Here is a 144,179-nt window from a genome sequence, read left to right as displayed (position 1 = left end):
AACAAGTGCTCGATCTTTTTGTGCAATAATCCCTCAGGTCCAAAAAGATTAAAATCTAGAGGAGGGATAGCTCTTCCGGTTACTTTAACGAGCTGGAAGGCCAAAACTCGGCAAACTTTTCATATTTTACGAGTCAGATGAAAAGAGCTCAAAGAAGACTCGTCTTTTGAGGAACGAGTGATAAACAGGGATAGCAACTAATTCTAGGTACAGGTTGGAATTTTCCAATCACGGCAGTGTCACAAGGATGCCTAGGTGAAATCACTCTTCGCAACTATTCCTCAAAATGGGTAAACAATCATATGGAGGTGAACGATCGGCCAAATGACGGTGGAGGTGGCAGGTGCAAACACGACCAAGGCTTTTATGGCTGATAAATTTACGATCACAAAGGTTATTTATCGGAAATAGGTTCATTTTTTATTTAAAAATGAGCTTAAACTCTGGGGGAAACATTGCTCACTGCTTTTATTTATTTTTTAACGAGCATGAAGACCGCGTTAAAACTGCTTGGATCTTGTGTTTATTTTTTAACGAGCATGAACTTTATGCTAAAACTGCTCGATGATAAGTTTGCATGCCCCCAGCATAATAACGCAAATCGAGGTGCATGCCCCCCAAGCTTCATTGCATTCAACTCGGTGGTTGGAATGAAGGTTTACCTTTGAGATTCGGAAAGGAGATTTGTTTCATTTTTTAATGAGGTTGACACAGTAAAAGAACTATCCTCATGATTCCTTGTTTCATTTTTTTAACGAGGTTGACACGAGATAAGAACCGTCCTCGGAGCCCACTGTATTTACAGTATTTCTATTAGGGCGATGATCCACGCTGACAAAATGTTTAGGAATCTTCCGAATCCATTAGATATAGAAGATTTCATATTGTAGGTTTCCACTGTGGCCACTTCCGTCAGATTACTTGCAGGCGGTAGGACAAAAGTACCCATTAAGGCAGGGTCTTTTAGGAGACCTACTCCAATATTTTGAAGCGAATGATTGCTTCCATGGATCATTGGAATGCTTCCCGTAACTTGTGAACTGTCGGGGAGGAAAGTTTGTTGGTCGACGACTGTAATTCCTCCTTGAAAGGGAAATGCAATCTTCCTGAAGTAGGTTGACACAACTGCGGCCATGGCATATATCCAGGGCCTTCCCAGTAGGATGTTGTAATCGAGGTTTCCATCGATTACTTCAACATCAACTTCTACTATTTTGCCCCCCAGTTCAACTTGTAAGTTATTTAAAATCCCGTATGGAGTGTGTGATCGTCCATCAAATGCTTTTAACGTTGTCGACGATCTCGACAAGGGTGGTGAGCCTAAATTCTTCCAGCAACTTATCGACATAAGACATTTAGATGCCCCCTCATCAATAATTGTTCGATGAACAGTTTTGTTGAGGGCTTTCACTTGAATAAGGAAAGCTAGTTGAGCTGGTAACTGAGGGTCATATCCTTTATGATCAAAGGCCACAAGATTGGAATCCCTTGGGCCAATCCCACCTATTGCTGATAATAAAGCTTGCTCTTGGGAGGGGCAATTTTGCGGTACCTCAAGTGTCGACATAGCGGACGGCGATTGGGCCAGGTCCTCTATTATATTATAATTCTGTGCTATTTTGGCACGAGGATTAAATGTCGATTTGTGTACTACTCCCTTTGGCAACTTTATCATTGGTTCAGGAATGATGGGTGGCACAACTTTGGTCAAAGTTGTCGTCGAACTACTAGGTTGTTCATTAGCCTTGTTATTCGACAGCCGTGGATTCCCGTAATCTTTATTCCTTGTCAAAGCATCATTTTGCTTAGAGACCGATAACATTAGCACTTGCGACGGGGAAGCCTTTCCACTATCAACCATATTTTGACCTGGATTAGGAAATGGATCAGTTAACACAGCTGAGGTTTGGGAACTTTTAAAGAACCTCTTTAGCTCAGCTTTGAATGGGCAATTCTTTGTGAGATGATCCTCCTCATCGCATATTTGACAAGGAAATTTCCTATTTCCAGGAGGGTTTGAAGAAGTTTTTTGAGGGGATGACTCACCCTGTTTCTTCTTCTTCCCTTTGTTTTGATTCTTCTTGCTTCCTGGTTGATTGGAATTTTTGCCTTTATCTGCAGATATGGCATTTATTTCCGAAGCAAGAATTTCTTGATTTGCCTTTTGATTCGAAGTCTTACGGGCTTTCTTATTCAAATCCCTTGTCGACTTTGCGTTTGCAGTGCCAATCACACCGTCGCCGGCATGAGAGTCACTATTTGATCCAGGAGGAGGAGGAATTGAAAATTCCGGTCTGGGGGCGTTAGGTATCTTATCATAGAGCATGCCAGACTGAGTATATACCAAGTCTAAATACTGGGCACGAGCAATAACCTGCTCCTCTGTTACGACCCCTCCCTTGGCCACATCTTCTGTTATAGCAGGAAGAAGCGACTTTATAAACCACTCAGCTAATAGCTGATCTGGAACATAAGTCTTCACCATTCTGCGACGACGACGCCACTCATGTATATGATCGGATATATGCGTGGCCGTTGTCTGCTTGAAATTGGTTAAGATCTCTGTTCCAGTTTCGTACCTTATAGGTAACTGAAAGTGGGTTAAGAAAGTCGTGGCTAGGGAACTGAAATTGTCGAAAGAGGCTCTAGGTAATTCAATATACCATTTAGCCTCTGGACCAGTCAATGTCCTCTGGAAAAGGCGAAGCCTTATCGAATCATCGTTCAAGGTGTTCGACGAACACCACAGATGAAAATTCATCACATGATTCGACGGGTCTTCGCCGGGATTTCCATTGAATTTAGGAATGTCCGATGGAAGCTTGTGAGGAATCGCTGGCCACCAATGGGCATAGGCGATTGGATCGTTCGTCAATCGATGTAAATCTGGTAATTCTAAAGTTGCCACGAATGGTAACTGTTGATTCAGGTTTGGCGAGGCGTACCCAGGATACGATGGAATCGCTTGAGCAGTAGGCCTTTGCATACCAGCATAATGTAATTGATGCTGGTATGACTGATACGGCTGGTGGACTTGACCACTGTAAAGTGGTTGATTTAACCCGTTTTGAATATAGGGCTGTCCACTATTCGCAAAGATCTTTTGCTCAGATCCTTGGTACACCTGCTGGAGCTGTGGTTGTTGGTACTGCACCATCCATGGCTGTGAAGCCATGTTCTGTTGTGCTATACTAACCGACGGACCAAGATGTGGGGTAATCACACCCGTTTGGACCTGTGTCGTCCCGGCAGTTGGCGATTGTGGTTGTGTTGCAGGGTCAAGGGGCTGTTGTATTACAACCTGGGGTTGACATACAACAGGCATCGTTTGAACTTGCGACACGGTTACAATAGCTGGCGTCGTTGGGATGCTAGACATAGGTACACATTGTTGTATAGAATACACAACTCTTGGCTGTTGGGGTAACATAGGTACCCAACCACTTGTCGTAATTTCAGCCAATCCTGAACACTGTTGAGAACTGCCATATGGGTATCCTCCCGGAGGGGGTAATGAAAAGGCATATTGCCCCCCATACGGTAGCAATCCGGAACTCAAGGGTATGGATTGCCTTTGAGGACTGGATGGCCCAAACTGACCTCCATAGGGATCAATTTGTCTAGTTTCAACATAAGAATTACCGGGTATTATACCGGAAGAACAAACTGGAACAGACCACACTGTCGAAATAGTCCCTGGGGGGACTCCTTCTAGCTGTTGAGAGCTAGTTGGGACAGCTGGTACACCAGCAAACATCGTTGGAGTGACGGCAGGGGTTTCTGCCGTCGCTGTGTCATTTGACACAGTCCTAGATGTCGACGGTTGCTCAGACATTTTAAGTCTATCCAATAAACTGCCTAGCGATTCTACAGGAACTTCCACTGGTGATGGACAAACTTCAGATGTAGAAGGAAAAAGAGTGATGCCTACTGCAAAATGAGTCGGAGTATTTGCTTGCGGGTCCTCTACGATTTCCTCTATTGCAATCAAACCAGGTGGAAGAGGAAGACCGTCAAGTCCGTAAAAGATTTCTGGTGCCGAAGAAAGGGTTGTTTCGACAGCGACAGTTGTTTGAGCAACAAGACTCTCTGGACTGGTTACAGATGGAACCGGTTCAGTAATGCAAGTACTTGTTCTCAGACCAGGATCAGTGTTACTGTCCCTCTGTGGCTGTTGAACTTCTCCAATAGAGGCAGGGATTCCAGAAATACTTGGAGTAACCGGGATCTCAGATGTTGTTGGAACAGTTGTTCTAACTTTGATAGGAGATTTTGACCCGGTTAAGCGAGTTCGCTTCGTCCGTACTACTTTCGATTCCGGAGACAAAGACGGTTGACTCGCAAGCCTCCGCGAACGACGGGGTTTCAATTGACTTTCTTCCACGGTTGCGGATTACTCGATCAACTAAAATACAAAAGGGGAATTATGTTTCCGAATTGAATGAATTTTATTAGACGCTTTTAGACACAACTTGCTTTTTCAGTTTTAAAGAGTCGAGAAAAAGCTAAAGATGACTCTAGTCTCCTTCGATGTTTTAACGAGCCCGAAGTGACAAATGCTCGGTTGGACTTTTTCAGTTATAGAGTTTGAAAAAGGCCAAAAGAAACTGCTCTGGAGATCTAGGTAGAGGGTGTGCCAAACCTTTCGCGAAACCACAGAATACGTTTTACGGTACGGGTGGTCGATCTTCGTGAATGTTGTGTTCACTGCATCGCGATCAGTAGGGCGGCCGACACGGCTTCCTAAGGATAAAGGATAAATGCCTATAGGGGTCTCCCAATATATACGCGACGGTACGTGGGAGCACAAGTCCGTATTAGTGCTATCGTCCCTCAGGAGGAATCACCCACCTTCGTAGGGATCGACAGTCACTACGTTTAACGACGCCGAAACACGTCTCTACCTAGACCTCTACTGTGAGCGTTATGTTGCAAAGCGTTGTTAGGTTCATTCAATATATTTTAAGTTGATCTTTTTTAAAGTTTGTCTTTCAAGATCACCACGAGATGTATTGGTACAAATTCCTAAATGCAGTTTAAGATGATAAGCAAGCTTTATAATCTTTTAACTTTGAAAATCCTAACTACTGAGGGAAAAGAAAGACATCATCTTTTCACACAGATCACAAAGCACACGCTAATGCACTTTTCTCCTAGATCAACATGCAAACTTACAAATGCAAAATGCAAAATGCAGGTATTTCTTTTCTCTTTCTTAATGTTGATGTATTACAAAAAGAAAGCTGTAGTATAATTTTGAATTCAATTTCAAGTGAAAGCAATCAAACTTTGTCCAAAATCAAGACACCTTAAGATTTACTTGTTTCAACACTGGAAATATATAAATTCAAACCATATGATGAAAGCAAAAGCTTAATCAGCTATGAACAGCAAACAAACTAACTCTTAAGATCAATACGACACTTATGACAGGTCTAGATCTAAGAGGCCACAGCAAGACTAGTTCGCTTTTCGTTATGGGAAACTGTAAATGATGTAAGAAATACACAAAGAACAAACACAGTTTCTTTATACAACCGAGGCGGAATAGTGGCAAGGAAATTTGGTTTCAGATAGGTACATTGACTGGCAACAGGCCGCAAAAACAAGGATGAAAACAGGGCAAGAAACAGCAGGGAACCCCAGTAGCACAAGGCAAGACTGGTTCAGCGCAGGTAGTACACTGTCAGTTTGACATTCAGCGCAGGTAGCCCCTTCAGGAACTGCGCTGAAATGCAGACTGCCTTCACAGTGCCTGCACTGAAGAGAGAAACTTGCGTTTCTCTTGGTTTCCGGGTCACAGATTGCTCAAAAATTCACAGTTTTTGGCCAAATCAGAAGCTATCAATCAAGTACACACTAAAGGGTAATTAGGAGGATGAAAAGCTATCACTAAGAGCTATTCAGAGTCCTTGTGGATCAGCTCTTCAAATCATAAACATGCCCAGAAACTGAGCTAGAGTAGCTGCCCTCTACTTTGCATTTGAAAGATCCAAATGCAGTTCGATTCGGTACTCCCTGTGTTTATGAAATGAATAGCAAAAACACAAACAACCAACAAGATACGCTTCCCCAGCGGAGTCACCAATTTGTTGTTGGGAAAAGTATCCAATACGGAATGACCCTATCCCACTCTAAGGGTGATAGTACCTCAGCAACAACCGAATGCAAAGCTATTCAAGATTACTTCTTTATGAGATGTAAGAGAGGGGAGAAAGAGATCCACTAACCGTTGTCTTCCGCTAATGTTTGACCCAATCTTCTCTCCTTGCTGCTTGCTCCCAGCTCCTTGCTCTTTCACTGGCCCAGCTACACAAAGATCCTGCAAAAGCACAAGAAAGGGAAACTACAAGAAGCATACATCCATAATTGATTCAAGGATTAGAATAAATCAAATATACAAGCATCAATACGCCACAAAGACACATGCATATAGAAGAACCTCAAATGCTTTATTAATGGAAGAAGTAAAGTTCTGAGAGTGTTACAACCATAATAGGCCCAATCCAGCAACACCTCCCAGCAGAAAGAAATCTCCTCTTCACCTCCTTCAAAGCAATCACCCAATAGTTCTATACTCAAACCAATAGCACTTCCTTACATTCACAAGATTCTAGCCTCCCTAGACCTCATGAGAGAGCTCTATATATAGGAGATTTGGAGAAAGGATGAGTCAGCTTGAGTTTGGCATGAAGCTGACTAGTGTCCTCTCCCACTTCAGTTATACTTCAGTTCTTGAGTCCACTTGGAGTTTCTTGCTTCCACCTGGAGATCTAGATCCTCTTACTCATCACAAGGCGAATTCCCTGATCCAAGTGTCATTTTGGAAGCTTCCTGGGCATTTGACACCTTGCAGAATGACTGTGCCACTTGGCCAATCTCGCCCAGCGCAGGTAGCCTTCATTAGATTTGACATTCCGCACAGGTACAGAGTGGAGCAGTTGACATTCAGTGCAGATGCTCAGTGGAGCAGTTGACATGATCCAGAATTAGCTTGTTTTTGAGTGTTTTCAGGTGGAGAACTGATTTTCAGTGCTGTGGTTTGCTGACCTTGTTCCTCTAGGGGTAGGAACAACATGTTTAGGGACTTTGGATCCCTTAGATTATGGACATTTCATGCTTCATGCTGTAAGGCACAAAAATGTCTATAACACCGGGTGTCCTAACCTGTCACTTAGCCTTAAGGTGCTAGGGCATTTAGACTCTTGTCGGGGGTCATTCTTCCTTTGTAAATTTTTTTGTGCCACTGGTCCTTTAAACTCTTTGTGACCGTATGTCAGCCCTAATATCAAAGCTCCCTTATCGGCACTTTCCTGTCGGGGAAATAACTTTGGAGTTGTGACATTCCCACTTCTCCGATATGCGACCTCCAATATGATGTCATCACTGCCACATGGCACCTCCTGAGTGGTGACACGTGTCACCTATATATGCCCCCATATGACCCCTCAAAACACCAAAACTTCCTGCCACGTGTCCTTCTGTACCGCCATGTCAGATGCCACTATATTTTTATCAGAACCAATTATATGTCGCCACGTGTCCTGCTAGAGGAGAGAGAAAAGGGCCCATCCACCTTTGGTTTTGCAATGAAATCATTTGTAAACCTTTATGTCACTCCACGATAGTTATAAACGTAATCGACACATTTGCATTTCGTAACTTTTAAAGGGTTGTCACCTGTTCAAAGTTCCGATGTTGCAATATCGCGATGCGTTGACCTCCTCCAAGCTTCGATACTACTTGTTTGGATGCATTTTATCCCCGATGCTACATCTATCGATCTTTGATAAGCGATTGACGATACTCTGAACCTCCGATATTGTGATCTCTGCTATATCGTACCTCTGATATGAAATGCGTCAATATGCCATGATGCTCTAATGTGCGATCGTCGATATGCCTGACTGCAATGTCTCTGGCCTCCAATATGTGATCGTTGATATGCCTGACTGCAATGTCTCTGGCCTCCGATATGCGATCACCGATATCTTCGAACCTCCGATGTGCGATATCTGATATTGTAATATGCCTTCACAAGGCTTCAATCCATGAAACTTCAGAAGACCATAACTTTTGATCCAGGAGTCCATTTTTGGACTTCCACAAACTGTTGGAAAGCTTGTTCAGAGCAATTTCTAATGTATAGGGTCCTATTTAGGCTTTGAGTTCTCCTATGGCTTGGAAGATGACTGCAAACTTCTCTACTTATTTGTGTTAGGATATTCCGACACATAGGAAATAATTAAGTATAACTTGGTCTACTGTATACTTAGGTAAAGTGTGTCTATTTAGTATGTATGTTATGTAACTTACAATCCGACAATCATGATATGTTCTATACATGAGGTGATATGACAATTCATTCTCTCCTCGGTATTACTGACACTTGATCTGTGGCTTAACACCTAATTGATCCATGATCTCTATTTAAAGAGCATGGAGGTTCATTTGTCTGGTGACCGTTCATGAGAGAAGCTTATGTAAATTTTCTTTGTCTTTACATTAATAAATTGCCTGAAGTGGTCGTGTTGGCTTAGGTTGTGCATTGTTTCCCTCTTTGAGGGTATTAACAAAGTCAAGAATGTTGGTGTACTGATCTGTGATTAGTTTTTGAGCGGTGTCATTTGGTTTTTTATCTAAGGAACTTACCTTGCAAATTCCTACATGGTATCCGAGCCATTCGAGGGCCACATCCATTGGTGATCCAAATCTAAATCCGATGCAACTACATCGGACTGTCGTTTCCTAGATCTATTGTTTATGACCGCTTTCAGGTCAAGAGGACTACTCCATTGTGTTAGGAGCATCTGTTCCAATGAAGAACCCCTTTTGTTTCATGCGAAAAAGTTTTTGGTAGCCCTAGCTACGTCATTTTTAAGATCTGAAGGTATATAGCCTTTATTTGCAGTTATAGTTATTTATCTCTCTATCTATTTCAGTTTATAGTGATATATATTCTTTTATTACCAAATCTATACCTTTCATTTCTACGTATGTTATTTATCCCATGACTTTGTGCGATCTGACCAAACCAAAAACAGAAAGAAAGGATTTTTCTCATGTGTATGTTGTTTTCAGCTGCGTTTTAGTGTGATCTCGGAAAATCATAAACATTGAGGAAAATATATAGTTTTTAGCTAAATCTAACTTTAAGCCGTAAGGTTTGGAAACTTTTGCTTGTTCGTTTTGTTTGTGTCGTATTTTTTGTTTTGAAGGAAAAAAAGAGTTTTTCAAGTAAGCACGCACCCCAAAGGTTCAATGAGCAAAAACAAACTCCTTCATTTTCAACAATTACTAACATTTTAAACTAGCTCACTTGGTTTAAAGTTACTTTATGAGAATAGAGGTCTTGGGTTCAAGTCTTTCTTTTTGTTGAGTTATTTTTTCATAAAGCACATGTAACTTATGTTTTAAAGTTACTTTATGTAAAAGTGTTCTCACCCATTATAAAAAGTGAGCCACTTATAATTCTAAAGTCACTTTATCTTTTATTTAAATTACAATTTAGTGGATAGTAATAAAGTACCATTGTAAAAGTGACTCTCACTTATTTAGAAAAGTGTGTCACATAAAGTAATCTGTTTTTATAAGTGAGTTAATTAGATTAAGTTCGGAAGGGGGGATTTTTTTTTTAATATAAAATTATCATCAACTTCAAAACATTCATGTGGTTCGTTGGCATCTTCAAAAATTCATAACTTTATCCGGAAGTCGTTTTTTTCAATCAGCCTAATTTTTCGAGATCTTTCTATTAGAACACTTAATTTCAGCATCTACAGCTTTAGTTTCTTTTAAAATGGAAAGTCTATGCCTAGTTATTATTAACAGCACCAACTACTTCCAATGGTTATCCTACATGGTGGATTTACTCAAAAGCAAATGTCTTTATAGAATAGCTTCAGGCCAAGATTCTAAACCTTCAGATGAAGATAAGCAAGCCAAATGGGGAAATAAGCAATATCAAGCACATGGGTTGATAGGGATGTTTATTTCTCCATACCTTAGATTCCATATTGCAGAAAATGATACCCCCGATAAAGCAATGAAAAAACTCAGTAATGTTTTTGGAATTAAAAACAAAATTAAAGCCCATCAACTCGAAAATGAGTCGCTTACGTTGGACCCCAATAATTTTTCTTCCGTTGAAGATTTTATGTCCAAGTTCAAGATCCTTAGACTTCTCTTAGAAGGTGTTAAGGTTAAGAAAGAAGATGGTATCCTTATCTATTCCATTCTTACTAAGTTAGGATCAGCATACTCTGTGTTTGTTTCCACCTTCCATTCTACTAGAGAAGCCTTTATTTCTTAAGGACAAGCCTACAAATCCCCCTCTTTTGATGCCTTTTGTGATTCCTTAATAAGAGAAAAATATAAACTCTTAAATCTTGATCTTATTAATACTGGAAACTCTTCTAAGAAAGCCTTAGCAGCCTAGCAGCAACCAAGTTCAAAGAATCCTAAGAATCATAATCCTAAAAAGGATGGTCATAAACCAAACAAGGGTCCTAAGCAATTTTAGTCTCAAAATGAAAAATCAACTCAACAAAATGATAAGGCAAATAAAAACAAAGGGAAGAAGACTGATAGAAATTGCAGCTTTTGTAATCATGATGGCCACTTAGAATCCAAATGCTTTAAGAAGATGGAAGCCTTGGAAGCAGCCATGAAGAAGCATAACATCCATTTGGAACACTCTTCAACTTCAACTTCATCTTTAGGAATAACACTTTTTGTAGGTGGTTGTCAAGCATATTGGTCTAGTTATGCACTAAATGTATCTTCTTCTACTCATTCTCATGAGTGGCTCATTGATTCTAGCCAAAAAACAAAGCCATGTTTTCTTCTTTAAATGATTGTAACACCAAAAATATATATGTTGGTGATGATCGATATCTTAGTGTTGTAGGGACTAGAAATATTCATCTAGACAATGGTACATTTAATGATGTATTATGTGTTCATACCTTATCCTGCAACCTTCTATCTGTATATCGGATAACTCATTCAGGTGAAGGTAAAATTGTTGAATTTTCACCTCATGATGTTGTAGTTAAGGACCTACGAGATCCTAGACAAATTTTAGCTACTAAAATTTTTTATCATTCTACAAGGTTGTATAAGTTTAACAACTTTGGTTCATCAACTCTTCCCTTGGTATTTGTTGCTCATAATAATGAAGTGAGCAAACTTTGGCATGAGCGATTTGGTCACTTAAACTATCGTTCCCTTCAAAATCTATTTAAAGAAAATATGGTGACAGGTCTTCCTATGGTATCTTGCAGAGATGAGTTTGTTCCAGATGTGTACTTGGAAAACATCATCATGATAGTTTTGAAAAACGTGCCTCTTGGCATGCCTCAACCCCTTTACAGCTTGTGCATAATGATTTATGTGGTCCACTTCCAGTTGTTTCATTCTTTGGCTACAAGTATTTCTTAACTTTCATTGATGATTTCTCCAAACACGCTTGGATATACTTCTTAAAACTCAAGTATGAATTCTTTAACATGTTCTTGGCCTTTAAGGTCTTTGTTGAGAAATAATCTAGACAACAAATTCTTAAGCTAAGATCTCATAATGGCGAAGAATATGTTAACAACAAATTTATCAACTTTTGCACTAGGCATGGAATTCAATTGCAACATAATGTTCCATATACTCCACAGCGAAATGGTGTATCTGAAAGGAAGAATCGCACCTTAAAGGAAATGGATAAGTGTATGCTTTAGTCTAAAAGACTTGGTCTTAATTTTTGGGCAAAAGCAATTAACTGTGCAAAATACATAGTAAATCACACTCCTACTAAGGTTTTAAATAATATCACTCCAGAAGAAGCATGGAGCTCAATTAAACCATATGTAAGTCACTTTCGTGTTTTTGGAAGTGAAGCATGGACCCATATTCCAGATGAGAAACATAAAGCCTTAGAACCTAAGTGTGAAAAAACTATTTTTGTTGGTTATTCTGAAGATGTCAAAGGATATAGACTTCTTCAACCTAAATACAAAAATTTTATTATTAGAAGAGATGTAAAGTTTGTTGAAAATATATTAGCCTACGAGCCTAGTTCGGCAGATGTGCCACCTCTCTCTATCCCTTCTACTTCGGAAAATATTCCTTCTTCAGATGATGACATCAAGGATGAAAATCCTCCCCCACCTTCTCGGGATCTTCCTTCAGCTCCTCAGCTTCCTAAATCGGCCCGCACTACTCGGGATGTAGCAGGTGCTCTTTGCGGGTGATCCTACAGATTAGCCTCGAACACATTCTTAGTTTGGTAGAGCCCCTTCTTTATTGCCTCAAGTTTCAGTGAATTATGATCTTGATACCTTTGCATAAGCTTCAGGCCATCCATATTGGGACGCAGATATGAATGAAGAATATCATTAATTATTGGAAAATGATACATGGGACCTTGTTCCTCTTCTAAAGGGATGAAAACTTGTTAGATGAAAATGGGTTTACAAAACCAAGTTTGGACCAGATGGAAAAGTTGATAAACATAAAGTTCGTCTTATTGCTAAGGGTTTTTCACAAGTTGAAGGCATTGACTATACTGAAACCTTCTCCCTTGTTTCCAAAATGAACTCTATCCGCCTTGTTCTTTCCCTTGCTACCTCTTTCAAATGGGAAGTCCATCAAATGGATGTTAAATCTGTCTTCTTGCATCGAGACTTGCATGAAGAAATCTATATGGAACAACCTCCTAGATTTATACAAAAAGACTCTAGCATTGTATGTTGTCTTAAGAAATCCCTTTATGGTCTCAAGCAAGCCAATCGGGCTTGGTATGCCAAAATTGATAGCTTTCTTTTAGGTACTATCTTTTTTAGGTGTCATTCTGACAATATTGTCTACACCAAGAAAGTGGGTGAGTCTCTTATCATTCTTGTTCTTTATGTTGATGATCTTATCCTTGCTAGTAGTGATCCCAACCTTATAAACCATGTGAAGTCTAGCCTTAAAAATCAGTTTGAATTGACAAACTTAGGACACTTACATTATTTTCTTGGTCTTCAAGCCTTGCAATCCAAAGAAGGTATTTCCCTTTCCCAATCCAAGAATGCCTGTGATCTTCTACACCACTTTCACATGGAAGACTGTAAGCCATCCCCTTCTCCCTTTCAGTGTAGAGTCAAACTTTCAATCACTTGTACTTACCCTAAAGTTGATGCTACCTTATACAGTCAGCTTGTTGGAAAACTTTTGTATCTGACCCATACCCATCCTGACCTTTCCTTTTTTGTTGGCCTTGTTGCTTGGTTTATGCAAAAACCACATGAAATTCATTGGAAATTAGCTAAAATAATACTTTTTTATGTTCAAGGTACAGTTCATTTTGGGATTCATTATAGTGTATAAGCATCTCCTCTATTGGTGGTTTCACTGATTCTGATTGGGTTGGTGACCCTGATGATCAGAAGTCTACTGCAGATTGTCTTCACTCTTGGTTCTAGACCTATTACATGGGCTTGCAAGAAACAAAGTGTCATTTCTCTTTCTTCAGCAGAAGCAAAGCATCGTGGTGTCGTTGAAGCTAATAAGGAAGCCATGTGGCTTCATCAGATCCTATCAGAGTTTGGTTTTCAGCAACATCATCCGACTACACTTTGGTGCAATAATCAAAGTGCCATTCAACTATGCAAATATGCAGTCCAACATTAGCACAACAAACACATTGAAGTACACATGAACTTCATCAGAAAGCTCATTCATGACCATGTTCTTGAAGTGCAATATTGTTCAACTGATGATCAAGTTGTAGACATCTTTACAAAGGCTCTCACAGAGGCAATGTTTAGTAAACTTCAATTTATGGTTGGAGTTTAGGAAGTTGTCACTAGGGGGGGATATGCTCTAATGCCTCCTTCCTTCTCTTATTGTGTCATCTTTGTACATCGTTCAATCCTATACAAATGTTCTTAAGGGGGGATGTTAGGATATTCCGACACATGAAATAATTAAGTTTAACTTGGTCTAGTGTATAGTTAGGTAAAGTGTGTTTCTTTAGTATGTATTTTTTGTAACTTACAATCCGACGGTCATGATATGTTCTAAACATGAAGTGATCTGACGGTTCATTCTCTCCTTAGTATTACCGGCGCTTGATCTCTAGCTTAACACCTGATTGGTCCATGATCTCTATTTAAAGAGCATGGAGGGTCATTTGTCTGGTGACCATCATGAGAGAAGCTTATGTAAATTTTCTTTCTTTTACATTAATAAATTGTCTGAAGTGGTCGCATTGACTCAGGTCGTGGACTATTTCCCTCTTTGAGGGTTTTAATCACGTCAATAATATTGGTGTACTGATATGTGATCTGTTTGTAAGTGATGTCCTTTGGTGTTCTATCTAAGGAACTTACGTTGTAAATTCCTACATTTTGCACTCTTTTGACAGTTGAAAAAACATTTTGAAGTAGGTGACAAGAAGTACCAAACTGGCCATAAGTATCGAGCTAGGTGCGGAATCATCAGTACCGAACTAGGTGCAAAATCATAAGCACTGAACTGGGTGCAGAGTTGTAAGTACCGAAGTGGGTGAAGAGTCGTGAGTACCAAACTAGGTGCAAAACTGTAAGTATCGAATTGGGTGCAAAACCTTAAGTACTGAACTGGATGTAGAACCATAAGTACTGAACTGGGTGCAGAACCGTAAGTACCAAAGTGGGTTCAGAACCGAAAGTGCAAAACTAAGTACATCACTGTAAGTACCGAACTATATGCAAAACTGTAAGTAGCAAACTGGGTGCAAAACCATAAGTATCAAATTGGGTGCAAAAAGGTTGAAGGTGTCGAATTGTTGATACTTTGACTTTGACTTTGTATTGTCGTACTCTCTCTCTCTCTCTCTGTGCTGAACATTTGATATTTATAATAAGAAGAATTGATCAAGGGTTTTCCCCATCTTGGGTTTTTTCCCTAGCTTGAGCCAAATACTGTTGTTCTTTTGTCTTGGCTTGTCTTCTACATTTTATTGTTTATGTTCTATCTACAGTTACAGTCAATGTGATTAATATTTTATATGGTTGTTATTGGAAATTAAGCGGAAATTATCATTGGGCTAATAAAAGGACATTGAAGTAATTGTTGCAAGCATAAAACATACCATTGCTAACTAAATTTAACATATGTCTTTATATAAGTCAACCTATTCAAACAATCAAAGTTGCCACTCAATAGTTTTGTTATTCTTGGAAGAGTCAAGAAAAATTATATCGCTAGAAAGAATAAACTTCTTGTTCACCTCATCATAAAAATGATATGCCTTGGTGGTATTAAATACCCTAAGAAGACGCACTTCTAATTCCTTGCATCAAATTTATTTATTTTCTACTTAGGAATCAAGGCATAGAAGGTGGAACCAAAGATTCTAAACTACCTCATCAAAGGAATGTGGCCATACCACATTTTATAAGGAGTCTTAATTCTAAGAGCATGAAATGGACCCGTGCTTTTCACATATACTAAACACAGAACCTCATCAACTCAAAACATAAACTTCACATTTTTTAAAGACATCATGGAATGAACCAAATTCAAGTTACCCATGTTCATTATTTTAGCTACACCATTATATTTAGATTGTATGGAGCTATTGTTTCATGTTACATTCCATGCTAGCAAAGATAGTTTTCAATTTCATTATATGATCTTATCATCCATTGTCAATACTTTAAAGCTTCACAAACTTGTGATTTATATTTCAACAAACACACCCAAAACATCTGGGGTAATCATCAATAAAAAAACATGATATATTTATTTTCATTTACAAATGGAACACGCAGTGCACTGCATATATCAAAATGTATCAATTATGGTTTTCTACATGCTCTAGAAGTGGAATCATGGAAAGGTTATTTGCTAAGTTTTCCAAGAATAAACATCACATTTCTTCAATGTTTTAAGAATAGTAGGCAAACCATAAACACCATTCTTTTTCAACAAGCGAAGGTTTTCATAATTAATATGTCCAAATCTTGCATGCCTCAGAAGACTAGATGGCAACATTCTTTCATAGTGATGAAAGAGATATAGAATTCTATACATGAGCATATGTACCTTTCAACTTAAGCAGTGTTTTATCTTCAACTCCAATCATAACAACCAGGTTGTCCTAAACCTCTTATTTCAACTTTGCTATCAAATATATGAATGAGGTGGTCTTGTTTTCAAAAATTTTAAAGGTTTGTGACTTGTTTTTAAACAAGTACACCTAACATGTCTCGTGTACTCATCAATAAAAAGCATGTTGTATTTATTGTTGTTTATATGTGGAACACGCGTTGTGCCACATAAATCAAAAAGTATCAATTTAGGTTTTCTACATGTTCTAGAAGAGGAATCATGGAAAGGTTGTTTGCTATGTCTTTCAAGGATACAAATATCACATTTCTTCAATGTCTTAAGAATGGTAGACAAAACAAAATTACATTTCTTTTTCAATAAATAAAGGTTGTCATAATTAATATATCCAAATCTAGCATGCCATAGAAGACTAGATACCAATGTACCTTCATGATGATGAAAGAGAGATGTAGAATTCTATGCATGAGAAAATGTCCCTTTCAACTTCAGTGGTGTTCCATCCTCCACTCCAGTCATGACAACCATCTTGTCAAAAGCCTTATTTCAACTTTGCCATTAGAAATATGAATTGAGTAGTCTTCCATCAAATATGCACAAGGGATAAAAGTTCCTTCGCAACTTCAAAAAATAGAGTGCATCAAGCAAAGTAAAATTCGGGAGTTCAGCAATTTAACCCTGATGGTGCCAATTCCCAAATGTTTGAGCTTGATTTGTCTACAAAATACACCATAACATCTACATTTTACTGAAGGCCATGTGGCATATTGCACCTGTGTCAAGCAACCATGCATCTCTCTACGAATCAAATAAAGTGTGAAATAAAACTTCAGCTACTCCAATATTGCAATGGATTATAATGTAATGAACTGGTTCAGGTGTTTTACCTTTCACTAGATCTAGGGTTTTACCTCTAACTTCTTTCTAATAATGTTTGTCTTTAATCTTCTCCTAGGGGATTCTACATGACGTTGCATCATGTCTGATTCTGTTGCAATGAATAGAATGAAAATCAGGTCCCTCGTTCATTTAGTGCCCACCCCCCGGGAATTCTTTCTTCCACGTCCTCCCTTACTACTGTTTCCTCTAGAAGCATCATGTGATTGATTATTCCCTTTTTGAGTAATGCATACTGATCAGGTGCTCATGTCCTAAGTGTCGTAAAATGCTCAAAATTTAAAGTGCTTAGAACTGGTTCAAAGTTGAATGACTGAAAAGTGCTCGTCTTCCCGATTTCAGCGCCGTAAACGGTTCGAAAAACGGTCGCCGTATGAGGAAGTTATGGCAAAAAGAAGAATTTGTCCATAACATTAGAAATTTTAATTTTTCAAAAAAAAAAGGAATATTCCGCCGGGCACGAAATCCGAGGCAACCACCAAACATTAAATGTAACTGCAGTTAAGTTGGCAGAATTTTGGCAGGAGCGCCAAATTTGGCGGACCCGCCATAATTGGCAGAGCTAACTGGAGTTAACTAAAGTTAGCTGGAGTTTTTCTAGGGGCAAACTGGAGAAACTTTAAATGGCCATAACTTTGGCTAGGAAAGTCGGTTTTGGACGAATGTTTTTTTTATTTTGGGTATTTTAGACTTTCTGAAGCCATTGGTGCAAGTCTTACAGCCATCTGAGGTCATTGTAGAGGTTTTGGAGCCATGAAAGTTCTAGGAGCCACCAGGACCCAGTTTTGTGAAGACTGTATAGGGTTGCAGGTATCCATTGGAGGTGATCCAATAGTCAATCCTGAAGGATTCAAGTGTTCTGAATACATTTTTACCATCTATTTCTCCTGTAGATGCTTCTATTCAGCTGTATTTTCAATTTGAGCATTTAATAAAAACAAGGACAAGCCCGGTTGGGAGCTTTGGACCCAGCAGACGTAGCCCTGGAGGGGGTGAACTGCTTTATCAACTTCTTTTGCATTTGTGGTTGATTTATTTTGCAGATTAAATTTGTTTTAATGTGTTAAACAGTAAAAAGAAATAACTCTGCTATGCTTAAATGGGTCATGAACAACTGAAAATTTCATGTGTTTTCTTTCTGCAAGACATGGAAATCTTTTAAACATGTTTAATTCTGAATTGAATACCTTGCAAACAAATTTCAAGTGGTTTCAAATTCAGATCAAGTTGGTATCAGAGCCAGGTTTTTTTGCAAAGATCTTCTAACTGTCTTGCAAAGTATTAATGCTTACCAAGTTGAAACTCAAAAGAGGGGAAGGACAGTTGACTAGAGAACGAGAGAATCCTCAGTCAAGGAAGGCCAGAGAGCCATCACCTCCACCTTCAATTTCACCCTCAAGAGTCTCAGCAGAAGCTTCAAGGATGTCTGAACATGAAGGAGAAATTCCTATAGAGACAGATCCAAGAGAAGAAGAAAGAGTCTTCAGAAAGGCTTTCTTGGACCTCACTGAAATGGTGAGGATATTGTACGAAGAAAGAAATGAGAAATTGGCTGGAGAAGGGTCCAAACATCCACATGAAGGAGAGGGCTCTTCAGGAGGTAAGAAGGATGATGATCATTCCAAGAAAGGACATGGAGGAAATGGTGATCCACCACCCCCATCTTCACCTTCTTCCTCTTCATCCTCGTCTTTTTCTGTTCATAAGCATAGATCCTCTGGAAAAAGTCCTTTTTTGAAGCTTGATGTAAAATTCGAATTACCTATGTTTAATGGTGAAGTGAATGCAGAAAAGCTTGACAACTGGATTAGGCAGTTGGAAGTTTACTTGAGGATCCAAAATATGCATGATGATGCCACAAAGATTCAGTGGGCTTCTTTGAGAATGGATGGAGCAGCACTGGTCTGGTGGGAGGCCAAGACTAAAGAGGAGATCAAAAAATTTGGTAAGGTTACCTTAACATGGCCTGAATTTCTGTTAGCCATTAAAAAACAGTTTTATCCTCTTGCTCACATGCAGAAGGCCATTATGAATTGGAAAAATTTTAGACAACTTAAGAGTCAGAGTGTCCAAGACTACACCCAAGAATTCAAGAGAAGAGCTCTCTTGTTAGGGGTAGATTTACAGACCCAAGAAACCTTGTTGAAATACATCGGTGGCTTGCATAGCTACCTTAGACACACCATCTTGATGTTTAACCCTACTAGCCTGGACGAGGTTTGTGTCCAAGCTACCCATTTAGAGGCAAGGGGAAAAAACACATTTGAAGAGGGTAGAAACAAGCCCCCCAAGGGGAAAAACAAAGAGAAAACCTCCAAGGGAAAGGGCAAAAAGAATGCATCTGTCAAACAGGAGAGTGAGAAAGTGATCTGTAAACACTGTTCTAAACCAGGCCATGAGGAGAAAAACTGTTGGAAATTATATCCTGAAAAAAGACCTCAATTTAACAAATCCAAAGGGAAACAGAAAACTGCTGCTACTACATCTACACCACAAGATTTAGGGGAAGATTCAGGTGATGAAACCAAAATTGCAGCCATGGGTTTGAAAAACTTGAAGGGAAAAGAAATTGAAACTCAAGCCAGCACTAGTACCTCAAACTGCCATGTACAAGCTCCTAATGAGGAAGAAAGAATTGAACTGTTTCATGTGAGGGTGATTTCAAAACATACTAAAATTGACACACTTTTTGATAGTGGGTCACAAGCAAACCTTATATCAGAGGACTTGGTCAAGCAGCTTAAACTTGAGACCGTTCCACATCCGAAGCCATATCCACTTGGATGGATTTGCAAGGATGCAAATTTACAAGTTTCAAGAAAGTGTACATTGCGCTTTGCAATTACTGCACATTTTATTGACACAGTTGAACTTGATGTGGTACCTTTTGATATAGCAGGAATTGTTTTGGGAAGTCCTTACTTGTTTGACAGGAAAGCTATCTTTCATCGCCATGAAAACAAATATCATTTGTTCAAAGATGGCAAGGAGTTCATTGTTAGAGCTCATCGCAAGAAGACAAATATAGCGATGGTGAATGCAGGACAGGTAAAAATGCTGGTCAATTCAAGTAAGAATTTTGTTCTTCTTATGATTAAGCCCAAGGTTGATGTGAATCATGAGTCATTTGACAATTGTGATCCAAAACTTAAATCAGATCTGTATGATGTAGTTGATGCATTTCATGAGATGTTCAGGAGCCTACAGGTTTGCCTCCTAAGAGGGAGATTCAGCACGAAATCCATTTGCATCCAGATTGTCCTCTTCCAAACATAGGCATGTACCGCATGTCTATTATGGAGAATGCTGAAATAAAGAAGCAAATCAAGGACTTGTTGGACAAGGGTTTCATAAGGCCAAGTACTTCGCCATGTGGGTCACCGATTGTATTGATTCCAAAGAAAGATGGCACTTGGCGTATGTGTGTTGATTTCAGGGCCTTGAACAAGATAACGGTAAAGAATCGTTACCCACTCCCAAGGATAGATGATTTGCTAGACCAGCTGAAAGATGCTCGATATTTCACTAAGCTAGACTTGCACAGTGGATATCATCAAGTAAGAATTGAAGAAAGTGACATTTGGAAGACAGCCTTTAAAACCAAACAAGGACTCTTTGAGTGGCTTGTGATGCCGTTTGGTTTGTGCAATGCACCTGCAACTTTCATGCGGGTAATGGATGATGTCTTGCGTCCTTTTCTTGATGATTTCGTTATTGTCTACTTAGATGACATCTTAATTTTCAGCAAGTCTAGGGAAGATCATGTCATGCATGTTAGAAAAGTACTTGATGTTTTGAAGAAGAATCAGTTATTTCTTAAAATGTCAAAGTGTGAATTTGGAAAGACTTCTTTGGTTTATTTGGGACACATAGTAGGAGGAGGTGCTTTGAGAATTGATCCTGCTAAGATTGAGGCTATTGTGAAGTGGCCTACTCCCAAATCCATAACAGAGGTAAGAAGTTTTTTGGGTGCAACTCAATATTGGAGGAAGTTTATCTCTAACTTCTCTTCTATAGCAGCTCCTATGCATGCAGTGACAAGTGTGAAGCATGCTTTCCAATGGGGAGGCAAGCAGCAAAAAGCTTTCGAATCTTTGAAAGAGAAGATTAGTTCAGCTCCAGTCCTTGCATTACCGGATTTGAGACAGCCATTTGAGATACAAACTGATGCTAGTGATTATGCTATGGGTGCAGTTCTTCTACAGCATGGTAAGCCTATTGCTTTTCATTCTGAAACTTTTAATGGTGCTGTTGTAAATTATCCTACATATGATAAGGAGTTGTATGCGTTGGTACAAAGCGTCAAAAAGTGGAAACACTACTTGATGGGCAAAGAAACTGTTATACATACCGACCATCAGCCCTTACAGTACTTGCAATCACAAAGCAAGTTACAACAGTCACGACACTTCAGATGGATGGGCTTCTTGCAACAGTTCCATTTGGTAATAAGGTATAAGAAAGGTACTTTGAATAAGGTTGCTGATATGCCTTCAAGGCCTATTATTGGTGCTGTTACTTTACTTAAGAATGATTCCATTGTACATGATAGTTACATAGAACAATATGAATCTGATGATGACTTTAAAGATGTGTATGCTAACTTGAGTAAAGGGAATCATGTAGCGGAAAATGACTATCACATGCATAACAATTTGCTGTTTCATTTGGGCAAGTTGTGTATACCATAGGGGGAGAGGATAAATGTCATAATAGAAGCTCATTCTTCTCTTATTGCTAGCCATTTTGGTGTGAGCAAAACAGTTGCACATCTACAGAGGTATTGCTATTGGCCTCGCATGGTAGATTCTGTTTCAAGGTTCATAAGAGGTTGTTCATTATGTGCTACAAGCAAGCCTAGCAATAGGAAGTTTGGTTTGTATACTCCTTTGCCGGTACCTTCTAGACCATGGGAGAGCATCTCTATGGATTTTGTAGGAGGTTTGCCAAAATCTAGAAAGCAGCATGATTATTTATATGTAGTAGTTGATCGTTTCAGCAAAATGTGTATACTTATGCCTTGTAAGAAAACTATAACTGTTGAACAAACTGCTGAATTATTTTTTCATCATGTATGGATTCACTTTGGTTTGCCTACTTCCATTATTAGTGACAGGGATTCCATATTTGTGGGGAATTTTTGGTCCAACCTATGGGAGATGATGGACACAAAGTTGAAGAAAAGTATTGCTTTCCATCTGCAAACAGATGGACAAACCGAAGTTGTGAACAGAACCATTGTGCACCTCTTGAAAGGTTATTGCAGCAAGCATCCCAAGCTTTGGGATGAACATTTGCACTACATACAGCGTGCTTACAATCGTGCGAAGCACTCTTCCACAAACACCTCACCGTTTGAAGCTTGTTTTGGTTACTTGCCAAAATCACCTCTTGATTTCATTCTTGAGAAAGATGTCGCCATTGAGGGACATAGTGACATTGACAAAGCTCGTTCATTCATTGAAAGAATTCAGCAAATACATCAGCAAATTCAAGAATAGCTTGAGAAGAGTCAAGGCAAGTACAAGGAAAGACACGACAAGCATAGAGTCGATCACAAGTTTCAAGAAGGAGATGAAGTATGGCTGTACATTAGTAAGGAAAGGATGCAAGGAGAAGGTAAAAAGCGGAAGCCTATTCGTTATGGTCCATTCAAAATTCTCAAGAAGGTTGGAAATAATGCTTTTCAATTAGATTTGTCTTCCTACATGCAAATGTATTCTGTTGTCAATGTGGAGAACTTACGTTTGTATGAACCTCCTTTGATTGCTGATCATGAAAGTGTTGTTCAGCTACCATCTATAGAAGATTTCTCGCCAGAATTCTTAGATGAGCTGAAAGAAGATACAATCCTTGACAGAAGGACACGCACTTCAAGAAGGGGCAGTGTAGATTATGTTCAGGTTGGTTTCAAAGGCAGCAAACCGAACAAGGCAAAGTGGATGGAGGTGGACAGAGTGAGGGAGCTGTACCCTCACCTCTTTAACAGGTAGTTGAAGGCTTTTGGGGTCCAAAAGCTTCCCAATGGGGAGGCGTGATCAGGTGCTCATGTCCTAAGTGTCGTAAAATGCTCAAAATTTAAAGTGCTTAGAACTGGTTCAAAGTTGAATGACTGGAAATTGCTCGTCTTCCCAATTCCGGCGCCGCAAACGGTTCAAAAAACGGTCGCCGTATGAGGAAGTTATGGCAAAAAGAAGAATTTGTCCATAACATTAGAAATTTTAATTTTTCAAAAAAAAATTAAAAAATGAATATTCCGCCGGGCATGAAATTCGAGGCAACCACCAAACATTAAATGTAACTACAGTTAAGTTGGCGGAATTTTGGCAGGAGCGCCAAATTTGGTGGACCCGCCATAATTGGCGGAGCTAACTGGAGTTAACTAAAGTTAGCTGGAGTTTTTCTAGGGGAAAACTGGAGAAACTTTAAATGGCCATAACTTTGGCTAGGAAAGTCGGTTTTGGACGAATTTTTTTTTTATTTTGGGTATTTTTGACCTTCTGAAACCATTGATATAAGTCTTACAGCCATCTGAGGTCATTTGCAGAGGTTTTGGAGCCGTGAAATTTCTAGGAGCCACTAGGGCCCAGTTTTGTGAAGACTGTATAGGGTTGCAGGTATCCATTGGAGGTGATCCAATAGTCAATCCTGAAGGATTCAAGTGTTCTGAATCTATTTTTACCATCTATTTCTCCTGTAGATGCGTCTATTCAGCTGTATTTTCAATTTGAGCATTTAATAAAAACAAGGACAAGCCCGGTTGGGAGCTTTGGACCCAACAGATGTAGCCCTGGAGGGGGTGAACTGCTTTATCAATTTCTTTTGCATTTGTGGTTGATTTATTTTGCAGATCAAATTCATTTTAATGTGTTAAACAGTAAAAGGAAATAACTCTGCTATGCTTAAATGGGTCATGAACAGCTGAAAATTTCATGTGTTTTCTTTCTGCAAGACATGAAAATCTTTTAAACATGTTTAATTCTGAATTGAATACCTTGCAAACAAATTTCAAGTAGTTTCAAATTCAGATCACATACAATCTCTTCAATGGGGTGAGTTGTTGTTTTCTTCTTTTCGAAGGTTTTTACACATTTTGCGATTTTTCCATCATAGTTAAATGTGTTACTTCAATTGATCACTAGCTTGCAAGGATTCAATGTAGTGAGAATATGTAGGCATAGAGAACCTTAGATCAAAATCAATTTTCCCATAATCAAAATAAATTCATATCTCCATAAATACTTATCAGAATCGGATGATCTTTAGATCAATCCTACACCTCTCGATGAGAAGAATCTAGGAAAAATACCAATGGTCACAAATAAGGTGATCCACATGGAGTTTGGCCTTAGTTTCCAATTTTAACACTGTGGGAGTTAAAGCTTTGTGTAACCCTGAGATATTTCCACTTGTATAATAATACAAATAGCGGGGTTTTTAGCTGAGGCTTTCCCCAGAGTATTCTTCTATGTTTCATGTGTATTGGTTCTTCTCTGTTATATTTGTTCTGTTTGATCTTGCTTAAATCGATTAAGCTTCCGCAAGTTTGATAGTAGAAGTAGATTAAGTATTTTGCTTTAGTACATTGCATAATCAGATTAATCTACAGTGAGAATTTCTACATGGTATCAAAGCAAAGGTGATCAAAGCTGTGAACAACATACTGAGAAGGGAAAAGTTTGAAGTTTGAAGTTCTTGATTGCAGGTACAAAATCAATTTCTTATCACACCTCAAAGTTCACCAATGGCGTTCAATGGTTTGAGACTCGAATATACCCTGGATGGCAGCTCGAATTACATAGCATGGAAGGATCGCGTGGAAGCGGTATTAGAAGACAATGGTTTGAAGGATTTGATTTATCAAGAAATCCCCAAGCCAGCTGCAGCTAATGCCCAAGAATTGGCTAAATGGAAGAAGTGTGTAACGAAAGCGAGGAGAATTCTTCTAGAGGGAGTTTGAGACCATATTTTGGAAGACATTGAAAGACCTATATCAGAGCAACAACGACCAGAGGAAACCGGCGCTGAAGGACAAGCTTCGGAAAATCAAGTGTGAAAAGGACGATGCGATTTCTACATATCTAAACAAGCTCACCACCTGCAGAGATGAGCTTGGAATTGTAGGAATAATGACAGTCGATGATGATATGGTGAGTCTTGCTCTTCTCGGTCTTCCCAAGAGCTAGAATAGCTACCATGGCTCAGTGAATGGAAGAGAGAAACTGCCGCATTGGGAATGACTATGGTTGGATCTGATGCAAGAGGAGATCAGGAGGAGCACCAGAGATGGTTCTTCATCTAAGCATGATGATTAAGAAAATCTAGCCTTAGCAAGGAGAGGAAAGAGAAAGGGAAGGCTTCCCATTGCAGATTGAGTTCTTCCCATGGAGGGAAGAAAATTGACAAATCTAAAGTGAGATGTTTTATTGTTATGAGGTGGGCCATTATGCAACAAATTGTGCATTGAAGAAATCCAAGAAGGGATCCTCGAAAGGATCAGAAGGTGAGGGACTGGCCTCTCAGTTCGAATTGGATGTTACCCTCGTTGCATGCATGTTTTCATCAATGGTGGGTTGTGTTTGGTACCTGGACAGTGAAGCCTCATTCCACATGACCGGCAATAAGAGTTTATTCAGTGCCTTGGAGGAGAAAGACCTCAAGATGTGCATAGAGATGGGCGATGATGGAAAGTACTGTGTTTCAGGTGAAGGTACAGTTGTTTTTCAAAGAGAGCATAGAGCTCCTCTCACCTTGACTGATGTAAAGTATGTGCCTGGATTGAAGAAGAACTTGGTATCGGTCGCAATGTTGGAAGACAAAGGCTATGATGTAGTTTTCAGTAAAGGAAAAGCGTTCCTAAGACACATAGCCACGGGTCAGACCAAGAGGATTGGAATTCGAGTGAAGAATATCTACAAACTGGAGGTAGATGACTGTGTTGCATTGAGTTCCAAAGCAGAATTGATGCAAAGCCAAGATATTGGCGAGTTATGGCATAGACGGCTGGGCCACTTGCATCATGGGGCCTTGAAGATAATGCAACGGATTTCTACCAGACTTCCCAAAGGTAAACTTGAGCAAGTGGACACATGCAAAGGTTGTACCTTGGGAAAGTACGCCAAATCTTCCTTTCATGATCAAGAAAGTCGAGCTGAAGCAATCTTGGAGCGAGTTCATACAAATGTGTGTGGACCATTCTCAACAGCCTCCACCGCAAAACAAAGGTATTATGTGATTTTCATTCATGCAGAAGAAGGAGCAAACCTTCTCAAAGTTTTGTGAGTTCAAAGCTTTGGTTGAGAAAGAATCAGGGAAGAAGATCAGGGACTTGAGAAGCGAAAATGGTGGAGAGTATGTATCTCAAGAGTTTAAGGACTTATGTGCAGCGGAAGGAATTAAACAGGAGTTGACAGCACCTCATAACCCACAGCAGAATGGGGTGGCCGAGAGGAAGAACAGAACGATTGTGGGGGCAGCTCGGGCGATGCTGCATGACCAAGGCCTACCACTTCATTTGTGGGCTGAGGCATGCAACACAGCGGTCTATTTTCATAATAGAAGCCCGCATCGCATACTTGGGATGAAGACACCAGAGGAAGCCTTCTCCGAGAAGAGACCAGATGTGGGTCACTTCAAGATATTTGGCTCATCGATTTATTTCCATGTGACCAAGGATGCCCAAAAGAAAATTGCGCCGATAGTTGAGTTGGGGATACTTGTGGGGTACACTGATACACCCCACAACTATCGGGTGTACTTGCCTACCAGTCGTAGGACAGTGGTTCACAGAGATATTAAGTTTGATGAGCAGAAGGCCATGCGAGTTTCCCTTGAGAGGGAGCTCCAACTACAGGTTGTGGAGGAGCTTTTGGTTCCTAAGGAGGAGGAGCCTCAGACTGATGCGGAGTAGCCGCATGCAGAGGTTCTAGGAGTGGAGACATCCACTCAAGCAGAGTCTTCAATGGATGGGCAGAAGCGCATGAGAGAAGCTGACAGATTGTTATCAGATGTGAGAGAGAATGTGGGAGAACCATCTTCTCAACGCAGACAGAGGAGGTCACCTGATAGGTACACTGGATACATGGCCATTGTTGGGGAATGTGTTGAGACCGAGCCATCTTCCTTTGAGGAAGCAGTGCAGCAACTGATTTGGGTTGATGCTATGGTGGAGGAGTATGACTCCATAGTTCGGAACAGTGTTTGGGATGTGGTTCCAAGACCGAAGAACAAGTCAGTTGTGAGTTCCTATTGGCTTTACAAGATAAATCAAGTTGCTGATGGTAGTGTGAAGAAACATAAGGCAAGGTTTTTTGCCCATGGTTTTTCACAGGTCGATGGGATCGACTATGAGACTTTTTCCCCTATAGCAAGGTACTCATATATCATATCGATGTTGGCACTATCAACACAGATGGGTTGGAAGATCCATCAGATGGATGTAAACACTGAATTCCTCAATGGCAAGAATGAGGAAGAGGTGTACATAGAGCATCCGGAAGGATTTGAGACCTTCGATCATGAGTCGCATGTGTGTCGACTCAAGAGAGCTTTGTACTGGCTAAAGCAAGCACCTCGTGCTTGGTACACCAAGATCGACAACTACTTCACTGGGTTGGGCTTCACAAAGAGTGAAGCGGATGCGAACTTGTACCACATCATAGTGGAAGGTAAGCAGTTGATCATTGTTCTTTATGTTGATGATCTGATATTGACAAGTGATGATCAATTGATCATGTCTTGCAAGGAGTACCTTGCAAGAGAGTTCGAGATGAAAGACATGGGTTTCATGCACTACTTTCTAGGCAATGAAGTGTGGCAGAAGGATGGGGAAGTGTTTGTCTCAAGGCAAGTATGCCAATGAGATACTCTGGAGATTCCACATGGAGAAGTGAAATCCCATGCAGACTCCTATAGCAGGTAACTGGAGGAAGGAGGATGCTACTTCAAGAGAAGTAGTAGAAGCTATTGTGTACAGGGAACTTGTGGGTTCATTGATGTACTTAGTGAACACGCGGCCAGATTTGTGCTATGCAGTGAACCAGCTGCGTCAAGCTATGGTTCAGCCTACCAAGTTGTTTTGGAAGGCAGCTAAGCACGTTTTGAGATACCTCAAAGGCACATCTCAATATGGATTATGGTACATATGGTCAGAGAGAGTGAAACTACAGGGCTTCACAGATGCAGATTGGGCAAGGAGTCCATCAGATCGGAAGAGCACATCGGGAGGAATTTTCAACCTTGGTTCATTTGCAATTTCTCGATACAGCAGGAAACAGAGGTCAGTTGCACTCAGCTCAGTAGAGGTTGAATACATGGCTGCAAGTCACACAGCGTGTGAGGCCATTTGGATGCGTAAAATTCTAGTTGGTTTGTTTGATCAAAGGATGGATCCAACTGTTATCTATTGTGATAATCAAAGTTGTATCAAACTCTCTGAGAATCCAGTATTTCATGACAAATCCAAGCATATCGACATTCGGTATCACATCTCAGAGACTGTGGCGAGGAGGATCATGTTGTTGCAGTGTATTTCGATCGAGAAGCAAGATGCTGACATTTTGACTAAGGCATTGTCAAAGTGTAAATCCGAGTTCCATAGAGACAGGATCGAGGTAGCAGATAATCCCTTTCTTGTTGAGAGGGAGTGTTGAAAATAGCAACAAGAAATGCTAAAAATAGCATTGCTAAATATAGCATTTCAGGATATATTCCAATTTTAATTTGTCCTTGAATTAAAATTCGAATTTAATCTCACTGACTGTTTGAAAAATAATTAATTAATTCATCTTGAGTTAATTAGTTGGAGAAATTCAAACATGAAGTCTTTGTGAAGTCATGCAAGAGTTATCCCTTTCATTGAGGAAGTTATCCCTTAATTAAGGAAATAAGGATGGGTTTTATTTGAGTTGTAATTAGTTAGCTCAGTTGATTAAGTCCAGTTTGATTAGTTTCAAACAGTTTGTGGAACTAATTGTGAGTTTACTCAGTTAATGTGTGCATGCATGCAACTAGTGTATTCCAGATAACTGAATATTCTCTCATAAATAACTCATGCATGTCAGTGCAGACAAAGACCCAATTGAGATTAAAGGCAGGGACAATGTACTATCAGTTCCAAGAATTTTCCTATGAGAAAATCTCTTCCATGTAGAAGGAATTCATTCCTTGAGGATTGCGCAGTTTTACAGTGTGTAAAAGCAGTGTTCCACTTGGTTGAAGGTGAATCATCACAAAGGAACGACACAAAGAAATAGGAGGCTTGGAGGATAGAGGAGAAGGCACATGTGTTGTCTACCTTGTCTATGAGTAGTAGTGAAGGATTGTACTGAGCGCTGGATAGTTGTGAGAGCTAAAGCTTTGTGTAATCCTGAGATATTTCCACTTGTATGATAATACAGATAGCGGGGTTTTTAGTTGAGGCTTTCCCCAGAGTATTCCTACGTGTTTCATGTGTATTGATTCTTCTTCTTTATTATATGTGTTCTGTTTGATCTTGCTCAAATCGATTAAACTTCTGCAAGTTTGATAGTAGAAGTAGATTAAGTATTTTGCTTTAGTACATTGCATAATCAGATTAATCTACAATGAGAATTTCTACATACAGGTATTAGAAGCATTCAGAAAGAAGCAATAGAAAAAAGAAGAATATAACTCAGTTACAATGTCAATTGAACAATATTTAAAAACTCTCAATGATGGAAGTGAACGTGTTGAAAAATGAGTTGAAATAAATTGGCAACATCCTAGTTGAAACCAAGAGCAATATCCAGTGTTCATGATCTGGCGCAAGAAGAAGAAGAATGAAGTTTGGGGCAATAAGTTCAAGAAAAGCTTCATCAATATACTATAGCAAAGAAAGTCAAAATGAAATATTTTAGTCATCTCTGTAACCCTAGTTGAGTCTTAGACCAGCAAGCAAGTTAACATATAGGTCGTGATTAAGGCAAGGTATTAGAATAATAAGCACTCCCATTGTCCATATGACAGCTAAGTACAATATGATTGTTCTATAACCGTCGATGAAATTAAGAGTCGGCGAGTGTAGGTAGAAAATAATTGATAGTCGGTGAACTCACTGCGGTTTCTGTTAATCTAGGTTGTCATTGATGTCAATATAACGGTGTTTGTGATGGCAAATTCTTTGATACATGATTGTCCATTGATGCCCATTGATCATAATGCTGATAGTGATGAAAGTTTGATATATGATGATATGATGAGATGGAGGAGGCAAGTGAACTGAATATATATATACAGACAGAATAGACGCAGTGAACCCAAGAAGGAAAACCAGTGAAAGAAGAGTTATCGAAAGAGTTATCGAAGGTCACTGGGAGATAAGTCAAAGGAGGAGAGCTATCAAAAGCTTAGGAAAGCCAAAGAGTAAGAGGAAGAAGTCATGGAAAGCCAACAAGAGAAGAGAAGCAGTTTATCAGGAGTTAAAATATCGGCGCTTTATCAAAGAAATTATATCGGTCCTTTATCCGAAAAATTATATCGGTGCTTTATCAGATAAATTATATTGGTTCTTTATCGACAGCTTTATTATGTGTCACATTGATATCCCGATTGCGATATGAGTTGCGGACCCGATGGTCCCATTACAACATGCCCTAAAGAAATATTGCATCCGCCATACCGCAAGTTTTAAAGCCTTGTCACGTTGAAACCTGCAATTGCGATTTGAAACTGTGGACCCGACAAATTTATTAACTGTTGTTTGGAATATATCGCAGCTGCTGTGTTGCGAACTTAAAAGCCTTGCCACCGCTCAAAACCCTCGATTGTGATATGAGCATTGCGGACCTGCAGGACTATTATAATACTCCTTAATGAAATATCCGTTGCCACATCGAAAGGTATCGTAAAGTCTTTAAGGTATGACACACCAAAATATGTGATTGTGATATCACTGCAGACCCAAAATAGGTTATGAATACATCATTATGTTGCGTCCGCCTCGTCGGGAGTCATATCATGAGTCTTAAGGGTTGACACGGCCAAACCGCTGATTATGATAAACCCTCGAACCATCGATTGCGATAACATTACATACCCGCAGCATCATTATACCATGACTTAATTAAATATCGCATCCGCTACGGGGTGATATGTGAATATTGGTGATATTGAATGTTGCGATTACAGGATTCTCGTGAAGTTGTGATTGTGGGATTAAAGCCATGACGTGGCATGTGGAGACCTCTATTAATGTGGATTTTCGAAAGTTGCGATTGCGATTGAGGTAGTGACATGGCATGTGGGACCTCCATGTGGGTATAGCCTCTCTTATATGGTTTCCGTGAATAATCAAGTCTATGGATGAAAGACTCTTCGATATGTTTTAATATACAAGTCGGCCTCCTTCCAATAAACGTGTCTTTCTAGTCATTGGTGAAACCCATATAAATATAAGTTAAGACATATCATTTCTAACTATCGATTGTGTGCATCGATCATAGAACAAAACGACAGTTCACAACTCGTGAACATGAAGGAACAGTAGAAAGAAAGCCGAAGGTCGAGTGAGCATAGAGGAAGCCAAAGGTCCAGCGGAAGATGAAGGTAAAAGCATTCTATTGACTGGGTTAATCATTGAAAGTTCGGACTTATAATGAATCTATAGAAGCACAACCCGTAATCTATTAAAGGGACTGCATAAGGGTTGTTTTATAATTGTACGCACAACCTGAAGCCGCGACAGTCACTCTTCTGAAGCAATTACTCTTGAAGTAGTTATCACGACAATTAGAACAAAGGGTTAAAACAAAGAGTTGTGTGTGTGCAAATCATGAAAGATACATTGACAATTGTGTAAAAAGTATTGAAGACCATGGTGTGTTAGTCATCATGATATGACTTGGCGATTTTGTTTGGGCAATATGAAGAATTGTGAAGACTCCTTCATATGAAGACAGATTGTCATTGATGTAGCTGTGAAACTGTAGATTGACATAATTTAGTGAAGAACTTGGAAGCAGAGAATTACTATCAAACATATCTAGACAAAATATAGCAGTGGGTTGGAGCCCAGAGGGTTGGTGCCCTGAAGGTTGGAGCCTCGAACAAACAAGGTAGGTGCCTTGAAAGATAGGGTCGGAGTCCTTAGGGTTTGGTGCCTCATAATTGGAAGGATTAGTTTCCTTGGAGTTGGTGCTCCTAAATTCAAGGTTGGTGCCTTAACAAGATAAGGGTCAGAACCCTCAGGGTTGGTGCCTCAAAATTGGAAGGATTGGTGTCCTAGGAGTTGGTGCTCCTAAATCCAAGGTTGGTGCCTTGACAAGATAGGTTTGGTGCCCTAGAGGTTGGAGTCTCACAAAAGACCAAGTTGGTGCTTGACAACGGGTTGGAACCCTATATATATTGTACTTGATTTATTGTAAAGATTATATTAATAAAAGTATTTATTCCTATTGTTCATTTTGTGTTCTAAATATAATTGATTTAACTGGTAAAAGTAACAATTGAAAAGAAACACTAATTCACCCCCCCCCCCCCAATATTTCCAACAATGTCTATGGCTCGCTCTATGTATAAATCTCAGTGTGTGGAATAAAATTGATAAGCTTCCGTGTTAAATGTTCTTCTCTAACACTAAGAGGGCACACAAAGCTCACAGAGGAGAGGCATCAATACACAGAGGACACACGGAAAGAGAGAGAAAGAGAGAAAGCAATTGATACCATGTCAGAGCTGCGAGCAAGATCTACAAGAGGCATTAGCTCTACAAGTGTAAGGGATTCCAATCAACCTAATCAACCTCACTACAAAGTGCACATCTTTCCTGAGCACACGAAAGAGAATGCAGAGAAGGGAATCCTAAACATATGCGGAAGAGAAGAAATGAACAAGGCAGCAAATGAATGGTCACTGACAAAGGAGCAAAAGACACTAACCTAACGGCTAGAAAAATCATGTAGTAAAAACTCTCAGCTCTGATACCATGTCAATGTAAGGAGTAACTCCAAACTTGGCAAATCTTGCATTAACATGAAATTGTATTTAATACAATGGAAACGACCTTTGGTGTCTCCTTCCAAGATCTGAGTGACTCTTCTTCCAAGATCTGAGTCTCTTGCTATCCACCTATGATTCTTCATATTTCATCTACTTGTAATTTATTTACAAACACAAAATCCTGAAGGATTGTGTCCAACACATAGGAATTAGAGCATAGGAAAAAAAAATAAACAAAGGGGGCAAATAGAGAAATGGACCAAATAGTATCAAAAGTGGAGTGAACATAGAAAAAAAGGAAAGTGATACAGGGTGTTTTAAGTGTTATACACAATCATCCTTAACTGACCCTTGAGTCTCACTGCAATTTTGTTTCTGCTGTCAATTCCATAAGCCGACATGAAAAAAGGAAAGTATAAATAATAATAATGCCACTGTCCCAAATTTTTTAACAGATCGCAATAGCTTAGCTGCCTGCCCTTAACTCTCTTTGGGGCTAATTTAGCATATCAATTTTCAATTAAACTAATAACTTTCAGAGTCTAAAATACTCGGAGGAAATTCACTTCTAGTTTGTCTAGTCTAATTTGTAAAACCACCGTAGCGTAGGAAAGAAACAACTTGATAAAAAAACAATATATGTTTGAATGCTGAGAAATATGATTGCTGCTGCAATATACTATTCATGTAATGTAAAACTGCCATAAATATCACCAGTTTCTTTCATTGGCTTCCTCGGACACAATCACAGAAATATTTAACACAAGCAATGAAATGACCAATTACATGTCCAGGTCATTTACATGATGCAAGGCAAATGAAACAATATTTTAGGGAGATCCAACAAAGGTTACTCATAGTAACATGGCGATACTCGTCAACTTAAAAAGTGTGGCCTTGCTTTAGATATCTAGATCATCGATCTTGTCCAAATTTTAACTAGTGAATAGTTTTTAAAAAAAGCAACTAGCAGAAGAGAACCTAACCACTGAAAAATTGCAAATACTCTAGAACACTATTCATCATTTTTTGCGATTCACGCTGGACCCACAAGAACCCCTTGAGCTGAACTTTCTTTTCGTTCTCCCTCATTTTGGATCTCATCTTCTCCTCTCCTAATCTTGATCTTATATTTAGCCTCATAATCTGCTATCAACTTTTTCTTCTTCTGTAATGCCTCTGTAAGCCTAGCAATCACCTCCTGCAAGCCTTCTTTGTTCCTCTGTACAGCAGGTAGAACCTCTGCAATTGTCCTCTCCACCAAAACCCCACCAATCATTCTGTAGCACTTTCTTGTGGGGTCCAGAGGTTGAATTGCTCCAATAACCAGTGAGTGCTCGCTCAATTCCATCTCCAACTCTGTAATCTTAGAGTAAAGCTGGTTGAGTTCAGTTCTCAAGACACTCCAGCGGTTAGCAACAACCTGCTCATTAATAGGCTCTCCCCCACTGTCTGTAGATTTATCTGCCATTTCTGTTACAGTATTCCCTACAGACATTAGAAACAAGTGTTAAAGACATTAGAAAAGGAACATAAAAGAGGAGAAAGAAAAATAATTGGAAATAGAACATTATCAGGCTACTTGCAACCACCACATGCATGGAAACATATATATTTCAAAAGAACAATTAGAAAGCGTGGCATGTTCTTGCCTCAATCTCATAGTTTGAAAATCCATTCATTGCTATTAATAGGGAAAATTTTGCAAACGAACTATTTTTGGGACATTTTCTGGAAAAAAATATTCGCCAATTTGGTTAAAAATTCGACTATCTTTTACATATATATGATTAAATAGATGATATTCACCATACATTTACCAATTTTAATAGTAAATTACATGGTTTTTTATTGAACATTCGCCTACATTCCATACGTATGAATTTTTGAACCAGAATAGTTGCCTGCAATACTACATATAGGAAAATATTTAAATCCTTGAAAAATTCCCTGGTTATTAAATTTTCTTCTCAATAGCAGCTTGGTAAGATAACAAAGTGGAGGTTTTTCACAGCCCCAACAAGGTTCAAATCCCAAGAGAAGCATTTTGCCTCTCGTGGAATCACCCATGCAAGCAAGCCACTTATAGTATTTGGTGCTAGGTGCAAGTCCTAGGCGACTTTTATAGAATACAAAAACCCCCGCTGCGAATGGCTATCAGTCAATGGATCTTCCTCAGGTGTTGTAAGCCAGCTACTTTGCATTGTAATATTCCCAGATTGGGGAAGGACACACTTGCTGCACAAGCAACTTGTCGAGAAAATTCAGAGGAAAAAATATCCACTTAGGTATCTTTCCTTTTCACAGCCATATTCCAAGTTTGTAGTTGCTAGTTAGTATCCATTGTCATTTTTTTTTCAAAGACAAAAGGTCATTGTACAATTAAATCAACCCAAAATTTAGTTTGTCAGATCTCTCCTGATTAGAGAGTTCAATTTTGCACCTGGATTATATCTTCCCTGCAAATATCTTGCTAACCTTAAAGGTCGTTCTAGCATTTCAGTTCAACTTCGCCTATTTCATGATTATTTCTGTTGAGTCTGGGATCTATCTATACTTAGTATATTTATTGCTAACAGTGAACTGTTCCCTTCCTTCGACCTCTGGTATTGTCAGGCTGAGTTCATTTTATCAGAGCTTAACTTGAAACTTGAAGCTTATCTTAAAACTTGCTGTTAGTCTCACTCAATCGCAGACTGATTAAGATATTGAATTCCTCCTAAATCTAGCCATTCCTCCCGGAGGTCCTGGTATTTATACACAGGTATCAGAATTAACCTTTGCACCTCAGAATTAAATCTCTCATTTCGATTAGAGGGGCCTATAACAGAGCTCCCTTACCTGCTCTATTCAATTACTCCAGTTCATCACTTATTTTATGCAGCAGGTGATCAAAAGAAATCAGAAGCAAGATTATAAAGAAATGGATGCTACAGAACATGGAAAATGTTCATTAGATTTTTGTTTGAGCTCTTTCCTTTACTTCTATTTATAAATGATGCTATGTGGAACAAAGAAAAATCCAATTCAGATACGATCAATGCAAAATTGAACTATGATAGTATAAACCCCTTTTTCCCACTTTGAGCAAACCTACAAATATACCACTTAATCCAACTCTAAATCTTTAAAATAAAAACAGGCCTTTCAAAAAATATTTCAAGGCTTAAAGATCATATGGTGTTCAGACAGAGTTCGATGAGATTATGCATATGATACAAGACCAATGTCAAGAGGTGAGCTAAGTTGGTAAAAGCAAGGCATTGCTTTAAGCCCCCCAGGGTTCAGTAACTCAAAAGAGGTGGCTAGTGTGCTACCCATACGAGGGCATTAAGTTGGACCATATGATTGTACCATGTACTCCGCATTTCAGCTCTTGATAGGTGGTGGATGATGGCCATTGCCTCTCAAACCTGCATTTTAAGTGGTAAAGCCCTAAAACACAAGTGTAACCTTAAGGGAACTAAGATGAGTTGCCCACTGTCACCACAACTACGTACTCTCTCACTTTAGGCCAGTTCTCCTTCCGCACAAGTGGGCTGTGCCTAATTGAACTGTATGATAAACTTTAGAAAATGGATAGGACAGTAGACCACGACTACTGCATATAAGGCAGGAGGGTTCAAAAAATATGTATGGAAGGGGTTAGATAATGCTGTTACAAGTTACAACATGCTAAAATCTTCCAACGAATGATATTTCGTGATGCTGTTACAAGTTCTTTTTTTTAGAAGAAAAAAACGCTGGCTTTATATTAAATAGTAAAGATGTTGTTACAAGTTACAACATGCTAAAATCTCCCTATGAATGCTATTTCAGATTGCAGTAAATTACTGGGCCTTCACAAAGGCACTCCTTAATACTCATATACATGACAAGAAAGGGGTGAATTGTCTACAAACAAGAAATCTGCCCTAACTTTCACTGAAATGATGGCAAAAAATTAACTAGTTTAATTATAAAAATCAGCAAGGAAAAAGACTTAGCAACACCTCAGCCAAGAACCTTCATTAGACAACATATTTTTCCTAGAATTGAAGCCCTTTGCAGCAGAAAGCTAAACCTTCGTAGAATCTAGTTTAACCTGCTTAACCTCCTAACAATAAAATATCATTTCATGCATTCTAAATCCACTTCTCTCAGACAATTATTAAATTACGTGCACAATAAATCTCTTCTGGGAGGGTGCTCCTCCAAATATAATAAAATATGTATGGAAGAAGCTTGGAATGAGTCTTGGTGCCAAATGTCAAACTTATTGAAAAATGTGTAACTAGGTTCGGTCTTCATAAATATGAAATGTACTTTTGATTCTTGTATTTTGTAAAATGAAAGAAAAATTATTATTGTTATTTTTATAGCATGGGTTTCGTCATTTCATGTTCAAGGTCTTTTATTTTAGAGGTCAAGCACCTATTGAGTGCTTCTAGGGTTTGTCCTAGGTCAAGAATTCAAAAGAATCATTGTCATAAGTTGAAGATCCCTTCAAGCACATTGTAACTTGTAAAAAGAATTACTTTTGTATTTAAAAGTGTCAAAATACCCTACAAGACCAAGTTGGCCTGGCAGCTAAGAAGTCGACCTATTTTGAGGAGCCACGTCCACCTTAAGAAGCCTATATAAAGGAGGGAACTTGACCTCCTTGGGACACATTCACTTCTCATTCATACAAGAAAAGGAGAAGCACAAGAAGGCTAGAAAACAAGAAGGACGAAGAAAAGATGTTTCTGGGCTAATTCTCTCTCACATGTGTGAAGAAGGAAGGCTAGGGTTTCCTGCTTCAAGGTCGAAATTCTCTATATGCTAGAAGAGGATCAAAGTTGCTAGAAGAAGAGCCTAATAGGTCACCTACTAGCCCTAAACAAGGCAGCAAAGCAAGTGAAGTTCCTGGGAGGCCTTGGAAGGCTAAATTTCGTTCACATGTGTGGATGTAGTAGCAGTTGCAGGGTGGCGAAAATTTCAGACCTGCAATAGAGGCTGAAATTCTGAAGTTGGGGGTCGAAGTTGTGCTACTGGAAGAGATTTGAATGGGTTTGACTTGGACAAAGGAAGCACATCATCAAGAGAGGTTGGACTTAGTCTTGGAAGGGTATTGGTCTTGGTCTAGAGGTCTTGGAATTCGTCAATTGAAGAATCTATAAGAAGAGAAAAAAAATGGGTTTTCCTCTCAAGTGGAGGGGTTTTGGCCCTGGCTTGCAGCCTATACCTTGTGTTCTTGTGTACTATTGTTCTTGTTTTAGTAGCTATTTGATGATAAGAACAAACATAATAATAAGAGAAGAAGCTAATAAATAAGAAAAAGTAAAAAGGTATCACAAGCAGTGATCATAGAAAGACAAATCATCCTAACTTTTTCCCTATAGATTTCTCAACATGGTATCAGAGCTAAGGTTGGCTAAGGGCATAATGAAAATCTCTACTACATTGAAGAAGTTCCTAAAGAAGTGTATGAAGGTAGCAAGTCATCTCAAGAAGGGCATCAAAGAAGTATGGGATCTCTTATTTTCGCTTAAGAAGGAAGTGACCAAGACATCTACAAAGGACGAAGGACTATTCTCAGCACTCACTGGCACCTTTGAAGATGAGAATATCTGAGTAATCGACAGTGGAGCATCAAGACATATGACTAGGCAACACAAGCTACTAAAAACATTGTCAAGAGGAAAGTCCTCTTATTGCATTGAGCTTGGTGACAACAAGAGCTACCCTTTAAGAGGAATTGGATCTACCTCGCTAACGTTGGAGAATGGAGGAAATATTCATCTTAACAATATCTTGTTTGTTCCAGGTTTGCATAAGAATCTTCTTTCCATTTCATGTCTGGAAGATAAGGGAGACGGAATTGCTTTCATAGATGGAAAGGTTGTAGTATGGGGTAAAAACTCAAGCATAGAAGATGCAAGGTTGATGGGATCCATGAAGAAAGACTTTATAGATTGTTAACTCCCCTCGCTCAAGCTTTGGTTCACATTGAAGTTAGCCCTTGTGAACTTTGGCATAGAATATTTGGTCATCTTCACAACAAAATCTTACCAACCCTAAATTTAATAGTGAATGGCATCCCCGAACTAAAAGAAGATCATGAAGGAGTATGCAAGGGATGTGCATTGGGTAAAAACACGAAGAGGCCATTTGGAAGTAGTGCTTCAAGGTCAAAAGAAATTATGGATCCCATTCATTCCGATGTGTGTGGTCCTGTTGACACCTAATCCTCACGATTGGGTGAATTTATGTAAATAGTTAAATTAGGAATGTGAACAGTCATCAGGAGATGAATTGAGCAATCACACCCTTTTGTATATAACAATAGCATACCTAATGAAATGAATCGAATCAGTTTTACTGCCTATTGGAGTTACTGCCTGGCCTGACATGGTATCAGAGCCAGCTCCCTGTTTAGCCTTTATGTCTTTGTAACTCCTGATCTGCTCCTCTGCTCTCCATATAATTCTGTCTGCCATACCTGCGTTCTGTCTGCCACACCTGCGCTGCCCTGACATATTCTATTTATGATTCCTGCGCCCTGTTTATTTGAATACGCTCAGACTCCATAAACGTTTCATATTCTCTGAACGCTGTCTATCAGTTACATTCAAATTATGTCTGCCATATTCCCTTGAAACTGCTGTTGCGACTGTCGTGGCTTTTGAATCAGGTATCCAGAGCCCTGGGCAAGCCGATTATGGAGCATTGCCTCGACAAAAAAAAAAAAATGATTCTGTGATCTCTTTCCACTATCGGCACTTGAACCCAAGTCTCTCAGGTGAAAGCTGAGTATACTGCGGACGCAATTAACCTTGCATTTTTCAAATGCCAAGAATACAGCATTCGACTTTCTAGGAAATGCCAAGAACTTGTCGAGACGGATTTATCCCAGCAGATGCACCTTGTTTTATATAAAACAGTGATCGACCTGTACTGGGCGGTGAATTAATCAGAGCCCCCCTCCGGTCAATAATACTCTTCGGCCTCTCCATGTCCATTATAGCTTGCTACCTCATATAAGCAATTTCCAATCTTTCAACTTGTGCCTGTGCTATCCAGTGTGTAAAAAGTTCTTCCCGAGTTCGAACAGCCCGTTCTCGCCTGGCAAGATCCTCCTCCTTCATTGAAAGACGTCGTTCTCTGGCATCATAGGCATCATCCAGCTGCTTCCATAGCCTCTAGCAGCTGTCTCGCTGAGACTGGAAGCTATCATGAAGAAGGTACACTTCCATCAAGTTTATTATGGCATGCTAGATTTGGACATTTAAACTATGACAGTCTCCGCTTATTGAAGAAAAATGGTGTTGCTGGTTTGCCTACAATTCCTAGGAAACATAAGCAATGTGATGCTTGCATTCTAGGAAAGCATAGCAAACAGTCTTTTCATGACTCACATTCAAGAGCACATAGGAAGCTTGAACTCATTCATTCAGATTTATGTGGTCCAATGCCTGTTCCTTCTGCAAATGGAAATAAATCTATCATGACATTTATTGATGACTACCCCAGAATGTGTTGGGTTTATTTATTGAAGAACAAATCTGATGCTTTTCAAACATTCAAGAATTTTCATAAATGGATTGAAAATGATGCACAATCTCATATTGGGTCTATTCGCACTGATAATGGAAAAGAATATACATCAAATGAATTTGAAAACTATCTTCGCCAACATGGGATCAAACATCAAACAACTGTGCCTTAATCCCCAACAGAATGGTGTAGCTGAAAGAATGAATAGAACAATCTTGAATATGGTACGATCCATGCTTTTCTTCAAAAATGTAAAGATAATGTTTTGGGCTGATGTTGTTCTATGTGCTGCATATATAAAGAATAGATGTCCATCTAATGCTATAAGAAACAAGACTCCTTATGAATTGTGGTATGGATATGTTCCTTCGGTAAAACATCTCAGGGTCTTTGGTTCCACCTGTTATGCTTTGATACCAAAGGTACATAGAAACAAACTTGGTGCTAGAAGTCGTAAGTGAATCTTCCTGGGGTATTCAAACACCTCCAAAGCATATTGTCTCTATGATGAAGTCAATAAAAATTTTGTTGTATCTAGAGATGTAATTTTTCTTGAATCATCCAAATTTGACAATGTTGTTGAGCGGCAACTTGATCGCTTGGATAGATTCGCAAAAACAAAATCATTTCAAGAATTTGATAATCAGATTCCACATCTTGAAGGGGGGATTCCTATACTAGATCAACATGTGGAATCTTCTTCTGAAGAACACTCTCCCCCGCATGAAACTCCAACAACGGATGATGCTTTAAGTGATGTAATTGATAGAATTGGGAGACTCAATCTTGATTCAGTCCCAACTCAATCAACAAAGCAGCCTGGACCATCTCAGAAAGGTCCCCCAAAGTGGCTGACGAAGACACTTGAAAGTGTTCATCCTGATGAAATTGGAAAAACAGGAACCAAAAATTCAAACCGGCAAAATGGAGGTGATGTAGATGACTCTAATTCACCTGTTGATCTGGATGTTTCTTATGATTGTGAATTGAACTTGTCTACAGATTTTGAACCAACTTCCTTTAAAGAAGTTGCTTCTCATGATGAATGGCAAGAAGCGATGCAAAAGGAGTATGATGCCCTCATAAAGAACGGCACTTGGAAGCTGGTTGATCCTCCATTTGGAACCAAACCAATTGGCTGCAAGTGGGTCTACAAGAACAAGTACAAAGCTGATGGCTCACTTGACAAGCACAAAGCTAGGCTTGTGGCAAAAGGTTTTGCACAGAAAGAAGGGGTCAATTATGAGGAGACTTTTTCCCCCACAGCAAAATGGGCCACCATCCGAACACTCTTTGCACTAACAGCTCAAAACAGTTGGAAAGTCCATCAAATGGATGTAAAAACTGCTTTCTTGAATGGAGATCTAAAAGAGAATGTTTTTATGTCCCAGCCTGAAGGATTTGCTGTGAAAAGACATGAACATAAAGTATGCAAACTTGTGAAGTCCTTGTATGGCCTCAAACAAGCACCGCGAGCCTGGTATGAAAAACTAACTGAGCATCTTCTGAAACTCAACTTCAATCATTTTGATCTTGATGATGCAACTTTATTTGTCAAGAAAGTTGGCAAAACAGTTGTATATCTTGTGGTATATGTAGATGATCTTTTAATGACATGGAACAATGGAAGCTACATTGCATCCATAAAGAAGGAATTGGGGAAAAGTTTTGAAATGACTGATTTGGGCTATGTTCATTACTATCTTGGCATTGAAGTAACCCAACATCCAAAGTCCATATTTCTTTCTCAAAAGAAATACATTGGAGATTTGTTAAACAGATTTGGCATGACAGAGTGCAATCCTCTTACTACTCCAATGGAACAAAACTTAAAGCTCACATCTATTGAAAGAAAGGAATTTGAGGATGCAACAAAGTATAGACAGCTTGTAGGAAGTCTCAACTACCTTACTACTACCAGACCAGACATTTCATTTGCTGTTGGAATCCTCTCCAGGTTTATGCAAAAGCCTTGTGAGGAACATTGGTCCGCTGCAAAAAGAGTTCTAAAGTACTTGAAGGGAACTCAAGACTTTGGAATCAAGTACACACAGGTGGATGACTTCAGTTTGATCGGATACTCTGATTCAAACTTCGATGGAGACAAAGAAACTGGGGTATCTACTTCAGGATATGCTATGAGTCTTGGATCAGGAGCTGTCTCCTGGAGATCACGCAAACAATCAGTTCCAGCAAATTCCACAACAGAAGCAGAATACGTGGCAGTAGCTGAAGCAACAAAAGAAATTGTGTGGCTCAGGAAAATTCTTGAAGATTTGCAGGTAAAATAAGTACAATCAACTCCACTCATGATTGACAACACCTCTGCAATAAAGTTGGCCAAGAACCCAAAGTTCCATGATCGAACAAAGCACATCAATACTAAATATCATCTGATCCGACATCATGTTGAGGCCAAAACAATCCATCTCCGTCATTGTTCCACAAATGAGCAAATTGCAGACATCTTCACCAAAGCGCTTGGAAGAGAAAAGCTTGAAAGATTCAAAACGATGCTTGGAATCACCAACATCCCTTCAGATTAAGGGGAGGGGGGGAATGTTGACACCTAATCCTCGCGATTGGGTGAATTTATGTAAATAGTTAAATTAGGAATGTGAACAGTCATCAGGAGATGAACTGAGCAGTCACGCCCTTTTGTATATAACAATAGCATACCTAATGAAATGAATCGAATCAGTTTTACTGCCTATTGGAGTTACTGCCTGGCCTAACAGGTCCTATGACTCCAAAGTCTCTTGGAGGTCATCTATACTATGTAACATTCATTGATGACCATTCAAGGAAAACTTGGGTTTATTTAATGAAATCCAAGGATGAAGTATTCATCAAATTTCAAGAATTCAAAGCTGAAGTTGAAAACCTTACAAAAAGGAGAATCAAGAATTTAAGGTCTGATAATGGAGGAGAATACACATCAAAGGAAATGATAGCCTTCTGTAAGGAATCTGGGATTAAGAGGGAGTCAATAGTCCCATATAATCCCAAACAAAATGGAGTTGTGGAACGAAAGAATTGATCCATTGTAGAAAGTGTAAAAGCCATGTTACATGATCAAGATTTGCCGAAATTTTTGTGGGGTGAAGCTACCAAGACTCCCGAAGAAGTTGTATACATATAAAATCGAAGTCCACACAGGTCACTAGATAACATGACTCCCGAAGAAGCTTTCACTGGGAAGAAACCAAGCATAGATCATCTCTGAATTTTTGGGTAACCTATCTATATTCATATACCGAAGTACAAGAGAAAGAAGTTGGATCCTTCAGGCATGAAGGGAACATTTGTTGGCTATAGTAACTCTTCTAAGGCCTATAGGATCTACATAACAGGACACCGAATAGAAAGTATTGCATTCAAGAAATCAAAAGATCTCCCTATGGACTCTGATGATGAAGAACTTCTTGTATTTGAAGAGGAAGGTACTAGGGAGGAAGAAGAATCAAATCATGAAGATGAAGGTCCAGTAAACCCATACAACCTATGGTCATCCTCGAAACTAGAAAGAGACCTAACTGATTGAAATCTACTCTATTAGATGCAGAGGGACATGGAGAAGCTAAAGGCACATTCAGAGAAAGCAAGAACCCCAAAAGATATTATGGATATGCAGCATATATGACAAAACTAATAGAAGCAGAGCCATCCACCTTTGAAGAAGTTGTCAATCACCAAGAATTGCAAGATGCCATGAATGAAGAATATCAATCGATAATGAAGAATGGGGTTTGGGAGATCGTACCTAGGCCTGAAGACAAATTTGTGGTGACTTCCAAATGGCTTTACAAGATTAAACATGCGGCAAATGGAAGTATTGATAAGTATAAGGCAAGATTTGTGGCTAGGGGCTTCTCTCAACAAGAAGGCATCAATTATGAAGAGACATTTGCTCCAACAACAAGGTATACAACTATACGCTCACTGGTCTCTTTGGAAGCATCAATGGGATGGAACATTCATCAAATGGATGTCAAGATTGCATTCTTGAATGGCACAATTGATGAAGAAGTCTATATAAAGAAACCCATGGGATTTGAAGCCAAACATAGAGAGGCTTATGTTTGCAGGTTGAAGAAGGCACTATATGGCTTTAAGCAAGCACCAAGGGCATGGTATGCAAGGATGGATGCACACCTACAAAGATTGGGCTTCACAAAAAGTTTTGTTGATCTGAATCTCTATATTAAGGTTGTGAAGAATGAGCCCGTAATCATTCTTATATATGTGGATGATCTTCTCTTGACAGGTGTAGAAGGTTGAATCCATGAATGCAAGAAACAATTAGCAGCAAAATTTGATATGAAGGACCTTGGGATGATGCACTACTATATGGGACTGGAAGTCTGGCAGGGACCTGATGAGATTTACCTAGGTCAAGGAAAGTATGTGATCGAAATGTTGAAGAGGTTTGACATGATGGAAACCTATGAAAACCCCCATGATCACAAACTTGAAAAGGCTAAGGAGTTATGAATCGAGCCCAGTGGATCCGACCAAGTATAGACAATTGATTGGCTCACTGATGTACTTGGTGAATATTCGACCAAACATATGTTTTGCATTGAATGTTCTCAATCAGTTCCAAGTGGAGCCAAAGCATGATCATTGGATAGCAGCCAAGCACATTCTGAGATATCTGTAAGGAAAAATCCACTACTGCTTGAAATATGATAGGAGGATTAATGTCCACTTGATCGGATATACAGATTCTGATAGGGGATGTAGTGAGCAGGATGGAAGAAGCACTACAAGAGGATGTTTCAGTTTGGGATCCTCCGTGGTCTCATGGATGAGCCAAAAGCAAGAATCGGTTGCTTTGAGTTGCGTTGAGGCTGAATACAATGTAGCCTGTGAAGTAAGAAGGGAAGTTGTCTGGTTAAGGAAGTTGTTGTCCAACTTGTTTGAAGAAAAATTGACCCTACAACAATACATTGTGATAACACCGATTGTATAAGATTGTCTGAAGACCTAGTGTTTCATGGAAAGACAAAGAATATAAACAACAAGTATCACTACATTCAGTAGCTAGTACAAGATGGTGTATTGCAGCTACGATTGGTGAACATGTAGTTGATATATTGACAAAATCTCTTCCTAATAAGAAGCTTGTGTATTTGAGAGACAATCTTGGTCTGGTTGATATATCCCCCCTAGTTGAGAGGGAGAGATAGGCACATCATTATTGTTTTCATTTGGGAAGAGAGAATGGAGGATTGGGTAAGCATCTGCCATTCAATGCTCTTTGAGGATGAGGTAGGGCATCGAAGATAAGAGTAGTCAAAGACCGATATTCTTTGAGGACTAGCTATCCAAGATTAGAATAGTCCTAGAAGGACATACTCTTTGAACACACCGGTGGAGTATGTGCCTTGAGAGACAATGATGATGGTGCTTATAAATCATTGGTCTCACCAGCATTGTGCTCTAATCTTATGGAGAGATAGAGTTGTTAGTCAAGGCCTTGTTATGTGACAATGTTGGTTGTTATGATGCTAAATAGATGGGTTACCAATCCAACTATTCTTATGAGAGCTCTTCAGATTGAGAAGGTCCATGTACCATTTATGAATACCTCCCTAGTTAAGAGGGAGTGTTGAATTATGTGTAACTAGGTTCGGTCTTCATAAATATGAAATGTACTTTTGATTCTTACAATTTGTAAAATGAAAGAAAATTTATTATCATTATTTTTGAGCATGGGTTTCATGCTCAAAGTCTTTTATTTTACAGGTCAAGCACCCATTGAGTGCTTCTAGGGTTTGTCCTAGGTCAAGAAGTCAAAAGAGTCATTGTCATAAGTTGAAGACCCCTTCGGGCACATTGTAAATTTGTAAAAAGAATTATTTTTATATTTAAAAGTGTCAAAATACCCTTCAAGACCAAGTCAGCCTGGCAACTAAGAAGTCGACCTATTTTGAGGAGCCACGTCCACCTTAAGAAGCCTATATAAAGGAGACAACTCGGCCTCCTTGGGATACATTCACTTCTCACTCATACAAGAAAAGGAGAAGCACAAGAAGGCTAGCAAAGAAGAAGAATGACGAAGAAAAAATGTTTTTGGGCTAATTCTCTCTCACATGTGCGAAGAAGACTAGGGTTTGCTGCTTCAAGGTCAAAATTCTCTATCTGTTGGAAGAGGATCAAAGTTGTTGGAAGAAGGGCCTAATAGGTCACCTACTAGCCCTAGACAAGGAAGCAAGGCAAGAAAAGTTGTTGGGAGGCCTTGGAAGCCTAAATTTCGCTAACGTGTGGAGGCAGTAGCAGTTGCAGGGGCATGAAAATTTCAGACCTGCAGTAGAGGCCGAAATTCTTAAGTTGGGAGTCGACGTTGTGTTGCTGGAAGAGATTTGACAAGGTTTGACTTGGACAAAGGAAGCACATCATCTGGAGAGGTCAAACTTGGTCTTGGAAGGGTATTGGTCTTGGTCTAGAGGTCTTGAAATTCGTCAATTGAAGAATCTATAAGAAGAGAAGAGATTTACAGGTTTTCCTCTCAAGTGGAGAGATTTTGGCCCTGGCTTGCAACCTATATCATGTGTTCTTGTGTACTATTGTTCTTCTTGTTTTGGTAGTTGTTTGATGATAAGAACAAACATAATAATAAGAGAAGCTAATAAATAAGAAAAAGTAAAAAGATATCACAAGCAGTTATCATAGAAAGAGAAATCATCCTAACTTCTGCCCTATAGATTTCTCAACCAACCTCTCATGAAAGGCACCCTATTGTGTAATGCTTCTTTAACCAAGTATGATAGTTTGTTGTGCCACTTATCTTCATTCTCCCTGGAGCACTCTTCAAGAGGCTTACCTTCCAAACCGTGACCAATAAAAAACATATTAAGGCTATGTCAAGAGAGCAATGAATAAGGAAGGTAATTATTTTTCCTTGGGATGCCAAAAATAATGCTAAAAATAGAAAGGGGAGCTAGGGCACTCTCAAGGAATGTGCATTAGCCTTGACTAATGTGCCTTTATAGCCAACTCATCCTCCCCAAAGAACTCAAGCACCATTGGAATGTGTGCAAAGGAGGCTTTTGGGACCACAAAAAATATTAAAATACATCTCCAAAGGTGGGCTCCCTTGATAAATGTGCAAATGTTAGTTATGCCTCCATAAGTGTGCCATGTTGCAATGATTAACAAATCACTCCACTAGGTGAGAGAGTCAACCAACTCATTAGGCATGCAAACATTAGAAATGGTAGTATAACTACTTTAGTGCCCCCTCAAAGAATGTGCAAAGAAACCTAAATACATGTGCATTCGACCAAACCAACTTCAAAAACCCTCAAAGAAAGGTGGGCGCTATAAAGTATAGAAGGCGAAGCCCTCCAAAAAAAGTACAAAATAGCCAACCAAGCACCACAAGGTGAACCGTGAAACCATGCACAAAAATAATCAATCCTCCTCAATACGATGGGCCAAATATAGAGGGCACTCTAGAAATATGTGCACAAAGTGCACCACTCAAGATATGAGCCAAGATGTGAGGGAATGCAACCAACTATCAAGTCAACCATCAATAGACCAAATGCTCCATCAACCAAGTCTCTAAAACACATAGCACCACTACGTGACATCATATGTAAGTAAAGAATGCAAGGTGCCCATTCAACTCTCACTCATAATGATGAAAAAGGCATCAAGAGCAACAACAAATGGCAATCAAGCAAATACCATTGATACACATCTTGCTTGCGCAGGAGCTTCAATGAGTCACGATCTCATACAACATGAGAAGTAACACTAGACATTAAGGTAGCATTCATAAATTATATATAGATATAGATATATATAAGACCGGATACAAATGATGTTCACCTCTGGTGCGGACAAGGTCCTAAACTTCACTCACACGGTCAAGTCAATCCTTTCCCTCCACTCAAGACTTGTGCAAAACTTCAAATCCTACCCAAAGAGATGTTATGCTCATGGAGAAGAGGCCAAGGAATCCATTACGCATGTGATCACATATTGATCCAGGACCTTAAGGACCAATTAGGTGCCGACATGTGGCAAGCTCCAAGGCCGCCAAGTGGCCCTGGAATGGTTATGTAAAACTTGTTGGGGTCTGACAGAATCGAACTCGTGACCTCCAGAAACTTGTTGGGGTCCGACAAAATCGAACTCGTGACCTCCAGCAAGATAAGACAGCGCTCTACCACCTTTGCCAAACGTTGTTTCTTAACAAACCATGGATGCAGTGCATATTTGTTTTGTATCGAATGGAGATTTGTTTTATAAAGCGCTTCAATCCACATTGTTGATCTAACCTTTCCAGATCCAACGGATATTGCGTCATCTACTCACAACTAGCCCGAACAATCTCAACCGTTGATGTATTCCGCTCAATCTAACGGTTGTCACGCAATCTCGTGCAGATTCATGCACGACGGTTAACACTCTAAGAGCACGCAAGAAAAGTTGTTTTGGTGTGCTATGTGTCGACTATTAAGGCTAATCGCGTGCTTTTGGTAAAATATAGCTTACAACCTTTCGCCCGCGTGAGAAACCACTCTTCACTTATCAATACTGAAGTTGAAGGATTAACCATGATCGCCAGATGAACGCACGATAAGGTCTTATCCCTAACCGTCGGGGTATACCGCCCATATGTGCGCCAAGAAGTTGATGTAACGGCAACCTTCGACGGTCAGCCTGGCAGAGCGGATAAACTTAGGCGGATATGCTAAGTTTAGCTGAAGATAAGTGTAGTTCACCAATATTGGTGGAGTATCCCTAGAGGATATTGCATAAAAGCACTCCAACAGCCGTTTTCGACAGAAAACAAAAGGAAACATAGGAGAGACAAAGAAGCAGAGAGAGTGAAACAAGAGACTCGCTAGGCTAATTAAAGCCTTCTGAAGCCGATGGGATAGTCCAGAGAAGCTGGGGAAGTCATCTTCATGGAGAATTTCATCTAGGAAGATTGATGTTGGAGCTCAAGAGCCACAAGAGGTTGGAGGTAGTTGTAGGAGCTACTAGTACTTGTTCTCAGTGAACTAACAGTCGTTCCTAACTGTAATGAGAATTCTGAATCCATTGCAGGGATTTGCAGAAGCATTTGGAGAATTCTAAAGGCCGAGATGCTACAAGGAAGTTTCAGGCAGCAAATGATCAAATGATCAGTCTGTTGTTGGTGTCTGATATGTGTTGGAGACAGTAGAAGAAGTTTCAGAGATAGTTGAAGAATTCTGAAGGAGTTAGTGCCATCAAGAAGCTTAGTTAGCTCAGAGCACTGATTGAAGGAATCAAGTCTAAGGAAGCTTAGATCTGTTTGCATAGTGATGCCAGCGATGACAGGGATATAGATGGTATTCTAAGCCCACTGGTTCAATTCAGTAACCTTTGGAGTTAAGTGTGGAACTTGTAAAAAAATTGTTGACATAATCCCAAAGAGCCAAGTCAAGATGACAAAAGCTCAAGGAGACATAGCCCACGATATTTGGGTGAACTCCTAGATTAAATTTGATGTTATGTGTTTGTAGAAATTTTTGTTTTCCCACCCCGGTTTTCAGTTTCTCCTTATTTCTCCCATGTAGTTAAATGCCCATTCCCATAACCATACATTTAACAGACTGAAAAAAAAAAAAAAATAAATAAATAAATAAATAAATTATTGCTAAAAACACAAATTCTGGAAATTTTTCAGAATGCTGGAAATTGCAGAATTAAAAATCAGCAATCAAAAACAGCCATTAAAACACATTAAAACACTGATATTTTTGGTCAACTTGACCCTGGAAAAACCCCCTACAACTCTTGGGGAAAACCAGTTTGAGAGCTCTTCTTTATTTCTGAAAATTGCCTTTTTACAGTGAGAATTATTCAGCAAAAAAATCAGCAAGCAAATTTACAACTTATCTCCTTTTTCGTGCCTCACAGCAATCTGGAAATTACAGCAAACAGGACAGCAATAAATGTTGTACAACCTTCGTTTTGTGTGCAGAAAAATCAGCAAACTGCTCCTTGATTTTTGTGCAAAAATCTGCCTTTCACTATGTGCTGAATCAGCGGTACAAATCTGCTCAACTGCTGCCTTGGAATGTGTGCCAAGCTGCTGTCTCCTTCTCCTCCCTGCTCAGAAATCTCTCTTGCTCTCTTGCTCTCCTTCTCCCAATCTGCTCATGAAAGAATGAATGACCTTTTCCTCCTTTTCCTCCTTTAATATAACTCCAAGTGAATTTTGGGTGATCCAAGTGACTTTTGGGTGATCTCTAAATCCAATGGCTGAAATTAAATGCTCATTTAAATCTCACTTTCTATTTTTTAATTCACCCCACTTTAATAAAGACCCACTTAGTCATTTATTTCCAAAGTCACTTTTCCTTTCTAATTTTTCATTTACTTTATAAAAGTTACTTTAAAATTAAACTTAGAAACTTTATCACTTAAAGTCACTTTTAAATTAGATTTAACTTTATAAAATTATAAAGTCACTTTAGGAGAAAAATTAAATTCTTTTGGACACTTTTCCCTAGGCCAAAGATCAAAGCCTGAGGGAACCACCTGTCCTCCGGTACCAAATTTCAACACTCCCTCTTACCGAGGAAGGTGTTCCTCACCACACCCATCTTGTCTCTGAAGTAGACATGCTTGCCCCGTGGTAAGGCTTTGGTAAGAATATCTGCAACCTGCTCATCAGTGGAAATATACTCAAGCTTCACAGCTCCCTTCTGAACATAGTCTCTGATGAAATGATATCTGATCCCGATATGCTTTGACTTGTCATGAAATACTGGATTCTCCGTGAGTTTAATGCAACTCTGATTATCACAGTAAATCACTGAAGGTCTCGACGGCTGACCAAATAAGCCAAACAACATCTTGCGAAGCCAGATAGCCTCACAACTAGCTAGACTGGCTGCCATATACTCTGCTTCCGCTGAACTCAGTGCTACTGACTGCTGCTTCCGGCTGAACCATGACACTACTGCTGAACCCAACCCAAAACAGCACCCTGAAGTGCTCTTCCTATCAAAAGCACAACCTGCCCAATCAGAATCAGTGTATCCTGCCAATCTCACTCCATCTCCCTGCCTGTAGTCCAAACCATAATCCACTGTCCCCTGCAAGTACCGCAAAATGTGTTTTGCAGCCACCCAGTGAACCTTCCTAGGCTCACACATAAACTGACTCATCGTGTTGACTGCAAAACAGATGTCTGGTCTAGTGTTGACCAAATACATCAAGGAACCAATCAGCTGCCTGTACAATGTGGAATCCACCAACTCGGAATCCGAAGCATGAAGCTTCTTCCAGTTCGTGATCATCGGTGTCGACATGGGTCTCCAATCCTCCATGTGGAATCTGCTAAGGATGTCCACAATATACTTCCCCTGCCCCAGGAAGAAATGCCCCTCCTCCTGCCACACCTCCAAACCCAAAAAGTAATGCATCAAGTCGATGTCCTTCATCTCAAACTCCGCCGCAAGATCTCTCTTGCAGTGCTCTATGAGTCTCTCTGCACCTGTAATGATCAAGTCATCCACATACAGCACCAGAATGAGAGGCTCCTCACCAATCACAATAAAGTAAAGGTTCGGATCTGCCTCACTCTTTGTGAAACCCATCCCCTGCAAATATGTATCTATCCTGGAGTACCAAGCTCTGGGAGCTTGCTTCAGGCCATAAAGGGCCTTCTTCAGTCTGCACACATGGGACTCCTTCCCATGCACCTCAAAGCCCTGTGGCTGCTCAATGTACACCTCCTCCTGTATGAAGCCATTGAGAAATGCGGTCTTCACATCCATCTGGTGGATCTTCCAACCCATCTCTGCTGCTATCGATATAATGGAGCGGATCGAAGTATATCGAGCCACGGGAGCGAAGGTCTCCTCATAATCAACTCCCTCTACCTGGGAGAACCCTCTAGCCACAAACCTCGCTTTGAATTTCTCAATGCTGCCATCTGCAGCATGCTTTACCTTGTAAAGCCATCTGGAAGTAACCACGGATTTGCCCTCAGGCCTCGGCACCACCTCCCAAACATCATTCTTCATGATAGAAGAATACTCCTCCTGCATGGCCTCTCTCCAGACCTTCTGGCTAGCTGCCTCCTCATAGCTAGAAGGCTCAGAGTCAAGGATGCTGGTAACCATCGCCATATAGCTACAAAACCTCTCAGGTGGTCTACTCTCTCTGACCGGCCTCTTCGGCTCAGCAACAGATGTGGCATCTCTCAAGGTGTCCTGAAGCCACTTGGGCTTCCTCTTCCCTGAGCGCACTTCTCCCACCGGAGAATGAAACTCCTCCTCCTCATCATCATCAGTAGCCTGAACTCCTGACTGTCTGTCTGTTGTCCTCCTGCCTGCACCTGAACCTGTAGAAGCTGAGGTACCGTGTGAACTGTCCATCAATGGACTCCCTAGTGAACTGCTCTGCATGCTGCCCGGAGCACCACCCCTCTGGCTCGGCGAGCCACTGCTCACTGACAGACCTGACATCCTCATAGATGTACCTCCGGATCCTCCTGATCCCTGCCCACTGGATCCCTGCGACTGACTCAACTGCTGCTGAGGGTCTGGCTGATCCAGATACTCTAACTACCGTGACCTCCTAAAGGCCCTGTCCTCCTCGAACTTCACATCCCATCTGACAACAACTCTCCTCTGTGCAGGAATGTAAATCCGAAAGGCCTTTGAGGTCTCACTGTAGCCCACAAAGATACCCTTCTCTGCGGTGGGCTCTAGTTTGGTCCTCTTCTCCTTGGGTATATAGGAGTATGTAATGCATCCAAAGATATGAAGATGACCAATATCAGGCTTCTTCCCAGAGAAAGCCTCCTCCGGAGTCATGTCAAGGCACGATGCGGACTCCTGTTCTGCAAGTAAACAGCTGTGTTGCAGGCCTCTGCCCACAAGAACAATGGCAACCCCTGATCATGTAACATGGCTTTGGCAGCCCCTATGATGGATCTGTTCTTCCTCTCTGCAACCCCGTTCTGCTGGGGGTTGTAAGGAACAGTGAACTCCCTCCTAATGCCTGCCTCCGCACAATAGTCAACAAACTCTCCAAGGGTGTACTCTCCTCCATTGTCCGACCTCAAGGACTTGATCTTTCGACCTGTCTGAGTCTCCACAAGAACTCTGAACTCCTGAAACCGCTTGAAGACCTCACTCTTGGTCTTCAAAAAATAAATCCAGGTCCTCCTGGAGTGATCATCAATGAATAAAACATAGTACTCATATCCACTCAAGGAAACATGAGACATCCGACCGCTCACATCGGAATGAATCAAATCAAGTATCCCCGTCACTCTGCGGTCACTGCTGGGAAAAGGGGATTTGGCAAATTTGCCCATCGCACAACCTCTGCAAGTATCAAAGTGATCAGTACTGAAATCTGGCACACCTGTAGTGATTTCCCGTAATGTCCTCAAGGCTCCATAATACATATGTCCCATTCTGCGGTGCCAAATCTCACACAGCTCAGAACTGCTAGCTCTGCTGTCGGTACTACTACTCAATGCCAAAAGGGGTTGGAATGCAAACTTGTACACCTTTGCATGGCGTACACCTATCACTCTAGCTGAATCAGCTGGAGTGCCCCTGGGATACATCAACACCTGTCCTCCCCTGAACAGTACCTCATATCCTCTGTCCTCCAAAGCTGAGACGGATATGAGGTTCTTCCTCATCCCTGGCACATAAAGAACCTCTGACACCTTCAAGGGAGGTTTGGACTCCCTCTGAAATGTCACTGTCCCCACCCCGACTGCTCTAACAACTCTGTCATCACCGAGTACTACCTCAATATCAATGCCACTCTCTGAAAGCTCTGAGAAGTACTCACGGACTCCTGTCATATGACGTGAAGCCCCACTGTCCACATACCAGATACCTGAAGATGCTCCACTAATCGAGGGAAAAGCATGCTCCCTCTGAACCTGTGTAGCAGGTGATCCTGCACTAAAGGACTCACACGTAGTGAACGCAAACTCTCGGTCAAAACGACCAGCAAAGTCCTCAATCTCTGTTGAAGCTGCCACGTCCTAGTTCTTCCCCTTCTTCTTCTTCTTCTCCGGACACACAACTGCATAGTGTCCCATCTTTTGACAATTCCAACACTTCACCTTGGAATAGTCCTTCTGTGTGTTCCCCTGTTTACCTTTACCTTTGCCTTTGCCCCCACCACTGCTTGTGGAAGCCTGCTTCTTCCCTTTGCCTTTCTTGCCTCCTGCCACCAGTGCTACATCCTCATCCTGCTCAACTGGCTTGGCTGCCCCAAGCTGACCTTTCCTGATCTCTGTCTGAATGCAATCATCCCAAAACCTCTCCCATGTGGGAAGGGCCTCACGTGCACAAACCCCATCAGCAAAGTTCAACCATGAACGGGGGAGGCCATTCACTGCAATCCGCACCAACTCAGTGGGTGGAATGGCCTCTCCAATCGCTGCCAACTCATCTCTCACATTAGTAATCTTTGTGAGATATCCAGCTGCACTATCATTACCCATCTTAATGTTCTTCAGCTTCTCCTTCAGGACCATCTTCCGGTTCTCATTGGTACTCTGGTAGAGATTGGACAATGCTGTCCACATCTCATGGGCATTGCTCTTTCCTCTCACATGAGGAATGCAATGGTCTTTGATTCCGTCTAGAATCAGCCTCTTACCCTTATTGTTCTTCTTTTTATACTCAGCCAACTGAGTAACATCAGTGGGCACAACAACAGGGTTCTGTGCGGTATGCACCATGATATCGCAGACTTCTGCCTCCTCAAAGATACTCTGCATTCTCTCCTTCCAAACACTGTAATTTGTATGCCCATCCAACCTATCCTCCACCCTCAATCCCAATGACATCCTGCTGTCCTAAAACTGAAAAATAGCACTGCTGTAGTAAAGATAAAACTGCTATTTATAAAAAAATCAGCTTGCTGGAATTTTCTGAGTGAAAAATCAGCAACTGTAATTTTTCCTTTTGCTGTCCCAAACTGCCCTTCAGCACTCAAACTCCGATACCATGTAGAAATTTTTGTTTTCCCACCCCGGTTTTCAGTTTCTCCTTATTTCTCTCATGTAGTTAAATGCACATTCCCATAACCATACATTTAACAGACTAAAAAAAAAAATATTGCTGAAAACACAAATTTTGGAAATTTTTCAGAATGCTGAAAATTGCAGAATTAAAAATCAGCGATTAAAAACAGCCATTAAAACACTGATATTTTTGGTCAACTTGACCCTGGAAAAACCCCCTACAACTCTTGGGGAAAACCAGTTTGAGAGCTCTTCTTTATATCTGAAAATTGTCTTTTTACAGTGAGAATTATTCAGCAAAAAAATCAGCAAGCAAATTTACAACTTATCTCATTTCCCGTGCCTCACAGCAATCTGGAAATTACAGCAAACAGGACAGCAATAAATGTTGTACGACCTCCGTTTTGTGTGCAGAAAAATCAGCAAACTGCTCCTCGATTTTTGTGCAAAAATCTGCCTTTCACTATGTGCTGAATCAGCTGTACAAATCTGCTCAACTGCTGCCTTGGAATGTGTGCCAAGCTGCTGTCTCCTTCTCCTCCCTGCTCAGAAATCTCTCTTGCTCTCCTTCTCCCAATCTGCTCATGAAAGAATGAATGACCTTTTACTCCTTTTCCTCCTTTAATATAACTCCAAGTGACTTTTGGGTGATCCAAGTGACTTTTGGGTGATCTCTAAATCCAATGGCTGAAATAGATTTAGATCAATGGCTGAGATTAAATGCTCATTTAAATCTCACTTTCTATTTTTTAATTCACCCCACTTTAATAAAGACCCACTTAGTCATTTATTTCCAAAGTCACTTTTCCTTTCTAATTTTTCATTTACTTTATAAAAGTTACTTTAAAATTAGACTTAGTAACTTTATTACTTAAAGTCACTTTTAAATTAGATTTAACTTTATAAAATTATAAAGTCACTTTAGGAGAAAAATTAAATTCTTTTGGACACTTTTCCCTAGGCCAAAGATCAAAGCCTAAGGGAACCACCTGTCCTCCGGTACCAAATTTCAACAGTGTTGATGTTTATTCGCTGCTTTATATGACTGTTATATATGTGGTTAATATTAGCATAAACACTTAAACAGTTAAAAACAAACAAAATCCACCTATCTCGAATATTTAATTCTGCAAATGTCATACATAAACTAGATCAATTATTTATTAAGCTTTGGAGTGGGAGGTTCTTGTAAGCATAACAAGTTGTTAAACCCTCATTTTAGATCAGCATGTTATACCTATTAAAGTACCCATGATTTGAGAAAGTCTATCTATCATGGCCCTTGGACAAGGATGAGTTGTTCAACGAAAAATTGGACATCTTAGGGAAAATCACCTATTAGGAATGGGCTTCCATATGTTCTCACAAAAGCTATGGCCAAAAAAATAATGATGATGTGTCAAGAAGCATTAAGAGTATGTGACTGAATGTTTGATCAAATTTATTCCTATTGTGATAAAAAGAGATATAGTGGGAGGGTGAAGACCCATCATTGTACTAAATGCCTCTGACAAGTTTTTAGCAAGGGATTGTGAGGGATAATTAAACAAGATTTATCAAGGGATGGTTCATATTAAAATGGGACTTCATTTCAGATTATGTCCTATATGGAGTTTGAGAGTTTCTTTGCTCAACCCATTGGTACACGTTTTTCTAATGCCTCAATGAGAGTTTGTGCTTATAATTTTCAAGATATTTTGCTTCAAAGACCTAATAGGAGAAGGTTTCATTTTTCCCTCTATTATGTTACAACAAAAGATCCCATTTAGACACATTTTTAAAGCTACTAAGTTGTAGGGGAAGATTAGAGGCATTGTTCTCCCAATCAAGAATAGTTGTTTAGCGTGTATTTTTCACATTATAAGCACTTACTTAGAGTTCCATTGATGAAATGATGTAGTTTCATGATATCTTCATGTGGATTATAGACACAATGATTAGTGCGAAGCGAGCAGAATTCCTAGAGTTCTGTAGAGGGGGGGAAATACAATGTCTCAATATCTTCCTCGACGCAACAAGTGTAGTGACAGGGAAGAAAAGAAAAATGCCATTATCATTGGGTTGGACAAATTCCCTAACTGGATTGTAAAAGGTGGAAAGTTATTCAACCTGGACATGTCTTTGGAATTAACATGCCTTCTACATCTTTGTGACACTAGGGGTTAAAGTAAGTTTAAGAACGGGCTATAGAATTGGCTCTTCATGATATCTTGTTTGCAAAAAGCATCACAATAGTTGATCGAATCTTGATGATAGGGCATAAAGGGTGACAAAATCTTCGCAATAAGGAATACAAGTTAACATATCCTACCTTCCATAAGTAAGAGGATATAGAGAATTGGTGATGCTCCAAGCAATTCCTTTAGGGGGAACAAGGAGAAGAGAGGTCTCTCACTAGAGACATGGGATGTTTGTAATTATGTACAAAGGCTAGAGGACTTGGATTGACTGATATACAAGTTCAAGGGGCAATGTTGGCAGTGTTACACCTCATATTTTATGAGGTTCCATGTTGTGGTTTTCATCACAATTGATGCAATTTGTTGGTGGGTCCTTGGAGCATTGGGTTGTTGGAAATAATGAGAGGGGGGGTGAATCAGTATTTCTTTTTCAATTGTTATTTTTACCAGTTTTAGATCACTTATAACCAAAACACAAAATGAACAATATATAGAATAAATGATTTTATTAATCAAAAATAACTAGGACTTCAATCCTCTTCTTTGCAATTAATCAAGTACAATAATGTTTAGGGCTCCAACCCTAGATGAAGACACCAATCTCCAATCTAGCAGGCTCCAACCTATCCTTTTCCAAGCACCGACTTGGACTTCACGAGGCTCCAACCTCTAGGGCTCCAGCCCTATCCTTATAAGGTTCCAACCTCTAAGGCTCCAACCCTCTCACTGGTACAGGCTCCAACCTAATCCTCTTGAGGGCTCCAACCCACAACATCAATTCTTCGAGATAAGTTTAATGGTTCTTCAAGGCTCCTAATATCTTTTGCAACAAGCCCTGACAATATCTTCTCCTTCAACAATGCCCTCAATCAATCTCCAAAGCACTTAGTTCATCAGTGACAACTTTATCTTCTTAGAAGGTGTCTCCACAACTCTTCATGTTACTCAAACAAAAATTTTCAAGGCCACATTATGAGGGCTTCATCATGATCTCCAAGAATCTTCAATAAGTTACCCAAGGTTTGCACCAACCAATTCTTTAAGTGTTTCACAAAGTTTTCAACCAAGGAGGTCTACAATGGTTCTCGAAAGAATGTCTCCAACAATGCTCTAGGCATTGCCTCAATAAGGTGTCAACTCTTCAATGTCTGTTGCAAAGGGTCTTCTACAGTGCTTCAATAGTGCTCTAGTTGTAGACAAAGATGTTTTAACAAGTCCTTGACAAGTCTTCAAAGATTGCTTCAACAAGGGGCCTTTAATCGCTTTAAAGGCTTCAAACACTACTTCAAAACATCATCCAAATGACTTCAACGTCGCTACAGTAACTACTCCACAAACTGCTCCAAAGATCTTAACACATCACTTCAACACCTAATCTCTTATGTATCAGCCCTTCTTCCTTCACTTTGTGACAACCCTTATTTCTATCCCAATTTTGCACTCTTCCTAGCTTCCAGGCAAACTATCCAAGCTCCAAAAGGTAAGTGTCCACTGTCCAACCTCAGGTCTGAGCCCTCCACAAGTGTATGTGATCACAGGTTTTGATGCCTTTGCAAATCTCCACATGATTGCAAATCTGAGCTTGATCACTGTTCAATAAACAGAGCTTCAACAATCCAAGCTACCACAAAGATATAATTCGAGGTGCTGAGGTTATTAGTTTTGTCCGAGGAACTAAGTTTTATTCCTAGTTAGGAGCCTCCTCTTATGTGGTTGTCCACACACTTGTAACTGGTCCGAGTGACTGCATATCTGAGCCTCTCCAAATTGTTGTAGCTCCAACCTTCTATAGGAGACTACCTCAGGTCCGAGGGTGGCAGGTCCTTTGCAAATAATCCAAGCCTCTCCAAACTTGCAGGTCCAAGGTATTTATGTCACTGTTCTATAGTCCGAGCTCTTTGTTCAACTAAGGAGGTCTACAATGGTTCTCGAAAGAATATCTCCAACAATGCTCTAGGCACTTCCTCAACAAGGTGTCAACTCTTCAATGTCTATTGCAAAGGGTCTTCTACAGTTCTTCAATAGTTCTCCAGTTGTAGACAAAGATGTTTTAACAAGTCCTTGACAAGTCTTCAAAGATTGCTTCAACAAGGGGCCTTTAATCGCTTTAAAGTCTTCAAACACTACTTCAAAACATCATCCAAATGACTTCAACGTCTCTACAGTAAATTGCTCCACAAACTGCTCCAAAGATCTTAACGCATCACTTCAGCACCTAATCTCCAATGTATCAACCCTTCTTCCTTCACTTTGTGACAACCCTTATTTCTATCCCAACTTCATACCTTTCCTAGCTTCCAGGTAGACTATCTGAGCTCCAAAATGTAAGTGTCAATTGTCCAACCTGTTGGAAATACTGGGGGGGTGAATCAGTATTGTCGAAGATCAGGTCAAGAACTTGTATTGTTGGCTGGAGATTTCAAGGGACTTTCAGATTGTATTAGCTTCCTTCTCCATACTTGTGTAACTTTCTTCTTTTGCATGGTTCTAGCTTGTGTAAGAGCCCAAGTTAAGTTACAATCACGTGCCATATGACCAATGTTATGACACTTGAAGCATTCTACATTGTTCATGAATAAGAATTCATGATTTCTTCCTGCAAAATTGTTCCTTGGAGATTGTTGGGGACCATAATATCTATCTTTATGATATGGTTGGGGACCATAACATCTTACAAAAGTTTGTAGAAGAATAACAATAACCAAGAAATAAACTTTGGTACTTGGGAGATGGAGATTTCCTTGATGTACTTCTGAAGTCTTTCTGTCTTGAGATCCTTTGATGATAACCATTGCTTCTAGCATCCTTGACATTATCTATATTTCTTCTTGGAACAGGATTTCTTCCATGGTTGCCTTGATTTTTCTCCTTGCCTTTGCTGGAACTGGGAGCATCACCATTTCTTTCTGGCTTCTTCACATCCCTTTTGTTTGAAGCATTATCATTCTTGTTTGAGCATTCACCTGCATACCTAAGACCTAATTTATCAAATGGACATCTTTGATCATTGAACATGTAATCCAAGGCTTGAGAGCTCTTCAAGGTTTTGTTCATCACTTCAACCTTTTTCCTGAGGAAGACAATCTCTTCTTCCAATCTTTCACACTCATTATTCTTCTTAGCAAGTTGTTTCTCAGTTTCTTCCTTGATATGAGCAGCTTCATTTGCTTCTATTTTAAGGGAGATGATATCTGACTTCATTTTGAAGATTTCTTCATTTTCCTTTGCTAGACTGCTCTCCATTTCTTCCTTGATCCTTGTAGCTTTACATGTTTCGGCCTTGAGAAGTTTGATGTTAGATTTTAATTTGAAAATTTCTTCATCCTTTACTTTTAGTTGACATATCATGGTGTTTCTCTCCTTTTCTGCTTCATCAACCTGTTCTTCTATGATTGCCAATGCTTCCATTGTCTTCTCAACTCCTTGTGCTAACTTTCTTGCTTCTTGTAGTTGAGATTTGAGAGAGGAGACCTCTACCTTGTACTGACCAATCTCTTCTTCAAGTTTGTTCAAGCTCTTGTGCCTTTGTTCAAGTTGACTTGACAAGGTATCTTCCCGTTTCTTTGCTTTATCCAATTGATTTGTCATGGATATGACTTCTTCATGATGTTTTCTTTTGTTTTGATGAAATTCCTTCTTAAGCTTGACAAGCTCTTCATCCCTTTCCTGTATTTGAAGCTAGACAAGGTCAACTTTCTTCCTTGTTTGGTCTTGGTCACCAGCTAGTGCTTTCTTCTTAAGTTCCTTGTTTTCCTTTTTCAAATTGATAATCTCTTCCATGGCAGCTGTAAGTTGAGCGAGGAGATCTTCTACAAAATCTTTTTCATTCTCTTCATCTTCTAGGTCTTCTTTAGCCTTGATGTCATCATTCTCATTTTCAGCTTCTATGATGGGTTCTGGATTTCCTTCTTGATTTCCATCATCTTCTTGACTGATGGTCATGGTCAATGCTCCTTTTGAGTGAAGGTCATGAAGTTTGTCCCATATACCCTTTGCTGATGAATATTTTCCTACATTGTTCTTTATAGAATCAGGTAGCCCATTCAAGATTGCCTTCATTGCTTTTTCATTGTACTCCTTGGATTCTCCATCCATCATGCTATCAACAATTACTGATTTCCAGATTTCAATGCCTTGAGTCTTTAAGAAATTCCTCATTCTTGCTTCCCATATATTAAAGTTCCCATTGAACCATGGAGCCTCCTCAAATTGATTGTCTTTTATTTTAGTGGTAGAGGGAAACACATCCTTAGGAGGATTGGAGACCTTCTTCCTTGGCTTCGCCATTTGTGCTCTAAAGATCAACCTTCAAGTTGTTAGGATTTGAGTGAAGGTACTGGCTCTGATACCAATTGTTGGAAATACTGAGAGGTGGGGGTGAATCAGTATTTCTTTTCAATTGTTATTTTACCAATTAAAACATTTATATTCAGAACACAAGATGAACAACAAGAATAAATGCTTTTATTAATATAATCTTTGCAATAAAATAGATACAAATATATATGATTCCAATCTGTTGCCAAGCACCAACTTGGACTTTTGTGAGGCTCCAACCTCCAGAGCACCAACTCTGTTTTGTCAAGGCACCAACCTTGGACTTAGGAGCACCAACTCCCAGGACACCAATCCTTCCAGTTCTGAGGCACCAACCTCAAGGGCTCCAACCCTCTGCTATCAAGGCACCAACCTTGGATATAGGAGCACCAACTCCAAGGACACCAATCCTTCCAACTTTTGAGGCACCAACCCCAAGGGCTCCAACCCTCTGCTGTCAAGGCATGTTTGATAGTAATGTTCTGCTCCCAAAACTCTTCTTTACTGAATTTTGCCTGTTTACAGCTTCACTGTAGTCTCCATGCTACAGCATCAATGGAAACTAGTGTTCATATGAAGAAGTCTTTACAACTCTTCATACTGTCCACACAGAATCTGCAAAAGTTATCTCGTGACGATATCAAATAGCCATCATGATCTCTAATAATGTCTCCATACAGCTTTAGTGAGTCTACTATTAGTTGCACTAAGCTCTGCACAAGAACCAACTCTCTGTTTCAAGCCTTTGTTCTCACTATCATGGTGAATGCTTCCAGCGTGACTACTGGGCACTGTTCTTACTATTGCATCTCTTACTTCCCAAAAATACATTCACATATGCTTCAATACTGGTGCTGGCTACTGTTCCCTTCAAGCGATATCAAATGAAACTTTATTTATTATATCACATAATTGTTCTTCAATATGCATTATGTACCTGATTAATTCATCACAGGTCTGAGTCTTTCACAGGGTAACACGATCAACAAAGTTGCTCGTCCTTCCACTGCCTCCCATCCAGTTGGACCTTCGTCTTCCTTCTGTCCTACTGGACCTTCGGCCTCTTTCTATCCTGTCGGACTGTCGGCTTCCTTCTTTCTTCCAGTTCGCCAGCCACTACTCATAAAGGCAATTCTCTGTTTTCTTATACTGATACACCTAACCTTTGGATTCCCTTTCGCTCGCTTGAACTTCCGCTTCCTCTGTGCTCGCTCAACCTTTTGGCTTCCTCTGTCTCTTCGTGTTCACCAACGCTCACAGGACACGTTAATTGAGAAGAGAGGCCGAATTACAATAGAATTACATATTAAAAAAATATATCAAAGAGGCCCTTTTTAATATTTATACAATAGACTTCATTATTTACGGAGAATTTCATAGGAGAGGTTGTACCAACAAGGAGGTCCCACATGCCACTTCACAAGCTCAATCACAATCACAAGTTCTGGAGGTCTTTTATAAGTCGTGCTCAAAACATAGCCGATGGCCAATTCCCCTTCTGGATGCGATATTATATTAACTCCACAACTTTATCGCAATCAGCGGTTTGCACATAACATAGCCAATTCCCCGATACCTGGACGCGATATTATTATAAACTATTTTTAATAACTCCGTCGGGTCCATATATATATATATATATATATATATTGCAATCAACGCTTCCAATGTGGCAAGGCTTTACAAGAGGCTTGCGATATGCAATCGAAGCGATAATATATTAAATCATATTGCAATGGTCTAGTCAGGTCCATAATATATATCGCAATCGGCAGTTTGACGGTGTCAATTCTTTTGAACATTGCAATTCAACGGATGCGATATTTCAATAGGTTGCATTATAATGTTGCAGTGAGTCTGCATACATATCACAATTGGTGGTTCGATGGTGACAGCCATTTATAACTTGCACTATGAGAATTCCGATAAGCGGATGCGATATAACAATAGGGCAGTATATAATGGTGCAGCGGGTCCGCATCTATATCGCATCTATATATTATATATTCTTCTGCTCTTTGCTATAACCTATTCGGGTCCATGTATTATCACATCTATATATATATATATATATATATATATATATATATATCGCAATCGCATATTTAATGTGCCATCCCTTTATAACTTATGATATGATATTAAGCGGTATTCCTTAGCGATCCTCCACCGTTGATTTGCTCACGATCTGACAGTCAACACTTAACCCAATCAACCCAAAACCGTCCATTGATCCTTTGTCGTCGATCAACCCAAGCTGGATCCAATGGCGTGCATGAATTTCAGGTGAGCAATTTGCAAGGCAAATAACCACCCAAAAAAGTGGTTTTTCTCTCTCCACCCGAATGCTACGTGTCGCCCATTGAATGGAATCGAGCGCTCTCCTCTAAATACCACTTACTGCCTAGCGTCTACCCGAAAACCATTGCCACTATTACAAACCTGCTTATAGTTGTCGAACGCAGATACACAAAGTAACGACTCTCCACTCCAATAGCTCTTTCCGCTCTTCTCTGGTCTGATATGGCTCCACGCAGATACACAGAGTAACGACTCTCTGCTCCAATAGCTCTTTCCGCTCTTCTTTGGTCTGATATGGCTCCACGATGGCTTCTGATACACTGCTCCAATAGCTCTTCTCTGATATTCCTCCTCTATCTCATGATATGGCTCCTCTGTTAACTGCTCTTCCGCTGGCTTCTCCTCCTGATGCGTGTTCCTCTTTGTTCCTTCTAATGAACAATATGGCTCCTCTGTTAACTGCTCTTCCGCTTATGCACCTCCGATATGTGTTTCTCTTTGTTTCTCGTGGCTTCCAATGACCTCTTCCTCTTACGCTTTGGCTTCATGCTTTATGATGGCTTTTGATAACTTCTTCTCTTGTTTCTCCTCATGGCTTCTTGCTCCGCTTCTCCTAGAATATTGCCATATTGACATTAATGACAATCTAGGTCAACACAACCTCAGGTCCGAGCCCTCCACAAGTGTATGTGATCACAGGTTTTGATGCCTTTGCAAATCTCCACATGACTGCAAATCCGAGCTTGATCATTGTTCAATAAACTGAGCTTCAACAATCCAAGCTACCATAGAGATATAGTTCGAGGTGCTGAGGTTATTAGTTTTGTCCGAGGAACTGAGTTTTATTCACAGGTTTGAGCCCCTCTCAAGTGGTTGTCTACACACTTGTCACTAGTCTGAGTGACTGCAGATCTGAGCCTCTCCAAATTGTTGTAGTTCTGAGCTTCTATAGGAGACTACCTCAAGTCCGAGGGTGACAGGTCCTTTGCAAATAATCTGAGCCTCTCCAAACTTGTGGGTCCGAGGTATTTATGTCACTATTCTGTAGTCCGAGCTCCTTGTTCAACGTTGAAATTTAGCCCAAATAATGGCCAGAGGTCCAAGACTATAAGGTATATTATTGGTCTGAGCTTCTTGTGAATGTTCCACTAATCCAAGCCACTGCCAACAGGACTGTAACTTTGAGCTTCTACAAATATGTAATCTGAGCTTTAAAAAGGGTCAAGTACGTGCCTCTTGCATTACTGTCCACACACATTTGTCACTATTGCATATCTGAGCTTAAGAGATACTTTAACACTGCAAATGCACAAACTGTAATCTCAACGTCCTCCTTGGCCTCTTGTCTTGCTTCTTCTTCTTATCTCTGAATTCTTCACCAAATTGATGACTGGAATGGTGAGTTTTGACGTCAATATATACTAGTTTTGGCTTGCAATGAAGAGTCACGTCACTTGGCCAAGCACCATGAGCCTACCAAAAATAATGATTTTTCTATCTTATAAATTCAATTTCTCTTAGCCTATGAAGAGTTAGAAGGCAAGTAATAACTCATTGGAAAGAGCTCAATGTCTTAAATAAGGTCATTTTTCCATCAATAAAATTATATTTTGTGAACTATCATCATTATTTTATCCATGGCAATCTTTAGTATTTTATGTTTTGGTCAATGCTAGGGCTCCTTCTTCATAGACTTAGGCCTTCAAGCTTATTAGAATTAGGGCACCTTCAACAAGGCATTTAGGGCTTCATTGAATTACATTAGGCATCAATAATCTAGAGCTATCCATTGTTTAGATAGAGCTAGGGTTTCATGGGCATTTTAGCAAGGCTAGGGCATCATGAAGCTAGGGCTTGTCATCAAGAATTTATTCAACTTTATTAATTGCCCTAGGGTTGACTTCATTAATGGCTTGACATCATATTGACTTAAGTGATTCTAGGGTTAGGGCATCATGGACATATGCACATAGGAATTTCTCCTAGGGTTTGCATAAAGAGAGTCTTCAATGAGGTTAGGGAAACATCTCAAAAGGGTTATTCATCCATCACAAGGGTTAGGACATTTGCCATCTCCAACAATGCCATATTGACATCAATGACAACTTTGATCAACATGGGCAATACACCTTTATTGAGCTTCTTCTCTTCTTGACATTAGAGATCTTTCCTTGAGGAATTTCAACTCTCTTCTTGGTGGATGGTCATTGTTTTGGTGTTATTTGCATTCCTTACTTAAAGGAACACTCTCTTGACACAAGTGCTTGCTTATTCATGTGGTATCTTCTTCGTGGAGCCCCATAGTGACTAGGTGTTTTGATGTTATGATGTTAGTTTGTCACTAGGAAGGGGTGTTCTAGTTGGTCCTCATGTTGGATATGTGATGGATGGTATACTCAATGATTGGCTGGGGTTAGCATTTTCTTCTAACTACCTCTATGATATTGATGTGGTGGGGTGATGCATGTTGCCTGTTAAAATTTGAAAGTTATATGCAAAAATTTAAAAATTCTTTGCAAAAACTTGAAAGTTCTATGAAGAAAACTTAATGTACTTTGCAGAAAATTGAATGGAATTGAATGTACTTTGCAAAAAATTGAATGTTCTATGTTGTTGCAATTACTTAGAATGCAGATTTATTCTTCAAAACTTTTTCAGATCAACAATTGTAGATAGAACATAAACTTAACAATCATATGAAGACATCCAAGCACAAATATAAGACACTAGGAGTTAGGTCCAATGACCAGGGAAAAACCAAAAAGGGGAAACCCCAATGATTCTTCTTCTATTAGATTTCTTCAAATGTTCAGCAGAGTAGATAGAGAGAGAGAGAATGAGAATGAATAAAGTCACCAATGTTTGATCAGCTTGCAGGTGAAGTGCTTTTGCTCTTTGCTTGAAGATCTCCTTCTCTTGATCAGATCTTCTCCTTTACACTTGCTCTAGCTCCTCCCTTGCTCTTACTCTTCACTTGCTCTCACACTTCTTGCAGACACTCAACACTAGCTCTCCTTCTTCACAATGAACATGCTACTCTCAACTCGCACTTGCTCTTGCTTAAATAGATGGGAAAGGAGAGAAGTTACAAAATGAATTCATGCCTTGAGCCAATAATAAGAGAATTGAATTCCACGAGGGAGGAGTTACTTGAGAAGAAGTGTAACTCATCCCAAGAATAGAGAGGTACACTTGTCTTGAGGAGTTAAAATTAAAATTAGAGAGAGAGAGAGAGTTACACTTAGACATGAGAGAATATCGAATTGAATGAGGGAGTTACAAGTGCATTTAATGAGGAAGAGTTACATGTTTGCCATACATTGAATTATGAGGGAGAGTTACATTCTCTTAAGTGTGGAGTTACTACTTTATTCCAAGAGAGAGGTTTGATTTGCCAAGCAAGAGATTCTCAATTTCATTTATTTATTCCATGATAGAATTCGCTTTTATTATTCCATTAAAGGTGAAGGACTTTAGATTATTTTATAAAAATAGTATCATAATAATAATAATAATACTAGTAAGGATAAAAATATTAATTCTTGACTTGTATAATCATGATTGATTTGATTTTAAAGTGGATCCCATATGTCGAGATCATCCTTGAGCATTTAGATATGACTTTCTGTTTTTGGAAAGTCAGTGCCAAATTGAGATGTGACTTGCTATTTTTGAAAAGTCATATTAGAATTGTCAAAAATGAAATTTTATTATAGGTGGTTCAAACAGAACTAAAAGATATGATTTCTTATGAGAAAGTTGAAAAGAGGTACAAGTAAATTCAAGGGTAAGATTCGCTTAATAGGTTTCAATTGTGGTGAGATTGATCACTTTGCTGCTAAATGTCCTCATAAGAATTCTGATGGTGAAGAAGGAGCTCCCAAAAAAGCAAAGAAGAACCAAAAAAGACTCGACAAAGGTAAAAAGAAGGGCTTTAAGAAAAGCTTCTATTCAAAAGAAGATAGATCCTCATCTGATGAAGAAAGCGACAGTGATGTGTTAATCAAGGTTGTCATTGATGTCAATGTGGCATTGTTCGTGATGGCAAATTCTTGTGAGCTATGATGTTGCCCTAGTTTTTACAAGTTGAGTCAATGGCATTTCTATTTTCATCAAACCTTCATTTTCTTCACTGCAAAAACAGAGTAGAGTTAGCTTCTTTATCATGCAAGCAGGTTATTGATTTATGAGCAAGTGTGAACTAGGTAGATGGTACATGCAATTCTGATTGGTAGTTTGATGAATTATGCAAGGTAAATTAGTTTCCTTTCTGCAAGTAGATGAGGTAGTTTGATGAATTATGCAAGATAAGTTAGTTTCCTTTCTGCAAGTAGATGAGGTAATTTGATGAATTCTGCAAGATAACATAGCTTTATTTCTGCAAGTAGGTTAGCCTTTGTCCTTTCATGAATTGATTAGTTAAGTTTTTACAAGTTGAGTCAATGGAATTTCTATTTTCATAGCTAGAAGAAATTTCGAGTTGTCCTTTTATCAAGTTTTCATTCTAATTCAGTAGGAGGAAGGGTCTCTGAGAACTTTTTGATATAATGTCATAAATGAGGGTGGCATGAGTGGAATCCTTTCTGCTGTGCATATAACGTTGTCACCTTAAAGTTTATATGAACCTCAGTTTGATAATTTGAGTTGAGGAGCCCTTGGGAGTTGCAACATTCTTGGTGCAATAACAGGGATCACCAAAGGCATCTCTCATGCTAGATCTCATCGGCCAAGTAAGAACTTTACCATTTATGAAAGCAGCGTTCATTCCTTTATTTTCTAAAGCTATACAAGATTCTTTTTCAAACCAAGTACATACAAAACTTCTTTAAGTGATATAGTTTTACCTTGATCCAGATGGAAAGAAACAAAACCAGATCCCTTGACACGATATGTAGAATTATCTCCAAGAATGACTTTCAAGTCTGTCTCCCTCTCAACCAGATTTGAGAGCACTTGTTTATAACCAGTAAAGTGTCCTGAGGCGCCACTATCAACCAACCAATTGCCACAAGAATTTGCAGGAGAGGAACAAAAGAAGGTAGAAACAAGAAAGAATTATGATTGTGTTTCAGTTGTATTGTTATCATACCTTGTGTTCCTTGAAGAACAGTAGCTTTCTTTACGAGCAGAAGGAGCTTCTCTTCTACTTCTATAATCAAATTTGTTGGTACAATTATTGTAGTTGGATCTTGGTGCTCTGCTTTCTGGATAGACATGGGCATAGTGGTCATGCTTATGACAATTGTATCATTGGACTTTTGATAAGTCTTTGTCCTACTTAAAGGAATTGTTGGATCTAGGAGCACGCTTTCTCGAACAGTGATGGCCTCTTCCTTTTTTCTTCTTGCCTTGGACAACAAAGGCAATAGGTTCTCCCTCCTCATGCTTGAGGATTCTTCCTTTGGAAATCATTCGAACCTCTTCTTGACAACACTTTCCCAGGAGCTCATCAAATGTAGGAAACTTGTAATTGTTGTTGATGGTAGTAATAAAAGTTTCTCAAGTTGGAGAAATACCTCCAAGTGTAATTAGCACAAGCAGATACAATTTCACCATTTGTAGACAGTTAATTTTTAATTTTAGATATCCTCATGAAGTATACTTGAATGGTCTCCCTTTTGTTCATCTTAATGTCCTTGAGTTGATTCTTCAAAGCAAGAATTTGGCTCGAGTTATTCACTTCATACATTCCAATCTGCTCATCATACATTTCTTTGGATTTCTTCAGGTTGGAGACATAGGCATTGAGATGGTCTCCAAGAGAATCAGGAATAATCTTTTTAGCCTTGACTTCTTATTTCTTGCATTTAACCTTGATAGTAGCATTAGAGTTTTTTATTGGTTTTGCTACCTCTCCTTCAACATACTCCAATACATCATGTTCCTCAAGAGTAATATCCAATCTGGCCTTCCAAGGGAAGAAATTCAAAGCATCAACCAGCTTCTCTTCATTCTTAAAGTAAGAAGAAGACATCTTGATCAAGTCAAACAAATTTTAACAAGTAAGAGTAGCAAGTAATATTTTAGCAGCAAATAGGAAGGGATAGCAAGAGATATTTCGGCAGAAAATGAGCAACAAACATAAGGGACAACAAGAGATCTTTCAGCAGAAAATGAGTTCCAAATATAAGGGACAACAAGAGATTTCAACAGAAAATGTGATCCGTTAATGAAAAAGGTATTATAGACTATGTGTGAGTTTGCTTATGTTACTTAGTGCAACAGATCGAAAAAATTGTGAATAACATAAACACATAAACAATTTGAAAACATATTCAAACACATCAACACAGCGAAATTTAATAAAGGAGTTCACCAGACTTTCTGGCTACGTCTCCTGGTCCTTTCGCTTCCAGTGCTGACCTCTTTAATTTGTCTTCAATTTGTTGTTATAGGTATGAGCTCGAAAACAGAGTCTCAAATAAGAAAATGGATCTCACCACTGCGTTAAGCTCGAAATTTCAAGTTAAACGAGTATAAATTTGACCATATTTGGCCATTGTGACCTCCAGACCCCCTGGAATGGTCCAAAACCATAATTTGGTTATCTTTCGGTGATATGGTATTAATATACCACATGCAGTGGCAATCTGCGGTGAATGTGCGATATTGTGATAACATAAAATCAGAGGAACATCGGTCATGGGGTTGACCCCGACGTCTAGCGTTTTTCTGGCGGTGATCCCGATATAACATAAATACAAGTTTATCATATCCATTAAATCTCCACCGTCAATCTGTCCCATCTGATCCAACGGCTATCGTGTCGTCCGCTCGCCAACTAGCCCGGACGATCTCCACTGTTGATGTGACCCATCCAATTGAACGGTTATCGCACAATCGCACGCTCCAACGAGTATGACGATTAATACTTCGAAAGCACATGAAAAAAGTTGTTTTCCCATGCTACGTGTCAACCGCTAAGGTTAATCGCGTATAATTTAGAAAAAATGTTTACCACCTTTAGGGCACACGAGATACCACTTCCCATTTTCCTGCTGGAACTCAAAGAAGTTAAACTTATTTTTAATAACCACATCGTGTTCGTTTAGAACGTTAACCTGCTTGCGTGTTTTGACACGATATGCATTGATCTCCTCTGATCGGACGATCACCACTTCCCTGCGATTTCCGTCAGTTTTAGCAGTCTGACAAATTTCTTTCTCATCCGCCACATTGGGGTTTTATGCCAATATTGGGCAAATCCAGGCTGCCATGTGTCAACACCAGATTGGCCTATGTGAACCAATCACAAATTTCCATGTCACCTTCTTTGCTGACATCATCCAGAACCCGTGACTCATTCTCAGGTTGCCACGTGTCCTGCTAACGTAGGCATTCACTGTTGACCGTTGACCATTGACTTGGTTCAACTTTCATCTGCATTTGAAGAATTTGATCAGGAAGCAACACTGAATCTATTTTGGATCAAAATGAGAAAGGGAGAAGTTCTCGACTTCTTGGACTTGTCTTCACCAAAACTCTGATACCATGCTGAAATTTTGATGTTCTATGCTACAACAATCAGTTATTACAAAACTTCTTTAAGTTGCAATATTAGTTAAGCAATTGTAGATATAACGTAAACCAAATGCACAATAGAAGACAGCCAAGAATAGAATGAGACACAGAGAATTTTAGGTCCAATGGCCAAGGCAAAACCCACAAGTGGAAAACCCAACCAGATTCTTCTTCTATTAGATATCAATTGTTCAGCGGAGATACAAAGTACAATGAGAGATCAAGAGAATGAGTAAGTTCACCCAAATTTGAACAAGTTGTAATATGAAGATCACTAGTAGTCAACCTTCAAGTTTTACTCTTACTCTCCAAGTCTCTCTCTCTCACAATCTTCTTCCAGTCTCTCCAACACTCTCTCTCAAGTTTGAATCCTTCCCTTACAATGCACAAGTAGTGAGGGGAGAAGATATAAGGCACATATAAATAGGAGGAGCAACGAATTCATGCCATAAAGGAGGAGCATGCCTTAGAGTAACTCGTATGCCAAATAGGGAAGAGTAACTTAAGTCATTATGGAGAGAGGCAATGCATGCCTTCAATGGAGGAATCTTGCATGCCTTGAGGAGTGTAACTCATGCCCTTTTAGGAAGTGTAACTCATGCCATTAAGGAGAGAGGGTAACAAATGCCATTAAGGAGAGGTACGCATGCCTTTGTAACTTATGCATTTAAGAGAGAGTGTAACATATGCTTTAAAGTGTGTGTAAGAGGAATCTTTTATGACTTGCCTTCAATGAGTGTAAGAGGAATATGCCATGTGTAAACATAAGGGAGAGTGCAATGTATCCATTGAGAGAGAGAGAGACTAACCTATGCATTAATTGAGAGGAGTTACATATAGGAGAGGTACGCATGCCTTTGTAACTTCATTTAAGAGAGAGTGTAGCATATGCTTTAAGGTGTGTGTAAGAGGAATCTTTTATGACATGCCTTCAATGAGTGCAAGAGGAATATGCCATGTCTCTAATGAGTGCATAAGGGAGAGTGCAATGTATCCATTGAGAGAGAGAGAGTAACTTATGCATTAATTGAGAGGAGTTACATATATCATGATTGAGTGGCTTGAATTTTTTATTAATAATAATATAATAAAATCATAAAAAGGACAATAGTAATAATAATAATATTGATGATTAAGTCGATATTGCACTATTAAGATTGATTATGATAAGTTGAGTGGTTTTCCATCAACTATACTTGATTACAAAATAATGCAAGGTGATTTACTACTTTTGGAAAGTCATCCCTGATATGATAGACATGACTTTCTATTTTTAGAAAGTCACTCTAGAATAGTCAGAAATGAGATTTTATTCAAGGAAATTCATCCCTTAGCTGCCAATTTTCAACAATGTTGCCATCATAACTTCTTCTAGAAAAAAGTTGAAAGCACTGCCTCAACTCTATCACATTTGTCTAGCGCAATTTTCTGATTGTGGGTGTTCGAGCTTGCATCTTACAGTGGATATACATATCCGATGGATGTAAATAATGGTCGTGAAACTACAGCAAGATATGTATAGCCAGTAGTGTTTCAGAACAAAAGTCACAATGGCATCAAGTTTTGAGTTAGTGTGAATTGTTCTATGCTTTTACAAACATAGGACAGTATAGGAGGGTTTCACTCCCTGGAGTTCCTTTCACATCTATTGTTATATTAGACAGTATTGTATGACCTTAATAACAGAACCTTTGATATGACCATCTTGCAAATAGGAGTAGCAGTAGTCTCTATCATTATAACAGTGTGTATTCATCTGACTCTGAATATTGTTGCAGAAGTTGTCTTGACCTAGTCATGCAATATGTTGAGTGAAATCCACTGAGCAGTTAGGGTTTGGTTGATTGTGACAGTGAGCTCTGTGAAACTGTACCTTCTTGACAAATAACTGTGATAAATATACCATAATCTTTGACAACAAATTTCTTGATGATAAGAAGTATGACAATACTCTTGATTGGCAGTAAATTTGGTGGTGATAATCTATAAGCATGACAGACATTGATACATGACAATGAACCTATATGACAGTGAAAGTGACTTGGAATTATGACAATGTTTGATCAGAATCCTTGGCAATAACTACATATGGCAGTGACCTCTGATTTGATATACAAGCATATATGACAGCAACCTTCAAACATATAGTGACCTCAACTGATATATGTGCAATGATGAAAAGTGATTGCATTGACCTTGTTAACTGTAATAAAACCTTGATGGAAGTAACCTTCTGATATGTGGCAGTGTCCCTAAGCTTTATATGACAGTGTATCCTTGACAGAGATTGTGACAGTAGTGACCTCTCCTTGACAGTAAAGATACTTGATGATGTGACATGTGACATTGCTTTATGATACATGGGATTAATGTCAGTATTTGAACTTGATCTTGTGATGTTGATATGACATTGATTGGTTGACGGTGAGGAAGTAATATATGTGACATGATCTTGGGACATACTGCATGACGATTGAACATGTGAACAATGAGCCAGATGTGGCAGTGACAGTAAGACAAGTGTGACAATGTGTGAGGCAACATGTGTCAATAGGTGGTACAGAAATTAGAAGCAGCAAAGATAATAACAGACAGTAAGAGCAGTGTAGTACAGCAAAAGCAGTGTGGACAGCAGATAGTAAGTGTAACAACAGAGGCAGACAGAAGCAGTGGTGCAGACAGTGAGGGTAGCAGCAGAGATCAGTATGTGCAGCAGCAAGGTAACAACAGTGACAGTAGTAGTTGCAGCAATAGGCAGCAGTTGTGGAGCAGCAGTGCTTGGTTAACTTGTTGATTGTAGTGGAGGCTGAAGACTCCTGCAGACTTGACCTGCAAACACCTTTAGACTTGGGGAGTTCTATACTTCCTTCTAGCCTAGCTGGTAAATTGTGTATGTAACCATACATAATGCAAAGCTTGTTTGAATGAAATCTTTTGTGTACTGTTTACTTGATGTGATGAAGTTTCTACTTATCTTAACACTCTGAATGTTTAAGAAAGTAAACTAACCAATTGTGTAAAATTAAGGAAATATTGATTCACCCCCCTCTTAGTATTTCCAACAGAAGGTACCATTACACAAAGATTTTGGGTCAAATGGGGAGGTAACAGAGGGATTATACAAATGCGTTGAGCACATGGTCCCAGATCCCAAGATTCAAGATGAGATACATAATAAGCTCTTGAGTTTCAGTGAGAGTACCGATACCTTTTGCATGGATATGGCCATAAGAAGTAGAACAAAGAACCCACCGAGTAAGAAATGTCAACAAAATTCAAATTATATTACTCATTGCAAGAGTTGAGTCCAAGTTTCACAATCATTTTCTAAGACTTCTTTGCCTTCAACTCTTATTGCAGCTTACTGGTGGTGGCAATAGTTTGGTAGCCAATACTTTGATTTGCAATTTAAATATTAAGTCATACATGCAGTACTTTGGGTGTGAATGAAATTGGAGCATTTTTAAGCGTATACACACCAAGAAAAGTAACAGTTTGAAGCAAAAACGGGAGAATGACATGGTTTAAGTTCAGTACAACTTTAGTTTGAGGTGTAATCAATTGTTGAACAAAACCCCTGAATCAAGCAACATAGTTTTGGGTATTTCGATCGATCATTAGAATGGATTGTCGAGAGTCAAGCACCAACGTTTAATAATGAAGACCTTTCTTGGATGGACTTGGACCCACTTCCACGTGGAGAGATATCACTACCTTCAGAGATAGGAGAATCAAGCCAGAATCCCATTGTAGAGTCTACTCATTCTAAGGATGAAGATGAGTATGATAATTTTTATGATGGCCATTAGTACTAGTAGTTGTAATTATATAGCACTATGCTAATTTTTGGACTCCAGAGGCCATTTAGAGGATATCTCTTGATGTATTTTGGTTCAAACTCCAGAGATGTACTGCATACCATTTTGGTTATGTGCACTCTTACTTACTATATAAGTGAGAACTTTTGCATATTCATGTATGGATGGTTTGGATTTATATGGATGCATATATATATATATATATATGTCTCTTCTCAAAATTTGAATATTTTATGTAATTTTAGGTCAACCGACTTTTTCCTAATTTCTTTCTGGTTCCAGCCCGGTTCTGGTCAAATTCCTATTTTTGGAGTCGACGGTCTGATTCTAATAACAATGCTCCTAAAATAAAATAAAATAATAGTAGCCTTTGGTCATTATTTTGAACAAAAGGCCTCCAACTGGTTATGGTGTGGACAATTGTAATTGTCAATTGCTCACATGTTTATAAAATTAAATAGTGAAGAATGTGTTGAGGCCCCGAAAATCAGGTCGACAACAAGGGGGGTACCCGCCCGGTCCGGACCTTGGTTGGCAGCTCCTTATCCGTTTGGTATAGCGGGTCCGACTGGGGATAATGGGACCAATTTCCCAATCTAAGGGTGTGTATGTGTGCAGAGTTGGATGATGTTGATCTAAGAGTTCTAATCTAAGCTACTTTAATCTAATTCTATGCTATTGTAACCTAAGGAAAACAGCACATCTAATCTATGCTAACCCGGGATGTATTTCTTCTATTATGCGATCTAAAGAGATTTCAAATAATAACTGGTAATAAAGATCATTCAGCTATCATAAGAATGGAAATCAATTAAGATGAACCACTTTGCATAAAATGTTAGGCAAAACAGTTGTGAACAACATATCGCATAATAAGTTATTCATATATCAAACATAAATAAATGGCTCCACCGTACAAAAGTGCCAAATGGTAACTCAAACATTCATGCAATAACATATAAACAACTAAAAAATTGTATATCACTTTAAGAATATAAGCAAAAATGGTCAAGAGATAAAAGTACCATTTATGACTGGTCCTACTCATAAGCTTCAAGCAACAATGATTTATCTCTCCTTGTTCTAATATCTACCAAGAGTACAAAAGTGCAACATCAGTAGCAGATATCAAATGCAAACATCAATAAACCTTGATCCATTCATTCATCAAAACCTCCTCTGAGGGTGCAAAAGTGCATGTTCTGAGGACAAGTTTTTGACAAATTTCTGGACCCTTCTCTAAATGCATAAGAAGGGTTTAAATACTGCTAACTAAATAACTTAATTACATAAATTTAGGATATGGTTTAAATGACCGCCCTTTATCTAAGCAAACTTATTTCTAAAAATTGAATCTAATTCCTAACTATTTCTGCATCTGCTCCTTAATGTTGCGAGCATTCAACATTTGCCTAGGAAGAGTCGGCTGGTTGTTTTCTGCTTTTGCTTGAGCTACGCAAATAGAAATGGCAAGCGCTGGCACCACTTTTTTAGTAAACTAGAAGATATTTTTGGGAATCATCCTCTGGCTGGGTGAATTTACTGCGTATATACTTGGTAACAACCCAAATTTCTCTCAAATTGCTTCTGTTTTTGCTATCTCGGTTTCCGGACTCGTGGATGACTAAGCAAGTTAGGGACTTTGCTTTCTGAACAATTTTCTTAGCGATGCGCGATTAGCGCTAGGTGCTAATCGCGCATCGAAAACTACCTCCGTTCTTTGATCTGGGCCTTTCTAGTGCGTTTTCCGCCTTTAGCGCTTTTTCCTTTACCGGACATAAGCTTCAGAATTTTGTAAACATGCTGCTTTTGTGAGCTTTTGACCTTGAGTGTCGAATCGCCTATTGATATCAGCATCTTTTAAGTAATACTCTGAAATCTGCGTTTCTGTTACATGCGGTATCCGTTTATGAGGACATCTCTTCTCTGTTCTCCGAGCATTGACGCTTTCCCTTTTTCCTTAGATGTTTCCTACACATTGCTTCATGTTGTTTCTTGTTTTTCATTCCTGCAGTTCACGCAAAGGAAAAGAGTAATGATAATAAATTTTGACACGAAAGCTCTAAGTTCTACGAATGTATAAAATCATGACACCCATAGTGAACTGACTCTTCGAAAAACACAAAACTGTCCTTCATGAATACTTTGGCGTACATTCATTAATTTCCTTTAAGGCGCACGCCCAATTTTTGGTTTAAGGACAGCTTTTCTTGAATGCTGAGCCGAGGAAAATTTGCGATGGGTGATTTCTGCGACTCGCATCACAGCATCGTGGATCGCATTATCAAGATGTGTCATCGCAGAGTTTCCTGATCAGTTTATCACAGAATCGCGTTATCGCGTTGTCGCAAGATCGCAGCATCGCATTTATCGCAAGATCACAGATCGTTGCAATTCGTTAAGTTATTGTGTGCTGTTTATGCGATGTCGCATATCAACCATCAGAGATTTCTTAAGATCTTCATTTATGGGCGCTTCTTAATGTATGCGATGCGATGAATTTCGCGTCGCTTCTTCGCAGTTTTTTATTGTGTTCATAAAGAAATGTTTTACTCTTCTCCGTGCGATGTATTTTTAAGAAGTATAATACAAAAAAAATTATAAAAATTTTTGAATTTTTTACTAAGGGTCCCCACTTGTTTAGTGTTATTGCTAATACTAAAGAAGGAGGGGGGTTGTTGGTGGCCACAACAATGGCGATTCACTTGGAAGAACCAATTATCTCTAGTTTTCTATTGAATTTTTTAAACTTCCAAAACGGAAAAATTTTCATAAATCTAAACTTTGTTATGGACAGATAGAGTACATTATGCCTTATTCTATCAATGATATTTTCTTTCAACCTCTTTCTGTTCTAATTGTTTGCTTCCTCAGGCTTGTCCTTGTATTTATATCAGCGATTATTTGGTCTTGTAAAGATAAAATAAAGTCTTCTCTGTGTGCTAGCTTTAAAATATGTTCGTTTGTCGTAGGTAGAGCCTCTGCTGCCAGCAGGCATCCATAGCCTCGACAGGGTTACCTGTTACCCAGCAATGATCCTTTATCCTGCTTAAGGTTATCTACAACCTTCAAAGAAAAAATCCACATTGACACTTTTTCTTTTTTTTATTCTTAAAGAACAATGTCTTGGTTTGGTAGCCAAATTATGACACAGTCATTCACTTGATTTACACTTTTGCTGAACAAGCTGGCTCGTGACGAAACCCCTTGTCTTTTGATTTCAACAATCTTGAGTCATTGCCCTGTTTTGATGGACAGTGTTTGGCAAAGTCAGCAAAGTTATAATATCTGTGATCATGATAAGTCGGCTCGTGATGAGACCTCTTATTCTTTGAGATATAGTGTTTCTTGGATTGTCCCTCTGAATGCTGCGATTTTCTTTAACAGGGAGGAAATCATTGTTTTCCTTAAGAAAGCTCTGGACGACAATAATAGAGTTTGAAAATAGCAGTTTTACAGAGAATCTTTATTTTGTTATTGATACCTTTCATTGTGCTGATATAAAACAATTTCTTCGCTAAAGGTTGCTTTCATCAAATTTTTTGAAGTTGAAACTAGTATCATATCTAGGCTAAAGTTTTTAACTGTATCTGTCAATAATAAAGATCAGATTTTCAAAAAATTTCTATTTATACAAGCGAAAAGCTCAAAATCTGAAAGAGAATTGGTGTCTTTTCGTGAATACCGATAGTAACCATTTACAACTGGTTTTATTATGAAAAAGAAAAGAAAAATAAAACTATTCTACAAAATAGAAGAATAATCTTCTATGAAAAATATATTTTAAGGATTTGTCCATTAATAGGCAAAGAATCCCTTCTACCTACTAAATCCTGTAAGACAAACGTTGATGGACCTATGACTTCAGCAATCTGAAAAAGACCAAGCCACATCTTTTGAAATTTTGTATGTTTGCCCTTTTCTTCATGAGCCTTATCCCATTTTAAAACTAAATCTCCCATCTGAAAAAAAATTCTGGTCATTATGTTTGAATCAAAAGAGGATTTTATTAGCGCTTGATGATGAGCATGGGTTTTCTTAGCTTGTTCTCGTTGCTCTTCTAATTTAATTATTTCCATTTGTCTTAGTTGTATGGAGGAAGTAGGTACTTCATCAATGTATTGTATTAAAGACAAAGAGGGAATGACTAAGTGAGTTGGAAGAACCACTTCTTTCCCATAAACTAAATTAAAGGGGGAAGTGCCGATCGAAGCTTTTTTCGTTATTCTATCTGCCCATAAAGCATTTACCAAAGCTTTATGCCAATTCTTTTGGTTCTGGTCAACTGTTCTTTTAATAATCCTGATTAGGTTTTTATTTGTTGACTCAGTTAAGCCATTACCTTGCAGATAGTAATTGGCCGAATATCTTAGTTTGAACCCTCTTTTAAGTGCAAACTTAGTCATTGCATTTCCAGAAAAGTATGATGCATTATCAAACATTAAAGCCGTTGGCAATCCAAACCTAGTGATTATAAATTGATCTATGAATTCGATAATATTTTCAGAATTAGTTGTCTTGAGAGGAACTGCTTCTACCCATTTAGTAAAATAATCTGTTGCCGTGAGGATGTATCTATGCTATTTAGAAGAGTGAAGAACGATCTCACCTATTATGTCCAAGCCCCACTGACTGAATGGTTGCTCGATGTTTACCAGTTGTAGTGGCAGGGACGGCTTCTTTTGTCTTCCAGTGTTGAAATTTGGTACCGGAGGACAGGTGGTTCCCTTAGGGTTTGATCTTTGGCCTAGGGAAAAGTGTCCAAAAGAATTTAATTTTTCTCCTAAAGTGACTTTATAATTTTATAAAGTTAAATCTAATTTAAAAGTGACTTTAAGTGATAAAGTTACTAAGTCTAATTTTAAAGTGACTTTTATAAAGTCAATGAAAAATTAGAAAGGAAAAGTGACTTTGGAAATAAATGACTAAGTGGGTCCTTATTAAAGTGGGGTGAATTAAAAAATAAAAAGTGAAATTTAAATGAGCATTTAATCTCAGCCATTGATCTAAATCTATTTCAGCCATTGGATTTAGAGATCACCCAAAAGTCACTTGGGTCACCCAAAAGTCATTTGGAGTTATATTAAGGGAGGAAAAGGAAGAAAAGATCACATTCGATTCAATTCTTTCATGAGAAGATTGGGAGAAGGAGAGCAAGAGAGATTTCTGAGCAGGGAGGAGAAGGAGACAGAAGCTTGGCACACATTCCAAGGCAGAAGTTGAGCAAATTTGTACAGCTGATTCAGCACACAGCGAAAGGCAGATTTTGGCACGATTTTCGAGGAGAGGTTTGCACAAAAATCGAGGAGCAGTTTGCTGGTTTTTCTGCACGCAAAACAAGGGCCATACAACAGCATTTAATGCTGAAAGTGGGCACGAAAATCGAGGAGACCGTACAGCATTTATTGCTGTCCTGTTTGCTGTAATTTCCAGTTTGCTGTGAAGCATGGGAAAAGAGATAAGTTGTAAATTTGCTTGCTGATTTTTTTGCTGAAAATTTCTCACTGTAAAAGGCAATTTTCAGAAATAAAGAAGAGCTCTCAAACTGGTTTTCCCCAAGAGTTGTAGGGGGTTTTTCCAGGGTCACATTGACCAAAAATCTCAGTGTTTAAATGTGTTTTAATGGTTGTTTATTACTGCTGATTTTTATTTCTGCAATTTTCAGCATTCTGTAAAATTTCCAGAATTTGTGTTTTCAGCAAATTTATTTTTTTCAGCTTGTTAAATGTATGGTTATGGGAAAGGGCATTTAACTATATGGGAGAAATAAGGAGAAACTGAAAACCGGGGTGGGAAAACAGAAATTTCTACATGGTATCAGAGCTTGAGTGCTGAAGGGCAGTTTGGGACAGCAAAAGGAAAAATTACAATTGCTGATTTTTCACTCAGAAAATTCCAGCAAGCTGATTTTTTCATAAACAGCAGTTTTATCTTTACTACAGCAGTGCTATTTTTCAGTTTTAGGACAGCAGGATGTCATTGGGATTGAGGGTGGAAGATAGGCTGGATGGGCATATAAATTACAGCGTTTGGAAGGAGAGAATGCAGAGTATCTTTGAGGAGGCAGAAATCTGGGATATAATGGTGCATACCACACAGAACCCTATTGTTGTGCCTACTGATGCTACTCAGTTGACAGCTTATAATAAAAAGAACAACAAGGGTAAGAGGTTGATTCTAGACGGAATCAAAGACCATTGCATTCCTCATGTGAGAGGAAAGAGCAATGCCCATGAGATGTGGACAGCATTGTCCAATCTCTACCAGAGTACCAATAAGAACCGGAAGATGGTCCTCAAGGAGAAGCTGAAGAACATTAAGATGGGTAATGATAGTGCAGTTGGATATCTCACAAAGATTACTAATGTGAGAGATGAGTTGGCAGCGATTGGAGAGGCCATTCCACCCACTGAGTTGGTGCGGATTGCAGTGAATGGCCTCCCCCGTTCATGGTTGAACTTTGCTGATGGGGTTTGTGCACGTGAGACCCTTCCCACATGGGAGAGGTTTTGGGATGATTGCATTCAGACAGAGATCAGGAAAGGTCAGCTTGGGGCAGCCAAGCCAGTTGAGCAGGATGAGGATGTAGCACTGGTGGCAGGAGGCAAAAAAGGCAAAGGGAAAAAGCAGGCTTCCACAAGCAATGGTGGGGGCACAGGCAAAGGTAAAGGTAAATAGGGGAACACACAGAAGGACTATTCCAAGGTGAAGTGTTGGAATTGTCAAAAGATGGGACACTATGCAGTTGTGTGTCCGGAGAAGAAGAAGAAGAAGGGGAAGAACCAGGACGTGGCAGCTTCAGCAGAGATTGAGGACTTTGTTGGTCGTTTTGACCGAGAGTTTGCGTTCACTACGTGTGAGTCCTCTAGTGCAGGATCACCTGCCACACAAGTTCAGAGGGAGCATGCTTTTCCCTCGATTAGCGGAGCATCTTCAGGTATCTGGTATGTTGACAGTGGGGCTTCACGTCATATAACAGGAGTCTGTGAGTACTTCTCAGAGCTTTCAGAGAGTGGCACTGATATTGAGGTAGTACTCGGTGATGACAGAGTTGTTAGAGCAGTCGGGGTGGGGACAGTGACATTTCAGAAGGAGTCCAAACCTCCCTTGAAGGTGTCAGAGGTTCTTTATGTGCCAGGGATGAGGAAGAACCTCATATTCGTCTCAGCTTTGGAGGACAGAGGATATGAAGTATTGTTCAGGGGAGGACAGGTGTTGATGTATCCCAGGGGCACTCCAGCTGATTCAGCTAGAGTGATAGGTGTACGCCATGCAAAGGTGTACAAGTTCGCATTCATGTTGGACACCTAATCCTAAGTGGGTTAGTGTGGAAGTCGAATGGACAAAAGGAGTCCAAGAGACCTTGGGATCTGAAACCCAAGAGTCACATATTTGTACTATAAATGTATATCTATTGTTAATAAAAAACGTACTCACATGATTTATCTTTCCTATTCTATGTTTCCCATGTGTGTTTAACATGGTATCAGAGCCACTTGTTTTTCTGTGGCCTTTTATGTGCATGTCAGTGCTGCACCTCTACCCATAATCCTGAAATAGTAAAATTGGCGTGCTAGATCTGCAAATTCAAATGTTTTATATCAGCGTGGTCTTCATTACCTATCTCTGAGCTGCCTTGAATAGCGCTGGCCTGGTATTCATTATCTGTAACGTTTCCACGCATACTTGACACTACTGAGCACCTTGCCTTCCTGCGTGTCAGAACTGTCATTGCTATTCCGGGAAAGACTGATTCCAGTGCTAGCAGAATAGCGCAAGAAGAAATCTTCATTGGATATACAAGACATTTTTCTCCGCCTGAATTTTGATATCATATGTTTTGCTATAGTCATTAAAGACGCCAGATTCCTGCTACGGGATCTTCGAGAGGTTCCTTTTGCCAGAGCCGTTGATGAAGGCCCTCTGTTAAAAGACCTGCTGCAAACACTGTGTGAGTGTCATAGACGTTTTATATTCTTTGTAACTCCTGTTTTCCTGCCACATATTCTGTGCTGAATCTTCTGGCTGCATTACTTCTCTGCGCTGAATTGGAGGCTGTGCATTCTTGTATCGCTCCAAATATTATATGCTGGTGCACTTACGGGATATTCCATACCACGCCCTTTTTTGTGATACGCTGCCATTGTTTGAATCCACTCCCGGTTATTAGCACTGTAAATCCGCTCTCCGTTGGCAGTATCCAAACCACCTAATCCTGTGTTCAATGTTGTTTTAAACAATGCAAGCACCGGTCATATGTTGACCCTCCTCCACACTCGACTCCTGCAATAATCATAACTCCTATAATCATAATGCTGGTCTGTCCGTTGCATTGGCCTGGTGCATAAAATCGTTGGGCGGAAGCGTAGTGAACCTGACATTACAACTCTCAAGAAAGAGGCGGCGGTGTGAAAGGTCCGGTGCCATTAATGGATATTTGTGGCATGATCAGTGAAACTTTAAAAGATTCTGAGCAACTTTTAGGTTTCGGAGCGAATGTTTGAAAGATCTTGTTTATTTTGCTCTGTATTTTGTTGAAATTCAGAGGCCACCCGTCCTTTTTCAGCATGAAAATAGAGATTTTTGAGACGTTTTTGAGAAAATTTGAAAGATGGACAAAAGCCTAAGGGCTTTTGCCTATGATCTGCATACCTGGAAATCGTGAAGTCTTTCTGTGAGCATATTCTACTTAAGTAAATATTCGCAAGTGTTGATTTATTTTCCAGAGGTTCAATAGGCTTGGAGTTTTAAATGATTGCGGTCTTGGAGGTTCGGTCTTCAAGGGTTGAATGAGCATTATGGTATGATCTCATCTCTGAGAGTTACAGTCAGTGAACAAGATATTTGTGTAGATCGTCACTGGTATTTTCATACACATTTTTTTCTATCTACGGAATTACAATTCTGAGCACTGTCAGGTCTCTAACGCTAAGGTTCGGTCCACTAAGGCATAAAGATGTCATGCTTGATTTAAATCTTGTCCTTCAATCATTTAAGGAGCTCGTTGAAGTAGGAACTAATGTCGCAAAGCTTGACTAACTCATTTGAATAAATAAGGAGTTTACATTCTTGCAGTGGATCATCTAGGTCACATTATGAGCACAGGGCCTTTTGTTCTATTCATCTCTGAGGAAATAATCTAAGCAATATTGCAGCAATATGAGCAAATATTCAGACATATTTAAACTAGGATTTGTATTTCCTGTGGTGGCGATGTTTTGATGCAGCAAGACATTCCATAATCATTGAAGACATAATGGAAGAGATTTGATCCTGAAATAAGAATCAGATTTGAAGACTCTGAAAGATGCAGTAGAAGTACATCTACCCAGGTTTGTGTCATAATTCTGAAGAAGGCACAATTGTAAGCTAAAAATCCGAACCTGCCTATACAGTACTCTAATCTTTGATGCTAGGAAGGAACAAGTGTTTCAAAAGGACAGAGGAGAGACAGTATTGAATACTTGCCACTATTTAAGAAGTCTGGAGTAGAACCTTTGGGTACAGCAACAATGTTTCATTATCACTTGTATCAGTTAGAATTTCAACTTGCAGATCTTTCCCTTGGAATGTGCATTAGCCCTTTTTTTTTCATGATCAGTAACGTGCGAAGTTGGATATTGAGATAACAGCAACATTGACGACTGATAGCTCAAATCCTGGAGGGAAAATGGCGAGAAGTTGACATTCTCAAGACGCAGGCTAGTTTGAAGCGGTACGCATTATTGCATGAGGAATGCACTGCTCATCTTGAATCGATGAAGACAACAGGAGGCAATTCCAGTTCCTAGCATTCACATCCTTTATCTGTATCCATATCGCAACCAGGGTGGCTTTGACATTATTTGCAGCGGCCGAGACAAAATTGAGACTCCCGAACAGTTCAAGCAAGCGGAGGAGACTATACTGAAGCTTGATTTAGATGGTATTGTTGTCATTGGTGGAGATGATTCAAATACAAATGCCTGCCTTCTTGCAGAAAAATTCAGAGAGAAAAAGTTAAAACACAGGTGATTGGCTGTCCAAAAACAATTGATGGTGATCTTTAAGTCCAGGGAAGTTCCAACAAGTTTTGGGTTTGACACAGCTTGTAAGATTTATGCAGAGATGATAGGGAATGTGATGGTTGATACGAGATCAACTGGAAAATATTATCACTTTGTGAGGCTTATGGGCCGATTTTGCCATTAAAAGAAGAGCCATACGCTGCCATAAACTGTGGGACGATTTTATGATTGCACTTTCAGGTGGTCAAACAATTGCCTTCGGTCAAGCATCTATTGCATCTACACTAGCTACATCGTCTTCCATTCCTTTTGGTAATAAACCGCCTGGATTTGGTGGTAGCACATTTGCATCTTCACCAAGGTTCTGCGTTTTGTTTTTCTAGTTGAATTTCCAACTGATATTTTTTTGTTATCAAGAAACCCAGAGCAGGACAGAGTTTGAGGCCATTCTTGTGATATCGCAGCGTTAACCATATGTTGTCTCTAGCCATTGATATTTATGTTGTCTCCAATCATTAACATACCATTGTTTTCTATTTGTTTCCTTGTATAACATTGCGTTGCTCATACCTCCATATGCATACGCTGTCCATATACCACCGTTGTCCATTTAAGTAACGCTGTCTTATGTGACTCTATGTAAAGGGTCTCTCACATTATCGTGTGTTTTTAATTATGGTTGCTTCCATACGCCATTAAGCAGGAGAAACAAAAAGGATTTCTTATTTCTGGTCGGCAGCTTGAGTTTGGAAACAAGAGCTTACTTAATTCAGGCTATACGGTTGATGAACTTTTCTAACAGAGGCTACACAAATTTTGGAGCTCTACAAGTCAGATTTCTGGTTTGGTACGAAAGTAGGAAACGTGGTCATTTATTGATTTGATTGTTTAAATAATGGAGAAAATTCATGGATTATTGGAGTTTTTAAACACTCTAATATTATCTGCTGATGGAAGCCTAGTTAAAGTCAGCAAAGACACTCTCAAAGATATTCAAACATCTTTAGAACATGCACAAGAAAACATTGATTTTTTGCAGCTTGAATCACAGCTACAGCAAGAAGAGCTACATCAAAATAGACATCATTCTGAACTTGTTTCTGTTCAGAACATTGAGACTGCAACCCATCAACAGCAAGTCAATAATGTTACTATTCATTCAAATAAAGCAGCAATTGTACATGCAGATGCAGAAACCCAGTCTGCACTTCCCAAGCCCATCATCAGACCTTGGGAACAGCTTGTCCACAACAAGCACAGAACTGGTCTTGGATATGATAAGGACTTGTCTTTTCATATTCCAAACTACTCAAAGCCCATTCAGTTTAAGAGTGCTGGATTCATTTATGACAGTCCACCTGCTCCTCATGACAGTTCAGCTTCAGCTGTTCCAGATTCTACCCCTCTTCCACAGCAACACCAACAACAACAACAACAACAGATCGTGAAATGCCAACACTGTGACCGAGTTGGCCATCTGAAAGATCACTGTTTTGATCTTCATCCATGTAAGCACTGTCATAAAACCAGCCATTCTTCACACAGATGCTTCAGAAACAAACGTCCTGCAAGAACAAAGATTCATCTTGGATGGATCGCTTCTTGGCAATGGGCATCAACAGCCAAGAAGATATTCCAAACACATGTCAGAACTTGTTCCAGAGTATTGAACAGTCTTGCAGTTGAGTTTTCTCCATCTTCTCACCTTGTATCTGACAGGGGGGGAAATGATGGTCATCTACAAGCTTCAAAGTCACATCAAGCGAGCCTGAGCCACAACCTGCCACACCAGTTTCAGAGTTGTAGCCAGAGACAAAGATGCCTGAACATGCCTTCAGTTGGCAATCTGGGACACTTCCTCTAGCAGAATACTTCAGCTTCTTGCCAGTTTTGGAAGAATTCCAGGAACAGATTGAGAACACTTCCTTTAGCAGAAGACTTCAGCTTCTTGCCAGTTTTGGAAGAGTTCCAGGAATTGCATTAAGCATTCCAGAGTTGTTGGTCATCCTTAAACCATCACAGATTGAGAACACTTCCTCTAGCAGAAGACTCCAGCTTCTTGCCAGTTTTGGAAGAGTTCAAGGAATTGCATTAAGCATTCCAGAGTTGTTGGTTATCCTTAAACCATCACAGGTTGAGACTTCCCTTTTCAGGTTGAAGTTTTACCTTTTATGTGGGGTGAGACCTCCCTTTTATGGTTGAAGGTTTCCCTCTTTAAAACAATAGGATCACTTCCTCTAGCAGAAAACTTCAGTTTCTTGCCAGTTTTGGAAGAGTTCCGGGAACTGCACTAAGCGTTCCAGTGTTGGTGGTCATCCTTAAACCACCGCCCTTTATACCAACATTTCATAGAGCACATTCAGCCTAGTGCTACCATGCATTTTTTGCACATTTTGTATTACAGCTCTCTTCTTGGACTCATACATAACCCTTCGGATTAAGGGGGGAATGTTGGACACCTAATCCTAAGTGGGTTAGTGTGGAAGTCGAATGGACAAAAGGAGTCCAAGAGACCTTGGGATCTGAAACCCAAGAGTCACATATTTGTACTATAAATGTATATCTATTGTTAATAAAAAACGTACTCACATGATTTATCTTTCCTATTATATGTTTCCCATGTGTGTTTAACAATTCCAGCCCCTTTTGGCATTGAGCAGTAGTACCGACAGCAGAGCTAGCAGTTCTGAGCTGTGTGAGATTTGGCACCGCAGGATGGGACATATGTATCATGGAGCCTTGAGGACATTGCGAGAGATCACTACAGGTGTGCCAGATTTCAGTATTGATCACTTTGATACTTGCAGAGGTTGTGCGATGGGCAAATTTGCCAAATCCCCTTTTCCCAGCAGTGACAGCAAAGCGACGGGGATACTTGATTTGATTCATTCCAATGTGAGCGGTCGGATGTCTCATGTTTCCTTGAGTGGATATGAGTACTATGTTTTATTCATTGATGATCACTCCAGGAGGACCTGGATTTATTTTTTGAAGACCAAGAGTGAGGTCTTCAAGCGGTTTCAGGAGTTCAGAGCTCTTGTGGAGACTCAGACAGGTCGAAAGATCAAGTCCTTGAGGTCGGACAATGGAGGAGAGTACACCCTTGGAGAGTTTGTTGACTATTGTGCGGAGGCAAGCATTAGGAGGGAGTTCACTGTTCCTTACAACCCCCAGCGGAACGGGGTTGCGGAGAGGAAGAACAGATCCATCATAGGGGCTGCCAAAGCCATGTTACATGATCAGGGGTTGCCATTGTTCTTGTGGGCAGAGGCCTGCAACACAGCTGTTTACTTGCAGAACAGGAGTCCGCATCGTGCCTTGGGGCACATGACTCCGGAGGAGGCTTTCTCTGGGAAAAAGCCTGATATTGATCATCTTCATATCTTTGGATGCATTACATTCTCCTATATACCCAAGGAGAAGAGGACCAAACTAGAGCCCACCGCAGAGAAGGGTATCTTTGTAGGCTACAGTGAGACCTCAAAGGCCTTTCGGATTTACATTCCTGCACAGAGGAGAGTTGTTGTCAGACGGGATGTGAAGTTCGAGGAGGACAGGGCCTTTAGGAGGTCACGGGAGTTAGAGTATCTGGACAATTGGAGCTTCCGCTTTTTCTTGATTTGCTTGAGTTAGAATCACAGCATATGATTTCTCTGAGGCAAATGTGTATAAAACAAAAGATTCTGAAAAATTCGGGGTTGCTAAAGACGGAGCATTAATAATAGCTTGTTTGATCAGGTTGAATGCTTCATGTTCATCTTGACCCCATTTGAAATTTGAATTCTTTTTAATCATGGTTTGCAAAGGAGACACAATTCGTGAAAAATCTGGGACAAATCTCTTTACAAAATTGATTTGACCAAGGAAAGATTGCATGGCTTTTTTATTATGAGGTAGAGATACTTCAAAGATTTCTTTGATTCTTTCAGGATCAATGTGAATACCGGATTTTGACACTAAATCCTAGAAGTTTTCCTTCACTTAATGCAAAAAAAGATTTCTTTGGGTTAAGTGAAATCCCATACCTTAAACATCGTTGAAAGATTTGTTTTAAATCTTTGAGATGGTCGCTTCGCTTCTTGGAGTACACTGCAATATCATCCAAATAAATTACTACAGATTTATTGACTAAACCCTTAAATGCGATGTCCATGGCTCTTTGAAATGTAGCGCCGACATTAATCAAACCAAATGGCATCTTCCGATATGCATATGTGCCCCATTTAGTTCTGAATGTGGTTTTCAACTGATCATCGGGATGCACCAGCACTTGATTATATCCTGAAAATTCGTCCAAGAAAGACATCAGTTCTGACCCTGCTACTGCCTGTAATATCTGTTCCATAGGTGGAAGAGGAAAATTGTCTTTTTGACAGGCTTTGTTAAGATTCCGAAAATCAATACAGATTCTAATATCTCAGTTTTTCTTTCTAACGGGTACCATATTGGAGACCCATTTGGAATGTCTGACGGGGAAAATTATTCTGGCTTTTAATAACTTATTTAGCTCAGTTTTTATCTGATTTTCCATGTTGGGGTGGATCTTTCTCAGTTTCTGTTGGACAGGTTTTTCGTTGTCAATCATAGGAATAGTACGCTGAATGATAAAAGTGTCGTACGTCTTCAACTCATCGTAATTCCAGGCAAAAACATTTTTATATTGTCTCAAAAGACGAATATACGCTAGTTTTTCTTCAGGGACTAGGCCGATGCCTAGATTAACGTTTTGTGGTTTATCATCGGTTCCTAGGTTTATTAATTCCTAGTTCAGAGTTGGACTGTAGAGCTTTGAATTGGTAGACCTTTTAAACCGATTTTTCAAATCGTATGCGTCTTCTAACTTAACCACCGATTTAGGTATAGCATTATCAGTGTTATTTTGTTGTATTTGTCGATCGTGATGGTCTTCGTCAATTATCTGATTGGAGTAGGATCCTTCAGAAGTGAGGAAATTTACAATATCAGGATCGTCATTGAATACTCTCCAATTTGTAATGTTGTCAGGGATGGACGGTCTAAAGATTAATTCTATTGAGAATCTATCTGGACTAAAATCTTCGGAGGGAATAAGCCTAGAGGCTACGTTGGCCAAAAGGTCTGCGCTTGTGTTTTGGAGTCTCGGCATTGAAAAAATATTAAATGCTATGAAATGCTCATTCAGATCTTGTACTAAAGATTGATAGTGTTTTAAATGACCTGATAGGCAATGTATAGTGTTACGTTCCTGTTTGACGATAATCTCAGAGTCTCCGAAGACTTGAAGATACTTAACGTTTAACCCGATTGCTTTGTATAGGCCTTGCACCAAGGCCTCATATTCTGCTGTATTGTTTGTGCAATTGAATTCGAGTCTGCACGTTAGCATGGTCTTGTTTCCTTCTGGACAAATCAGAACGCATCCTGCTCCTACTCCTTCATTAGATTTAGAGCCATCGAAATATAATTTCCAAAACAAAGATGTATTTACAAGTTTATCTACAAAATTAACACACTTTGAACTATTAGTTTGGGAAAAAATTTCGACTTGGGACAAAACTGAATTTTCTAAGTAAGGTGATGTGTGAGCATTGAAATTACCGAGAAAAGAATCTACCGAGTAATTGCCTATGATACTATTGTTATACGATACAGCTTCATTTTCTCCCTCTAATTCCGTTACTATGTACTTCTGGTGTAACTCTCGTTCAACCTTTATTTGATTCGGTTTACCGTTGTAGGGTAACCACATGTGCGACCAGTCGGTTGCAAAGTATCCATGGAGTTTCTCGGACCAATCCCTGCTAAGAATTAAGCCATAGAATTCTGGGATATCAGCCACTAGAATGTCAATAACCTGACATACCTTCGGGTTAGATGACAATCTTATGGTTACTTGATTAATTTCACCAATCACTTCGACTTGAGATCGATCAAGCTGAACTATGCGCACTGCAGATTTTTGTGGTTGAACATTTAACTTAGCACATATTGATCTGGGTAAAATATTCAATGAAGCACCGGAATCTACCAAACAATTGTGCACATTTTTGTTGAAAATTTCATAAGTGAGAAGAAACGGGGGAGTGTGAGATCTTGATCTTCCTCCAATCAAGGCGATATCATTTGGATCAATCTTATTGATCGCGTTAGTTGGAGGTCTTCCCATGTTGTGGGAAGCTTGAGAGAGTACAGTGGTAGGCAAAGGTACAATAGGCACGGCATGTAATTCTTTCATCATTATTTTCTGCTGATGCTTCAATTTGCTCAATTCATAAAGGGTAATATTAGCCCTAGTCTTTTTCATGTCATCAATAATATTGTACTCCATTTCATCCGACACTATCAGTGTTTTTGATGGAGTTGTTTGATCTGCTTGGACTGGGCTAGATTGAGTCGCTTTAGTGGTTGTTTTCTTTGTTGCGACTTTATCTTTTGTTGTAGGGCTTGCGCTCTTCTGCTTAGGGGTAGTTTGGGGAGGATTAAGCTGATTTTCGCTTCGTGTGCTAACCGGAAATACTTCTTGATCTTCTTCTTGTGGGAGGATGAAATCCCACATTCCTTGTAATTCCACTCCTTGTAATTCCACAACTTCTTCGTCATCGGTCTGCCCTTCAGTGGCACTTTCTTCTTCTTCCTCTTCCTCAGTTTCAGCATTAGAGATAGCATTGGGTGGTTTTGCATCCGTTGAAGGACCTCTTTTAAAAGTTCTGTAGGGCTTTTTTAAAGAAGTTTCTGCTACTTGTTTTTTTATGTCAACCATCTCATTAGACATGGTCTTCAATACTTTCTGCAATCCTTCCAAATCGAAAGGGTCTTTTGTTTGTTTCTTCTTGGAGTCTTCCTTGAAGGTGACTTTTTTAGACTTGCGTTCCTCTATCGCGGATCTCTTTTCCAGGGCTATTACGCGTTTCTCTACCGCTATCGCCTCTGTCATGTTTTCAACTAAAGTTGTTTTATTTGCTCTATCCACGAAGATTGCTATGTTTGATGGTAAAGCAGTAATATACCATTCACATCATACTTCTTCGCTGGGTTGGGAAGCAGTGGGAATTTTGTTGAGGATTTTATTGAATCGTAAATCGAAATCTTTGATAGGTTCTTTAGCTTGGGCCTTAAGATTGAATAGGTCATTGATTAACGTTGCCGTTGATCTGTCATCACCAAACTTGATAAGGAATTGATTCTGGGAGATATCCCAACTTGTGATAGACCCGAAGGGTAATGAGAAATACCATGACCCGGCTGTCCCTTGCAGTGTATAGGGAAAAAGCTGAACAACAGCATCTTCGTTAGTAACTCCGTTGAGATTGATAGAAAGCATGAAATTGTTTATGTGTTCTTCTGCTAGCATCCCTGCTTCTGGATTGAATTTGGGCAGCCATTTCTCAGGATGGGCCGGTATTTGACTCAAGGGCGCGGGCATTAAAACTGCCCCAGGGTTGTTCCATGGAGACTGGGCCATTGTTGAGCTGCTAGTAGAGAAAAGTGTAGAAGATGATCTCTGTGGCTGGGAAGATGAGGATACTATTATCGTAGAGGATTGAAGAGGGGTTGTGGGAGTTCCGGTAGACGGATGGATGATGGTTTGGAATGGAGGTGTGGGTGGTTGACTTCGCGGTGAGGTAGTTGAGATGGGCGATGTGGACGAAAGAGTCTCACTGTTAGACTCTTGTGGTGATTTCCTCGCTCTTTTCCTGGTGGGAAGAGGCAACTCAGTTGGCTGGATGCCAAATTTTTCACTCTTTAACCTGGTTAGGGGATGAGCAGGATTGTACTGCGAAGTCACACTGCTTTGAGATTTATCAGACCTCTGAGGAGAAATGGAAAATCCCTGAAGTTTGTGAATCAGAGATTCAACTCCAGGAGGTTTAATGGTAGATTGGTCTGAAATATCAAGGTGTGTAGCAGCGATTGATACTCGAGCGACTTCTGACTCTGGATTTAAATATACTGGAGAAGTCGGGGGAGATGATGAGGGCGATTTACTCTCAGAATGGTATTTAGATTTTGATTTAGGTGCCATTCATAGTTCAGGCCCTCCTTCTAGCACCAAATATGTTGAGGCCCCGAAAATCGGGTCGACAACAAGGGGGATACCCGCCCGGTCCGGACCTTGGTTGGCAGCTCCTTATCCGTTTGGTATAGCGGGTCCGACTGGGGATAATGGGACCAATTTCCCAATCTAAGGGTGTGTGTGTGTGCAGAGTTTGATGATGTTGATCTAAGAGTTCTAATCTAAGCTACTTTAATCTAATTCTATGCTATTGTAATCTAATGAAAACAGCACATCTAATCTATGCTAACCCGGGATGTATTTCTTCTATTATGCGATCTAAAGAGATTTCAAATAATAACTGGTAATAAAGATCATTCAGCTATCATAAGAATGGAAATCAATTAAGATGAACCACTTTGCATAAAAAGTTAGGCAAAACAGTTGTGAACAGCGTATCGCATAATAAGTTATTCATATATCAAACATAAATAAATGGCTCCATCGTACAAAAGTGCCAAATGGTAACTCAAACATTCATGCAATAACATATAAACAACTAAAAAACTGTATACCACTTTAAGAATATAAGCAGAAATGGTCAAGAGATAAAAGTACCATTTATGAGTGGTCCTACTCATAAGCTTCAAGCAACAATGATTTATCTCTCCTTGTTCTAATATCTACCAAGAGTACAGAAGTGCAACACAAGTAGCAAATATCAAATACAAACATCAATAAACCTTGATCCATTCATTCATCAAAACCTCCTCTGAGGGTGCAAAAGTGCATGTTCTGAGGACAAGTTTTTGACAAATTTCTGGACCCTTCTCTAAATGCATGAGAAGGGTTTAAATACTGCTAACTAAATAACTTAATTACATAAATTTAGGATACGGTTTAAATGACCGCCCTTTATCTAAGCAAACTTATTTCTAAAAATTGAATCTAATTCCTAACTATTTCTGCATCTGCTCCTTAATGTTGCGAGCATTCAACATTTGCCTGGGAAGAGTCGGCTGGTTGTTTTCTGCTTTTGCTTGACCTACGCAAATAGAAATGGCAAGCGCTGGCACCACTTTTTTAGTAAACTAGAAGATATTTTTGGGAATCATCCTCTGGCTGGGTGATATTTTTGGTAACAACCCAATTGATCTGGGCCTTTCTGGTGCGTTTTCCGCCTTTAGCGCTTTTTCCTTTACCGGGCATAAGCTTCAGAATTTTGTAAACATGCTGCTTTTGTGAGCTTTTGACCTTGAGTGTCGAATCGCCTATTGATATCAGCATCTTTTCAGTAATACTCTGAAATCTGCGTTTCTGTTGCATGCGGTATCCATTTATGAGGACATCTCTTCTCTGTTCTCCGAGCATTGACGCTTTCCCTTTTTCCTTAGATGTTTCCTGCACATTGCTTCATGTTGTTTCCTGTTTTTCATTCCTGCAGTTCACGCAAAGGAAAAGAGTAATGATAATAAATTTTGACACGAAAGCTCTAAGCTCTACGAATGTATAAAATCATGACACCCATAGTGAACTAACTCTTCGAAAAACACAAAACTGTCATTCATGAATACTTTGGCGTACATTCATTAATTTCCTTTAAGGCGCGCGCCCAATTTTTGGTTTAGGGACAGCTTTTCTTGAATGTTGAACCGAGGAAAATTTGCGATGAGTGATTTCTGCGACTCGCATCGCAGCATTGTGGATCGCATTATCAAGATGTGTCATCGTAGAGTTTCCTGATCAGTTTATCACAGAATTGCGTTATCGCGTTGTCGCAAGATCGCAGCATCGCGTTTATCGCAAGATCGCAGATCGCAGATCGTTGCAATTCGTTAAGTTATTGTGTGTTGTTTATGTGATGTTGCAATATGCGATGTCGCATATCGGCCATCGGAGATTTCTTAAGATCTTCATTTATGGGTGCTTCTTAATATATGCGATGCGATGAATTTCGCGTCGTTTCTTCACAGTATTTTATTGTGCTCATAAAGAAATGTTTTACTCTTCTCCGTGCGATGTATTTTTAAGGAGTATAATACAAAAAAAAATTATAAAATTTTTTGAATTTTTTACTAAGGGTCCCCACTTGTTTAGTGTTATTGCTAATACTAAAGAAGGAGGGGGGTTGTTGGTGGCCACAACAGAATGGTGGGCTAATTTTTTAATAAACCCATGTGAATGCATATAGAAGAATCTAGAAGCAGATATTTTGTTGCATAAAACAACATGGTAGCTTGTAGGAGAAGTTGAAAGGGTTGTGAAGAGGCTACACAAAACTGAATTGGGAATAAAACAAGTTAAGCCAATGTCATAGATCAGCTTGGACTTTAGATTGTGTCATACCTCATTGTACGAAGTTCAACATTGTGATTCATCACATTGATAGAGTCTACATCTGGTCCCTTTGAGCTTTTTGGATGGATTGGGAGGACATACTATCTTTCTTTAATTGGAGATGCTTCTTTATTGAGTGGGTGTTGTGGGTTGGAGAGGCTCATTCTTCTATGGTTGACGCTCATCATTGATGGTCTTCTTCTAGTTATGGATGCTACTTTCATGGCTTTGGATCATTCTCTTGACATTTGGGTGCTTGCTACTTCATGAGTTATATTCTTCTTGGAGCATCATAGTGACCATGTTTTATAATGTTGATTTGAAACTAGGAAGGGTTGTTCTACATGGTCCTCTTATGTTGGATGTGTAATGGGGAGCGTATTTGATAGTTAGATGGAGTCGGTACTCCCCTCTTTGGCATTAATTTTAAGGCATGCATGTATTATTTTATTATTTTGGACAAGATGGCACACTTCTCTAAGGTGCACCTCCCTAGGTTGGTTGAACATTATTATGGAAGTTGTTATGGAGGAAAATTTTCTTTGTTTTTAGATGAGAAGTGCAACTATCATTAGCACATTCTCTGCAGGTAAACTTCCTATGGATGATACCTTATATTTTTTGGTGGGTTGAGGTGGCTCCATTGTACACTTTTCTCGGTTGCACCTCTCCTAGGTGTTTTTTCAACATTTTTGCATGCTTATTTCAGCTACACTTGCTATTATTTTAGCCACATTGAAGAGCGCCCTCACCTCCTTGACTTCATATTCACATTATTTTATTTGGAGGTTGATATGGAGGATGTTACTTGAGGGGCATGTTCCACTTGTAGGGCTAGGGCCACAAGTGTGGTTGTTGTCTGCATTTTCTTGGTCCAATTTTTATATTTGGAAGCTTTTACTTGGAAAATGCACATATGGAGAAATTCCCCACATTCTAATGCAATTCATTATTGTCAAATGAATCCAATCAGTTGAACAATGCTACATCAGGGCATGTTCCCAAGGGTATGGGACACACCCCTGCACTTCCCATGCCCCCAAGATGTGGGCACTCTAAGGGAGGCATTTCTCCATTTCCCCTTTTGGGGGGCCACAAGGAACACGATAGGGAACATTCCCCTCGAAAAATGAGACACTCCCATGTTTCCTATTTCACCAAAGTCCATATTTTTAACTCCTCCCCCTGGCACTTATCAATAATATTGAATACTTGTAGTAAAAATCAATATTCTCCTTTATCTATCCATCCTTTTCTATCATTTTACTTCAATTTTTAACATTACCATTAATTGTTCCAAGATCTTTTAGAGTAGCTCCAACCTCATAAGCCTTCACATGGAGAAAGTAGAATTTCACATCCCATTCAAAATTCAACAAACCTAATAGTTTTTAGGATGCTTTGACTGATACAAAAACACAACATTTCCTTTGGATTCTATCATGTACAAGGATATTGGATGGGACTTTAATCAAGAGCACCAAGGTCTCTATGTGCCCCAATGTTACTATTGTTGATTGTTGAATTCCTTTCTCATGATATCAGCAAAAATTTACTCTTCACTCTATTGAAGAATGTAACTAGTGTCGGTCTTCATAATTGTACTTGAGTCATATTAAAATGTATTTATCAATAGAAAGAAAAAGAAATTTTATTATTAAATAAATTGACTTATTAAAGCATGGGTCTCATGCTTGGGTCAATTGTTTATAGGCCAAAGCCTCCATTGTAGGCTTCTAGGGTTTATGTCAAGTGTCTTTGTCCATGCCATAATGTAAAAGACCCTTCTTGGGCTTTATTTTTCAAGAAAGAAATTTATTTTATTGTAAAATAGGTCAACTAGGCCTCCACCACCAAGTTGGCCTCAAGAAAGGATAAGTCAGCCTCAACAAGGGAATTCGACCTCACAAACTCAATATATATTGGAGCAACTCAACTCATTTGGAAACACATCCCACACAAGTTTGAATTGTAGTAGTTGGGACTTGGGAGCAGAAAAAGTGCGAAGTTCAAGAAGGACGTTGGAATCGAAGTCTCTCTCTCTCTCTCTCTCTCTCTCTCTCTCTCATGTGCAACAAAATTAAGAAGTTGCATCGAAGTTGGGACACTGCATCGAATTTGTGAAGCTACATCAAGGTCGAAGCTGTGAGTTGCATCAAAGTTGTGAAGTTGCATCAAAGTCGAAGTTGTGAAGCTACTAGGCTAGAGCTACTGAAGTTGCTAGATTGAAACTACAATCCTAAAGCTAGGTCGAAGTTCTAAAGTTGGGGGTCGAAATTCTGGGTTGAAGCTGCATTTGAGAAGCTAGCACTTGGCAACTTTGGAAGAGATCGTCTATTAGAAGGAAGAGTTGACTTGGTGGAGGAGGAAGGTCTTTTGGTCTAGGGTCTTGGTCTATCTCAACTTGAATCTACTAAAGGAAGAGTTTTGACAAGGTTTTCCCCTATAAAGGGGTTTTAGACCTAGTTGAGTGCCTACATCTAGTGTCCATGATCTTCATGATTTTTCTTTGATGATTGCTTGATGAAAAAGAAATAAAGGAAGAACATAAAGAAGCTAATAAGAACATAATAATATCACAAGCAATTATCAACATAATGAAATCTTTCTGCCTTTACGATTTTCTAACATGGTATCGGAGTTGAGGTGAAGGACGAAAAAGGCAGGTCACAAAATCTATTAAGGAAAAAGGAGATCAAGAAAAGGTCATTAAAGGGGGATGATATAAGGAGATAAGTCTACCATCTACAGGAACTATGTCAAACTCAATGAAGGGAGAAAACAAATTAGAAAGAGCCTCCAACTGCAAGGCCTAGAAAAAGAGGATAGACCTCATTCTCGAAAATAATAAAGTTTTGGATCTCATTCAAGGAAAAATCAAGAAGCCTACAAATGAATCAAGTGAGCCAGAAAAAGCAAAGTTTAGAGAAATCAAAATCTTGGCTATGAACCTTATAGTAGATGGAGTTAAGGATAACCTAATTCCATACATATCCAACATAAATTCCGCTTAGGAAATCTATGCGGCTCGCTCCAAGTCATTCACAATCAAGAACATTGGTCAAATAGCAACCTCAAGAATGAACTAAAAATTGTTAAGACGACAAATGATGATACCATTTCATCATATTTTATAAGGATATCCAGAAATAGAGATGAAATGCAAGCAATAGATGAAGTTGTCCCAGAAAAGGAGCTCGTAATTACTGCCCTTCTAGGACTACCAAAATCTTGGAGTGCCTTTGCATCAAGACTTAACAATTGGAACGATACTCCAACATTTGAACAAATGCTGAATGCGTGTAGTCAAGAAGAAGCCAAAATATCGTTAGTAAACAACAAGATGGAGGAAGAAGAAAACACCTCAAATGCCTATTCTACTCATCACAAGAAGGGAACCTTCAAGAAGTTCAAAAGACCAAAGAAGAAAGCGAACCTATCAAAGATCGAATGTTACAATAGTTACAAGATGTGTCAATACAAAAGTCATTGTGCAGAGAATCCAAGGAATAAGAAGAGAGAGAGAGAACATGCAAATGTTGTTGATAAAGATCCATCTAAGAAAAACAAGACCGCAAAATCAAAATTCATTAACTTATACTACTAAGTCATCTCTCTTTCACATAGCCCTCTTGGTCTTTTATTTTTGTTTTGAATTGTTTTTCCTTTATGTTTTGATTTCTAGAGTTTATAGGTCTAACATGTCTTGTTAGAACATTTTTCATTTTTATAAGCTTGTAAGTATCCCTGAAAAGGATTAGGTTAAGAGGGAGCCTCCACCATTTTACAAAAAGATAAGTATTCTATTCTTGGTTTCAACTTTTCATGTTCGGTTTCCTCCTTACAGCAAGACTTACTTGTATTGTATACAAATAACCTTTCTCTTTATATTTTCCTTGGATAGGAAAGCTCGCTGATTGCTCAAGGATTATGGAGGAGACTTCAAAGGATAGACTTGAAGCATGAAAGAAGTTCTATTGAAGCCTGTCAAGATTTGATGTCCTACAAGGTTTAAAGAACAACTCAAAGGTATGCCTTAGACTATAAACTTTGTGGTAAAGTTCTCTGCATGCAAAAGGTACAATCATTTTTTTTTAAAATTTGCTTTACATTATTGACATCGTTATGTCTAGGGTTTTTGAATCCCAAATATTCTTGTTTGGGTGATTAATCATTAAGAATGAATCTACCCTCACTATATTATCATTTGATCATTCTTGTGGAACCCTAAAAAGGTTCATTATAAAACCCTAACCTAAAAGTGTGTCAATATTGATGATGAAGCCCTAGTCTATTTAGGGTTGTTGATGAAATCTAGAATTCCTATTCTTTTGATGTTTTGATATTATTATAGAAACCCTAGCCCTTTAGGGTTTGTTGCTAATATCTACATTATGTATTGAAACACTAGATCTTTAAGGTTTGGTAAATTAGGGTTTATAAGCAAAGCCCTTGTACTAGCTAAAATGAAGTCCTGTGAATGAATCTCTAGGTGTATGATCGAAACCCTAGCCTGGAGAAAATTCGTTGTATTTCTATCTTTGATACTTGTGCCTTTGGTTTACCTAGTAGACATTGATGAAAAATGTTAGTACATGAATATGTGAGTATGTTAACCTAATTATTGATGCTTATGTTTGTGAAATCTAGGGTTTGTAACAAAGCCCTAGTAGAGATTGATATTCTAGGATATGATGATATTGTTTTTCGATATAATTTAGTTTTGATAATAAAATCTATGGTTTGGAACAAACCCTAATAGAGTCTAACATAATTAAAACCTTAGATGCATGGTAGGATTGTTATTAACTACTGATATCTAAGGCTTTGTGTCTCCAAGATGGAATCTATGTAGAGTCTATGTAGAGTTTGTCATCAATCTCTGAAAATAATAGAGGCCCTAGATATAATGAGACTGATATCTTGATTGAATTGCTTTAAGTTTTGATGATGAGGTCTAGAATTTGAGTATGTAACTTTTGTTGATTATAAACCTACCTAAGTTTAGGTATTTGATGTCTACGGCATTTGATTGTTTTGATGCTTCCATTTTATTGACATAATTTTGATATACTTAACTTCATGCTTTTGTATAAGTATTTTGGTTGTACTTACTATTCAAGTTTTTGTAGGTACATAATCTTTAAGATAATGAAGATGTTTGTATGAGCATGATGAAGAAAGCTATAAGGATGGTGATGATCAAGATGACCTTGATACTATAAGAAGTAATGGAGCCATGAAAGACTCTTCGATGTTATAGAAAAAGGAAGTAGTTGATGTCCCCAGTGGAGAGGGAGGGCATATTATGATTGTCATGATGGATACCTAGAAGAAGAAATCAGAGAATAAAGTACTACAACATATTAAGGATGTCTTGATGTTGCTAAAGAAATGAAAGAAGAAAATATTTCGACTAGTTGCATATGAATAACTTGATATAATTGGCATTAAGGTGATTAAGGATCTCAAAGGTTTGTGTTTACTTGTATATGTATATTTGATAATTTATTGTTGATTGGAGTTTGTGTTTGTACATATAAATCTCTCCATAAGAAGGATGAACGCTCTGGAAGCATGCTTGGACAAATGGATATATCTAGTTTATTAGGGAGATATGAAGCATCTAATGGTGGATGCTTGGGAGGACATCTGGTTGGCCTATATGTGTTGATGTCTAGATCCCAAAGAGGGAGGGTAGCATTGGTCTTGGAGCTCTGACCTTGGATACACACCTAGATCCTTGGGTTGATGGTTAGTTAGTAAGCTTGATGGTACCTACACTAATTGAAAGCTTTAGTCCATCTATGTGTGTTGATGTCTAGATCCCGAAGAGGGAGGGTAGCGTTGGTCTTGGAGCTCTGACCTTGGATACGCACCTAGATCCCTGGGTTGATGGTTATTTAGTAAGCCTAATGGTACCTAGACTAGCTGAAAGCTTTAGTCCATCTGAGTCCCACCCAGATAGATTACCCTGGTCAGAAATCCAGTCCGCAGCACTGAGTGTGCTACAACTCTTCGTAGTTCATTTTGGAGATCTTCCATGTACCCCTATAAATATAGGTAATTATGAATACCTCCCTAGTTGAGAGGGAGTGTTGAAGAATGTAACTAGTGTCTGTCTTTATAATTGTTATTTATTATTAAATAAATTGACTTATTAAAACATGGGTATCATGCTTGGTTCAATTGTTTATAGGTCAAAGCCTCCATTGCATGCTTCTAGGGTTTATGTCAAGTGTCATTGTCCATGCCATAATGTAAAAGACCCTTCTTGGGCTTTATTTGTCAAGAAAGAAATTTATTTTATTGTAAAATAAGTCAATTAGGCCTCCTCCACCAAGTCGGCCTCAAGAAAGGACAAGTTGGCCTCAACAAGGGAATTCGACCTCACAAACTCACTATATATTGGAGCAACTCGACTCATTTGGAAACACATCTCACACAAGTTCGAATTGCAGTAGCTGGGAGCAGAAAAAGTGCAAAGTTCAAAAAGGAAGTTGGAATCAAAGTTTTTGGGTCTCTCTCTCTCTCTCGTGTGCAACAAAATTCTAAAGCTGCATCAAAGCTAGGAAATTGCATCAAAGTTGTGAAGTTACATTGAAGCGTGAAGTTGCATCAAGGTCGAAGTTGTGAAGTTGTATCGAAGCTGTGAAGTTGCATCAAGGTCGAAGTTGTGAAGCTGCATCAAAGCTGTGAAGTTGCATCAAGGTCAAAGTTGTGAAGCTACTAGGCTGGAGCTACTGAAGTTGCTAGATCGAAATTGCAGTCCTAAAGCTGGGTCGAAGTTTTGAAGCTGGGGGTCAAAATTTTGGGTTGAAGCTGCATTTGAGAAGCTGGCACTTGACAACTTTGGAAGAGATCATCTATCAGAAGGAAGAGTTGACTTGGTGAAGAAGGAAGATCTTTTGGTCTAGGTTCTTAGTCTATCTCAATTTGAATCTACTGAAGGAAGAGTTCTTATTGGGTTTTCCCCTATAAAGTGGTTTTAGCCCTGACTGAGTGCCTACATCTGGTGTCCATGATCTTCATGTTTTTGCTTTGATGATTGCTTAATGTGAAAAAGATAAAGGAAGAACATAAAGAAGCTAATAAGAACATAATAATATCAATTATCAACATAATAAAATCTTTCTGCCTTTCCGATTTTCTAACACACTCAAGCCAAAATCACTAATTGGGGATGTTAAGCTTTTCCTACCATATTTTAAGGCTTGGATTAGACAATGTCATCGAAATTGGATGGTGTTGATGTTGATTTGTGTAGCTTGGGAGGTACTCCAAGTGCTAGGGTTCAAGGTTTGGAGGACAAAGAGCCACAAGGGTAGCTTGTGGGTTTGGACCCAAGTATGGGGTTTTGGCACCCATCGTGTTTTGGGGCAAACCCATGATGGATTGATAGCATGTGATAGATTAGGATGATAGTGCTCGGAAAGACGATTCCAACACATCGAAAATCATCCAAATCTGAGTTGTCGTTAGAGAGATATGAATTTTTGAAGTTAACATAATTATTATTAGGTGTCAAGTAGGCCGACTTGAAGAATCCAATGGACGTGTTGCTTCAAACATGATGTTTTAGGAGCCCTTCTTCATGGTATATATAGAAGGTGATATCGAGTCATTTTAGGCATCCAAAGTGCAACATAAAGCAAGAGAAAAGTTCATTGAACAAGGAGGGGATCTATGTTTTAGGGTCGTAGATCAGGAAGCTACTTCAGCAAGGAGAAAGGGAGCCATTTGGGTTTTCTTGTGATTGTTTTGAAGGGCATGGAAGTCTGTTGTTAAGCCGAGTTTATAAGGAGGGATTGGGCCTATTTTCAAGTGGTAATTCATTTCTAAACAGGCTAAAATGTTGCATGTCTTGTGATGGTGAGGCCGCGAGCCTTTAGTGGCTAGTTTGAGGGTCAAACAAGCCCTAAACAAGCAGTTGTAGGAGCCCACTCACACAGGGAAGTATCTAGCCTTGTGGAGAAGGAATCACAATTTTATGAGGCAGAATTGACCACACATGGTGGAAGAATGTGGGCTGCAGTTGTGCCCTAACCAATCATCATATTTCTGCAGTGTTGAATAATAGTCTTCAAGGTATGTATCTTCTTCATTGTTGCTAAGTGTTGGGTCAAGCATTGACTAGATTGGATCAGATTATAGAGCAGCCTGTTGGAGCCATTTATATGACATTCTAAGGTGAGGAAAAGTCATATTATGTGCAGATCCGGCAGTGACGAGATTGGGTGTCATAGAGCTAGTTGGAGGGCAGCGTGTTGACTACCCAAAGTAGCCCTAGACATTCTATCTTCAAGGACAAAGAGCAGCTAAAGGTTGGGTGAAGGACGGTGCCAAAGTGCAACACTTTGATGGACTAAAGTTGTCGCTAGCATGGCAGATTGGAGCTCGGGTATTGGGCAGCCTAGAGAGAAGTTTGATGAGCCCATGTTCATTGTAGCAGAAATGACTTGCAGCAGTGATAGGAGGCAGCCCTCTTGGAGTCTTGATGTGTAGTGGTCTTGATGGACTAAGGCACTACTAGTGACCAATACGAGAGTGAAGGACTGGCAGGACAAGATACGACATAGAAGTTGCGCAACAAATTTTTTCATTGTATCTTGTATACCATAGACTATTGTATTATTCAGAATTTGGTTTAATATAACGAAGATTGGGATTGTACATATTGTACAATTTTGTTTAAAACTATGTATATTGTGCATATGTGATTTACTGCTTTATATCTTCGTTGTGCAAAGTAGTTTATGGTTGAGATTCTTGGTTTGGTAGCGTCTGTGATTTTAAGACTCTAACCTAGACCCAAGGTCATGGAAATTCAACATGGTATCAGAGGGTGTCTAAGCTACTTTGGAAGTAAGTAAATCAAAGTTGTGCGCAATGAAGTACAGCATGAGAGGGAGTTGGTCACATTGTGAGTGAAGGGTTCACTACAATGTCAAAGTTGCAGGCAAGTATCCGATATGAGGACAGGTTGGAGGGGTTGTCCAACTATAGTCCATGGAAGGAAAGGATAAAGTTTATATTGCAAGTCAACAGGATCTGGGATTTTGCCAAGAAAGAAATCAAGAAGCCAACAGACCCTAAGGAGCTGGAAATATGGGAAGATTTGGATGCGAGGGCAAGATTGATCATCCTTGATGGTGTGAGGGATGCCCTAATACCTCATTTGTTCGGGAAGAACACCACACATGAGATGTGGGTGTCTCTTCAAAATTTGTTCTAGAATAAGAACAAGAATCGGGTATTGGTATTGGAGGATAAGCTGAAGTCCACCAAGATGTTAAAGGGTGAAAGTGTGACCTCGTATCTGACGAGATTGTCTCAGGTCAAAGATGAGCTTGCTACCATCGGTGTGACTGTCTCAGATGGAGATATGGTAAGGATTGCCTTGAAAGGGTTCACCGAGGAATGGAAGCCCTTCATCAAAGGAATTGTTGCCAAAGAGAAGCTACCAAACTGAGATAGGTTGTGGGATGACTTCATTCAGGAAGAGTTGTGAGACAAGGATCTTCAGCCGAAGCAGAAAGCTTCAGATGATGACGTGGCACTTGCATCACGAATGAAGGGTAAGCACAAGAAGGACTTGAGTAAAGTCAAGTGTTTCAACTGTGGCGAGATGGGTCATTTTTCATCGAGATGTCCGAAGAAGAAGAAGGGAGATGATGAGAAAAGAAAAGGGAAGCAGGCTGCCCTTATTGCCAATAAAGCAAAGATGGATGAGCTCACTAGAAGATTGGAAGACGAAGAGGAGGATTTTGTTATGATTTCTCATTTCTCGCAGAGTACTATTAAAGAGGATGGATGGTACATGAACAGTGGTGTGACGAAGAAACTGACAGGTTCACAGGATATTTTTGAGGCTCTAGCTAGATAGGACTCGAAGTCGTACATGATGTTAGGCAACAAGAGTCAATTGGAGATCCGAGGATCAAGCATTGTGTCATTCAGAATGGGGACAGGACGTATGATGCGGGTCTAGGATGTACTATTTGTACCAGGACTCAGATATAATGTGCTCTCCGTCTCAATGATGGAGAAGAAGGGGTTTGAGGTCTTGTTCCAGGATGTAAAGCCAAGACTCAAGCTCAGAGGCTCTAAGTCTGATGGGATTGTACTCGGAGTTAGAGAGCATGGTCTCTATAGGTTGACTGCCGAACTGAGGATCATGGAAAGAAGCAGGGACGGGTGCAGGTTCCAAAGAAGCAGGAGCAAGTGCAAGCTTCAAATGAGAAGGCACAAGTTCCCGAGAAGAAGGTACACTTTCCCGAGAAGGTCCAGGTTCTAGAGACTCAGAAGGAGTCTAGTTCGAGAGGGAGCTTGCAGATTTAGAGGGAGACTCTGCAACCCAAGAAGAGCGCGTGGTCAGTGGTGAGCAAGGGTGCTCCTACAACTGCCAAGAAGGAATCATGGAAAGAGTGGAAGATGTTACAAGATAAGAAGAAGAAGTAGGTTGCTTCCAACAGTGACAATGACACTTCTGAGAAGGGCGTAGTTCACCATACAGGGATTGTTGCGATTGTGAGTGCCAAGAGTTGGGCAAGTGTTGCAAGCAGTGATGATGATGATGAGATACTTCCTAGTCTTGGAAGTACCTCCCTCACTAAGAGGGAGTGTTGATTTGTGTAGCTTGGGAGGTACTCCAAACCCTAGGGTTCAGGGTTTGGAGGACAAAGAGTCACAAGGGCAGCTTGTGGGCTTGGAACCCAAGTATGGGATTTTGGCACCCATGGTGTTTTGGGGCAAAACCATGATGGATTCACGTCATGTGATGGATGAGGATGATAGTGCTCGAAAAGACGATTCCAACGCATCAAAAATCGTCTAAATCCGAGTTGTCGTTAGAGAGATATGAATTTTTGAAGTTAACATAATTATTAGTGTGTGTCAAGTAGGCCGACTTGAAGAATCCAGTGGCCGTGTTGCTTTAAACATGACATTATGGGAGCCCTCCTTCATGGTATATATAGAAGGTAATATGGAGTCATTTTAGGCATCCAAAGTGCAACACAAAGCAAGAGAAAAGTTCGTTGAACAAGGAGATCTTTGTTTTAGGGCTACAAATCAAGAAAATACTTCAGCAAGGAGAAAGGGAGTCATTTGGGTTTTCTTGTGACTGTTTTGAAGGGCGTGGAAGTCTGTTGTTAGGCCGAGTTTATAAGGAGAGATTGGGACTGTTTTCAAGTGGTAATTCATCTCTAAACAGGCTGAAATGTTGACTGTCCTGTGATGGTGAGGCCGCAGGCTTGTAGTGGCTAGTTTGAGGGTCAAACAAGCCCTAAACAAGGAGTTGTAGGAGCCCACTCACACAGCGAAGTATCCAACCTTGTGGAGGAGAAGGAACCGCAGTTTTATGAGGCAGAATTGACCACAGATGGTGGAAGAATATGGGCTGCAGTTGTGCCCTAACTAGTGATCAGATTTCTGCAGTGTTGAATAACAGTCTTCAAGGTATGTATCTTCTTCATTGTTGCTAAGTGTTGGGTCAAGCATTGACCAAATTGGATCAGATTATAGAGCAGCCTATTGGAGCCATTTATATGACATTCCGAGGTGAGGAAAAGTCATATTAGGTGCAGATCCGGCAGTGACAAGATTGGGTGTCATAGAGCTGGTTGGAGGGTAGTGTGTTGACTACCCAAAGTAGCCCTAGATGAGCTATCTTGAAGGACGAAGAGCAACTGAAGGTTGGATGAAGGATGGTGCCAAAGTGCAACACTTTGATAGACTAAAGTTGTTGCTAGCATGGCAAATTGGAGCTCGGGTATTGGCCAGCCTAAAGAGCAGTTTGATGAGCCCGTGTTCATTGTAGCAGTCATGACTTGCAGCAGTGATAGGAGGCAGCCCTCTTGGAGTTTCGATGTGTAGTGGCCTTGATGGACTAAGGCACTACTAGTGAGTAGTACGAAAGCAAAGGACCAGCAAGACAAGATACGACATAGAAGTTGGGCAACGAAGTTTGTCATTGTATCTTGTATACCATAAACTGTTGTATTATTCAAAATTTGTCATTGTATCTTGTATACCATAGACTGTTGTATTATTCAGAATTTGGTTTAATATAACGAAGATTGGGATTATACAATTTTGTTTAAAGCTGTGTATATTGTGCAGATGTGATTTACTGCTTTATATTTCTGCTGTGCAAAGTAGTTTATGGTTGAGATTCTTGGTTTGGTAGCATCAGTGATTTTAAGACTCTAACCTAGACCCAAGGTCATGGAAATTCAACAGTTGATTGATGTCCCTAAAGGAGCAAGGTAGAGGCAAAGGCTAGACGAGACAAAGGTTGATGATATTAATGAGAAGAATCCTAACATAAGCAATGGTTTTGATGATCCTAATTTGTTGTAGCATGATGTTTTTTGGACTGTAGAAACTATTTAGAGCCTCAATGTCTATGTATTTCATTTCAGATATATATTGCAATCCGCACTCCATACCATTTTGCTATATCCATGCTTAGCACTTACATGTTATATACATGAGAAAACTTTGCATAATTTTTGGGTGGGTGTATGTGTATTAATAATTTGCATATTTTATGTATTTTTTTTTTTAGTAAACCAATTAACCAAACAATTCTAGTTCCATATTGGTCGAACCTCAACCAGTTCTAACTCTGATGATTTGGTTATATGTAATGATGAATGTTATTAGCACATTGTTGTATATAAGATTTCAATGAATTATGTTTTAGTGTTCATATATTTTAATTCATATTTCTTAGTATTTTGGGTAGGGCCCCTTATGTCAAAGTCCCCAACATCCCTTATGGCATTCCTAGAATATGGGGTGTGCTTCTACACATCCCCAAGTGGATTTCCTCATTCCCCCATCCCAGCATCCAGGAAACTTGGTGGAACACTGCTACTGAATGCCTTCTAGGAATAGCTTGGAAGGATAAAACTTGGCTCTCAATAGACCCATTAGCAACATTAACCAATTGGTAAAAGATTCCTAACATGCCCAGCCTTTTTGCTCACCAGCAGCCACCTATATCTCATCCAAGGTCTAAAATTCTGCTTTGACAATACTGATTTGATCAATTTCCACATTGGTTTGTGGTTAGCAATGGAGAATAACATCAAAAGTGTAAAGGATGAACATGAGAGTGATGAAATGAATGACAATGGAAGAGTTGAGAAAATGATGGATGATATTCCTTCTAACAAAAGAATGATGTACTCTTATGCTTCCCCAAAATTAGTTTACTCAGCCCATGCTCCAGTAACTACATGAGCAGACTTCCCCACCAACCTCTACATGCATTCAATGATCGGTTTCTAAGTCAATGGAGGTGGATGAGTTCATTTAAAGCACATGACAGATAAGAGATGATAGATCATAGGTTGACACATGGCAATAGAGGATTACTTTGCCATAGGCCCCCATTCCTCTTCCCTTCTGGTGGAATCATGGCCCTTTTCATGCTCTCCACAACCATCTTGGACCATTATATACTATATTCCAGAATTAATATTTACATAGCTTGAGTTCATGGTGATAAGCCTGCCACATGATTCATAGAAGTATATTTCCATCATCTACATGCCTCGATTTTCGCTAGTTGGGCCTCGACCTTGAGCTCTGCACTATGAATCCATACTAGCATATTTACATCATTTACAAATGGGGTCATTTATTTAAGATTGCATGGCTTGGCTCCTGTTGTTATAGCCACACATTTAAGATTTATACATAATCTGATCCAATACATTTCACAGGTTAAAAACGAGATATTACACTATCTGTTAGGGGGCAAAGTAGATCCCTAATTACAATTACAACACAGCTACATATGAGTTATCCACTCGAAAGAGGGTTAGCTAGCATGAAAATCTTCTTTACTTTGGGATCAGCAATACTTCCAGTGCTGACTGATTCACTATTCTACTGTGTCAATGTGGTGCTCAACATCTTGTGGTTTCTGTTTAAACTTTAATGAGCAATATTGGGCATATATTACTCTGCAGTGTATGCCTGATTAAACAATATTTTCTGTGAATATTTACAGCTAAACAACATTTCCATTTTGTGATTTGAACTTTCTCTGTTGCACGTTAAACCTATTAGTCACTTCAACAGTGAATGGCACATGTTGTTGTTTACTTATAACTTATAAGTACTTCTATATTTACCAGGTTTAGGTTAAAAAGACTACTTCATTTCGTTTAAGAAAACATATTTAAATTTCTCATTTAGGGAAGAATCAAAATAAATCTGGTTTAGTACAGAATCTGCATCTTTGTTCAACAGTCAAGTTTTGGAATAAAATGAACATCATGGCATATTCACCAAGAATCTCTCTTCAAGGTTTGCATCTTTTTTCGTGACCAATTTTAGTTCATTTCATGCTTGGGGAAAAGTTGTAAGTTGCTTTGCCCACTCATACATCTCATTCATTTTATTTTATGTCTGCCATAACTAGTTGAAGGCCCTGGTTCTAAATAATGACCAAAGATTAATTAACTATTTTTGGTAAAGTGATCATCAGAATGTCCTTGCAAATCCTCTGTCTTTCACTGATCTGATAGAATTTGCATAGTTCATTATGTACAAATCATGTTTCCCTTATACTAGGGACACCAGGTTTTGTGAATTAACTTTTAAGTGACATGTTTTCAGGGAACAGAAAACATAATCATGCATATTATTTTGTAATATTAGGTTCATGTTCTATCTGGAATCAATCTTATTGTAGGATATGCTGTTGAACTTGAATTCAAAATTTCAAAGCAAGGCTAAGATAGACCATGGTGCATCAGCGATTATTGTGTGGTTATTGAGATTGATTCTATTGCATCTTAAGTAAAAGTATCTCAATCAACTGGAGTTGGAATTTCTCCCAAAATCAAACAATGTGGTCAGGTTTATATGTGCAGCAAGACTTTTGCAATAATATTGGATGCTGGGTTTGATGATGTAGATGCCAACATTACAATTCTGTAATACTTGTGAAACATGGTTTAATGTATTACAAAACCTAAATGTGTGCCATTTTTACAATGCAACTCAGTGGAGTCCGTAACAATGCAATTTAATGGAATCAAAATCAATGCAACTGGAGTTTTCTCCAATCAGTGCTGTGAACTTTTATGAATTTTCCAATTTCAGAGTCAGCTCCTCTCTTTACATGAGATAAATTGTGTAGGTTTTTAATTACATGACTCGGCAGCAAAAATCATCAAAATGAGGGCTTTTCTTGACCGTTTTAACATTTATATTTGACGCGGGCGAGTTTTGCCATCCAACTATCAGTTGTATTTTCGGTTAGTGAATGATCACCAAGTTAATCGCAGGTCGAGGTCTGACGTGTGAATATTTGTGGGTTTGACTCACTACTGATGAGTTTGATTTACTGGCAAAGAGTCAGACTGAGGAACAAGTTCACTTAGCTTGGCAGCAAGGCCTAGCAAATTTGACTTGGGAACACTCAGACGACTAACTGTTATTTTCAACTATGGCTTTCATCCCATGAGCACAACGGATGCAAAGGTGAGAACAGAATGAACAACCTCACACATGTATTGATTACATATATCAAATATTATAGAGGACCGATACCTGACATACGCCCACCTATAGCGCATATCACTCTTTGTATATACATGCCTTTGTATGGAACCGTCTTTCATACTTTACGGGCTCAACTTATGGGCCTTGGACACATGATCCACGTAAACCTGACGGGCCTCAGCCCTGTGGCCTATTAGGACTCTCATTCAATGAGCCCACAATGCCTACACGGTGTGTAGCTCATAAGCTCTACATACCTCTATAATGAAAACAAACGCGCAACCTTACACATACACACTGAATTAACACGTTAATTGCAGCGTACGTATCATTACAATAAAGATAAAAGACATGTTAAAACTTTGTTCTGAGTTAAATTATTTACCAAAAATTTTGCAATGTGCCATAAAACATAAAAGGCACAGGAAACCACTGAAAACCAGAGATGCAAAAAACAGGGCATATACAAAATATTCAATATCATCATGTAACAGCCGGAGCCCAATCAGTTCATGGCATCTAAAGGACAACGTATAGCTCATGGTATTGGAAGGACCAAAATGACACATTTAAGCAGGAAATTACACATGACAGCAAATCAAACCCTTGACTTCAATACCACAAACGCAGCATACTTTTTTCCCACAAAACTGTTCATAAATGGATGCAAATTGCAAATCAAAAAATTCATGGCTTCAAACCCAAATATAAGTGAGACATCTAAACCCGTCAGCGGATTTCTCAAACACCCTAGCAAATAACAAGGACCCGACGGTGCATATTCGTACAAGATGGAAAGAAGCAAAAAAGAATTTGCATTGATTATTAGTAATGTCACTGGAATTCAGAGCAAGAAAATTCGCTTCGACAATCGGGTGTGTACTCACCTGAGTTTCTAGTTGAACCGCAAAAACCCAAAACACGGGGTTATCCCGATTTCGAAAAACTGAGTGATGGAATTGTAGAATTGTTGAGATGTTCCGAGTTCGAATCTAATGCCGTAAAGTTGTGAGAAAACTCGCCCCCGTTTCTTCTGTCATATCAGGATGTGCACTCAGGCGTCTTTGTCCTCGCTACGTGGTCTCCTGCTCCTCAAATACTTCGGTTAAGCTAAACTCTACCGCAGTGACCGTGTTTGACAATCGTGGTCACATTTGATGCTGCTTGTGAGCAAACACGGCTCTACAATTACGGTCGAGAATCAACTTTTTCTCCGGTTCTTCCAAAGATTTGAATAAATCACTTTTTAAGCAGTGTTCCATTAAGTGTTTAAATTGGGGGAAAGCATTGGAGGGTATGGTGTAACCATCTCAAAATTTCGGGAATTTTAAAGAGGAGATTGGGATTTTGCCGTAGCCACCACAGTCAAATATAATTTCTTTAAATATTATATATAAGAATGTATTAATAAGATTCATTATTATACCATTTAAATTGAGTGATATATGAGAGTTTTGTGATGTTTCTCTTGTATTTAGATGATAGTGATAAAACTTCCTATAAGCATGTTGGAAGTAGAGAAGTCAGTTGTACGAGGTGGGTTTTGTGGTAAAGGTAATTTGTTTTGTAAATAGTTTTGATAATGAAAAACTGGAAATGATGGGTAGATGTGGTATAGTGGACAAAATATGATTAAAGTTTTATATTGATAGTTTTTATTTTGGGAATATCGATTTTGTGGAAGAAGTGGGTGACCTTAATTACTGAGTGTGAGTTCCGGAAGTGATGATTGACGTTATGTGATTCATTTTACTAGTTTCAATTTCACTTCTTCACCCCTCTGAGCATCACTTGATGCAATAAGTGCTAAGTGGACTGTTCAAAAATCATGAGAAATTAATCAATTACGACTACCTCTCATGGAAATGGTCATAGATGAATGATTTACTTAATGTAGTTGAATCCCAAAAAATGATATCTAATACTCAAAAAATGTTGGACTTAAGTCAAGTCTTGGCACTTTTACAGGTTCATAATCTTGATAACTAGTATCTAATTGCTTCTAGTTAGTTCTTTTGTTCTAGAGTTTGATTGTGTTATGGTGTTGAAGTCTAGTGTATGTTTGAGGGATTTTGGTCTTCTTAGAGAAATGGAAGGAAGAAGCATTAGTTTTATTGGGTTGTTTTCATCTCTTTGGCAATGGGTCTCAACTTAACTAGTGATGAGCATCATTCTCCTATTTCCCCTTAGTTGTTATTGGTAGTCTTCTCCCTTAAGTGCTCAAGTCTTTTGGCAATTGTATTTTTAGGGTTAATATTGCTACATTTTCACATGTCTCTATTCACTCCCCTAAACTAAGGAGGAGATTACAGATATGAAAAATTCAGTGAGACAGTAAAGGAGCAGAGTGTCAAATGCGCATGTGGAGGAGGAATATAGAGGTTGGATCTCAAGCTCGGGGTTTTTAAGAACCAAGACACCAATTTTTTTAGCATGACTAAGCTCTATTGGGTTAATAAAAGCTTCATTGCTCAAGAGGTGGAGGAAAGCAACATACAACATTAAGCTATTTGTAACATCCTCGGGTTAAAATTTCATGTAATAAAGTTAATAAAGGCATAATAAGACCAAGGCCATGGGACACTTATTCCAATCTTAATGTTGGGTGAAGTATCCTAGTGGGCATCACTTGTCGTGTATTATGGTTAAGGGGAAATTGGTAAAGGCAATGGCAAAGGATTTGAAAGGTAAAAAGGCATTGTTGGTATTTTATGCAGTCAGTGCATTGAGCCAATTTATGTCAAAGCCCCTTGAGAGCCATTGGGTTGCAGCGAAATGTGTTTTAAGGTATCTCCAGGGAACCTTAGATTTTGGTATTGTTTATACTGATTCATGTGACAAAACTCTATTTATAGAGGTTTTTCACTCCTCATTTGATATCAATTTTTCTCTAAAATTAGTAGAAAGAAAGAGAACTATAAGGACGCAGAAAGCCAAGGAAAAGGGTCTACAAGGGAAACAAGATAAGGAGGAAGAACAACGAAGGTAAGGAGACAGTTTCTAGGGCATCAACAACCACATGCACGAGAAAGGAAGGAGTTTATTGTGGTCATTACAACAGGAAATCACAGTAACAAATATCTTTGTTTTAGGCTAATTAACAAGGCCTATAAGGCCTCCCCATCTAGCGAAGAAGGAAGGAAAAGACAGCGGCGATAAGGGGACTGTTTTAGGGTTTTTGTCCACACATACAAAGACTTCAACAACTAAACCTTTGCGGATTTGATAGCAGTTAAAGGTAGCAACATGAGAAGCCTCATTCGGATATGTGTCTAGGTCTACAAGGTACCCAAAAGAAATCAAAGAAGGTCCTCTCTAAAATGAATTAAAGAAGCCCTAATTTTTTATGGTTTCTCCTCAGAAGAAGAGAGGCTAACTTAGACAATCAATAGAAGTAGGACGAAGTGCTGAGGAGCAAAGTGTTGGAAGATAGTGGTCCATGTGCCGAAAGTTATAGTGCATAAAGAGGAAAGATTTGATTTTTTCTTGGAGGATATCCTATTCAAGGGTCTAGGGTTTGGAAATTGTTCAAATAATAAGATTCAATAAGAGAAAACTTACCAAGGGTTTTCCTCTCAAAACTGAAGAGGTTTTGTCCCTGGAAGAGAGCCAAACTTTGTGTTTTTGTTATTTGTTTTGGTAGCAGTTTGATGAAACACACACACAAATGGAAGAAGAAGATAAATTGTCAAAGTGCATCACAAATTGTTATCAAGAAAACGAAGAATCACACTACACTACTTTGCCCTAGATTCTTCAACATGGTATCAAAGCTAAGGGGAAACTCAAGAACACTCATCAAGGAGAAGCATCTACAAAGTTGAAGAATCAACCCTAGAAGTCTCAATCACTTCAAGGACAAGAAGGGTATACAATCCATCATTCATCAAGGAGGTCTACAAAGCTGAAAGAAGAGCCTTACATAAAGGCACTTACAAAGAGGAGCAGATTGAAGCAGGACCTACAACAAGCTACAAGTCTTCAAGAAAATATCATCATCAATCAAGTCCACATGTAGAAGGCAACTTGAAGAACATCAAGATCCAAGGAAGATAAGCCATCAAGCCTTCAAGGAGGAAGAAAATCCATTACATCCCAAAATCTATCAAATAAGTACATGTCCCCTTCTGAATATACATTAATGTCTTTTTGCAAGGAAAGAAATAAATTGTTAGGTACCAATAACTTTCTTTCATGGAATAAGAGGATTGATCTACTACTCAAGGAGAATGAACTCCTAGAGCATGTCAAAGGGAATATCACTATCCCTACTAAGGAACAGACTCAAGCCTTATCCAAGTACAATAAGGATGAGACAAGAGCTCAAAGGATTCTGATAGAATCAATCAAAGACTCTCATTCCTTATGTATCCAAGTTTGAGACATCAAAATAAATTTATGATAAGCTAGTAGAGCTATTCTCGGTATCCACAGCTGGAAAAGTAATATCTCTGAGGAATGAATTATATAAGATGAAGATAACAAAGGAAGGAATAACTCCCTACTTCATGAAAATATCTGAAATGAGAGATCAACTTCAAGAGCTTGGGGAAGTAATTTCTGACAAAGAGATGACAACTATAGTACTCAATCCTCTACCTGAGGAGTGGGGAAACTTCACATCTAGCATATATGCCAAGAAATAAGTAACCACTCTCAGTGAAATGTGGTCTCTATGCAAAACATAGGAAACCAGACTTAAGGCAAAAGAAGATGTGGGATCAAAGGAGCAAGAATTTTATACCATGGCCAAAAGAAAGGGTAAATTTGGCAAGCTTGGTCCACGAAGAACAAACAAAAAAGACAAGTCCAAAATCCAATGTTTTGGATGCCAAGAATATGGACACTACAAAAGGAATTTTCCTAAGCTTAAGAAGGACAAAAACAACAAAATGAATAGGGAAGAAGCTCACATAACTCAAGAGATGAAAGAAGAAGGAAAGAAGCAAAAGAAGGAAGATCCATTAGATCTATACTATGACTAGGTCAAGCTCTTTACTTATATACTTCTTTCAAAGTTTTGAGTAGGATAGGAGCATGTAGGAATAAATTAATATTGCATGGCTAGAAACATCCTCTAGAATCTATCAACATGATGTACATAGAGTTCTATATACTCATGAATATGTAGCATTTATGAAAAGAACAAAAATGCATGATTACAAATATCTTCTAGAATATAGAAGCATGGCACATATAGCTCAAGATATTCATGTAGAATAAGCACACCTAGTATAAGGCCTCATCCATGATGAAAGAAAATTGATCATGATTAATAATCTTAGAAGACCTCCATCATCAAAAGTAAGGAAACATTTGCAAGGCAAGGATATTTAAGATCCCATGATGGAATATTCAAAAGAAGGTTCATGAAACAAGGCAGATGTCTCATTGGGAATTCCATTCACGGGATTCAATAAAAGGATGATATGTAGGCAAGCTAAGATGAAGCAAGAAGGGCCACACCAAAGGATGATCAAAGGAGAATCAAGATGAGGTATGTATGCATTAAAGTTTATTCATGTTATCATTTGTATATTATTGAGTCATGGGATAGTTCTATAACATGATCAAGCATGAAATAATCTATTTCACTGAGAACATGCTCAAAGAAATGTACCACAATGCAATGAAGGTCAACAAAAAAACATGTTCACATAAGGAGTATAAGATTGCTGACTAAGAAGCAAGAAGAAATGTTGACAAGTCCATAAAGCAAGCAATGAAAGAATGCTCTCACAAGAAGCATTATATGGTTGACCTATCTACATAATAAGAAAGAAATGAAGAAAGAGATCAAGCATGTGGACAAACACCATGATCATCGAGAAAGGAACTTGAAGGAAAGACAACTTTGATAGAGGAAGAAAGGACCCTTGACACCTATGAAGGACTTGGAGATATAAAAGATGTAGATAACTGATTCTACTCTACAAAGATGTCGTGATGAAGAAACCATCCAACAAAAGGAAATGTTGAAGAAATATCAGGATGAAGTCATGATGGGCTACTAGGTCGAAGCATGTAAACAAGCAAGTACAATGAAGAATCCATGAGAAGAATATTCTAAAGCATGGACAAGATGACAAAGGAGTAGCCAACATGACAAGAAAGCATGATGTATGACATGAAAGCCACTTTCCTCAAAGGAAGTAATGACATGACAAACCAGGGAGGAAAGTGATCGATGGATGGTGCCCTACCTATAAGAAGTTTGAACAGAGACTTCATGACATCAAGAAAGGAAGGAGATCAAGTAGCCGAAGGACCCACGAAGAAGAAGCTGATGATGAAGGAAAGAGTCCCTAGTTAAGAGGGAGATCTGATAGGTCCCTGATCAAGAGGGAGTTTTGGATCACCCCTGATTACAAAGGAGTGACAATTGTGTTTTCCATTTCATGGGTCATGCACTAGACTAGGACTAATAGTTGTAAGTCTAGATGAAGGCCGTGAATAGGAATGTAGACACAACATTCTTGTCATCAATTGGGAAGAAAGAATGGGAGGATTGGGTAATAATATAGCATCTGATACTCTTTGAGGATGTGTAGGGAATCCAAGACAAGAGTAGACAAGAGGACCGATATTCTTTGAGGGCTGGGAACCCAAGATAAGAATAGTCGTAGAAGGTCATACTCAGAGAACAACCAGGTGGGTATGTACCTTGAGAGACAATGATGAAGGTGTCTATAAATCATTGTTCTCGCTAACATTGTATCTCATGTTCTCATAAAGAGATGGAGCTTTTAGTCAAGGCCTTGCACTATGACAATGTTGATGTATATGATGCTATAACAAATGGATTGATAATCCGGTTTCTCTTATGTGAATTCTTTAAGATAGAAAATTGCCAAACACCTTGTAATGTTGTATGAATACCTCCCTAGTTAAGAGGGAGTGTTGAAGGAAATGTAACTAGGCCAGGTATTCATAAATATAATTTTGATAATTGTATTTATTCAAGAAAAGAGAAATTATTTTGATATTATTTTTCCAATGAGTTTTTTGCTCATTGAAAATAGGTCAAGCACATTTTGAAGTGCTTCTAGAGATTAAAATTCAAAATGTAATTATGATGATACCCTTTGAGGGCATGTTACATCATGTATGTCAATATACAAGGTCATGGGAACACCTCCAAGTCAAGTCAAATCCTCTCCTAGCATCAACAAAGTCTCCAAGCAGCCAAATAATGAATAAAATATGAATTATGATGAAACTATCAAGTCGGCCTAATGGACAGTCAAGTTGGACTAAAGAGGAGGGGCAAACCTCTATTTATAGAGGTTTTCCACTCCTCATTTGATATCAATTGTGCTCTGAAATCCGTAGAAAGAAAGAGGACTAGAAGGATGCAGAAAGCCAAGGAAAAGGGTCTACAAGGGCAGCGAGATAAGGAGGAAGAACAACAAAGGTAAGGAAACAGTTTCTAGGGCATTAATAACCACACATGTGAGAAAGGAAGGATCTTCATGCGGTCATTACAACAGGAAATCACAGTAACAAATATCTCTGTTTTGGGCTAATTAACAAGGCCTATAGCCCTCCCCATCCAGCGAAGAAGGAAGGAAAAGGCAGCGAGGATAAGGGGACTATTTTAGGGTTTGTTTCCACACGTGCAAAGACTTCAACAAGTAAACTTTTGCAGATTTGACAACAGTTGAAGGCAACAACATGAGAAGCCTCATTAAGATATGTATCTAGGTCTACAAGGTATCCAAAAGAAGCGAAGAAGGTCCTCTCTAAAACAAATTAAAGAAGCCCTAATTTTCTATGGTTTCTCCTAAGAAGAAGAGAGGCTAACTCAGACAAGCAGCAAAAGTAGGACGAAGTGCTGAGGAGAAAAGTGCCGAAAGACATAGGTCCATGTGCCAGAAGTTATAGTGTAGAAAGAGGAAGGATTTAATTTATGCTTGGAGGATATCCTAGTCAAGGGTGTAGGGTTTGGTAGTTGTTCAAATAAGAAGCTTCAATAAGATAAAACTTGCCAAGGGTTTTCCTCTCAAGAGTGGAGAGGTTTTGTCCCTAGTAGAGAGCCAAAATTTGTGTTCTGGTTATTTGTTTTGGTAGCAGTTTGATGAAACACACACACTAATAAGAAGAAGAAGATAAAGTGCATCACAAATTGTTATCAAGAAAACAAAGAATCACACTACACTAATTTTCCCTAGATTCTTCAACAAATGCGACATTGGACTATGGTTGACCATGATTGATTTTTATACCGAGACAATATTTGTCATTATGCGATTAATAAACCCAAGGAATTTATATTATAAACCCAATGGATTATATTATAAACCTAATGAATGGTAATTGACAACCAAGAGATTTTCATGGCATAACATAACATGAGTGAAACACCAAAAGTTGTGTTGTTGGAAAATGTTTAACTTTGATATCATGTCAAATTTAGGAATAACTCAATACTTTGAGGATTATGTTATTTGCTAAAATTTGTCAAATTGAGAAATAACTTAATACTTTGATTATTATCTTATTTGTTAAAAAGTATATATATACAAGGAAGTATCTATTCATTTTAAAATCATATGATGAATTCATGAAAGTAAATTTATACTTACTTTTCATTATAATCCAATCCATTCTTAAAAAAAATAAATGTGACTAACTATTAATGAAGTGAGAACGCATAAGATACAATTAATTAATTGATAAAACTTTTACAATTATTTTGAAAAGACCTTAAGGCACTGTAAACAAAGGAGATGGCACAGAGAAGAGTAACAACTTTTTTGTTGTGAATAATACCCTCATATGACTTGCACTTTGTAGTTTAAATAACAAGCACCTCATATGAGGCTTTTATGAAATGTAGAGGCCTTTGCATTCTGCACATAAACATAGAAGAACTACTTACTAGAATCATCATTTAATTGGAAGGTTTGATTTAACTAGTATTGCGTGGAAGAGATCTTTATAACAATAACCATATAACCATTATGCAGAGGATTTCATTATTTAGAGGCTTGGAGTAACTTCACACCTCACCACAATGAAATCCTCAACACATATAATCAAGGTATATGGCATATGGAACCTGATCAATTAATAACAATTTCTGATGTTAATGTTTGACTGGAAAATGTTATTGATTGCAGAGTTAGTTGTATGAAGGAAGCATGTGCGAAGAAAGATGGGCAGAGGAAGCTATATGGAGTACAAATGCTTGTGCTGAGAGCTTTCATTGTGTGGAAAGCTTTCTATAGATAGAATAAATTAATTAGCGGTAGAGGCAGGGTCTATGCTACATCGCAACTATTACTCTTGTTTGATATCACCCCAGACATGTACCAATACATAAAAGAAAGTTGTTTCATATAATTATCCTTAATAATAGATTTCTAGATCCTAGAATCACGAATGGCTCTCCAGAAACTCTTAGGGATGCTGAGGAGATTGATCATTTTGCAACCATAATGCTTCTAATTCTATTCTTATTGCCTCTACCACCCTTCCTCATAGTGAAAAATATGTCATATACCATCTTGTTGATTGAGTCAAGAGGTTCATTGTACAACACAATATGAGGGCTATGTGTAATTCCAACTGTACTCAATGTGGAGATGACACATGTCCCTCTTAAAATAAAAATAGAGCATTCTCTAAATAGAAAAGCAACGTTGATTGTAATAAAAAACAAAAATGAATATGCTATGCAGGTTTAGTTAGTTTTCCATATGACTTAATATAATTTCACATAAAGTAATTAGAAGTAAAAAGAAAGGTGTAAGTAAGATGTTAAAACATTATACTTTTCAAAAATATTTCAACACAAGATTTAAATAAACTATTTTGAAGATCTATGTTAATTAATTAAGATATATTTATATTAAAATATGTCATATAAAGATATTGAAAAAAAAAAAAGGTTTTTATGGGAGTCAAAACGTTTGAAGTGGTTTCAGTATTTTACAGTTAAGTCCTTTTTTAGGTATTTGTTTTCTTTGTCGAAATCCAACTGAGACTTTTTGCACTTACAAGTGATGTACTCTATATAACATTCAAAATACAATTTAAACAATGAAAATTTACACGTATTTTTCACTCTAAAATAATTTTGCACATGAAGAAATTTTATCCCTATTAGCTCATATTAAATGCGTACTTAAAATAAATCTATATTGGTTTTAATGAAAATCCATAGTTTTCATGCCAAATTGTTTAGAAAATAAAGGTGAAAACATTTGAAATCAAAGAAAATAAGATTTAATAATATTTTTGTGGTCACTCTCAAGGCTAAGGAGGCAAGATTGTCACATTTCAAGGATTCACAATACATAATGCAAAGATGGTTATTGAATGGAGAACTATAGAGATAAAATGGCTACATTCTAGCAATTGAAAAATGAATGCAAATATGGCCATCAAATGCATTTGGATTAAACAAAAGGCTTTGACATATCCTATCAAGACATAAGCTCCACTAAAAAGATATATTTAATGGATTGGTGATAAAGAACAAACCAATGGTCACCAATGGAAATGTCTTATGGTGTAATTGCGTTGAAATGTGTTCTAAAACTTTCACTATGGGTAAATGTTGTAGTGTTTGTAAAATAGTAAGTTATATCAAAAGAAAATAACAATAAAATAAAACTTCAACTCAATTAAAAATAAAAATAAAAATAATAAATTAATTCAATTCAATTAGTTAATTGTACTTTTGTTTTTAATATAAAATTACAAACAATTAGATAATTTTTTTATAATAAACAAATTTAAATAATAATAATTCATATTCATAACAATGGTTCTTGAGAATATATACTTAATAAACAAAAATTAGAAATACAAATATTTTTTATATACAAATATAAAATATAAAATATAAATAATAATTATAAATTAAAATTCATTTTATCATACAAATTAAAATAATAATAATAATAATTTATATCGATAACCGTTATATTTTGGAGCTTCATATAATTTAATATTTAAAATAATATCTTTATATAATTAGTGTTATTAAATTAAAAAAAAAATATAAAGCATGTCAATGAAAAAAGTCAAACACATATATATGTAATTGTATGTATCAATTTTTTAATAAAATTTAAAATAAAAATAATTTTATACATAGAGATGTAAAGTTTATATAAATATAATAATAATAATAATAATTATTATTATTATTATTCTTACTATGATGAATTGGTAACTTATTAGAGTAATATGAGCCTTATCATGGTTATTAGTGACTTGTTGCAGTAATCTAGGCGAGACCCAAGATCAAAGTATAGAGTATAGATTCTCCACGAGGGTGAGGAGCATATTCCTTGAGCTTTATCAGAATGGGTTAAAGATGCTCCAATGAGATTTGAAACCAAATGGAGGGAATAACATCCCATTATGCTAATCACTAGATAGTAAATATTGCATCTATTGAAGTGTAAATTTTTCCTCATATTTTACATTCAAATATAAAGTTGTATGTTAAGAAATTCAATTCAAATCTAAAATTAAAATAAATTGTTATAACGAAAGTTTAGTATAAATGAGATATTTTTATGATGGGAGTTTCTTTATCGTTTCATTATGCTACTACATCGCAACGTAATACTTGTGTTATACTGGATGACATCTTTCAATGGAAGTCGAATGCAAATTTTTTGTTGCTAGGTTATAAATATCTCAATTATATATTAACACAACCACATTAAAAATATTAATGTGGTTGATATAGCCGAAGGCTTCATTTGTGTCTACCATTGGTAAATATGTTACAATAGAAATAATAATACAAAAAAACTATTGAAATAAAATATTATTATTATCATTATAATTAATAATAATTATTTCTATATAATAATTATTATTTAATATTAAATGTTATTTATTATTATTTAATTTTAAATTATGTAATATAAATATGAACCCTAGGAATATGAATCCTTAGATTAATAAAACCTAGGGATTGATATTATAAACCCAAGGGGTTAATACTAAAATCTCAAGGGACTATAAACCCAATGGAATAATATTAACCCAAGAGATAATAAAACCAACATATTAATACTAAAAACCTAAGGTTTATATTTCCTTGGGTTTTTAGTATTAATCCCTTGGGTTGATAATATCAATCCCTTGGGTATATTAATCAAAAGATTCATATTCCTAGGGTATAATATTATTCATAGGTTTATAATATTAATCCTTTAGGTCCAATATAAATCATGGTTATCTAAGGATTTTTATACCTTGGATTTATAATATTAGTCCCTTGGGTTTAATAATATTAGTCCCTTGGGTTTATAATACCTTGGGGTTTTAGTATTAACCCTTGGGTTTATAATATCAATCCCTTGGGTTTATAAATGTAAGGGTTCAAATTCCTTGGGTTTAATACTAAAGCCCTAAGAGATTATAAATCCTAATATTAACCCAAGGGATTAATACTAAAAACTCAAGGAATTATAAACCCAAGGGAATAATATTAAACCCTAGGGATTAATATTATAAACCCAAGGTATATAAACCCTAAGATAAATATTATAAACTCTAAAATAAACATGGTTGAGAATGGTTGATTTTCACAATGCGACGTTGGACCATGGTTGACCATGGTCAACCATATTTATTCTAGGGTTTATAATATTTATCTTAGGGTTTATATACCTTCAGTTTATAATATTAATTCCTTGGGTTTAATATTATTCCTTTGGGTTTATAATCCCTTAGGTTTAATACTAAAAACCCAAGGAATTATAAACTCTAGGGAATAATATTAAACCTTAGGGATTAATATTAATTACAAACCCTATGAATAATATTATACAATGGGAATATGAACCCTTAGATTAATAAACCCAAAGAACTGATATTATAAACCCAAGGGGTTAATACTAAAACCTCAAGGGATTATAAACCCAAGGGAATAATATTAATCCAAGGGATAATAAACCCAAGGGATTAATACTAAAAACCATAGGGTTTATATTCCCTTGAGTTTTTAGTATTAATCCCTTGGGTTTATAATATCAATCCCTTGGATTTATAATATTAGTCTCTTAGGTTTATAAACCCTATGAATAATATTATACCCAAGGGATTAATACTAAAAACCCAAGGGAATATAAACTCTAGGGTTTTTAGTATTAATCCCTTGGGTTAATATTATTCCCTTGGGTTTATAATCCCTTGGGGTTTTAGTATTAACCCCTTGGGTATATTAAATTCCCTTGGGTTTATAATATCAATCTCTTGGGTTTATTAATCTAAGGGTTCATATTCCCAGGGTATAATATTATTCATAGGGTTTGTAATTAATATTAATTCCTAGGGTTTAATATTATTCCCTAGGGTTTATAATTCCTTGGGTTTTTAGTATTAAACCCAAGGGATTATAAACCCAAAGGAATCAAATTAAACCTTATGAATTAACATTATAAACCCAAGGGATTATAAACCCAAAGGATTCAAATTAAACCTTATGAATTAACATTATAAACCCAAGGTATATAAACCCTAAAATAAATATGACAATGGTTGACCATTGTCATATTTATCTTAAACCCTCTTGGGTTTATAATATTAATCCCTAGGGTTTAATATTATTCCCTTGGGTTTTTAGTATTAATCCCTTGCGGTTTTAGTATTATACCATAGGAATATGAAGCCTTAGATTAATAGACCTAATGGATTGATATTATAAACCCAACAGGTTAATATTAAAACCTCAAGGTAATATAAACTAAAGGGACTAATATTTTTAAACCCAAGGGGCTAATATTATAAATCCAAGGTATATAAACCCTTAGTTAACCAATATTTATATTGAAACTAAGGGATTAATATTATAAATCTACGAATAATATTATATCCTAGGAATATGAACCCTTATATTAATATACCGAAGGGATTGATATTACAAACCCAAGGGATTGATATTATAAACCCAAGGGATTGATATTTTTGATATTATGGTTGACCATAGTTGATCATGATTGATATTATTGATATTATGGTTGACCATAGTTGACATATGGTTGACCATGATTGACCTCGATTGATTATAAACCCAAGGCACTAATAAACACAATGGATTAATACTAAAAACCCAATGGATTATAAACCCAGGGGAATAATATTAAACCCAAGGGTTTAATATTATAAATGCAAGATATACAAAACATAAATAAATATTATAAACCTTAAAATAAACATGGTTGACCATTGTTGACCATGGTTGATTTTCACATTGACACAATCTTTGTCACAATGCAATGTTGGACCATGGTTAACCATGAATGGTTTTCATATTGAGACAATATTTGTCACAATACGATGTTGGAACATGGTTAACCATGGTTTATTTTCATATTGAGATAATATTTTTCATAATGTGAACCCAAGGGTTTAATATTAAAAACCCAAGGGAATAACATTAAACTTAAGATGAATATTAAACCCTAAGAATATAAACCCTAAAATTAATAAACCTAAAATATTAATATTGTAAATCTTAAACTTAATATTAAACCCTATGAATATAAACCTTATGATTAATATTATAAACCCAAGGAATTTATATTATAAACCTAATGGATTATAAACCCACAATATGTATATTAAACCCGAAGATTAATTATAAGACTTTTGAATAATATTATACCCTAGGAATATAAACGCTTAAGCCCAAAGGATTGATATTATAAATCAAAGACACTAATAAAAAACCCAAGGCATATAAACCCTTAGATAAATATTATAAACCCTAAAGCAAACATGGTTGACCATGGTTGACCATGATTGATTTTTATATTGAGACAATCCTTTTCACAATGTGATGGTTCACCATGGTTGATTTTCATATTGACAAAATATTTTCCATAATGCAACATTGTACCATGGTTGAATATTGAACCCCAGGGACATAAACTCTAAATTTAATAAGCACAAGGCATTAATATTGTAAACCCCATGTTGAATAATAAACCTAGGAATATAAACCCTATGATTAATATTATAAACCCAAGGAATTTATATTATAAACCCAATGAATTATAAACATAAGGGATTTATATTAAACCCCAGGATTAATAATATAAACCTATTAATAATATTATACCCTAGGGATATAAACCCTTAGATTAATGAACCCAAGGGATTGATATTATAAACCCTAGGGATTGATATTATGGTTGACCATGGTTGATTTTCATATTGGGACTATCGTTGTCACAATGCGATGTTGGATGATGGTTTACCATGGTTGACCATAATTAATTTTCATATTGAGAGAATCTGTCATAATGCGACGTTGGACCATTGGTGACCATGATTGATTTATGTATTGAGAATATTTGTCACAATGCGGCGTTGGACCATGGTTGACCATGGCTGACATAATGTGACAATGAAAAATCATAAAATCTTTGTCATAATGTGACCATGGTTAGTAATGATCATTGACCATGATTGATCTGATATGATCATATAATAAAAACTGATGTAGAATTGATGTGATTTGAATGCTAACCGAAAGCACAGAAAACGAGGAAAACTGCTAGAGAAGAACACTTTACGACAACTGATAAATCATAAGAAATATCCAAAACAAAAGTGTAAATAACAAAAACACAAGTATACCAGACATCAATATTGATTACGGAGTTCGTCCCTGATGGACTACGTCTCCGGGTCCGATTTCAAGATGGGCGACGTTTTATGAGGAATGAGAGAGAATAAGTCGGTTACATAGTGAAATGGATAGAATGAACTTGCACACAGGCAACTCTGACCTCTGTCACCAGATAGCTCTCTGAACTAGCTTTTCAACGACGCTTACGGTTTCCAAATCTGACTCCCGATGCTCCCAAAACTCTGAAAACAAAATAGCATATGTCCTCCAAAACCTGCATACAAAAACCAAAACCACTTCAGCTCCCTCTTCCATGAGAAATCCTTCGTTTTATAGGCTATCAAGTACATTCTAACCTCCTTTGGCTAAAAATATGATGAATTTTGTTAGTTGTTTAATCTCAGTCCTGTGGCCTTGAGCCACTTAGGCTAGTTCCATGGTGGTCAAATTAATGTTTTCCAACAAAACTCAAACAAAACCCAAAAATACCGTAGTCTTCCCCTGAACAGCTGGAAGCTAACAATCGGCGTGCTGAACAGTTGGTTTCCATGTAACTAGGTTGCTGACTGCCACCTGTGCAGTTTCTTCCGGCAATTCCGATTGATGATTTCAGTAGCCAGCACTCACATGCGATAACTCCGTGCGGTTTTGAAGACTGGCGGTTACAATAACGGTTTTAGAGTCCGCAATCTATACAACCCCGGCAGTCTTCCACTACAACGTTCACATGTATGGTTAGGACCTCCGACGCGGTTACCAAGCTGACTATCGGTTGATTTTAATCCGTGGTTTACAAGGCGCAGTCATATGCTAATAGTCCTGCTGCGGTTGCGGTTAGGGACTGTTATAACCTTTATGTATTATTTTTAATATTTATATGGTTTGCATTGGCCCGATAAGGTTAGAACCTTAGGTTTTGTGGTAGCAATGCATTAATGCATAGTTTAATGTATTAGCATTAAGGTTAGAGCTGAGGTAAGGTATTAACACATAGTTTTTGGTGTTAGTATAAGATGTGATACATGGTTTAGTCTTAGGTAAGAGTGCATTAGGATTCTTAGGGTAAAAAAAGATAAATAAGATAGCTTAGGCGTTAGGGTTTAGGTCTAGGCTTAGGTAAAGAGTTTCATTTAACTGTTCAAGACCCATGTCAGCTCTGCACAGCGACATTGGCGAAACTGAAGCCTTTACCCGACGATCAACCCTTATACATCCTTGTGGTCTCTGTGCAACATTCGTCAACATTGCACGATGACGACCATCACATCTTTGAAATTGACACTGGTGGTGACGACGACAAGAATATGTCGTTGAATAGGTACTTTAACTCGAATCCTTTTACACAATCAACTATATCAACCATAAATCCTGCAAAGTCGAACGACAAAACACATGTCGTCGATCAAACCTTAGCGGAATTGTCGATGACATAAGTCGACAGCCAGGTACAACATCACATCAACTGAACACCATGAAACCATAACATTACTTGAAGAACCTGATCATTACCAACACTATCGATCTGTCGAAGCTGAACTGAAGCGACGACAACACTGAACGACACTCATGAACACTGATGACAACACTTTGAACACTTGTGCATTTGGATCGATGGATCCTCCTAGATCATTCCTCTCCACTTGAAAGCTTTTGGACCACAAAAGTATGATTAATTAAATAGTCGATGAGGGTAGAACTCCCTCTCTTTCCATCTTGACCTGACGATGTACCAATACATTCGATCAATCATCTACATGCGATGATCCTGATGATGCTGACCATGATACTTTTTGATTCAGTGATCTGTTTCTTCCATCCGCAGTATGGCCAACTTGCAATGATGGGCAAACAACATGTTATCAACATGGAAATTGAATTCTTTCCACAAAGAATCATGAGTTAGTGATTCAGAAACATCTTTTAAAACAATATTTGTAGAACTTTGTTCAATACATCTGATGGGTATTAACAATCTACTTTCTGGAATAACTGAAATATTCAAAGACTCCTTTGATTTTGACTTCATATCAATTACTTGACTTGATTTACTTTCCTGTTGACTGATTACTAAGTGAACTTGCTGCACAGAACTCATCCAGCTGTGATGTAAAGACTACTACAACTTAGTTTGATTTTGAAAGTATCTAAGTAATTGTTGATTTACTTGAATCACTATGTCTATTAACTGATATTTCCATTGACTAACACTTTCACTTATTGCATTAGTTTTCAAACCATGGTAAGGAAACTTTAGATCTGCTTTCGAAAATGCTTTGTCATGAAAACTTATAGACTTCCTCTCCACTTTAAGAGAGGTTTCATTACTTTTAAAAGCATGAAACGATGATGCAATACTAAAGAAATGTGACACTGACTTTCCCCAATACTGACCTACACCCCTAAAACTAAAAATAAACATACCATCTGAAACAAGTCTCTGATTAGACTCACATGTACCATTCCCTACAATACACTGTTGATGATGATAGCTTCTAGAATTCAGTTGAATGAATGAATTGAGATTCATTCTGTCTTTAAGAAGATGTTCATAGGACATTAAATGTATCTCATGTTGCTCATCCTTGTTTATGAATAAGACTTCTTGGAAAATAATTAACCACTTTAACCAATTGATCTATAAACTGAATCTCGCATCTCGAACAATCAACCTTATGTTGTTCCTTAATAACCATGAGTACATATTTACTTGAACTTATAAACTGCTTAACTTGATTTGAAACAATTAAATCCAAGTTTGATTTGACTTTATGTGCCCTAACAATAAATTCAACCCCTTCTTTCTTTAGGTGATATTTATGTTCTCTTTTGTAAAAGACCGCATCTCTATCATAAAGATAAGGAATTCCTAAGACAACTCCACAAATGTCTACTAGGACCACATATAATTCCACTTCATCAATGTACTTAGATGTAATTGCAAATTATAACCGACACTGCTTTGTGACATGTATCTGAGTTGATTTATTAATCCAACCTAATGGGTATGGTATTGGATGATTCCATATTTCCAATCCCAATTGATTAACTATATGTTCAAATATTAAATTTGCTTGCGACCCACTATCAAACATTGTGTCAATCTTTGTATGCTTATAAGTTATCCTCATGTGGAAGAGTTCAACTCGTTTATCCTCATGTGAAGAATTTATGTTTGAGGAAGATACATTAGATTTCGAACTTGAACCAGTATCAGAAGTTTTACCTGTTGTAACCATGGCGGTTATTCTCCATTCATCACCTAAATATGAACCAAGGTCTTGTTGGACTACTGCAATGGCCTTCTTTTCATCCTTCTCCTTAAGGAACCTTTTGGGCTTAAGTTCTGGATGAAGTTTCCAGCACTTCGATTCATCATGACCGATTCTTTGGCAATGAGAACAAGTAGGTCTTTCCTTCTGAACGATCGCTGATTTATTTCTCTTCGAAATGTTATTCCCCTTACTGTCTCTGGATTCTCTAGTTTCCATCTCTCTGGATGATTGCGAGGAAAACTTGAATAGTCTGCCACATGATTCAATATGTATGCCCTGAACACACACCTCGTCAAAATCATCAGGATTAAACATTAATAAAGTATGCTGCAAATATGAATATAAATTGCAGATGTATTTTAACAAAGTTTCATGTGTATCCAATGAAATACCAAGCGCCTATGCTTTCTTTTTGAACTCCTAAGTAAACACCTGAACACTCTTCCCTTTATCTTACCTCAAATGTTTCCAATCAATAACAACTTGCTGCATGTATCCTAAAGGATAGAATTGTTTCCTAAGAGCTTTCAAAAACTTAGACCATGAAGAGATGACTTTTCTTGTTTGCTTTACATCTAACAGAGTTTTTCTTTCCCACCAGATTAAAGTTGTTCCCCCCATTCTAAGTGTAGCTAATTGAATTTCAATTGTATCTTTAGAAATGTTCTGAATGCGACAATACACTTCTAACTGCTTTATCTAGTTATCTAACTTTTCAGGATTCATTTCGCCATCATAAATAGGTAACTCAAATTTAACATCAAGTTTCAAAAGAGATGACTTCTTAGGTTTCTTTCCCGTTTTAGATTCAGCACTCGAAGAAGAAGAAGAAGAGGATGATGGAGATGATGGAGGTGAAGGAGGTTTATCATTCTTGCCTTTACCTTTGTCCTTCTTCGATGCCTTCGAAGAAGAAGCTACATCTCTTGCCTTCTTGTCTTCGTACAATTCTCCCAACATCTACTGCATAGTTAAGAACGACTGCTGAAATTGTTCCTCACTCATCTTAGTCTCAATGTTTTCACCTGCATCAGGTCCTAACATGGTCAATTTCTGAACAACTCGTCACTTTCCCATATCTGGATCGATCTGCTCAAGGAATCCTTCTCCTCGTTGTAACTTTGACCTAGTTAACATTCAATGGAAACTCACAAACGAAACCTACTTTGATACCAAATTATATGATCTGATATGATCATATATTAAAAAATGATGTAGAATTTTACTAGCCATTAGTGATTTGAATGCTAACCAAAAGCACGGAAAACGAGGAACACTGTTGGAGCATAACACTTTACGACATCTGATAAAGCAAAAGAAAGATACAAAACAGAAGTGTAAACAGCGAAAACACAGATATACCAGACAACAATATTGATTACTGAGTTCATCCCTGATGGACTACGTCTCCGGGTCTGCTTTCAAGATGGGCGACTGTTTTATTAGGAATGAGAGAGAAGAAGTCGGTTACACAGTGAAATGGATAAACTAAACTTACACAGAGGCAATTTTGACCTCTGTCATCATATAACTCTCTGAAGCAGCTTTCCAACGCCAATTACGGTTTCCAAATCCGACTCCTGATGCTCTCGAAACTCTAAAAACAAAATAGCTTATGTCCTCCAGAACTTTCATAAAATAACCAAAACCACTCCAGCTCCCTCTTCCATGAGCAATCATGCCTTTATAGGCCTACAAGTACATGCTAACCTCCTTGGGCTGAAAACATGATGAATTTGGTTAGTTGCTTAATCTCGGCCCTGTTGCCTTAAGCCACTTAGGCTAGCTCCATGGTGGTCGAATTAATGTTTTCCAACAAAACTCAAACAAAACCCAAAAATACCATAGTCTTCCCCTCGAACCGCTGGCGATTAACAATCGGTGCGCTGAATAGTTGGTTGCCATGTGACTAGGTCGCTGATTGCCACCTGCATGGTTTCTTCCGGCGGTTCGGTTGATGGTTCCGGTAGCCAGCACTCACATGTGATAACTCTGCGCAGTTTTGAAGACGGGCGGTTACGGTAACGGTCTTAGAGTCTGCGGTCTATATAACCCCGACAGTCTTCCACTACAGCGTTCACATGTATGGTTAGGACCTCCGACGCGGTTACCAAGCTGACTGTCGGTTGATATTAACCCGCGGTTTACAAGGCGCGGTCATATGCTAACAGTCCTGCTACGGTTGTGGTTAGGGGTTGTTATAACCTTTATGTATTATTTTTAATATTTTTATCGTTTGCATTGGCCCGAGAGGGTTAGAACCTTAGGTTTTGTGGTAGCAATGCATTAATACATAGTTTAATGTATTAACATTAAGGTTAGAGCTTAGGTGTTAGGCCCCTATACTAATAGTGTAACCCCTTATTGTTATTAGTATAACCCACTTATTATATTGATGTACCCATGTAGTGCCCATATAATTACTATTGTGCCCCATAGAAGCCCACTATGGTTATTATTGTGCCCTTATATTATTATTGTTATGTCGGCTCTGATTATGTTATGACCCCTTAGACTCCTATATATAGAAAGGAGGTCTTTTCATTTGTATCATCGAAGAATTGTTCATTTATGTAATGTAAAGGAGGTTGCCCCCTCGAAGAGGCTGAATTCTAAGGTGTTGATCTATATTTTCTATCTTTTGTGAGCTGGTTTCATAACATTTGGTATCAGAGCTTTGGATTCTAGGGTTTCGCTGCTCCAAACAGGTCATCGTGGCATTTTCGCTATAACTTTTTTTCTATGATGTTTCAGAAGTCGCAAAAAAAACCCAATTGAGAAGAGATCGTGTTAAACCTTGGGTTCGAATTTCAGAGCTTTTCGCACGATATTTGCGGAGATATGATCTAAGGAAGTTGGTCTTTTTGCAGACTCCTGAATTACATTCAAAATAGGTGACCTGGGGAAATCATCATAACTTTCTCTCTGGGGATCGGATTGAAATTTCGTAAGAAGGTACAAAAAGAGGACGGACTGTAGTTTATTGTATGCATTTTTCAGATCCAAAGGTTGAAACAGTGACTCGTGGCACATCATACAAGTTCGCTCTACTGAACTAGTCTATAATCAGGTCATCTTGGGAGATTGTGCATAACTCTTTCTTGGAGAATCCAATTTGGATCAGACTGGTGGCATTGGAAAGAGGACGCAGAGGGCTACTATTGATCACAATTTCAGAACTTAAAGATCTGAAAGTGCAGAGTTACAGTTGTTTCAAGGTCGAGCTCCTAAAATCAAGAAAAAGCAAGATGAGGAAGTTTGATGGCAAGGATCCGGTAAATTGGATACTTCAGATGGAGCAATATTTTGATCTACATGGTGTACAACTGTTACAAAAGGTATGTATTGCATCTTTGTATTTAGAACCAGATCAATTTTTATGGTACAAAGGGCTTTGTTCTCGTAAACAACTTGTTACGTGGTCAATTTTCACGGAGGAAATGATAGCACATTATGAGGATACAAAGAGCAACACCTTCTTTAGAGCAACACCACAACAATTGGAAAGAGTAAAAGGGCTTTGTGACATAGTGGAAAGCAAAATTATGGAAACCAGGAAGCGTACCCCTCACAACTATAAAGATGGAAGTGTTGTTTCTCCTAGCCTTCCACAACCTACAAGGGTTACACCACAACAATTGGAAGAAAAAAGAGAAAAAGGGCTTTGTTACAATTGTGATAGCAAATGCACTAAAGTTCATAAGTGTGCTGAGAAGAAATTATTTTATATAGAATATAAAGAGGAGGAAGAAAAGGATCAAGAAACAACAAAAGAAGAAGATATACGCCAGGACCCCACCCCAGAGAAAGAAGAAATGAATTAGACCATATCTTGTAAAGCATTGGCAAGAATTACCACTCCTCAAACTCTCAAGAAAGAAGGACATATCAAGAAGAAAAAGGTGCAAGAAGTGAAAGATCACATCGAGAAAGAAGAAATGAATCCAACCATATCTTGTAATTCATTGTTCGAAATTACCACTCCTCAAACTATCAAGATAGAAGGACATATCAAGAAGAAAAATGTTCAAGAAGTGAAAGATCACATCGAGCAGCAAGAAATGAATCCGACCATATCTTGTAAAGGATTGGAAGAAATTACCACTCCTCAAACTCTAGAGATAGAAGGACATATCAAGAAGAAAAAGGTTCAAGCAGTGAAAGATCACATCGAGCATCAACAACAAGTTCTCCAACTTTTAAAGGATAACACCACTTCGATTCAAAATCAAACGAAACAACAGGTAGATAAACATTGTAGTGAAAATTGTTTTGATGTAGGTGATTGGGTATTTTTACTGCTACATCTCAAGCAAGCTATTTATGAGAAGGAAATGTTGGCAATACTACATGCACTTAAAAAATGGCGACCTTACCGAATGGGAAGACTCTTCAAGGATGAGGATGTGGAAGCATTGTTTTGTGCTATTTATATTATCCAACCAGATTGGATAAACGAAGCAAGGGATGAATGGAAGAAGGACGAAGAAGTATGACCACTTATTCAAAAGTTGCAAAAGATCCCAATTCAAACAATATTGCCAGAAATTGAAGAGAAAAGAAAAATCATATTGGAACCTGGAGCAATCACAGAAACAAGAACCCGACAGCTATGAAATCAATCAATTCCAGAGTATCTCATCAAGTGGAAGAACTTACCCGCTGAAGATTCCACATGGGAGGACAAGAATTTTATACAGAAGCATCAAGAACTACTCAAGCATTGAGGAAAAATGCTTTTTGAAGGAGAGGGGCATGTTAGGCCCCTATACTACTAGTGTAACCCCTTATTGTTATTAGTATAACCCACTTATTATATTGATGTACCCATGTAGTGCCCATATTGTTACTATTGTGCCCCATAGAAGCCCACTATGGTTATTATTGTGCCCTTGTATTATTATTGTTATGTCGGCTCTGATTATGTTATGACCCCTTAGACTCCTATATATAGAAAGGAGGTCTTTTCATTTGTATCATCGAAGAATTGTTCATTTATGTAATGTAAAGGAGGTTGCCCCCTCGAAGAAGCTGAATTATAAGGCGTTGATCTATCTTTTCTATCTTTTGTGAGCAGGTTTCATAACATTAGGTAAGGTATTAACACAGTTTTTTGGTGTTAGTATAGGACGTGATACATAGTTTAGTCTTAGGTAAGAGTTCATTAGGATTCTTAGCGTAAACAAAGATAAATAGAATAGCTTAGGCGTTAGGGTTTAGGTCTAGGCTTAGGTAAAGAGCCATTAGGATTTAACTACTCAAGACCCATGTCGGCTCTGCACAGTGACATCGGCAAAACTGAAGCCTTTACCAGACGATCGACCCTTATACATCCTTGTGGTCTCCGTGCGACATTCATCAACATTGCATGACGACGACCATCACATCTTTGAAACTGACACTGGTGGTGACGACGACAAGACTATGTCATCGACCAGGTACTTTAACTCGAATCCTTTTACACAATCAACTATATCAACCATAAATCCTGCAAAGTCGAATGACAAAACACATGTCGTCGACCAAACCCTGGTGGAACTGTCGATGACATAAGTCGATAGCCAGGTACAACATCACATCAACTGAACGCCATGAAACCATAACATTACTTGAACAACTTGATCATTACCAACACTGTCGATCTGTTGAAGCTGAACTGAAGTAATGACGACACTAAACGACACTCATGAACATTGATGACGACACTTTTAACACTTGTGCATTTGGATTGATGGATCCTCCTGGATCAATCACTGACAATGGTTGACTATGGTTGATTTTCAAATTGAGACAATCTTTGTCACAATGCGATGTTGGACCATAGTTAACCATGGTTGACAATGATTAACCATGCTTGACCATGGTTGATGATGGTTGACCATGGTTGATTTTTACATTGAGACAATACTTGTCACAATACAAAGTTGAACCATGGTTGACCATAATTGACCATTGTTAATTTTCATATTGACCATGGTTGATTTTCATATTAACCATGATTGAGCATGGTTGACCATGATTGACAATGCTAGACCATGATTGATTTTCATATAGAGACAATCTTTGTCACAATGTTATATTTAACCATGGTTGACCATAATTGACCATGATTGATTTTCATATTAACCATGATTAACCATGGTTGACGATGGTTCACGATCGTTGAACATTGTTGATTTTCACATTATAAATATTATAAACCCTAAAATAAACATGGTTGACCATCATTGACCATGGTTTATTTCACATTGACACAATCTTTGTCATAATGTGAAGTTGGACCATGGTTGACAATGATTGATTTTCATATTGAGACAATCTTTGTCACAATGAGACGTTGGACCATGGTTGACCATGGTTCATTTTCATATTGAGATAATATTTGTGACAATGTGATGTTGGACCATGGCTAACCATAGTTGACGATGGATGACCATGGTTGTCATAATGTGACGTTGGACCAAAAGACAATCTTCATCACAATGTGACCATGATTATTGACCATGGTTGATCATGATTGACCATGGTTGATTTTCACATTGTGAAAATGCAACGTTGGACCACGGTTGACCAAGGTTGACCATGATTGTTTTTCATATTGAGTCAACCTTTATCACAATGTGATGTTGGATCATAATTCACCATGATTGACCATTGTTGACGATGGTTGAACATGGTTGACCATGATTATAACCCAAGGGATTTATATTAAACCCTAGGGATTTATATTAAACCCTATGAATAATATTATGCCTAAGGAATATGAACCCTTAGATAAATAAACCAAAAGGATTGATATTATAAACCCTAGGGATTGATATTATGGTTGACCATGGTTAATTTTCATATTGAGACAATCATTATCACAATGAGACATTGGATGATGGGTTACCATGGTTGAGCATGGTTGATTTTCATAGTGTGACAATATTTGTCACAATGCGACATTGGACCATGGTTGACCATGATTGATTTTCATATTGAGAGAATCTTTGTCATAATGCAACAGTGGACCATGGTTGATTTTCGTATTGAGAATATTTGTCACAATGTGATGTTGAATAATCACACAATCTTTGTCATAATGTCACCATGGTTATTAATGATCATTGACCATGATTGAAAATGGTTGACCATGGTTGATTTTCAAATTGAGACAATCTTTGTGATAACGTGACATTGGACCATAGTTGACCATGGTTGAAAATGATTAATCATGCCCATGATTGATTTTTATATTGAGACAATCTTTGTCACAATGTGACATTTAACCATGGTTGACGATGGTTGACAATGGTTGAATGTTGTTGATTTTCATATTATAAATATTATAAACCCTAAAATAAACATGGTTGACCATCATTGACCATGTTGATTTTCATATTGACACAATCTTTGTCACAATGCAACATTGGACCATGGTTGACCATGATTGATTTTCATATTGAGACAATCTTTGTCACAATACGACATTGGACCATGGTTGACCATGGTTGATTTTCATATTGAGATAATATTTGTCACAATGCAATGTTGGACCATGGTTGACCATAGTTGACGATGGATGACCATGGTTGTCATAATGTGACATTGGACCAAGAGACAATCTTCGTCACAATGTGACCATGATTATTGACCATGGTTGATCATGGTTGACCATGGTTGATTTTCATATTGTGAAATAATCTTTGTGACAATGCGACGTTGGACCATGGTTGACCATGATTGATTTTCATATTAAGACAATCTTTGTCACAATGCGACGTTTGGCCATGGTTGACCAAGATTGAACATGGTTGACCATGATTGACCATGGTTGTTTTTCATATTGAGTCAATCTTTGTCACAATGTGATGTTGGACCACAATTGACCATGATTGACCATGGTTGATGATAGTTGAACATGGTTGACCATGATTATAAACCTAAGGGATTTATATTAAACCATATGATTAATATTATAAACACTATGAATAATATTATACCCTAGGAATATGAACCCTTAGATTAATAAACCGAAGGGATTGATATAAACCCTAAAATGAACATGGTTGACCATCGTTGACCATGGTTGATTTTCATATCGAAACAATCCTTGTCACAATGCGACATTAGACCATGGTTGACCATGATTGATTTTCATACTGAAATAATCTTTGTCACTATGTAATTAATAAACCCAAGGAATTTATATTATAAACCCAATGGGTTATATTGTAAACCCAATGAATGGTAATTGGCAACCAAAATATTTGCATGGCATAACATAACATGAGTGAAACGCCAAAAGTTGTGTTGTTAGAAAATGTTTAACTTTGATACCATGTCAAATTTAGGAATAACTCAATACTCTAACAATTATGTTATTTGCTAAAAACTATCAAATTGAGAAATAACTTATTACTTTGATTATTATCTCATTTGCTATATATAGAAAAAGATATACAAAGAAATAGCTATTCATTTTTATATGGTATTATAGAATTCATAAAAATTAATTTATATTTATCTTTCGTAATAGTCCAATCCATTCTTTAAAAAAAAAAAAAAAAAACTAACTATTAACCAAATGAGAAAGCATAAAATACAATTAATTATTTGATAAAACTTTTACAATTATTTGAAAAACCTTAAGTCACTGTGTAAACAAAGGAGACGGCACAGAGAAGAGTAGCAGTGGTGGAATGCAAAGGACAGAAGATCGTGAACTGATTCGCCTCAACACATTTGAAATGCGACGAAATCACTTCAATTTCTTTGTCACAAGCCGATCCGATCGGGCCATGTGACGATTCTTATTAAATTAAAAAAAATAAAAATAAAAAATTCTAACGAGAGTGAAATCTCATCCGTCCTTTGAGACTCAGGCGAAGCATATTAACTTCAAACACAATCGCTGCTTTCGATCTGTCAAAAATTAAAAATCAACACCAGTACATCGACCTGGAATTGAAACAGGCGAACCTTCGGCTAATTAATTGTTCAAAACGTGTAACACTATCAAACAAGTAGCACGATGAAACTACGAAGAAACTCATATGATAAATGAAAAGATGAGCCATCCGGACGTCAGGGAAACCATCGATACATGTCACACACAGACACAAATATCCCGAGTGTCACGGGTCAGGTTTACTGACAGTAAAAACAAACATGACATAACCCCGCCAAGCTATTACGGCCACATCGTGTCACGTGTGGGGTTGGTGTCCGGCCCAACTGGCTATCTTCAACATGACCAAATAGACCATGCTTATCTGTCGTTTCTTCTCTGACGATGCTTTAACGCGATACTTGCGCTGTAGCCACACTCCCAGTGACTACATTCACATATTAAGAACGCCATCACTCCTTATGCCTCTGCCCTCACTTCCTTTACCTCGCCATTTTGAAAAAAATCACTTAAACCTCCCCAGCGCCCCACCCAGACAAAGAAGTTGAGTTCAGAATGGGCAGTTACGTTTCTCGCGCTTCGAACTCTGCACTTTCCACCACTGTGAAAGTCATAAACTCAAATGGCAGCGTTCAGGAACTTCACAGGCGCATAAAGGCGGCAGAGCTGATGCTGGACAATCCTCAGCACTTTGTATGCCACGCCAACGGCTTGCAGATCGGGCGTCGGATTAATCCTCTCACGGCAGACGAAGAACTGGAATTGGGGCATCTCTATTTTCTTCTGCCCATGCCCAAGCTGCACTCCGTGCTCTCTGGGACAGACATGGCCTCCCTGGCATTGAAGGCCAATTCCGCCATGAAAGCTGCAACCAGACAGAACTCCGGCACCAGAATACTCCCCCTGTTTGGAGACCTCACGCGTCCCCTCCAGTCAGAAACGAAAAAGGAGGGTAAACATGGTAGGGCGCAGGAGGAGCAGCTTCCGGTGCCGAAGCTGAATTTGGAAGACGATCCAGAGCTGTTAACGGCGCTTGCGCAGCTGAGATTGAACGCAGGCAAACGCTGGAAGCCAAAGTTGGAGACCATTAACGAGTTCCGGCCAACACTCCGGGATCTGATGCAGTCGAATATTGAGCAGCCGAATTACTGAACACATTGAATTTGATGTTCTTTGGAGAACATGGATCTGCCAAATACGTGAAGAGGCTGTTGAACTACGGACAGGCGCTTCGCTTCATGTATTGCAAACTTGTATTTATTTGGGATCAAACATTCGTATATATGCCTACTTTAATTGTTATTATAAATATATATTGAATGTTATTCTCTGCATTTTTCTCCGGAAAGGGTCATGCTTATCTTATGTGCGGATTAAAGTATATTTAAAATCCATAAATTTAAAAAAAGATTTGATTCCAAAGAAATTTTAAAAATAATTAAATCGATCTTAAGATATATATCTATATATATATATTTTAATTCATGACTATTTAAATTTCAAAATGTTTAATAATTTTTCTATTTAATGATATCTAAAAGTTTAAATATAGTTTTTCCTTTATGATAATCAAATTAGATTTGGTTTCTCAGATTTTGGAAGGAAATAGTAACTATATAGATTTTCTTAGGAAATAGTAACTATATAGATTTTCTTTTTAAGAAAATATCATGATAATTTTCTATGAGTTAGAGTATATATTTTAATAAATATTTTGAAATTGTAATTTATTTCAGTGTATATATGATACTTTATAAAAATTATTTTTCATTTTTATCTTTTTTCACAGTCATAAAGATAATAAAGTCTTTTGTCCTAAATATTTTAGGAATTATTTAATGAGATATTTTATTTTAGATATCATTTTGGGATTCAACTGTATTAAGTGAGTCATTCACCTATGATCATTTCCATGAGAGGTAGTCATAATTGACTAATTTTTCATGATTTGAATAGTTCACTTAGCACTCATTGCATTCGGTGAGTCATTCATGTATGACCATTTCCATGAGAGATAGTCATAATTGACTAATTTCTCATGATTTGAATAGTTCACTTAGCACTCATTGCATCGGGTGATGACCATTTCCATGAGAGGTAGTCGTAACTGACTAATTTCTCATGATTTGAATAGTTCACTTAGCACTCATTGCATCGGGTGATGTTCACATGGGTGAAGAAGTGGGATTGAAACTAGTGAAATGACCCAGATCGCCTCTGACTCACCCATCCCAGATCACCTCTGGCTCAAGCACGCTTAACTATGAAGTTTTCCCCACAATCAAACCCACTTAACTTGCTACCCTATTTGCAAAACCTTAACAAGTATTGTGCCTCATGAACTATTCAAGTAGAGATCCCTTTTCTATTGGAAAGGTATATAATAACATTCATATTAATGGAATGTAGCCATTTGGATGTTACCATCATGTCCGGATGGTATGGCATCAGAGCAATGGTCCCAAGTTAAGTTAAGACATTTTTGCTTAGTGTAACTCTTGCCTTTGGAAATTCCTATTTCCACCACAGAATTTTAATTAATGCCCCTGACATGTGCGGGGGGTAAGGAAATATAACGCGCCCCATCATGTCTGGAGGAGAAAAAAAAACGGCGAGCGTTATATTTCCCTATCCCCGCACATGTCAGGGGGCATTAATTAAAATTCTGTGGTGGAAATAGGAATCGCACTTGCCTTTTTTGTACTCTATCATGCGCAATTTTTAGTCTTGTCAGTACAATCTAAGTCTGGTCTCTGCCATTCTGGTACATGCACAAGCTTGACAACACGCGGACTAACGTCTCTCAGTATACACCCAAACTGACAAACGACCTCTCCATTCACGGGGTTGCATCTTTGTCCAGGTCGTATGATACTCTCTACGGCTCTTATTTTAACTTTCATTTGATATATGGTATTCTAGGACCAACCCCCCCCCCCCCCACAAGCGGAAAAACCACCCGACTCATAGTTTCTGATACCTTTGAACCGTCGTGAGAATGCACACTTATAATCTGCCTTCGGTTTGAGAGAATCGAAACATAATGGAATTTTTTGTTGTTTGTACCACAACGAATCCATGTACCCGGTGACAACTGAGCGATAGATCGTGGATGCAAAGTTTGACTGGGTTGTCACATTGTACAGTGGATTGTGAAGGGAAGACATGACTGCTTTCACCCTCCTCACCCTCCTCTTTCTCTCAGTTCTCTGCATTTCTCTTCTCGCAAAAGCTTTTGACGTACAAATAAAGGTATATATATAAACAAAAGATGTCGGTACATGGGGACCCATTGTGGAGGAGCGGTGTAGCCTTGTACTAAACCTTATGTTGTCTGAATTTTCTAGAGTCGGTCAGAAGAATTTGTCGTACGCTTTTGAGATCGACAAAAATTATTTGAAACAATTCTCTGGTGCAGTTAATTCATGACTCGCACCAAATTCATTTGTGCATATGAGCGCTCTCCTTGGTGGTGATTTTTGTGAGCTACGACTTCGTGTGAGCCAAGGGGAGTTTTAATTCATTCATCATTTTTTTTTTTTTTTTTTTTAATTTCTCTCATTATTGAGGGATATATTATCATTTTGAAGGGTTGCTTGTAATTAAAAAGAAAAGAAAAACAGACCAGGATATTTTTTTAGATAAATTAGACTCTGTCATAAAATATTAGTGCTGCAAATATTTTGATTACTCTTGTTTTAGTTTAAGATTTAAAAAGCATTCCTTATTTTTTCATTATTGTTGGTGTAACAGTCATTGGAAAGGAAAACTATCATGAATGGTCTAGAAAGATCATACACATCTTTATCTTCAATGATTTATAGAAAGGTGTACGTGAAGGAGAAGGTGACCATCCGCTGCCCAACCCACATCAAATGAAGAGATCACCATATGGGAGAACCTGAATAATAAGACCTATGCGTTGATTGTTGTTTCTGAAAGTGAAGAGGTAATTCATCATATAATCCCAATTACAGATGCCCATGATGCATTAAATAAGTTGAAAGATTTAATGAAAGATTTAAGTGAAGAGGTAGCTTAATTGATGATCAAACTCTTCAATCTAGAGCTGAAATATAATGCCCCCCTAGCCCTAGCCTAAAAGATTAGAGCTATTATGCATGATGTAGAAGCCACTGGAATTAAAATGGATATCCCTCTCACAACCTTTATCAAGGGCCTCTATCCTACATATTCTCACTATCTTGAATCCTTCCAAACTAGTGCCCAACTCAAGGAAATGACTTTTGACACTCTTGTGGAGATTCTTGAAGGACGACGGAAAGATTTTGGGAAGAGGAAGACAACTTCTTAGTCTCCTGAAGAAGTTGTGTGTCTTGCACAGAAAGAGAAGAATCATACATAATTTTCTTCTAGAGGGAGAGGTGGTAGAAGAGGACATGGAAGGAAGAATAACAGAGGAAGAGGGTAAACATCATTAAGGAGCAAAATTTGTTTTCCATTGTATTCATTGCAACATAGATGAACATGATGCATCCACATGCAAACTCTCTTAGGAAAGAATCTAGCAAAAATGAAAAGAAGAGAAAGGTAAAATTCCAGATCCATGGAAAGGTAAAGCACTCTGTTCATTATATTGTTACACATTGCAATGTTGGAGTAACTGAAGTCCTATTCCATACTTCATTTTCTTCTTGGAAAGATGCATGACTACTTGATCCAGGTGCAACCTGCCGCATGAGCTTCTGGAAAGATTTTCTTGAAGACTTTAGTGACAATGTAAATGGAGGAGTATACTTTGTAGATAATTCAAGTCTCAAGCCATTTAGATTTGGAACCATTAGGCTTAAGTTGCCTGGACTTCCTGACTTTCCTCTGTGTGATTTTCTCTACATTCCATAGTTTTGTGAAACTTGTTGTCGCTTGTTCACATTCGCCAACAAGGACACTCTTTTCACATGTTTGATGAAAATTTTGAGGTGAGAAAAACATCAAAC

General features: G+C 38.4%; 1 protein-coding gene and 1 pseudogene across 2 annotated transcripts; one reads left to right on the top strand and one right to left on the bottom strand.

The window, feature by feature from the left end:
• Positions 1-33,586: 33,586 nt before the first annotated feature.
• Positions 33,587-112,640, bottom strand: LOC149198253 (prefoldin subunit 2 pseudogene; annotated as a pseudogene). The gene is made up of 2 exons (XR_016254800.1): positions 112,337-112,640; positions 33,587-34,434 (listed from the first exon to the last, which is right to left on the bottom strand). The product of XR_016254800.1 is annotated as a prefoldin subunit 2 pseudogene (transcript).
• A 26,689-nt stretch (positions 112,641-139,329) lies between these two features.
• On the top strand, positions 139,330-140,518 carry LOC149198252 (uncharacterized). Its single transcript, XM_089404100.1, has one exon. It carries the CDS (start codon positions 139,777-139,779, stop codon positions 140,371-140,373), a length of 597 nt encoding a protein of 198 aa, XP_089260226.1. The 5' UTR covers positions 139,330-139,776; the 3' UTR covers positions 140,374-140,518.
• Positions 140,519-144,179: the final 3,661 nt, after the last annotated feature.

This window comes from Pinus tabuliformis, chromosome 2_2 (assembly GCF_031772625.1).
Source record: "Pinus tabuliformis cultivar Carrire ecotype Pingquan chromosome 2_2, CPIR1, whole genome shotgun sequence".
In the NCBI taxonomy this organism is placed as follows: domain Eukaryota; kingdom Viridiplantae; phylum Streptophyta; class Pinopsida; order Pinales; family Pinaceae; genus Pinus; species Pinus tabuliformis.
This window is presented reverse-complemented; position numbering and strand designations above follow the sequence as displayed.

Excerpts from the sequence above, each read along its gene's own strand:
- LOC149198252 (XM_089404100.1), top strand. The coding sequence starts at position 139,777 with ATGGGCAGTTACGTTTCTCGCGCTTCGAACTCTGCACTTTCCACCACT.